The sequence below is a fragment of the Gobius niger genome, assembly GCF_951799975.1.
Source record: "Gobius niger genome assembly, chromosome: 23".
NCBI lineage: Eukaryota > Metazoa > Chordata > Actinopteri > Gobiiformes > Gobiidae > Gobius > Gobius niger.
This window is the reverse complement of record NC_136874.1, coordinates 864,201-1,005,437: the sequence shown is the minus strand read 5'-3', so window position 1 is coordinate 1,005,437 and position 141,237 is coordinate 864,201. Positions and strand designations below refer to the sequence as shown.

At 46.7% G+C, this 141,237-nt stretch overlaps 10 protein-coding genes across 11 annotated transcripts in view; 3 read left to right on the top strand and 7 right to left on the bottom strand.

Moving 5' to 3' along the window:
- Positions 1 to 956, top strand: part of LOC306981883 (kalirin-like) — a 39,097-nt gene extending 38,141 nt beyond the window's left edge. The window contains exon 57 of the mRNA XM_079581613.1: positions 656 to 956. Coding sequence (XP_079437739.1) covers positions 656 to 841 — 186 coding nt within the window. The 3' untranslated portion in view covers positions 842 to 956. The remainder of the gene's footprint in view (positions 1 to 655) is intronic.
- A 6,234-nt stretch (positions 957 to 7,190) lies between these two features.
- bco1l (beta-carotene oxygenase 1, like) lies at positions 7,191 to 21,973 on the top strand (the record flags this gene model as incomplete). The annotated part of the gene is made up of 11 exons (XM_079581684.1): positions 7,191 to 7,254; positions 10,861 to 10,989; positions 11,056 to 11,185; positions 11,251 to 11,398; positions 11,837 to 11,984; positions 12,102 to 12,322; positions 12,402 to 12,668; positions 17,196 to 17,301; positions 17,377 to 17,471; positions 17,616 to 17,727; positions 21,777 to 21,973. The coding sequence occupies 11 exons, from the start codon at positions 7,191 to 7,193 to the stop codon at positions 21,971 to 21,973; spliced, it is 1,617 nt and encodes a 538-aa protein (XP_079437810.1).
- A 17,587-nt stretch (positions 21,974 to 39,560) lies between these two features.
- On the top strand, positions 39,561 to 44,015 carry cnppd1 (cyclin Pas1/PHO80 domain containing 1). The gene is made up of 8 exons (XM_079581608.1): positions 39,561 to 39,731; positions 41,021 to 41,123; positions 41,209 to 41,290; positions 41,903 to 42,023; positions 42,100 to 42,228; positions 42,476 to 42,537; positions 42,598 to 42,715; positions 43,356 to 44,015. The coding sequence occupies exons 1-8, from the start codon at positions 39,669 to 39,671 to the stop codon at positions 43,887 to 43,889; spliced, it is 1,212 nt and encodes a 403-aa protein (XP_079437734.1). The 5' UTR covers positions 39,561 to 39,668; the 3' UTR covers positions 43,890 to 44,015.
- An 18,058-nt stretch (positions 44,016 to 62,073) lies between these two features.
- LOC306981943 (uncharacterized protein) lies at positions 62,074 to 90,159 on the bottom strand (the record flags this gene model as incomplete). Its single annotated transcript, XM_079581683.1, has 7 exons — positions 62,074 to 62,276; positions 62,492 to 62,625; positions 62,666 to 62,699; positions 62,754 to 62,762; positions 62,948 to 62,985; positions 90,012 to 90,076; positions 90,137 to 90,159. 7 exons carry the CDS (start codon positions 90,157 to 90,159, stop codon positions 62,100 to 62,102), a joined length of 480 nt encoding a protein of 159 aa, XP_079437809.1. The 3' UTR covers positions 62,074 to 62,099.
- rpgrb (retinitis pigmentosa GTPase regulator b) lies at positions 64,021 to 77,180 on the bottom strand. The gene is made up of 15 exons (XM_079581652.1): positions 77,031 to 77,180; positions 74,519 to 74,644; positions 74,208 to 74,300; positions 73,393 to 73,455; positions 72,880 to 73,035; positions 72,664 to 72,813; positions 72,314 to 72,472; positions 72,088 to 72,243; positions 68,917 to 69,041; positions 68,617 to 68,808; positions 68,385 to 68,535; positions 67,080 to 67,162; positions 66,938 to 66,997; positions 65,167 to 66,358; positions 64,021 to 64,689 (listed from the first exon to the last, which is right to left on the bottom strand). The coding sequence occupies exons 1-15, from the start codon at positions 77,059 to 77,061 to the stop codon at positions 64,034 to 64,036; spliced, it is 3,393 nt and encodes a 1,130-aa protein (XP_079437778.1). The 5' UTR covers positions 77,062 to 77,180; the 3' UTR covers positions 64,021 to 64,033.
- LOC306981875 (tubulin alpha chain-like) lies at positions 77,505 to 81,043 on the bottom strand. Its single transcript, XM_079581604.1, has 5 exons — positions 80,929 to 81,043; positions 79,281 to 79,503; positions 78,957 to 79,105; positions 78,734 to 78,886; positions 77,505 to 78,403 (listed from the first exon to the last, which is right to left on the bottom strand). The coding sequence occupies exons 1-5, from the start codon at positions 80,929 to 80,931 to the stop codon at positions 77,579 to 77,581; spliced, it is 1,353 nt and encodes a 450-aa protein (XP_079437730.1). The 5' UTR covers positions 80,932 to 81,043; the 3' UTR covers positions 77,505 to 77,578.
- LOC306981876 (tubulin alpha-1A chain-like) lies at positions 81,928 to 85,156 on the bottom strand. The gene is made up of 5 exons (XM_079581605.1): positions 85,096 to 85,156; positions 84,272 to 84,494; positions 83,790 to 83,938; positions 82,871 to 83,023; positions 81,928 to 82,773 (listed from the first exon to the last, which is right to left on the bottom strand). The coding sequence occupies exons 1-5, from the start codon at positions 85,096 to 85,098 to the stop codon at positions 81,949 to 81,951; spliced, it is 1,353 nt and encodes a 450-aa protein (XP_079437731.1). The 5' UTR covers positions 85,099 to 85,156; the 3' UTR covers positions 81,928 to 81,948.
- A 1,398-nt stretch (positions 90,160 to 91,557) lies between the features above and the next one.
- bin1b (bridging integrator 1b) lies at positions 91,558 to 108,315 on the bottom strand. 2 transcript variants are annotated; one of them, XM_079581606.1, is made up of 17 exons: positions 108,177 to 108,315; positions 102,109 to 102,189; positions 101,643 to 101,697; positions 101,431 to 101,525; positions 100,880 to 100,975; positions 100,553 to 100,660; positions 99,871 to 99,963; positions 99,018 to 99,103; positions 98,523 to 98,598; positions 98,378 to 98,433; positions 97,035 to 97,067; positions 96,221 to 96,263; positions 95,720 to 95,833; positions 95,289 to 95,309; positions 93,574 to 93,627; positions 91,875 to 91,976; positions 91,558 to 91,774 (listed from the first exon to the last, which is right to left on the bottom strand). In XM_079581606.1, exons 1-17 carry the CDS (start codon positions 108,255 to 108,257, stop codon positions 91,673 to 91,675), a joined length of 1,296 nt encoding a protein of 431 aa, XP_079437732.1. In that variant the 5' UTR covers positions 108,258 to 108,315; the 3' UTR covers positions 91,558 to 91,672. The 2 variants fall into 2 exon arrangements, with proteins under 2 accessions (XP_079437732.1, XP_079437733.1); XM_079581607.1 differs by lacking the exons at positions 95,289 to 95,309; positions 95,720 to 95,833; positions 97,035 to 97,067 and having other exon boundaries at positions 91,562 to 91,774.
- A 12,844-nt stretch (positions 108,316 to 121,159) lies between these two features.
- LOC306981882 (indian hedgehog protein-like) lies at positions 121,160 to 130,226 on the bottom strand (the record flags this gene model as incomplete). The annotated part of the gene is made up of 3 exons (XM_079581612.1): positions 121,160 to 121,199; positions 122,725 to 122,986; positions 129,936 to 130,226. The coding sequence occupies 3 exons, from the start codon at positions 130,224 to 130,226 to the stop codon at positions 121,168 to 121,170; spliced, it is 585 nt and encodes a 194-aa protein (XP_079437738.1). The 3' UTR covers positions 121,160 to 121,167.
- Positions 130,227 to 136,517: 6,291 nt separating this feature from the next.
- On the bottom strand, positions 136,518 to 140,522 carry nhej1 (nonhomologous end-joining factor 1; the record flags this gene model as incomplete). The annotated part of the gene is made up of 5 exons (XM_079581682.1): positions 140,328 to 140,522; positions 139,943 to 140,134; positions 139,344 to 139,482; positions 138,647 to 138,705; positions 136,518 to 136,679 (listed from the first exon to the last, which is right to left on the bottom strand). Coding segments are annotated over exons 1-5 (732 nt in total), but the record flags the coding sequence as incomplete, so codon positions are not given.
- Positions 140,523 to 141,237: the final 715 nt, after the last annotated feature.

Here is a 141,237-nt window from a genome sequence, read left to right as displayed (position 1 = left end):
TATGAGTTAAGACATTAATGAATATTTCTGTTTCTCCCAAAAATTATTCCTCATTTTTGATGTTGTAAATGTGCAGATGTTCCACAAACTATTGTTGTGTTTTCTGTTTCTAGACAAATATTTGAGCATTGTTCAGGTATCGGTATCGAAAACCAAGTATTGTTAAAGTACTGGCCCGACTGCAGACCTCCTACCAGAGACTATTCTGAGCTCCTCTAGGAGGCGCTATCGCTCCTCTAGGAGGCGCTATCGCTCCTCTAGGAGGCGCTATCGCTCCTCTAGGAGGCGCTATCGCTCCTCTAGGAGGCGCCATCGCTCCTCTAGGAGGCGCCATCGCTCCTCTAGGAGGCGCTATCGCTCCTCCCACGAGCTGTGGAGACTGATTTAGTTCCTTATTTATCTCTTTTACTCCGTCCGTCTGGTTTGTCTCATACTTTGAGCTCTTTGCGTCTCATAAACTCCTCCTGATCATGTGACTTCTTCCTGATCACATGACCTCCTGACCACGTGACCTCCCCTCCTGATCATGTGACCTCCTCCTGATCATGTGACCTCCTCCTGATCATGTGGCCTCCTCCTGATCACGTGACCTCCTGATCATGTGACCTCCTGATCACATGACCTGCTGATCATGTGACCTCCCCTCTGTGTGCAGGAGCTGGTGATGGTGACGCAGGACTTCTCGGCCGTGCGTGAGGACGAGATCTCCGTGTTCCGTGGGGAGAAGGTGCAGATTTTGGCGTCGAACCAACAGGGCCAGAGCCTGGTTTACCGCCCGGCCAACAGCGACTCTCCGGCCGCGGAGGGCTGGGTGCCGCGCAGCGTGCTCCGAACGCACTGACCCCCCCCCCATGCAGCGGACCAATGAGGGGCCGGCTTTACACTGACGGACCAATCACAGGAAAGGGCTGTTTACATCCACCGCGCGGCGTCAGGACGGGCGAGTCACAGGAGACGCTTCAAACCAGCTTTAATTCAAACTCACCACAGTTTCATTAGCACTGCCTGAACAAAACCAGCTCCTCCACATGTAAAGTTAGAGCTTCAATCACAGGGTTTCTGCAGCTCATCAGCATCACAAGTCTTTTTTATTTCTATTCAAAAGATGAAACTGAACCATGTATGTTTCTAGTTTCTGTTCTTACTGATTCAGGACAATTGACTCATCACTTCAAATCATAACAACGCCGCCCAAGAAGTCACTTCCTCTTTCGATCCAGCGCGGCAAAATAAAAGCACACAAGCTACAAGAATATAATTAAATACACACATTTTAAGTGTTTTGTCTGGTAATAGTGAGGCAGAAAGAAAGTTGAGCTAATGAAAAAGATGGTGCTTTTATTTTGGCGTGCTGGATCGAAACAGGAAGTCACTTCTTGGGCGGTGTTGTTATGAGTTGAAGGTATGAACAGAGTCAATTCTGCATATTCTACATTGTGGCGTTAAGAATATATTATTTAGTGGCCGATGTTCTGTACATACGGCGTGTGGCCCCGTCCCTGGGGAGGCTTTTCAAAGTGTTTATAAAAGAACAGAAAGATGAAAAATCAGTAAAAAGCATCAAACAATACAACAATTAAAGGAAAGAAGAGAGACAAATCTGACCACTTCCCATCCCAAGTCCAGCCATACAGTTCAGTCTCACAGAGGCTCCAGAGGCTCCAGAGGCTCCAGAGGCTCCAGAGGCTCCAGAGGCTCCTGAGGCTCCTGAGGCTCCTGAGGCTCCAGAGGCTCCAAGAGTTCCATAACTTCCTCTCTCTGAGAGCAGACTGACCCAGAGCCCTTCACTCTGCACATCCCCCTGACCCCAGTGAGCACCCGAGCTGATTAGTGTATTTTTGTACTTTTTGACACATGGCAGACGGAGCAGGACCATCAAGGCATTAAAGTATTACATCTGAGTTACTGCTGCTGTAGAAACCCTGGATGAGCTCATGTTGGAATAACCTGGTCATCAGCCGATCATTGTGTTGATGAACCTGAACCTGGACTCTTGTCTTTGATCAGGCAGTGTCATATGAGAAAGTCAAATCGACATTTATTTTCCAAATGTAAAAGAAGCTTCTCTAATCAAGCCAGTTCATTGTTTTCTGTATAATTGGGCGCCTCAGCGTTTAACTATAGAATTACTCTTTAACATAGATCATAGAAAACGTCTCCTTTAAAGCAGGATTTAGTTTTATTAAATTCCAAAGGCTCCATACGTCGTCTCCTGTTGTTCCTCCATCCTGATTGGCCGCTGTTCCAGGTGCTCTCTCTGACCCCGCCCCCCCTTTCTCCGGATCGTCCAATCACACGGCGTCACCTGTTTACAGCCCGGCCAATCGCAAACGCCGACTGCGGCACAAACTCTGACCCCATTGGGCGGATTTCGGGAGGAAAGGAATAAAAAAATCGAATCCCTCTTTTGTGGACGTTACGGACTGGGATCTGCCTAGCAACAGGCGACGAAAGAGGAGGAGCCACGCCTGATTGGTCAGGAATCTGAGGAGGATTTTAATGGAAGTCAAAGGAAAGATTCAAGTTCATCTGATTAAGTTAAATTGGGGAAGTTCGTTACAAATGTTGGTTTGTATTTGTTGCATCAAATCTATAGGAATAAAAAAATAAGAACATTTAATATGTGGTGAAACCGGCCGAGAGAGACGCTCGTTTGGTTTAGTTGGGAACATTCTGCGACTGACAATTCCACTTTTAAAAGCACAATTTTACACTGTTTATGGTTTTGGTCGCGCTCACATTTAGTCCTAGTTTTGACAAAGTTTAAATAAAGTTAAGATCGAGTTTTGACCTGGTTTGATCCTAGTTTCATATTAATAACTTTAAATGTTCCTTCGACTGAAACAAAAACGTCTTTCTTTCGACTTCCAGTAAAATTGTGACCAATCCCGGGCCTGGCTCGACTGAATCTGCCGAGCGACGAGCCTCCCCCGCCGTCCAATCAGGACTCTGCGTGTGAATATTGTGAATATCGGGACAAAGCGGCGGCCGTGGAGACGCGGCCGGCCGACTCCCATGTGAATACTCCGAGTTTGTTTTTCCACTGATAGCAGCAGAAGTGTCATGTCTGTGCCGTGTGAGAGAGGCGTGTGCGTGTTACGTGTTACGTGGAGCGAGCAGCGGCGGCTCCGTCGGTGGTGGAATCGTGTTTTTAGAGATTTTATAAAGAAGTCATTTATTTACGAGGATCAAATGAGAAAAAGAACAAGAGGCCAGAGACGTCGCCGCCATTTTGAAAAGTTTATCACATTTTCTTTAGTCCAGAATGTGGTTCACAGCATCGTCATCGACTGCCATGTACTTTAACATGTGTTTATGCTATTTATTTTAGACGTTTTGAAAGTGTCATTTTTATTGCAATCACATATCACTTTTTATTTATTTTTTATATTTACAATTTTTTTTATTCCATTTATTTTAATTAACTTTTTTGTTTTACTTTTTTTTTTCCCGATTGATTTAATTTTGTATTTTTTTTTACCATTTCTTTAAAATATGTATATATTTTATTGATTTTTTATATTTTATTTTATTTTTAATTTTAAAAAAATTGAATTTTTTTTATTTTATTTTTTTATTTTATTTTGATTCATTTCTACAAAAAAAATATTTATTTTTTACATTAGTATTGAATTGATTTTATTTGTCAGTTACAGGTTTATTTTATTATTTTAATGTTTTATTGCGTATATTTCTTTTCTTTTTAAAGACGTAGCTAAAAGACAGTATTTATTTCCCTCAAAATGGCCGACTCTGGGACATATCTTGTTTTATAGAGTGCTAATGATAACGCATAGTTTAATTTAAAAGCATCACTATTTATAATAAGGGTTGATATTATTTTCTCCTGTAAATAGACCAAGAACATATCCAACAAAAAAACTACAACAAGACACGAAAAAAAACTACAGACTCCGCCTACTGTGACCTACTTCCTGTCAGCCGTCTCCACTTCCTGTGTCTAGAACTCTCTCGATAAACGGTCCACGGGAACAAACGTCTCCAAATGTAGCTGGTTTTAGGAGCTGGTTTTACGGTTCATTTGTCAAACGTTTTGAGATGTCGAAGGTTTCGGTTTAGCTATGCATTCTTACTCTTTCACTCTTGCTTTCGCTGAAAGTTGGACACTGTTTATTCCCGTTTATTTCCCGGTTTGTTCCCGGTTTGTTCCTGAGTGCAGTATCCGTCGTGTGCCTGATGTGGTTTGTTCCTGTGGACCGTCCTCTGTCTGTCTCTGTTTCTCTGGTGCCATTTTTCAAACACCCTGGTCCTTAAACTACATCTGCTACACACTACGCACATACTCTGTGCTGCAGGGCGGCTGCGCAGTACCACAGGGTGCCACAGGGTACCACTAATGCACTGAAGGTCCAGGTCCATCGTTCTCTCTAAAACATATGTAACACATGAGGCCCCCCAAGAAAAGCACATCTTTATGAACTAGTGATGTGGAGTCTTGGCAAAAGTCTGGTAAAGATTCGGAGCTTCAGAGCTGCTTCGTTCTGTTTGAACTCTGACCTCTTAGTCCAGCTCAGTATGTTTGTATTTCCACAGTTGTTGGACTTTGGTGGAGATTATCTACACCATGGTTCCGTGAGAGTGAATGGGGAGTTCTGGTCGTTGCTACGGTAACGACATCAAACGCATGACGAGGGTTTCATGGACTCTTCTGATTGGACCAAATGGAATTTTTACTCCCCATATAAATGTTTTTATCGCACCTTTATTTTACAGATCAGAGCGAGAGGAAACATTGTTTTTCTGATGTTAATTTAAAACACAAGAATCCAGCGAAATGACCGGACGATACTGAGACTTTATTATCGCGACGATAGGACCATAAGAGCAGAACTTGAACAACACCAGGACTTTAACCATAATAAGTTATTTGTCATAAAGAGCCATAAACAGATTAATAATGTTCATTTATTTCCTTCCATTGCATTTCTTTTGCTTTTGTGTTGTTTGTTTAAGGTGAAACAACCAAGAAACTTCCTTTAGCGACAAAAACTTTTTTTTATTTTTAACCAAATTTTTGAGGCTCTAATGCAAGTTTAGTTTTTCTTTTAGTTTCACTCAGGCAGAGCTGATTCCTCGTCTGTCTCCTGTAGGTGGCGCTCTTTACGTTATTTCCCTGCAGCGACATGAACCTCCTGTGTGACTCTGTGCAGCCGCCCTGTCCAGCTTGAACTCAGTATTCTCAGTATTATAGCGGTGCATTACAGTTACCACACACACACACGCATACACACACACCTACACACACCGACACACGCACGCACACTCTCTTGTACTTCTATCTTAGTGAGGACATTCACAGTATTACCCAGACCCAACCCTAAAACCACATCTTCACCCTCAAACAGAGGACAACCCAAAATGTCCTCACTCAGTTGGTTAAAACTCACACTGGTCCTCACAATGTCGTAAGTACAAGAACACACACACACACACACAGGTCTGAGGCGTTGGGAGGCGGCGTGTGGAGGCTGCGTGCTGTTCCCGTGTGCTTGTATTAAAAAAAGCATGACCTGGATTGTAAAACCTTCGATTGGACTTTGATTTCTCACTTTCTCCGCAGATATTTTTCATCATTTGGAAAAAAAAAGCCCAAAAAAGAGGAAAACACTTTTAAAAAAAATGAAATCTGGATTTGTGGAGTTTCGTGAAGCGCCTGGTCTGAGTTTTGTGGCGTAGATCAGAAAATGGTCCGATTCTGTCTAAATGTGAAAAATAAATGATTTTAAATGATAGAACAAAACGATATACACTTCAATAAAGACTTTTACAAGAGCCACGCCTCCTCTGCTGTTTACACCACAAGCCACGCCTCCTCTGCTGTTTACACCACAAGCCACGCCTCCTCTGCTCTTCACACCACAAGCCACTCCTCCTCTGCTCTTTACACCACAAGCCACTCCTCCTCTGCTGTTTACACCACAAGCCACGCCTCCTCTGCTGTTTACTCCACAAGCCACGCCTCCCCTGCTCTTTACACCACAAGCCACGCCTCCTCTGCTCTTTACACCACAAGCCACGCCTCCTCTGCTCTTTACACCACAAGCCACGCCTCTTCTGCTCTTTACACCACAAGCCACGCCTACTCTGCTCTTTTCAGATAGACTTCTTTCAGCTCTTGCTTCTTGCAATTTTCCCCCATCCCCCTGCAGCACATGGTTCATGTCTCTACAGTCTCCACATGGTTCATGTCTCTACAGTCTCCACATGGTTCATGTCTCTACAGTCTCCACATGGTTCATGTCTCTACAGTCTCCACATGGTTCATGTCTCTACAGTCTCCACATGGTTCATGTCTCTACAGTCTCCACATGGTTCATGTCTCTACAGTCTCCACATGGTCCATGTCTCTACAGTCTCCACATGGTTCATGTTCGAGCGGGAAACAGCTGATTTTGAATGGATGCCTCCACAGGTGCAGAGGTTCTCCTGGTCCAGGGTGCTAGAGGCTCACTGATGATGGAAGCTGTAGATCTGGCCTGGGTGACCCCAAAACTCTGAGCCGTCAGTTTACTGGGCTTCATTTCTAATCCCGACCTAGTTTAATTTCCTACAGCCGAGCGTCAACTGGACCGTCTTTATCTAAATGTGTTTATCTATAATTGTCTAAATGAGTTTACAGCTTTAGGAGGAGCTTATCTCGTTCACACGTCCTTTACACCTTTGAGACGTTCAAACCCACAGTTATGGGCAGGAAATGTCTCCATGTCTTTAGAAAAGTCATCAAAATAAAAGAAATAGATATAAGTATGTGATTTACTCTGACCCAGTGACCTCTGCCACCTGTGGGTTCAACGCCGAGGACTAAACCAGGACTAAACTAGGACTAAAGTAAGACTAAACCTGATGCCATTCATGGTCAGCACATTGTCCATTTTCTTGCTTCAGACTGTTTCCACAGAGCATTAAAAGTCATTGAATCAAGGCCTTAAACGTTGTGGAAAACCAAACAAATGCAGTGAATCTGGAGCAGAGTTCAAAGTCAGATCCCTGTGAGGTCCAAGGTCCAGGTCCCGTTATGTAAGGAACATAAACCCGGAGCGTCACGTAGGATCCGGATAAAGCCCAGATAAAGCCCGGCTCGGTCCGGCCTGAGTCCAGTCTCTGCTTCAGTCTGTGCTTCAGGCAGTGCTTCAGTGCTTCAGTGCTTCAGTCTCTTCTTCAGTCTGGTCATGGAGGCCATCTTCGGGAAGAACGGCGCTGAGACGCCGGAGCCGGTCCAGGCCACAGTCCGAGGTCAGTCCAGTTTTTATATTCAACACATCACAATAAATCAGTTCAAATCCACGTCATCATCGGGGAATGAGATGGTTCTTTTCTTGATTTAGGTGCAGAAATATTTGTTCGACTGGTCAATTGTTTCATTAACCAAATATTCACAGTTTAATGCAATATTCACATTTCAGAGACATTTCCTCAGGTTTAGGTTCATAAAGCAGAGTTGAAGAGTTTATTGTTGTTGGAAAAGCTTCATTGGAGCAGAAATCAGTCGCTCGATAAAAGAGTCTCATGTAAAGAGGCTGGAGACGCCTGGACCACGATATGGAGATAAAACCGGTCTAAACATATGATTTTTATTATTATTATTAATCGTATGTTAAAGCTTTTACTTTGACAGAAGTTCCAAATGTACTTATTTTTGTTCTATTTCTCGGGGCAGAGGAACTGTATTTGTGGCAAACCTTTTGTTCTGCAGAATCACTGAAGACTATTCCGTCTGTATATAATACTATAAAGCCGCTTCAAAACCACTAAAAATAATCATGTTTTGGTAAATATTATCCTTTAATGTTGAAAAGGCGAGTTATAAAAAGTGTAACTGTTGGAGCCTCAAAGTTACTTTCAAATAGTAATATACTCTATATTAGACACAGTTTTAAAAACTGGACTTTTATGATTAGGACACAATTTGTAAGGGTAAGAATATTGTTGTGTTTTTTAGAAGTGATGGTGATACATACATGTACCTGTTGTATGTTGTGTAAGTAATATTTTATATTCCTAAGTTTCCCCGACACTGCAGATGGAGTTCTGTGTTTTATCTGTGACTGTGAATGATCAGCTCTGTGTCTAATCTAAGTCGTAAAGTGTAAATGGATTTATCTGAGGAGATAAAAACAGACAATATTGCATAATATTATTTAACTTTATCACCGCTTTGAAAACAAAACAGCTTCTTTTGGATCTGCCGACCTGGAACATGAGCTGGATTAGGTTCAGTTTATTTGATTGACAGAGACGCTGCTTCCTGAATAAGACGCTTGTGTCGGGTTACGGCTCCAAACACACATTTACACCGTCGTCCCGTTATTTACAGAACAAAGTGATGTAAAGGATCAGATCCTAAAACCAGAGTCTGTGAAGCCTTCTCTCTGCAGACGTGTTTGTTTCTGTCTCCGTAAGTCACGTCCTGGACTGGCTGCTTTAGGTTCAGTTCTTTAATGTTTGTTTCTGTCCCTGTAGGTCACGTCCCGGACTGGCTGCTTTAGGTTCAGTTCTTTAATGTTTGTTTCTGTCTCTGTAGGTCGCGTCCCGGACTGGCTGCTTTAGGTTCAGTTCTTTAATGTTTGTTTCTGTCTCTGTAGGTCGCGTCCCGGACTGGCTGCTTTAGGTTCAGTTCTTTAATGTTTGTTTCTGTCTCTGTAGGTCGCGTCCTGGACTGGCTGCTTTAGGTTCAGTTCTTTAATGTTTGTTTCTGTCTCTGTAGGTCGCGTCCCGGAATGGCTGCTTTAATTTAAGTTCTTTAATGTTTGTTTCTGTCTCTGTAGGTCACGTCCCGGACTGGCTGCTTTAGGTTCAGTTCTTTAATGTTTGTTTCTGTCTCTGTAGGTCGCGTCCCGGACTGGCTGCTTTAGGTTCAGTTCTTTACTGTTTGTTTCTGTCTCTGTAGGTCGCGTCCCGGACTGGCTGCTTTAGTTTAAGTTCTTTAATGTTTGTTTCTGTCTCTGTAGGTCGCGTCCCGGACTGGCTGCTTTAGTTTAAGTTCTTTAATGTTTGTTTCTGTCTCTGTAGGTCGCGTCCCGGACTGGCTGCTTTAGGTTCAGTTCTTTAATGTTTGTTTCTGTCTCTGTAGGTCACGTCCCGGACTGGCTGCTTTAGGTTCAGTTCTTTAATGTTTGTTTCTGTTTCTGTAGTTCGCGTCCCGGACTGGCTGCTTTAGGTTCAGTTCTTTAATGTTTGTTTCTGTCTCTGTAGGTCACGTCCCGGACTGGCTGCTTTAGGTTCAGTTCTTTAATGTTTGTTTCTGTCTCTGTAGGTCACGTCCCGGACTGGCTGCTTTAGGTTCAGTTCTTTAATGTTTGTTTCTGTCTCTGTAGGTCTCGTCCCGGACTGGCTGCTTTAGGTTCAGTTCTTTAATGTTTGTTTCTGTCTCTGTAGGTCGCGTCCCGGACTGGCTGCTTTAGGTTCAGTTCTTTAATATTTGTTTCTGTCTCTGTAGGTCACATCCCGGACTGGCTGCTTTAGGTTCAGTTCTTTAATGTTTGTTTCTGTCTCTGTAGGTCACGTCCCGGACTGGCTGCTTTAGGTTCAGTTCTTTAATGTTTGTTTCTGTCTCTGTAGGTCACGTCCCGGACTGGCTGCTTTAGGTTCAGTTCTTTAATGTTTGTTTCTGTCTCTGTAGGTCACGTCCCGGACTGGCTGCTTTAGGTTCAGTTCTTTAATGTTTGTTTCTGTCTCTGTAGGTCGCGTCCCGGAATGGCTGCTTTAATTTAAGTTCTTTAATGTTTGTTTCTGTCTCTGTAGGTCACGTCCCGGACTGGCTGCTTTAGGTTCAGTTCTTTAATGTTTGTTTCTGTTTCTGTAGTTCGCGTCCCGGACTGGCTGCTTTAGGTTCAGTTCTTTAATGTTTGTTTCTGTCTCTGTAGGTCACGTCCCGGACTGGCTGCTTTAGGTTCAGTTCTTTAATGTTTGTTTCTGTCTCTGTAGGTCGCGTCCCGGAATGGCTGCTTTAATTTAAGTTCTTTAATGTTTGTTTCTGTCTCTGTAGGTCACGTCCCGGACTGGCTGCTTTAGGTTCAGTTCTTTAATGTTTGTTTCTGTTTCTGTAGTTCGCGTCCCGGACTGGCTGCTTTAGGTTCAGTTCTTTAATGTTTGTTTCTGTCCCTGTAGGTCACGTCCCGGACTGGCTGCTTTAGTTTAAGTTCTTTAATATTTGTTTCTGTCTCTGTAGGTCGCGTCCCGGACTGGCTGCTTTAGGTTCAGTTCTTTAATGTTTGTTTCTGTCTCTGTAGGTCACGTCCCGGACTGGCTGCTTTAGTTTAAGTTCTTTAATGTTTGTTTCTGTCTCTGTAGGTCGCGTCCCGGACTGGCTGCTTTAGGTTCAGTTCTTTAATATTTGTTTCTGTCTCTGTAGGTCGCGTCCCGGACTGGCTGCTTTAGGTTCAGTTCTTTAATGTTTGTTTCTGTCTCTGTAGGTCACGTCCCGGACTGGCTGCTTTAGGTTCAGTTCTTTAATGTTTGTTTCTGTCTCTGTAGGTCGCGTCCCGGACTGGCTGCTTTAGGTTCAGTTCTTTAATATTTGTTTCTGTCTCTGTAGGTCGCGTCCCGGACTGGCTGCTTTAGGTTCAGTTCTTTAATGTTTGTTTCTGTCTCTGTAGGTCACGTCCTGGACTGGCTGCTTTAGGTTCAGTTCTTTAATGTTTGTTTCTGTCTCTGTAGGTCGCGTCCCGGACTGGCTGCTTTAGGTTCAGTTCTTTAATATTTGTTTCTGTCTCTGTAGGTCGCGTCCCGGACTGGCTGCTTTAGGTTCAGTTCTTTAATATTTGTTTCTGTCTCTGTAGGTCGCGTCCCGGACTGGCTGCTTTAGGTTCAGTTCTTTAATGTTTGTTTCTGTCTCTGTAGGTCGCGTCCCGGACTGGCTGGAGGGGACTCTCATCAGAAACGGCCCCGGTTTGTTTTCCGTGGGCGACTCTCGCTACAATCACTGGTTCGATGGACTTTCCCTGATCCACAGCTTCACCTTCAAGAACGGTCAGAGAATCATCTGGAACTCGACTCCAGAGACAGAAGCACAAACTGAACCTGTCCTTTCTGCAGGTGAAGTCTGTTACAGGAGCAAGTTCCTGAAGAGCGACACCTACAGGCGGAACATCAAAGCCGACCGCATCGTGGTGACGGAGTTCGGGACCATGGTTTACCCCGACCCCTGCAAGAACATCTTCTCCAGGTGCTTCTTCTGCTGATGTCACTACAGTATTTCACAGTATATATAACTTTATGTTTCCTCCGCAGGTTCTTCACTCACCTGACCAACATCATCCCCGACTTCACCGACAACAACCTGGTCAATATAATCCGCTACGGAGAGGATTACTACGCCGCCTCGGAGATCAACTACATCAACCAGATCGAGCCGCAGACTCTGGAGACAGTGGGGCAGGTCAGTACTAATACTAATGCTACTAATGCTACTACTACTACTACTATATACCACTACTGCCTCTACTACTGCTAATACTACAACTACTTCAACCAAATCAAGCCGGGTATTCTGGAGACAGTGGGGCGGGTCAGTACTAATACTAATACTACTAATACTACTACTACTGTCCTGTTGCTGCTGCTCAGGACCAGGTTTTAGACACAACAGGAGTTTTCAAAGTCTTAATGAGGTGATTTTGAACTGTTTTATAGAAACTTTGCGTTTGACCAACAGTTCATGAAGTTTAAAGTAAAACCGCTGCTTTAAAACAGTTGAACATCACTCACCATCCAGGCAGTAGGAACACAGGGTGCTGAGGGCGCAGCAGCACCCCCTGGTGGACAGGGAGAGTTACCTCCACTGAGGAGTAAAGAGCCTGACCCCTCTGTGTTTTAGGCGAACTACAGGAACCACATCGCTCTGAACCTGGCCACGGCTCACCCGCACTACGACGAGGAGGGAAACACCTACAACATGGGCACGGCCATCCTGGCGCTGGGCAAACCCAAATACGTCATCTTCAAAGTTCCACACGACGCCTCTGGTACCAGATGATAACACAGTAATAACAATAATACAAACACTGACCCTGTGCTCCTCGTCTCTCTCGTCTCTCTCGTCTCTCTCGTCTCTCGTCTCTCTCGTCTCTCGTCTCTCGTAGATCCGTCCCGTCACAAGCCGGCGTTGCGGAAGCTGCAGCTCGTCTGCTCCATCCCGTTCCGCTCGCTCATGTTTCCCAGTTACTTCCACAGTTTCGGGATGACCCAGAACTACATCGTGTTCGTGGAGCAGCCGTTCAAACTGGACATGGTCAAACTGGCCACGGCGTATTTCCGCGGCGTGAGCTGGGGCAGCTGCCTGAAGTACGACCAGGACGAGACGGTCAGAGGACTTTATATCATCGTTAAAGCACTGGATAAATAAACTAAAACTAAAGAAACTAAAGAATGTATCGGTGCAGACGCTGTTCCACCTGGTGAACCGCCACACGGGGAAGATCGTGTCCACCCGTTACTACGGCGACGCCCTGGTGACCTTCCACCACATCAACGCGTTTGAAGAGCAGGACCACGTGGTGTTCGACCTCGTCACCTACAAAGACTCTGTTCTGTACGAGATGTTCTACATCGACTACATGAGACAAGACCCGAGCAAACTCATCGAGGACAACAAGAGGTTCAGCCCGCCGGTCTGCACGCGCTTCACGCTCCCTCTGAACATCAGCCAGGTAAACACATGCTTCACACTCCCTCTGAACATCAGCCAGGTAAACACACGCGCTTCACGCTCCCTCTGAATATCAGCCAGGTAAACACACACGCTTCACACTCCCTCTGAACATCAGCCAGGTAAACACACACGCTTCACACTCCCTCTGAACATCAGCCAGGTAAACACACACGCTTCACACTCCCTCTGAACATCAGCCAGGTAAACACACGCGCTTCACGCTCCCTCTGAACATCAGCCAGGTAAACACACGCGCTTCGCACTCCCTCTGAACATCAGCCAGGTAAACACACACGCTTCACACTCCCTCTGAACATCAGCCAGGTAAACACACGCGCTTCACGCTCCCTCTGAATATCAGCCAGGTAAACACACACGCTTCACACTCCCTCTGAATATCAGCCAGGTAAACACACACGCTTCACGCTTCCTCTGAACATCAGCCAGGTAAACACACACGCTTCACACTCCCTCTGAACATCAGCCAGGTAAACACACACGCTTCACACTCCCTCTGAACATCAGCCAGGTAAACACACACGCTTCACGCTCCCTCTGAATATCAGCCAGGTAAACACACGCTTCACACTCCCTCTGAACATCAGCCAGGTAAACACACACGCTTCACGCTCCCTCTGAACATCAGCCAGGTAAACACACGCTTCACACTCCCTCTGAACATCAGCCAGGTAAACACACACGCTTCACGCTTCCTCTGAACATCAGCCAGGTAAACACACACGCTTCACACTCCCTCTGAACATCAGCCAGGTAAACACACGCTTCACACTCCCTCTGAACATCAGCCAGGTAAACACACACACGCTTCACACTCCCTCTGAACATCAGCCAGGTAAACACACACGCTTCACACTCCCTCTGAACATCAGCCAGGTAAACACACACGCTTCACGCTCCCTCTGAACATCAGCCAGGTAAACACACGCGCTTCACGCTCCCTCTGAACATCAGCCAGGTAAACACACGCGCTTCACACTCCCTCTGAACATCAGCCAGGTAAACACACACGCTTCACACTCCCTCTGAACATCAGCCAGGTAAACACACACACGCTTCACACTCCCTCTGAACATCAGCCAGGTAAACACACACGCTTCACACTCCCTCTGAACATCAGCCAGGTAAACACACACGCTTCACGCTCCCTCTGAACATCAGCCAGGTAAACACACGCGCTTCACGCTCCCTCTGAACATCAGCCAGGTAAACACACGCGCTTCACACTCCCTCTGACCATCAGCCAGGTAAACACACGCGCTTCACACTCCCTCTGACCATCAGCCAGGTAAACACACACGCTTCACGCTCCCTCTGAACATCAGCCAGGTAAACACATGCGCTTCACACTCCCTCTGAACATCAGCCAGGTAAACACACACGCTTCACGCTCCCTCTGAACATCAGCCAGGTAAACACACGCGCTTCACACTCCCTCTGAACATCAGCCAGGTAAACACACGCTTCACACTCCCTCTGAACATCAGCCAGGTAAACACACACGCTTCACGTTCCCTCTGAACATCAGCCAGGTAAACACACACGCTTCACGCTCCCTCTGAACATCACCAGGTAAACACACACGCTTCACACTCCCTCTGAACATCAGCCAGGTAAACACACACGCTTCACACTCCCTCTGAACATCAGCCAGGTAAACACACACGCTTCACACTCCCTCTGAACATCACCAGGTAAACACACACGCTTCACGCTCCCTCTGAACATCACCAGGTAAACACACACGCTTCACACTCCCTCTGAACATCAGCCAGGTAAACACACACGCTTCACGTTCCCTCTGAACATCAGCCAGGTAAACACACACGCTTCACACTCCCTCTGAACATCAGCCAGGTAAACACACACGCTTCACGTTCCCTCTGAACATCAGCCAGGTAAACACACGCTTCACACTCCCTCTGAACATCAGCCAGGTAAACACACACGCTTCACACTCCCTCTGAACATCAGCCAGGTAAACACACACGCTTCACACTCCCTCTGAACATCACCAGGTAAACACACGCTTCACGCTCCCTCTGAACATCAGCCAGGTAAACACACACGCTTCACACTCCCTCTGAACATCAGCCAGGTAAACACACACGCTTCACGCTCCCTCTGAACATCAGCCAGGTAAACACACACGCTTCACACTCCCTCTGAACATCAGCCAGGTAAACACACACGCTTCACACTCCCTCTGAACATCAGCCAGGTAAACACACACGCTTCACACTCCCTCTGAACATCAGCCAGGTAAACACGCGCTTCACACTCCCTCTGAACATCAGCCAGGTAAACACGCGCTTCACACTCCCTCTGAACATCAGCCAGGTAAACACACGCTTCACGCTCCCTCTGAACATCAGCCAGGTAAACACACACGCTTCACACTCCCTCTGAACATCAGCCAGGTAAACACACACGCTTCACGCTCCCTCTGAACATCAGCCAGGTAAACACACACGCTTCCCGCTCCCTCTGAACATCAGCCAGGTAAACACACACGCTTCACACTCCCTCTGAACATCAGCCAGGTAAACACACACGCTTCACACTCCCTCTGAACATCAGCCAGGTAAACACACACGCTTCACACTCCCTCTGAACATCAGCCAGGTAAACACACACGCTTCACACTCCCTCTGAACATCAGCCAGGTAAACACACACGCTTCACGCTCCCTCTGAACATCAGCCAGGTAAACACACGCTTCACACTCCCTCTGAACATCAGCCAGGTAAACACACACGCTTCACGCCCCCTCTGAACATCAGCCAGGTAAACACACACGCTTCACACTCCCTCTGAACATCAGCCAGGTAAACACACGCGCTTCACACTCCCTCTGAACATCAGCCAGGTAAACACACATGCGCTTCACGCTCCCTCTGAACATCAGCCAGGTAAACACACGCTTCACACTCCCTCTGAACATCAGCCAGGTAAACACACACGCTTCACGCTCCCTCTGAACATCAGCCAGGTAAACACACACGCTTCACACTCCCTCTGAACATCAGCCAGGTAAACACACGCGCTTCACGCTCCCTCTGAACATCAGCCAGGTAAACACACACGCTTCACACTCCCTCTGAACATCAGCCAGGTAAACACACACGCTTCACACTCCCTCTGAACATCACCAGGTAAACACACACGCTTCACACTCCCTCTGAACATCACCAGGTAAACACACACGCTTCACGCTCCCTCTGAACATCACCAGGTAAACACACACGCTTCACACTCCCTCTGAACATCAGCCAGGTAAACACACACGCTTCACACTCCCTCTGAACATCACCAGGTAAACACACGCGCTTCACACTCCCTCTGAACATCAGCCAGGTAAACACACACGCTTCACACTCCCTCTGAACATCAGCCAGGTAAACACACACGCTTCACGTTCCCTCTGAACATCAGCCAGGTAAACACACACGCTTCACACTCCCTCTGAACATCAGCCAGGTAAACACACGCTTCACACTCCCTCTGAACATCAGCCAGGTAAACACACGCTTCACACTCCCTCTGAACATCAGCCAGGTAAACACACACGCTTCACGCCCCCTCTGAACATCAGCCAGGTAAACACACGCGCTTCACGCTCCCTCTGAACATCAGCCAGGTAAACACACACGCTTCACACTCCCTCTGAACATCAGCCAGGTAAACACACGCTTCACACTCCCTCTGAACATCGGCCAGGTAAACACACGCTTCACACTCCCTCTGAACATCAGCCAGGTAAACACACGCTTCACGCTCCCTCTGAACATCAGCCAGGTAAACACACGCTTCACACTCCCTCTGAACATCAGCCAGGTAAACACACACGCTTCACGTTCCCTCTGAACATCAGCCAGGTAAACACACACGCTTCACACTCCCTCTGAACATCACCAGGTAAACACACACGCTTCACGCTCCCTCTGAACATCACCAGGTAAACACACACGCTTCACACTCCCTCTGAACATCAGCCAGGTAAACACACACGCTTCACGCTCCCTCTGAACATCAGCCAGGTAAACACACACGCTTCACACTCCCTCTGAACATCAGCCAGGTAAACACACACGCTTCACACTCCCTCTGAACATCAGCCAGGTAAACACACGCTTCACACTCCCTCTGAACATCAGCCAGGTAAACACACACGCTTCACACTCCCTCTGAACATCAGCCAGGTAAACACACACGCTTCACGCTCCCTCTGAACATCAGCCAGGTAAACACACACGCTTCACACTCCCTCTGAACATCAGCCAGGTAAACACACACGCTTCACACTCCCTCTGAACATCAGCCAGGTAAACACACACGCTTCACACTCCCTCTGAACATCAGCCAGGTAAACACACGCTTCACGCTCCCTCTGAACATCAGCCAGGTAAACACACGCGCTTCACACTCCCTCTGAACATCAGCCAGGTAAACACACGCTTCACGCTCCCTCTGAACATCACCAGGTAAACTCTGGTTTGTGTTTCAGGAGACGCCGCACGGTGTGAACCTCGTATCTTTGTCCGACACTCGAGCGACGGCGACGCTTCAGGACGACGGCTCCGTTTACTGCACGCCGGACGCCATTTTCCAAGGTCTGAACGAGTCTCTGACACGCGTGACCCTCTGGCTTTGAACCCGCTTTGAAAATCACTCATGTAAATGTTCAGGTTTGGAGCTGCCGAGAATCAACTACAACTTCAACACCAGGAAATACAGATACGTGTACGGATCCAGAGTCGACTGGTCTCCCCATCCCAACAAGGTGCACACGCTTAGAGCATGTTACAGTGTACAGCACACGCTTAGAGCATGTTACAGTATACAGCACATGCTTAGAGCATGTTACAGTGTAATAACATTATAATGTGTAATAACATTATAAAGCCTGGTATGTGTCTGGGTGCAGATCGCCAAAGTGGACGTCCAGACTCGGACTCACGTCGAGTGGTTTCAGGAAAACTGTTTCCCGTCGGAGCCGGTGTTTGTGGCGTCGCCGGGGGCAACGGAGGAGGACGACGGTGAGACTCAGGGGTTTAAAACGTTCAGAACAATAAGATAAGATAATCCTTATCACATATTATATCACAGCGTCTAGTTTGAGCCTCTCTGCTGTCACATGACCCGCTCTCTGCCGTCACATGACCCGCTCTCTGCCGTCACATGACCCCCTCTCTGCTGTCACATGACCCGCTCTCTGCCGTCACATGACCCGCTCTCTGCTGTCACATGACCCGCTCTCTGCCGTCACATGACCCGCTCTCTACTGTCACATGACCCGCTCTCAGCCGTCACATGACCCGCTCTCTGCTGTCACATGACCCGCTCTCTGCCGTCACATGACCCGCTCTCTACTGTCACATGACCCGCTCTCTACTGTCACATGACCCCCTCTCTACTGTCACATGACCCGCTCTCTGCCGTCACATGACCCCCTCTCTGCCGTCACATGACCCGCTCTCTGCTGTCACATGACCCGCTCTCTGCCGTCACATGACCCGCTCTCAGCCGTCACATGACCCGCTCTCTGCTGTCACATGACCCGCTCTCTGCCGTCACATGACCCGCTCTCTACTGTCACATGACCCGCTCTCTGCCGTCACATGACCCGCTCTCTACTGTCACATGACCCGCTCTCTACTGTCACATGACCCGCTCTCAGCCGTCACATGACCCGCTCTCTGCCGTCACATGACCCCCTCTCTGCCGTCACATGACCCGCTCTCTGCTGTCACATGACCCGCTCTCTACTGTCACATGACCCGCTCTCTGCCGTCACATGACCCGCTCTCTGCCGTCACATGACCCGCTCTCTGCCGTCACATGACCCGCTCTCTACTGTCACATGACCCGCTCTCTACTGTCACATGACCCCCTCTCTGCCGTCACATGACCCGCTCTCTGCCGTCACATGACCCCCTCTCTGCCGTCACATGACCCGCTCTCTGCTGTCACATGACCCGCTCTCTGCCGTCACATGACCCGCTCTCTGCCATCACATGACCCGCTCTCTGCCGTCACATGACCCGCTCTCTGCCGTCACATGACCCGCTCTCTACTGTCACATGACCCGCTCTCTACTGTCACATGACCCGCTCTCTACTGTCACATGACCCGCTCTCTGCTGTCACATGACCCGCTCTCTGCTGTCACATGACCCGCTCTCCGTCACATGACCCGCTCTCTGCTGTCACATGACCCGCTCTCTGCCGTCACATGACCCGCTCTCTGCTGTCACATGACCCGCTCTCTACTGTCACATGACCCGCTCTCTGCTGTCACATGACCCGCTCTCTACTGTCACATGACCCGCTCTCCGTCACATGACCCGCTCTCCGTCACATGACCCGCTCTCTGCTGTCACATGACCCGCTCTCTGCCGTCACATGACCCGCTCTCTGCTGTCACATGACCCGCTCTCTACTGTCACATGACCCGCTCTCTACTGTCACATGACCTGCTCTCTGCCATCACATGACCCGCTCTCTGCTGTCACATGACCCGCTCTCTGCCGTCACATGACCCGCTCTCTGCTGTCACATGACCCACTCTCTGCTGTCACATGACCCGCTCTCTACTGTCACATGACCCGCTCTCTACTGTCACATGACCCGCTCTCCGTCACATGACCCGCTCTCTGCTGTCACATGACCCGCTCTCTGCTGTCACATGACCCGCTCTCTGCTGTCACATGACCCGCTCTCTACTGTCACATGACCCGCTCTCTGCTGTCACATGACCCGCTCTCTGCTGTCACATGACCCGCTCTCTGCTGTCACATGACCCGCTCTCTACTGTCACATGACCCGCTCTCTGCTGTCACATGACCCGCTCTGTACTGTCACATGACCCGCTCTCTGCTGTCACATGACCCGCTCTCTACTGTCACATGACCCGCTCTCTGCTGTCACATGACCCGCTCTCTGCATCACATGACCCGCTCTCTACTGTCACATGACCCCCTCTCTGCCGTCACATGACCCGCTCTCAGCCGTCACATGACCCGCTCTCAGCCGTCACATGACCCGCTCTCTGCTGTCACATGACCCGCTCTCTACTGTCACATGACCCGCTCTCTACTGTCACATGACCCGCTCTCTGCCGTCACATGACCCGCTCTCTACTGTCACATGACCCCCTCTCTGCCGTCACATGACCCGCTCTCAGCCGTCACATGACCCGCTCTCAGCCGTCACATGACCCGCTCTCTGCTGTCACATGACCCGCTCTCTACTGTCACATGACCCGCTCTCTACTGTCACATGACCCGCTCTCTGCCGTCACATGACCCGCTCTCTGCCGTCACATGACCCGCTCTCTGCCGTCACATGACCCGCTCTCTACTGTCACATGACCCGCTCTCTGCTGTCACATGACCCGCTCTCCGTCACATGACCCGCTCTCTGCTGTCACATGACCCGCTCTCTGCTGTCACATGACCCGCTCTCTGCTGTCACATGACCCGCTCTCTACTGTCACATGACCCGCTCTCTGCTGTCACATGACCCGCTCTCTGCTGTCACATGACCCACTCTCTGCTGTCACATGACCCACTCTCTGCTGTCACATGACCCGCTCTCTGCTGTCACATGACCCGCTCTCTGCTGTCACATGACCCCCTCTCTGCTGTCACATGACCCCCTCTCTGCCGTCACATGACCCGCTCTCTGCTGTCACATGACCCGCTCTCTGCTGTCACATGACCCGCTCTCTGCCGTCACATGACCCGCTCTCTGCCGTCACATGACCCGCTCTCTACTGTCACATGACCCCCTCTCTGCCGTCACATGACCCGCTCTCTGCTGTCACATGACCCGCTCTCTGCTGTCACATGACCCGCTCTCTGCCGTCACATGACCCCCTCTCTGCTGTCACATGACCCCCTCTCTGCTGTCACATGACCCACTCTCTGCTGTCACATGACCCCCTCTCTGCTGTCACATGACCCCCTCTCTGCCGTCACATGACCCCCTCTCTGCTGTCACATGACCCCCTCTCTGCTGTCACATGACCCCCTCTCTGCTGTCACATGACCCCCTCTCTGCTGTCACATGACCCACTCTCTGCCGTCACATGACCCGCTCTCTGCTGTCACATGACCCGCTCTCTGCTGTCACATGACCCACTCTCTGCTGTCACATGACCCACTCTCTGCTGTCACATGACCCGCTCTCTGCTGTCACATGACCCGCTCTCTACTGTCACATGACCCACTCTCTGCTGTCACATGACCCGCTCTCTGCATCACATGACCCGCTCTCTACTGTCACATGACCCCCTCTCTGCTGTCACATGACCCCCTCTCTGCTGTCACATGACCCCCTCTCTGCCGTCACATGACCCGCTCTCTACTGTCACATGACCCACTCTCTGCTGTCACATGACCCGCTCTCTACTGTCACATGACCCGCTCTCTGCTGTCACATGACCCGCTCTCTGCTGTCACATGACCCGCTCTCTGCTGTCACATGACCCGCTCTCTGCTGTCACATGACCCCCTCTCTGCCGTCACATGACCCCCTCTCTGCTGTCACATGACCCGCTCTCTGCCGTCACATGACCCGCTCTCTGCTGTCACATGACCCGCTCTCTGCTGTCACATGACCCGCTCTCTGCTGTCACATGACCCGCTCTCTGCTGTCACATGACCCGCTCTCTGTTGTCACATGACCCGCTCTCTGTTGTCACATGACCCGCTCTCTGCTGTCACACCCGCTCTCTGCCGTCACATGACCCGACCCGCTCTCTACTGTCACATGACCCACTCTCTGCCGTCACATGACCCGCTCTCTACTGTCACATGACCCGCTCTCTGCCGTCACATGACCCGCTCTCTACTGTCACATGACCCGCTCTCTGCTGTCACATGACCCGCTCTCTACTGTCACATGACCTGCTCTCTGCCATCACATGACCCGCTCTCTGCCGTCACATGACCCGCTCTCTGCCGTCACATGACCCGCTCTCTACTGTCACATGACCCGCTCTCTGCTGTCACATGACCCGCTCTCTACTGTCACATGACCCGCTCTCTGCTGTCACATGACCCGCTCTCTGCCGCCCCCTGCAGGTGTGATCCTGTCGTCCGTGATCTCTCCAGACCCCGCCATCGCTCCGTTCATGCTGGTCCTGGACGCCCGGACTTTAGAGGAACTGGCCCGGGCCGAGATCCCGGCATCAGTGCACATGGACCTGCACGGATACTTCATCCCGGCCTCGGGGGGGCCATCGGGGGGGCCGTCAGGGGCCAGTGCAGGGGGGGACTGAGGGGGTCACACTGACTGAGACCTGGACTGATCCGCAGCACTTTGACTTTTGTAAATAAATGAATGAAGTGATAAATATGGGACAGTTTTATTTGAACAGAGTCTGAAACTTTGTACATATTATTAAACATTATTATAAACCAGTATTTACTTTAATCCCCTGTATTTACTTTGAATGTAAAACATCACTTTTACTGTTTCTCTGTTTGTGTTTTTGTTCTCATTAAAAGTTTTAAAACTCAGAAAGACTCGTTTGACTTTTGGTCAAATTAAAGAAATGTAAAACTGTTTAAAATTTAAAAATAAACTGTAGTTGAATAAAAAGATTTGAGTGAAGGCGCTCCCTCTGGCGGACACCATTTTACGTTAATACTTTAAACATGTTAATATTTGAAAATCAGACCCATTTACTGCAAAACCTGTGACTTCAAGAATCAACAGTAAATCATTGCGCCAGCGCTCCCTCTGGTGGACACATCGCGGAACTGCAGGCTGTATTTTAAACGGAAACCTCTTAGTTTTTTATTGATTCAAACTCTTTTTGGGCCGTTTTTATTTATTTAATAACTTTAAATAAATAACGAACTAAGTCACAGCCGACAGAGAAAGTCTTGAACTGTTTTTATTTAGTGAAATCATGAAAATATAGTCAGGCTAACGGATTAGCATGATTTAGCCAAATCCGGTCAATGAGGCCAATCTGGTCATGACAGTCCCTTCAGAGCAGGACACGGCGCTCCCTCTGGTGGACACTTAGTGGAACTGCAGCTTCTTTCAGCAGTTTATTGTTTTAAATGTGTTTTAAAGTACTTTCCGATAAAGGAAGTATCTTTTATATTATATCTATAGGAAGTATCTTGTATATTATATCTATAGGAAGTATCTTGTATATTATATATATGGGAAGTATCTTGTATATTATATCTATGGGAAGTATCTTGTATATTATATATATGGGAAGTATCTTGTATATTATATCTATGGGAAGTATCTTGTATATTACATCTATAGGAAGTATCTTGTATATTATATCTATAGGAAGTATGTTGTATATTATATCTGTGGGAAGTATCTTGTATATTATATCTATGGGAAGTATCTTGTATATTATATCTGTGGGAAGTATCTTGTATATTATATCTATAGGAAGTATCTTGTATATTATATCTATAGGAAGTGTCTTGTATATTATATCTATGGGAAGTATCTTGTATATTATATCCATAGGAAGTATCTTGTATATTATATCTATAGGAAGTATCTTGTATATTATATATATGGGAAGTATCTTGTATATTATATCTATAGGAAGTATCTTGTATATTATATCTATAGGAAGTATCTTGTATATTATATCTATGGGAAGTATCTTGTATATTATATCTATGGGAAGTATCTTTTATATTATATCTATAGGAAGTATCTTGTATATTATATCTATGGGAAGTATCTTGTATATTATATCTGTGGGAAGTATCTTGTATATTATATCTATGGGAAGTATCTTGTATATTATATCTATGGGAAGTATCTTGTATATTATATCTATAGGAAGTATCTTGTATATTATATCTATGGGAAGTATCTTGTATATTATATCTATAGGAAGTATCTTGTATATTATATCTATGGGAAGTATCTTGTATATTATATATATGGGAAGTATCTTCATGAGAACCTTTATAATTTCTCTCTCCTGTTCTTTCAGTCTTTGTTTTGTAAATATTGTATTATCCGTGTGTTACTTGTCGTGTTCTCCTTTGCTGTTTGCCTGCTCTGCCACCAGGGGGCGCTGTGAGCCCGTGTAAAGTGTGCTCTGTGAGAAGAAGTGAGTCTCCGTGGGTGTGTTGGAGCTGCGGTCAGAACATCAGCCTGTTCTCTTGGAAACGAGTTCAATAATAAAGCACCTTGAAGTGGCGCGTGCGCTGGTCACGGCCTGTCAGTGCCGGACATTACGATCTATAAGTGAGTTAGAAACAAACAAACAGCTTTGTGTCTCTGAGGTCTTTGTCTTTGTTGTTTTCTGTGACTCTGTGGATTTAAATGATTATTTTTCATATTGTTTCCATAAAGATATTAACCATATCATTTCTGAGGAAAAACAACTTCAACATAATCCTGTAAATAGAGCTCATGTTGCCCCCTCGAAATCACCAGGGAGAATCAGTTGGCTTTTCAAAGTTTATTTCGAGCTCAAATAGTACAGAAAAGAAAAGGGTAAACATAGGTCCCACGTCCCAGATGTCACAAGGCTTAGGCCACGGCCCGACTACTGCGCCACAGCTTCTGCCCTGAGGCTGTGGGCCTAGCTCTTTTAAACTAGCATAAAGCGGTCACGTGATGGATGCGCTTCCGGTTTCAATTAATAAAAAGACAGTGTTTAATTTAGCGAAAAGATGAATAAATACTGTTATTTACAGTGAACCATTTACCAACAATAAGAAAGCGCTTAAATACTTTGTCGAAAATGGGCGAGCAACACCCTCCCCCACTAAAAATAATGTTAACCCAACATTCCCTTAATCCTACTGGGGGGTCTTACTTGACTTAAACCATAAATTGTAGTAAATAAACAATTTGAACCACAACAATACTTCACAAAAGAGTCCAGGCTAAATGAATAGTGTCCGTTATCCAAGAGTCCTTTGGCACGGCGGTACGCGCAGGTTTAAAGGTCCATTTCCGTATTTGGGTAGATAGTCCGTTGAAGCATTGGTGGGCCCCAGAATCTTCAGAATTGACTCAAGGAAAATACCTTCTACCCAAGATTTTGTAGCAGCATAGCAAACCAACTTAACAAATAGCATGTACTACTTAAACAATAATTAAAGTACATTTACTACTATTGCACATATCTCTATTGCACACAAGCCACATACTTTAAAGTGCAAAGTGCAAAGTGCAACTCAATTAGCAGGTACATAAAGTGCATGTTACTACTGCATTACGACTGGGAATTAAAAAGGATATAGGTTGGCCGAGGTGCTGAAGAAGCCGTCTCGGACCTTCGCTGGTTTGGACACACCGACAGGACAGGTCTGCACTTCCAGGACCGTGGGCTCACCAAGCTGGTCGTAGGTGTACAAGCGCCTGGGCCGTCTGGTTCTGACAGGTCTTGCAGGTCGCTCCGAGGAGTCAGAGGAGGATGCCTCTCGCTCAGATGAATCCGCTTCCTGTACTGGCTCTGGCTCCGGCTCAGGGTCAACCTCTGGGATCAGGATCACCACTTCAGCTCTCTCAGCAGGTGCAGCTCCCTGTTCCGGCTGTCTTGGAGTGGGGACTCTCGGTTGGAACTCTCTGGCAGTTGGATTGAGCGGCTGAAAAACGGGTTGGGGTGGCATGACGAGATGGTAGTCTTCCTCACTAGAGCTCTCTGTACCTGCAGGCTGGATGTTGCACTTAACACTTGTCCCTCTTCCTGGCGACGTTCTGGTTCTCCTGCTTCTCCTTTTAGGGTTGGGTACGACAGGCGCTGGTTCAACCAGGTAAGGACAAGGTAAGAGTAAGTTTCTGTGCAGCACACGTCTTCTCCCTACAGCATTCAGAGGCTCAACCACATAGACAGGGCTTCCAGGACCTTTGCTCTCCCTCACCACATGGACAGTGTCCTCCCAGTGACTGCGGAGCTTCCCCGGACCACCTCGAGGCGTGAGATTTCTCACCAATACATGGTCACCTGGGTTCAGCGTGGAGCTCCAGGCGCGCTGATTGTAATAATCTTGGCCCTTTTTTGCAGACTTCCTCATGTTCGTCAGGGCAATGGAATAGGCTTCCTGCATTGCCTCTCTCCACTTCTCCGCATAGCCAGCAGGGGTCTGTTTCTCTGCGTCACCGAGCTTCTTGGGAAACAAGAGGTCAACTGGGAGGGTTGGTTCACGTCCAAAAAGCAAGAAGAAAGGGGAGTACCCTGTCGCCTCGTGGATGGTGGAGTTGTAGGCATGAACTACTTTGTTGAGGTGCTCCTTCCATCTGGCCTTTTGTGTCTCCTCCAGTGTCCGCAGCATACTCAACAGAGTCCTGTTAAAACGTTCGGCAGGGTTAGCTTGGGGGTGGTAAGGTGTAGTGCGAGAGTGTTGAATACCACCATATTCCTGGAGCTTCCGAAACAGCTGGTTCTCAAACTCTCTCCCTTGGTCGTGGTGGATCCTGGATGGGAACCCAAAGCGTGGGATAAATTCGTCAAACAGCTTTCTGGCAGCAGTTTTCCCGGCCTTGTCTTTGGTTGCGTAGGCCTGAGCGTATTTAGTGAAATGGTCCACTAAAACCAGGATATACTCTTCCCCCCCGTTGCTTTTCTCCAGATGTAAAAAGTCTATTGAGACCATCTCGAATGGTGCAGAAGTTTCAATGCTTTGAAGTGGTGTCCTTGTGACTCTGTTGGGCCTTTTGTTTTTGATGCAGCTGCAGACACGTGTAACGTAGTGCTCCATCTCCTGCCTCATTTTTGGCCAAAAGAAGCGCTCTCGGGCCAGGGCCACCATCCGGTCAGCACCCAAGTGTCCCATCTCCTCATGGAGGTACTTGTACACCAGGGGCTTCAAGGGCTCTGGCACCACCAGTTGCAGCCTGTTGTTGGTCTTCCTCCACAGGAGTCCATCTTCACCCAGCTGCAGCTTTGGCCATTCTCTCAGGAGAACCCGGACTTGCTCACTCTCTGCAGCTTTGTCTCTGTACTTCAGGTAAGTGTTTTCTCTTTTCAGGTTGGAGACCCTCTGGATGGCTGGATCTGCATTCTGCTGGGCCTGGATGTCTTGGATGGAGAAGGGCTGAAGGGGTGGTACAGCACTGCCATCTGGTGGTAGGACATCCACATTACAGGTGACAGCAGAAATCCAGTTGATCTCACCTGTTTGGCTGCTTTTGACTGCTTTACAGATGCTGTCCATGACCTCCGGCTCACACTCTTCCGTGCACTCCTGCATGATGGTTTTGATGGGCTTAGGTCTGCGAGAGAGAAAGTCAGCATCTGTGTTAGCTGTTCCAGGTCTGTACTTGAGTGTGAATCTATAGTCTGCCAGCTCTGCAACCCAGCGGTGACCCGTGGCGTTGAGTTTTGCCGACTTGGTAACGTAAGTGAGTGGGTTATTGTCACTGTAGACTGTGAAGTGTGGCGCGTGAAACAGGTAGTCACGGAAACGCTCTGTGATGGCCCATTTCAGTGCGAGGAATTCCAGTTTTCCTGAGTGCAGCTTGTAGTTCTTCTCTGCAGGCGTCAGGGTTCTGGATCCGTAGCCAATCACTCTCAGTGCGCCATCTTGTCGCTGGTACAGCACAGCACCGAGCCCTTGCTCTGAAGCGTCAACATGGAGAATGAAAGGCTGCTCGAGGTCCGGATATGCCATAACAGGTGGATTTGTAAGTTGGTTCACAAGCGTCTCTAAAACTGCTCTGTGTATTTCTGTCCACTGAACCGGCGAGGAGGGTGGGAGCTGAGCACCTGAATGTTTTGTCCCCTTTTTGTGGCAGTGTTTTGGCTCACCTTTGGGCTTTGCCAGCAGCTCATACAGTGGCTTTGCAGTCCTGGAGAAGTCCTGGATGTAAGCTCTGTAGTAGCTCAAGAATCCCAGGAGCTTCCTCACCTCTCTCACTGTAGCTGGGGTCTGGTACGTGAGCGCCTTTACTGCCTCCACCTCCCTCGGGTTCATCCTGTATCCTTCTGCAGAGATCACTCGACCAACATACGTTACTTGTGGCTTAAACAACTCACATTTTTCGGCTCTCAGCTTCATCCCACAGGCTCTCTGTCGCCGCAGGACTTGTCTGACGTTTTCCACATGTTGGTCAAATGTGCGGCTGAAAACAAGGACATCATCCAGATAGGGCACACAGACTTCATCCCTCAGATCTCCCAGGCATCCCTCCATGTGGCGTTGAAAAGCGGCCGGGGCATTTGAGAGGCCAAATGGGATCCTGGTCCACTCATAGAGTCCCCATGGTGTAATAAAGGCTGTGTATGGTCTGCTCTTCTCGCTCATGAAGCCTTGGTGGTATGCTTTGCCCTGGTCCAGGACGGTGAACCAGGAGTTTCCACCCAAGTTTTCCAGGATTTCTTGGATCCGGGGGATGGGATGACGGTCTGGCCAGGTCTTCTCATTCAGCAGCCTGTAATCAATGCATAACCGGAGAGTGCCGTCCTTTTTCCTGACGCAGACTACCGGTGAAGAGTAAGAGGAATAGGACTTTTGAACCCAACCTCTACTCAACAAATCCTGAATGTGAGCCTTGACTTCCTGATACAGGTGTCGGGGTATGGCATTGTATGTTCTCTGGACAGGAACAGAGTCTTTCAAATTAATGTCCATTTGCAAATCAGTGATACAACCAGCATCCCACTCATCTCTGGCAAACACGTCACCCTCCTCCACCAGCATCTGACGAACTCTGTGCTGCTGCTCTGCCGAGAGGTGACTCAGATCTACAGGCGGGACCCAGGGCTCCCTCTGTGGTGCTTGACTGGGCTGCTCCGGTGAGGATGTGGCACTGCCCTCTGGTGACTTGGGCTCTAGTGGATAAACAGCATCAACACTGTGTAACCAGCCAAGTGTTGTGCGGCCACAAAGAGTAATATCACAGTCTGTTGCGTTTTCAACAGTTACCTTAATCCTTGTATTCTCTTGATGTTGAATGAGCTGTTCTCTTACTTTGAGTCCTGTGGGCCACGGTGTCTCCGGGTTAGGCTCCAACACAACGTGAGTTCCACAGAGCAACCCTTGCTGTAGATAGTTGCATTGCACTTGGATGGCGTTCCTCTTTGGGACAGTAACTGGCATTCTTCCCAGACGAGCAATGTGGGGGTTGTTTTCAGGTGACGGCTTCTGTAAAACAGTTAGAACAGCCCTCGCAGTTTCCTGACCCACATCAAGTGCTGAACAAAATCTCCTTACCATGTGACCAGAAGGAAAACAGCTTCCAAGACCCTCATTTGCTAAAGCCAGCTCCTCAATTACATTAAATCCAATAATAGGACGTTCCAGATCTGTAGAGGCGACTAAGATAGGAACAACTACTGGTTCATCACTCATCCCAGCAACAGCATCTTGTGACAGTGCAAACTTCACTTCAATCCAGCCCTGATATGGAATCTTTGTCCCATTTGCTGCGGACAGATCCAGCCCTCCTTCTTCCAGTAACTCTTCCACAGGCCTCACAGTAACATGGGGTAAGTGTCTCTGCTTCCACTCATCCCCAATAATGGACACTTGTGAGCCAGTGTCCCACAGCACTTTGGTGTCAACATTGTTCATTGTGGCTCGAACAAGGCACCTCCTCCCCACCAGCTTAGCAGTTTGATGTTGTTTACCAGTGAGGGGCGCTGTGGTGCAGAATATGTCTGTGTTCTTACCAAGATGTACGCTGGTTTCGATCTTGTTGGTGGAGGCTGTGGTGTTCCTAGGCGCTCTGCGGCAACCAACGGCCCAGTGGTCTATGCTCCCACACTTGTAGCAGTGGTCGCATTCCCCCCCTGGATTGGTCCGCTGGCACTGGTGACACTGCCGGTTGGGGCGTGTCCTTGGTGGTGGTCTGTTGTAGCTGTGGCTGGCTTGTCCCCATGGTGGTGGTTGTCCGGGTGGCTGGTGCAGGCTTGACAGCTGAGTGGTGAGATTCTGAATGGCTTCACAGATTGCTTTGTTCCCCTGGTCTACTTTCTCCATCAATGCGTCACGTTTTTCAAACTTTTGCTTTTTATGACTGGTAGAGTTACTGTCATAACTGCTGCTCTCTGAATCAGTGAAATGTGGATTACTCACCGCTAACACCTTGGCTCTGGATTTGCTTGACAGCTTGCCCTTCCTCTCCATCTCCAGGTTGTAGGCGGCGGTCATTTTCTCCAGCAGAACTTCATCAGTTACTTTTGGATTTTGCAAATGTGACTTTATGTCAATACGGATGGTGTCATCTTGGAGTCCGGTAAGTATGGTTTGCAAAAACTGATTTTGGATGAGCTCTGGGCTGTACTTCAAGCCAGTGTCTGCTCTTTCTGAAGCAAAGAGTATCTGTTGCCTCAAGTCCATAGCTCGAACTAAAAACTGGACTGGAGTCTCTCCGTGATCTTGTGCAGCACGAGTTAAGGAGTGGTACAGCTCATTAGCATCTTTTTCAACAAAATGAGTCCGCAATATTTGTTTCAGAGCTTGCAATGACAAATCATCTCTACTTTCCAGATAACTTCGCAGTTTTGTTCCTGGAATAATAGCTTGAAGGACTGCATCAATAATTTCGCATTCATCATATCCCTTCTTTAATGCTTTTGTAATTTGTCTTTCTAAACTTGCATATCCCAGCTTATCCGTTTGATTATGTTCACCAATTTGTCCATTAATTTTAAAGTCTTTTCTATACATTGGGTGAACAACAGTTTGAGTTCTTTCAGACAAATTAGCGGCAGTAAGCGTGGTGGCAGAGGTGCGTGGTCTTACCACAGGTTCCGTGTTGCTGGGCGCAGTACCAGCTGTGTCCGCCAGAGGGCGGCGTGGCGACGTGGGACCAGACGTAGACAGCGTTTTTCTCAGTTCATCAATTCTGTCATTTATTTTCAATAACAATGACATTCCTCCATCTTCAAGCGACGTGACATCCTCACACTCCAAATGCCGCAGAATTAGCCTTCTCAATTTGCGAGGTGAGTTTTTTTCTTCATCTTCAACATTGATTTCAAGTGTAGTGCATATTTTAAGAAGTTCCGAAGCAGGTAAGGCAATTAGCTTTCCCTCGATTTCTTCCAGCATATTTTCCCATTCAGACACTTGTTCGTGAAAGTCTGGCATGATTGGAAAGTCTTTTACCTTGGCTTTGATCGTGACTTGCGGTGGGTTGTGTAGTCTTCCTTGACCTCGCTTCCGTTAGCATTAGCTCCGTGATAGCTTCGTGTTGGCGTCTCTCGTAGCGTATTCCACTCACGAATATAGTCCACACACGCGCTCCGGTAGCCACAATCCACGGTAGCGATCCAGGTCATCCACAAACTTAATCCAACCGGGCAGAAACACCAAGATTTTGTTGCCCCCTCGAAATCACCAGGGAGAATCAGTTGGCTTTTCAAAGTTTATTTCGAGCTCAAATAGTACAGAAAAGAAAAGGGTAAACATAGGTCCCACGTCCCAGATGTCACAAGGCTTAGGCCACGGCCCGACTACTGCGCCACAGCTTCTGCCCTGAGGCTGTGGGCCTAGCTCTTTTAAACTAGCATAAAGCGGTCACGTGATGGATGCGCTTCCGGTTTCAATTAATAAAAAGACAGTGTTTAATTTAGCGAAAAGATGAATAAATACTGTTATTTACAGTGAACCATTTACCAACAATAAGAAAGCGCTTAAATACTTTGTCGAAAATGGGCGAGCAACACTCAGTCTGAGCTGCAAACACATAAACTCTAATAAACTCACATCACTGAGGCGCTACATTCATCACACTTTATGTTAAAACTTTAAACATGTTAATATTTGAAGATCAGACCCATTTACTGCAAAACCTGTGAATTTTTTAAGTAGTTTTCTTTCTTAATTATACAGAAGTATTATATATTATATCATTTACATTTCTCCACCGTTTTAATCTTTACTTTTTTTAAATAGATGCTGTGAGTCAGTAAATTGTGGAACAAACTGACAGCTTTGTGTCTCGTGTGGGTTTTCTCTTTTTCTCTTCTCTCTCTCTTTTTTTCCCCAAATTTATTTTAAATACTATTTTATGTTAATTCTTTAAACATGTTAATATTTGAAAATCAGACCAATTTGCTCCAAAACCTTTGACTTCAAAAATATAAAGTAAATCATGGCGCCGGCGCTCCCTCTGGCGGACACATCCCGGAACTGCAGGTGAAATGTTCAACTGAGAAACGTTTTAGAAACTTTATACTTTTACTGTGGCTGAAAAATAAGTATAGTTAAAACATTGAGACTCTTTAATAAACTGGATTAAAAAGTCTTTGTTTCTGCTCAAAAAGAGTTTTCAAATATTTTATAAAGTTTATCATTTTTTATTACAGATGCATTTTGGTTCCAATACGAAAAAAAACTCACTTAAAAATGACACGTTTAAATGATTTAAGATTAATTTAATTAAAAATTATTTGGCAGAAAAATGACCGCATTTCTAACACGGAGCGCTCCCTCCAGCGGACACAGGCGGAACTACACCCACTGCGTTGTAACGGAAACTTGTTAGTTTTTATTATTTCAAACTCTTTTTGGGCCGTTTTTATTTATTTAATAACTTTAAATAAATAACGAACTAAGTCACAGCCGACAGAGAAAGTGTTGAACTGTTTTTATTTAGTGAAATCATGGAAATATAGTCAGGCTAAAGGATTAGCATGATTTAGCCAAATCCGGTCAATGAGGCCAATCTGGTCATGACAGTCCCTTCAGAGCAGGACACGGCGCTCCCTCAAACCCAATTGGCTTGTTGCGCGGTGTGGCTATGCTAGCTCCTCGGACCTGAAGGTGTGAGCGCCAGTACTTCCTGTCGGTGTTCTTTTCCTGGAATAATAATCACATTTTCTAAAGATTACGTTGTGGGCAGTGAGTTCCTGGTCGATGATCATTTACTGTGTGTTCAAACCTTGATGTAACGAGTTTGGATCAGAGACGCCTGTGATCATAAAGGATTGATAGTTTGTCTTGAAGCTAAAGGCTAACATGCTTTAAAAGAATTGAATAAACGGCACTATTTCAAATTGTAAAATGCATGAAATTAATGTTAGCCTTTACACTACAAAAAGTCAATATCAAGCATTGGCTTAAATGACTTGAATTGAGGAAATGTATCTTGTTTTGAGCGGTTTTCACTCATTTAGACACTTTTCCTGATCGGACCAAGTTTACTTTGCTTGTTTGAGGACATTTCAGACCAGTTCTAGGGCAAATCTCGCTTGAAATAAGAAAGTAAAATTGCCAATGAGATAAGACCAATTTTCTTTCCCCATTGGCAAAGAAAATGACCTGAAATAAGGACGAAATGTATCGAAACGAGTCAGAAACATCTCAGAACAAGTGAAATAATCTGGGACAAATGCCCAAGAACTTCTTAACTAGTCAAAACAACTAAGATTTGGATTATTTTGCTCAAATTGAGATGTTTATACTGATCTAGTTAAATACTTTTTGCAGTGTAGCTTCAAGACAAACTCACTGATCCTTATAAACATAGACGTCTCCTCTATGGAAATATTTACACTGTACAGCAACTCGTTTACCTGCAGGGAGTGATCATCTACCAGAAACTCACTGTCCACCACAGAATCTGTAGGAACTACGCTGAATCGAACGGGTCTAAGCTCATCTTAATGGAAATGAATACGAACAGGAAGTGCTAGCGCCCACAGCCTCAGCTCAGAGGAACTAGCGTAGCCACATTGTGCAACAAGCCAATACATGTGAATAATAATAATCCTGTGGACAGAGCTCAGTCTGAGCTGCACACACGAACATTAAACTCTAATAAACTCACATCACTGAGGCGCTACATTCATCACATTTTATGTTAAAACTTTAAACATGTTAATATTTGAAAATCAGACCCATTTACTGCAAAACCTGTGACTTCAAGAATCAACAGTAAATCATTGCGCCGGCGCTCCCTCTGGTGGACACATCCCGGAACTACAGGCTGTGTTGTAAAGATAAGATAAGATAAGATGGTACAGATGGAGAAATTGCATAAACGGAAACCTCTTAGTTTTTTATTATTTCAAACTCATTTTGAGCCGTTTTTATTTATTTAATAACTTTAAATAAATAACGAACTAAGTCACAGCCGACAGAGAAAGTGTTGAACTGTTTTTTATTGAGTGAAATCATGAAAATATAGTCAGGCTAACGGATTAGCATGATTTACCCAAATCCGGTCCATGAGGCCAATCTGGTCATGACAGTCCCTTCAGAGCAGGACACGGCGCTCCCTCTGGTGGACACTTGGTGGAACAGCAGCTTCTTTCAGCAGTTTAATGTTTTAAATGTGTTTTTTTTTAAGTAGTTTTCTTTCTTCATTATACAGAAGTATTATATATTATATCATTTACATTTCTCCACCGTTTTAATCTTTTTTTTTTTTTTTTTCAAATAGATGCCGTGAGTCTGGGTTTTTCCCAAATCGATTTTATATGTTTTAAATACCATTTTACGTTAATACTTTGAACATGTTAATATTTGAAAATCAGACCAATTTACTCCAAAACCTTTGACTTCAAAAATATAAAGTAAATCATGGTGCCGGCGCTCCCTCTGGCGGACACATCCCGGAACTGCAGGCTGTATTTTAAACGGAAACCTCTTAGTTTTTATTGATTCAAACTCTTTTTGGGCCGTTTTTATTCATTTAATAACTTTAAATAAATAACGAACTAAGTCACAGCCGACAGAGAAAGTCTTGAACTGTTTTTATTTAGTGAAATCATGAAAATATAGTCAGGCTAACGGATTAGCATGATTTAGCCAAATCTGGTCCATGAGGCTAATCTGGTCATGACAGTCCCTTCAGAGCAGGACACGGCGCTCCCTCTGGTGGACACTTAGAGGAACTGCAGCTTCTTTCAGCAGTTTATTGTTTTAAATGTGTTTTAAAGTACTTTCCGATAAAGTATCAGGAAGTATCTTGTATATTATATCTATAGGAAGTGTCTTGTATATTATATCTATAGGAAGTATCTTGTATATTATATCTATAGGAAGTATCTTGTATATTATATCTATAGGAAGTATCTTGTATATTATATCTATGGGAAGTATCTTGTATATTATATCTATGGGAAGTATCTTGTATATTATATCTATATGAAGTATCTTGTATATTATATCTATAGGAAGTATCTTGTATATTATATCTGTAGGAAGTATCTTGTATATTATATCTATAGGAAGTGTCTTGTATATTATATCTATAGGAAGTGTCTTGTATATTATATCTATAGGAAGTATCTTGTATATTATATCTATAGGAAGTATCTTGTATATTATATCTATAGGAAGTATCTTGTATATTATATCTATGGGAAGTATCTTGTATATTATATCTATAGGAAGTGTCTTGTATATTATATCTATAGGAAGTATCTTGTATATTATATCTGTGGGAAGTATCTTGTATATTATATCTGTGGGAAGTATCTTGTATATTATATCTATAGGAATTATCTTGTATATTATATCTATAGGAAGTATCTTGTATATTATATCTGTGGGAAGTATCTTGTATATTATATCTATAGGAAGTATCTTGTATATTATATCTGTGGGAAGTATCTTGTATATTATATCTATAGGAAGTATCTTTTATATTATATCTATAGGAAGTATCTTGTATATTATATCTATAGGAAGTATCTTGTATATTATATCTATGGGAAGTATCTTCATGAGAACCTTTATAATTTATCTCCTGTTCTTTCAGTCTTTGTTTTGTAAATATTGTATTATCCGTGTGTTACTTGTCGTGTTCTCCTTTGCTGTTTGCCTGCTCTGCCACCAGGGGGCGCTGTGAGCCCGTGTAAAGTGTGCTCTGTGAGAAGAAGTGAGTCTCCGTGGGTGTGTTGGAGCTGCGGTCAGAACATCAGCCTGTTCTCTTGGAAACGAGTTCAATAATAAAGCACCTTGAAGTGGCACGTGCGCTGGTCACGGCCTGTCAGTGCCGGACATTACGATCTGTAAGTGAGTTAGAAACAAACAAACAGCTTTGTGTCTCTGAGGTCTTTGTCTTTGTTGTTTTCTGTGACTCTGTGGATTTAAATGACTATTTTTCATATTGTTTCCATAAAGATATTAACCATATCATTTCTGAGGAAAAACAACTTCAACATAATCCTGTAGACAGAGCTCAGTCTGAGCTGCAAACACATAAACTCTAGTAAACTCACATCACTGAGGCGCTACATTCATCACACTTTATGTTTATACTTTAAACATGTTAATATTTGAAAATCAGACCCATTTACTGCAAAACCTGTGACTTCAGAAATATAAAGTAAATCATTGCGCCGGCGCTCCCTCTGGTGGACACATCGCGGAACTACAGACTGTATTTTAAGAGGAAACCTTAGTTTTTTATTGTTTCAAACTCTTTTTGGGCCGTTTTAATTTATTTAATAACTTTAAATAAATAACGAACTAAGTCACTTAGTGGAACTGCAGCTTCTTTCTGCAGTTTATTGTTTTAAATGTGTTTTTAAGTGGTTTTCTTTCTTAATTATGCAGAAGTTTATTCCTGAAAACCGTTATAATTTACATTTCTCCACCGTTTTAATCCTTACTTTTTTTAAATAGATGCTGTGAGTCAGTAAATTGTGGAACAAACTGACAGCTTTGTGTCTCGTGTGGGTTTTCTCTTTTTCTCTTCTCTCTCTTTTTTTCCCCAAATTGACTTTAAATACTATTTTATGTTAATACTTTAAACATGTTAATATTTGAAAATCAGACCAATTTGCTCCAAAACCTGTGACTTCAAAAATATAAAGTAAATAATGGCGCCGGCGCTCCCTCTGGCGGACACATCCCGGAACTGCAGGTGAAATGTTCAACTGAGAAACGTTTTAGAAACTTTATACTTTTACTGTGGCTGAAAAATAAGTATAGTTAAAACATTGAGACTGTTTAATAAACTGGATTAAAAAGTCTTTGTTTCTGCTCAAAAAGAGTTTTCAAATATTTTATAAAGTTTATCATTTTTTATTACAGATGCATTTTGGTTCCAATACGAAAAAAACTCACTTAAAAATGACACGTTTAAATGATTTAAGATTAATTTGATTAAAAATTATTTGGCAGAAAAATGACCGCATTTCCTCAAGGAGCGCTCCCTCCAGCGGACACAGGCGGAACTACACCCACTGCGTTGTAAACGGAAACTTGTTAGTTTTTATTATTTCAAACTCTTTTTGGGCCGTTTTTATTTATTTAATAACTTTAAATGAATAACGAACTAAGTCACAGCCGACAGAGAAAGTGTTGAACTGTTTTTATTTAGTGAAATCATGGAAATATAGTCAGGCTAACGGATTAGCATGATTTAGCCAAATCCGGCCAATGAGGCCAATCTGGTCATGACAGTCCCTTCAGAGCAGGACACGGCGCTCCCTCAAACGCAATACATGTGAATAATAATAATCCTGTAGACAGAGCTCAGTCTGAACTGCACACACGAACATTAAACTCTAATAAACTCACATCACTGAGGCGCTACATTCATCACAATTTATGTTAATACTTTAAACATGTTAATATTTGAAAATCAGACCCATTTACTGTAAAACCTGTGACTTCAAGAATCAACAGTAAATCATTGCGCCGGCGCTCCCTCTGGCGGACACATCCCGGAACTGCAGGCTGTATTTTAAACGGAAACCTCTTAGTTTTTTATTATTTAAAACTCTTTTTGGGCCGTTTTTTATTTATTTAATAACTTTAAATAAATAACGAACTAAGTCACAGCCGACAGAGAAAGTCTTTAACCCTTTGAACAGAGTAAAATCATGAAAATATAGTCAGGCTAACGGATTAGCATGATGTAGCCAAATCCGGTCAATGAGGCCAATCTGGTCATGACAGTCCCTTCAGAGCAGGACACGGCGCTCCCTCTGGTGGACACTTGGTGGAACTGCAGCTTCTTTCAGCAGTTTATTGTTTTAAATGTGTTTTTGTCTTGTCTTTCTTAATTATACAGAAGTATTATATATTATATCATTTACATTTCTCCACAGTTTTAATCTTTTTTTTTTTTTTCCAAAACTCCAATAAACTCACATCACTGAGGCGCTACATTCATCACATTTTCAGTTAATACTTTGAACATGTTAATATTTGAAAATCAGACCCATTTACTGCAAAACCTGTGACTTCAAGAATCAACAGTAAATCATTGCGCCGGCGCTCCCTCTGGCGGACACATTGCGGAACTGCAGGCTGTATTTTAAACGGAAACCTCTTAGTTTTTATTGATTCAAACTATTTTTGGGCCGTTTTTATTTATTTATTAACTTTAAATAAATAACGAACTAAGTCACAGCCGACAGAGAAAGTGTTGAACTGTTTTTATTTAGTGAAATCATGAAAATATAGTCAGGCTAACGGATTAGCATGATTTAGCCAAATCCGGTCAATGAGGCCAATCTGGTCATGACAGTCCCTTCAGAGCAGGACACGGCGCTTCCTCTAGTGGACACTTAGTGGAACTGCAGCTTCTTTCAGCAGTTTATTGTTTTGAAATGTGTTTTTTTTTAAGTAGTTTTCTTTCTTAATTTTACGGAAGTTTATTCATGAAAACCGTTATAATTTACATTTCTCCACTGTTTAAATCTTAACTTTTTTTAAATAGATGCTGTGAGTCAGTAAATTGTGGAACAAACTGACAGCTTTGTGTCTCGTGTGGGTTTTCTCTTTTTCTCTTCCCTTTTTTTTTTTTTTTTCCAAATCGATTTTAAATACTATTTTATGTTAATACTTTAAACATGTTAATATTTGAAAATCAGACCAATTTACCCTAAAACCTGTGACTTCAGAAATATAAAGTAAATCATGGCGCTGGAACTCCCTCTGGCGGACACATCGCGGAACTACAGGTGAAATGTTCAACTGAGAAAAGTTATAGAAATAAGTAAATAATCGATTAAACTTTTACTGTGGCTCAAAAATATGTAAAGTTTAAAGATTGAGACTCTTTAATAAACTGTAAACTGGATTAAAATGTTTTTGTTTCTGCTCAAAGAGAGTTTTCAAATATTTTATAAAGTTTATGATTTATCAGATACATTAAGCATTTTAAGATCATTATTTTAGCATAAAATGGCCACGGAGCGCTCCCTCCAGCGGACACAGGAGGAACTACACCCACTGTGTTGTAAACGGAAACTTGTTAGTTTTTTATTATTTCAAACTCATTTTGATCCGTTTTTATTTATTTAATAACTTTAAATAAATAACGAACTAAGTCACAGCCGACACAGAAAGTGTTGAAATGTTTTTACTGAGTGAAACCATGAGAAAATAGTCAGGCTAACGGATTAGCATGATTTACCCAAATCCGGTCAATGAGGCTAATCTGGTCATGACAGTCCCTTCAGAGCAGGACACTTAGTGGAACTGCAGCTTCTTTCAGCAGTTTATTGTTTTAAATGTTGTTTTTAAGTAGTTTCTTTCATAAATCATACGGTTATAAGTGTGTTCATGAAAACCTTTATAATTTACATTTCTTCACTGTTTTTTTTTACATGTATGTTTTGAGTCAGTAAATAATGAAACAAATTTGTTTTCTTTTTTTTCCTCCAAATCGATTTTTTTATGTTTAAAATAGTTTAATGTTAATGTATTTCTTTCAAATATTTGTATTGACTCATCAGATTAAATGACCTTGGTATTTTGATTTTTTTTTGTCTTTCTTATTTTCCCCATAAATACATGTTTTAAATACAAACCCACGTATAACAAACACCAAACACTAGACACAAACAAATGACCTTTATATAAATGACTGTTCTTTATTTCTTTTCAAGCAAAATATCTCAAATCATATTATTTTTATTACAGTTTTACCAAATGCAGTTTCCTCTCCGCTCCAGCAGGTGGCGCCTCCCCGCTGGACGAGTGTCGCAGATCCGGCAGCGCTCAGGGCGTGTGTGGAGCTACAGCTGAAGCTAAAGCTAAAGCTAAAGACGAGTCCGGGGCCACAGCAGCAGGTTTCAAACCCTGACAAATGTTTAATCCAAGGCGATAATGGATTTCAACTCGTTATTTAGTGAAAAGTCTCTGCAGTTTTCCGACTTCCAGGAATTCACGGTGCGTTTTTAATCTTGTTTTAATCCAGTTTGACCCAGAGCTAAAGCTAATGCTAACGAGGCTAATGGCGCTAAAGATCAGCTGTATTTGTTTATTTCCTTTACCAACGTGTTGTTAGACATTGTTACGTTGTTGTTTTGGTCTTTAATTGAAGTCTATTCCCTGATCCTTCGTGTTAAATCCTTTATTCGTTATATTTTCACTTTATTTGATTTGATTTCACTTTATTTAGCAGAGTTGTAGCTTTAGCCGCTCCTGATGTCCAAACATCTCTCTGTTTTAGGTGAAGTTTTGACAGTGTGTCGTTTCCAGGCGGGTTTGGGGGCTTTAAATGTGGAGCTTTTTAAGTCTCCCGGAATAAAGTGACATAAATCTAAAGTGTGGCGTAAATGAGACGTTAGGACACGGTGTTCCTGTTTCACGTTTCATTATTTCCTTATGTAACGACAGGTAGAGCCAAAAACACTCAAGTTACAAAATCATTTGACTCGAATACAGCGACTCACAGTTACAAAGTCACAGTAGTTCATGGAAATACCACTGATGCTTTATGTTATTGTGGTTTTCTGACGATCAACGTGTAAAATAAAGCAAAACATCCTGATATTTCTGAAGGATTTGCCCTGAAATTAGATAAAAATAAAGTCAGAAAAACAAATACTTTGACTTTTCCGACTGGAGTTAAACTTGTGTCGATGAGCTAAAAGTAATGAGAGTTCTGGGGCTTCATAACAACATTATTCAGGAAGTAAAAAAAACAGAACAATAGTGTGAGGAAGATCTGCACGTCAGGTTCAGCTCCAAATGTGGGGAAATGGAGAATAATTTGGGGAAATAAATTAGGAAAATTGTATAAAAAAGATTTTTTTTTTAAACTGGAAAAAATGGGAATAAATTGGTCAAAAATGGGGGGAAACAGGAAAGAAAAGTTGAGGCAAAACTATGAAAAATAAGGTGGAAATGAGGCAAACATTGGGCAAAAAAAGAGAGAAAACCTCTCTTAAAAAAATTGACAAAATGTGAATAAAAATCCTTTGAGCTGAAACCAGGTCACTTCCTGTAACCCTGTCCCTGGACCAACAGCTTCAGAACCTGGATCTAAAGAGAGAAACACCAGGCCCACAAACAGAACCACCTGCGTCTGGTTTTTTTCTCGCTCTAAAATGACCGTGTGTGGTTTAGTTTGAGGCAGAATTCCACAGTCGAAGCTTCTGTATCTGTGACTCTGTGTGAGGCGGCTTTTCTTTCTGTCTGACAGTCGAAGCTGTAACGTGCTTTATGTTCCTCAGTTTCTCCCCGGACACCAGAAGCTGACGGAGCGGGTCAGAAAACGCCTTTACTACGGACTGGACAAAGATGTTTCCCTGGACGCCCTGTCCGGACCCGTCACCGGTTTGTTCAGGATTCACGTGGAGACTTGAGAAGGAACTGGTCAGAAAAATGAACAATATAAGTGACGCTTTTGCTTCTGTTTCAGACATCGCTGTTGAATTCTTCCAGAAGTCGGCCCCCAGCCCCATCCGAAAGCTCCACCGGAAATACGCCGCTCATGTCGCCAGGTTCGAGCAGCGGGGACTCACTTTTTCACCATTTCTCACCATTTTCCCCCATGTTTACCTGTTTTCTTTTCCAATTAGTTTCTCCCCATGTGTAGATGAACTGGATATTGTACTTCGATATTGTACTTCGATATTGTAGTTCTTGTGTTCCTTGTAGGGAGGCCTGTATCTCGCCCTGTGCCATGATGCTGTAGTTCTTATATTGTAGTTCTTGTGTTCCTTGTAGGGAGGCCTGTATCTCGCCCTGTGCCATGATGCTGTAGTTCTTGTGTTCCTTGTAGGGAGGCCTGTATCTCGCCCTGTGCCATGATGTTGTAGTTCTCATATTGTAGTTGTTGTGTTCCTTGTAGGGAGGCCTGTATCTCGCCCTGTGCCATGATGTTGTAGTTCTCATATTGTAGTTGTTGTGTTCCTTGTAGGGAGGCCTGTATCTCGCCCTGTGCCATGATGCTGTAGTTCTTGTGTTCCTTGTAGGGAGGCCTGTATCTCGCCCTGTGCCATGATGTTGTAGTTCTCATATTGTAGTTCTTGTGTTCTTTGTAGGGAGGCCTGTATCTCGCCCTGTGCCATGATGTTGTAGTTCTCATATTGTAGTTCTTGTGTTCCTTGTAGGGAGGCCTGTATCTCGCCCTGTGCCATGATGCTGGCTCTGGTTTACATTGAACGACTCCGACACAGAAACCCTGAATACCTGCAGAAGATCTCCTCGTCCGACCTCTTCCTCATCTCCATGGTAACGCAGCTGTGACGGTCCATGAAGCCTCAGAGGTTACTGTGTTTCCAGATGTTAAAGGTGTAGTTGTTTCCAGATGGTTGCCAGTAAGTATCTGTACGACGAGGGCGAGGAGGAGGAGGTGTTTAACGACGAGTGGGGCGCCGCCGGGAAGATGGACGTCCAGACGATCAACGGCCTCGAGATGAACTTCTTACACGCCATCGTGAGTTTACTTTGTGCCTCAGAGAAGACGCTTCACTCTTTATGTGGAAAATATAAATGACATTTGAATTCTTCTGACACAGAGTTATATTTATATTTATCGACAATAGTTTATTTCTGTGGCTTGATTCACACATTCATTCTGTGAAGTAAAAAAGCTTTGGTCATAAAAACCCAAACGTATCTTCAGGAGAGCGAAGAGTCTTTTCTGAAGTGCGTCACAGTAACGTTCTGGCCCTTTGCTACAGGATTGGAGTTTGTTCACGGAGCCCAGTGACGTGTTTGACGTCCTCAGTCACCTGGAAACAAAGTAAGAAACACTTGAACCTGTTCAGGTCCAAAACAGAAGCTCATGTTCCTTTTGTGTCAGAGTCGCTCAGCGAGAAGGTCTGAGGAGAGGCTGGTTCACCTACAGCGACCTCTGCGTCCTGATGGAGCAGGCGCCATGGCAACAGGCGCTCAGCGCCGTGTGCCAGCACTTTATTAAGGTACTGTTACTACTACTGCTACTGCTGCTACTACTACTACTACTACTGTTAGAGCAGGCGCCATGGCAACAGGCGCTCAGCGCCGTGTGCCAGCACTTTATTAAGGTACTGTTACTACTACTACTACTACTACTACTACTATAACTACTACTACTACTACTACTACTACTACTACTACTACTGTTAGAGCAGGCGCCATGGCAACAGGCGCTCAGCGCCGTGTGCCAGCACTTTATTAAGGTACTGTTACTACTACTGCTACTACTACTACTACTACTACTACTACTACTACTACTACTACTACTACTACTACTACTACTACTACTACTACTACTACTACTACTATAACTACTACTGTTAGAGCAAGCGCCATAGTACAGTCTAGTCTTTAACCTTTGCGCCTCCCTCTCATTAACCTTTGCCCCGCCCTCTCATTAACCTTTGCCCCTCCCTCTCATTAACCTTTGCCCCTCCCTCTCATTAACCTTTGCCCCTCCCTCTCATTAACCTTTGCCCCTCCCTCTCATTAACCTTTGCCCCTCCCTCTCATTAACCTTTGCCCCTCCCTCTCACTAACCTTTGCCCCTCCCTCTCACTAACCTTTGCCCCTCCCTCTCATTAACCTTTGCTCCGCCCACAGATCTCCTGCCTGGCGGCGCTGCTCTACCTCACGGCTGTGGCCGCTCTGATCGGAGCGTCCGCTGTTCTGCACGTGCTCAGTTTGTCCCAGGCCTCTCTGCTGCCGGCGCCGCTCCCATCCGGACACCTGCCCTCGCCCGTGGCCGGCCCCTCCCCCTCCGCCGGCCCCTCCCCCTCAGTCGGCCCCTCCCCCGGCTGCTGCGCTGAGGCCAACAGGAGCCAGCCCCGCCCTAAAGCTCCGCCCCAGGTGGACCAGCCCAACCCTCTGCTCTGCCTCTGGGGCTCGCTGCTCTCCTCCATCGGCCACTTCCACGCCGAGTGGGAGGAGTCTCCCTTCTGCCCCGCCTGTCTCGCCAAATCTCCCACGTTCCACTGCGGCCCCACGAACTCCTCCCACCCGCCGCTCCTGACCCGCCCGGAGACGCCGGTCCCGGAGGCGCCGGTCCTGAGCCCGGTGGAGCCGTTACCGCAGCTCACCTTCAGCTGCTGCCATCAGGACGCCATTCTGAACAAAGCGCTGCTCGTCCCCGGGTAAAACCAGCCAATCGGAGCCTGGGGTTTGGGTTAGGGGGCGGGATCTGTCCGTGAAATTAACCACAGCCACGAAAAACTGCTGCTTCAGTAAAGTTTAGTTCAGCTTCATCTCAGAGTCAGGGCTGGTGCTGTTTATTCACATTCTGATGTTCACGTATGTGTCGAGAACCAGATTTATATTTACAATATCGGGTTCATCTCCTTGTGGAGAACAGGGGGAAAAATCATTTATTTGAGCTGAAAACAACCAAGTCTTTTCCTTTAATGCTGCCCCTGGACCTGGATCTGAAGAGATTTATTTCCATATTTAGTTTCTCCGTACCAGACTGGGATCGTCTGACGGCGCTCGGCCCGAGTCTTTCTGATTCTGCAGATGAAACTAAATCCACAGCAGAAGACGGGACTAAAGACAGGATGAGCTTTGTTCATGTGGAGAACAAACGTAAAGCACTTTATCAGCACAAATGTTTCTACAATCAGACACAAACTGTCAGACCAGAACAGTCTGGAATAAAAAAGGGTTTAGGTTCTGCCGGTGTGGAAAAGCAAAGTGTGAAAAGCAGGTTTCTCGAGCTGTTGGTTAATTTTCTGGACAGTTTTTTGATCCAAACGTCAAGCTCTTCTTTGGGGTCGTTCGGTTTCGTCTCTGCAGTGAAACGCCCCTTTTGCACATTTTCAACACATTATTTACTCTTTTAGGTTCGTTTTCTGAAGGGAGCTCGGTTTGTTTTGACGTTTGAGGCTTTTATTTTGAAAGTGTTTCGCAGGGAAAGGGAAGTTACTTACACAAATAGGTTTTTCTATAACACTTTGATCTTTTTCTAGTTTCTGCGCTGGTTTCTCTGAAGTGGCTTTTTCTGAAAGTGTAAATGAAGGGTTTTATTTTGAAGGCACTTGTTCTCCTCTAAAAACAGCCATATTTCAGACCGTGTTATTTTGACAGTTCACTCCACAGCAAAAGGAAGTCAGACCTTTAGGTTCAAAGCACAACTTCCTCCGGTTCTGTAAATGTGTAAAGAATATTGTACAAAAATGCTTTAATAAAATGGAAATAAATAAAACATTGAATTTTGTGGCACATGGTGGATCTGTGATTCATTTCTACATTTGCAGCTTTTTATTTCAGTTCACTTCATTAAAACGACTTTAATATGACTGTTTTAACATTTAAGTAAGTAAGACATATTGTGAACTAGATATAAAGCTGAAAACTATACATATTTATGTAAATATTAGGGGTGGGACTTTAATGTGTTAATTTCAATTAATTCATTACAAAGATTTTATCGTATTCATTTTTTAAATGCAATTAAGGGTATTTCCCCCGGTTTCCCTTTAAAGCGACCGCCCCGTGTCAAAGGACGTCTGCCCTTCATAAAGGTCTTCACGAGTGCTGGAAGAGCTTCTGTGGTCCAGTGGTCATGTCACAGGCTGAAAAGGAAGAGTCTTTCCTGTCGTTAGATTGTTAGATCGAGTCCTGCCTGAGGGACTTTTATTAATAATAATGAACAAATCCACAAAACTCTACTGTCATTTAGTCTTGCGGTTGACCATTCGCAGTCACATGGGAGACCTTTGGGTGCTCCACACATCCTGGTTTGGATCAAAAGGCACAGGGAGGTGAGTGTGGGTCCAGATCAGCTGTGGTTTGAACCCTTGGCCGAGCCTCCTGATCCCTGAGCTGAACATTCACTATAAACATCAAGAACTTACACACCTGAGCCACATGGAGTTGATGCACATCGAGCTTGGTTTCATGCAGGTCTAGTGGTTGTGGGATCAATCCTGGCTCTGGTCTCAGTTTCATCTTCGCACCAGGCAGAGCATCCAGTGTCTGAACTGTCAGATGGACCTGCTCTGCATCACCTGGACACTCCTGAGCTTCTGACCTGGGTCAGAGCTGATGAGTCTGACTGAGATTTGAACTCACAAACTTCAGATCACGGGTGACACCAGTCTCTACACCCATCCTCTCGTCCCTGAGGTCAGGGATAATCGCAGATAAATGAAGATTCAGCGTCTACATCCAGATCCACCAGAGTCTGAGCTTCTGTCCTTGTGTTTCTTCACCTCAGTCCGAGGCTTAAACTGATGTAGATCACAGGGGACACAGGTCCCTGAGCTCCTCCAGGTCCCTGAGCTCCTCCAGGTCCCTGAGCTCTTCATCACACGAGGACAACCATCCACGTCTGTAGATTGAATCTGAACCTTCACTGGTGACTCAGGTGTGAGTGCTTGAGGAGCTGAAGCTTCTTCAGCCTGATCATCTGTGTGACTCTCAGATGTTCTGATGGTCCAGGGGTTAAAAAAGCATCTGCTGCAAAGACGTGCAGGGTTCGAATCCCGCCTGTGCCAGGGCTGTTGATCCACTTCTGTCTGTGACGTTGGTTCAGACTCAAAACACATTATAGTTTCAAACTAAAGGATCAGACGTCACACATTTAACCAACAGCTGCACTAAACCACACTATACTTTAAAACCGCTGCTTTCTGTGAGAGAGCGGGAGTCGAACCCGCAACCTTTGGATCAGGGACGCTTTTTTCAACTGTCGGCTCTCGTCACTGAGACGTTCAGTTCACTTTAACAAACTCATGACGGTGAGACTGAAACAGCTCCAATGTGCTGATGTGGTCGAGTGGTTCAGATGTCGGGCTTTAAGAACTTTCTCCTGCCCTGAGGTCATAGGTTCGAGTCCTGTTTGCTGTTGCTTTTACATCTGAGAAACAGAAGTTTAGTCATGAATGAACTGTGCATCTGTGAAGTCAAATAAACTCATAACAGGGACAGACAGTGTGCAGATGTGGTGCAGTGGTGAAGGCACAGGGCTTTAAGACGACTCATCTGTCTGAGGTCGTGGGTTCGAGTCCCACCTGTTGCTTCCACGTCTGTAGTTTAGTAAAACTCAAACAATAATGGTTTAAAACCAGAGCTTTCTGTGAGAGAGCGGGAATCGAACTCTCAACCTTTGGATCAGGGAAGGTTCACTTTATCCAACAGCTCTAGTCACTGAGCTCCTGCCACAGCAAACATCTGGAGTTAAATGTCATAAATATCAATAAAATCAACTGTGCGTCTGTTAAGTGAAGTCAAATAAACCCATGACAGAGAACATCTGTATCCTGATGTGGTGGAGTGGTTAAATCACAGGACTTTAAAAGTGTGTTGACCCTGAGGTTCTGGGATCGAGTCCCACCTGTGTCAGTTTGACTTGAGCCTGTGATGGTTCTGAGAGCTGCAGGGTTTTAGTGACGTTATACTTTAGTGATGGCACTAAGTACTAAAAGTACTTCTTTGAGGATTCAGGAGGAATTGAACCCACAACATTTGGTTCCCAGACGACACACGAGTAACCAGACGCTCTCCTCACTGAGCTACTGCCCTGACAAACTCCAGTGAGTGTGTTTGTTTTGTCTGGTTGAGCCTCTTCCTCCCTGAGCTTTACTTCTATAAGCACCTATAGAAGAACCTGAACCTGAGGAAGCAGAGCCGCTGTGGCTCAGAGGTCAAGTCACTGCACAATGAAAGTGGCTTCACAAAGGTCTAAAGGTTGTGGGATCGAGCCTGGCTCTGGTCTCAGTGTCACTGAGGGAAACAAACGGTCACAAACAAAGGGTCAAAAAACAAAAACAAAGGGTCAAAAACAAAGGGTCAAAAAAACAATAAAAACAGGTTAAAAATAAAAAGGGTCAAAAACAGGTCAACAAAAACAAGTAAAAGGGACAAAAACGGGAACACCCCCCCCCAGAAACGGGTCAGGGACAAGAATGGGGGGAAAAGGAAGGAAAATGGGTGAGTGAGAAAAACAGGGAAAAAAAGCAGCAACATTTTTATTTTATGTTTTTGGCAGGGAAAAAAAAAAAAATTTGCCGCTTTTTTTTTCTTTTTCTTTTTCAAAAACGGGTCAAAAACGACAAACCGGGTCATTACGAGCGACAAAAGTGACAAAAACGGGTCTAAAACGACAAACCGGGTCATTACGAGCGACAAAAGTGACAAAAACGGGTCTAAAACGACAAACCGGGTCATTTAAAGCGACAAAAGTGACAAAAACGGGTCTAAAACGACAAACCGGGTCATTACGAGCGATAAAAGTGACAAAAACGGGTCTAAAACGACAAACCGGGTCATTTAAAGCGACAAAAGTGACAAAAACGGGTCAAAATTGACAAACCGGGTCATTACGAGCGACAAAAGTGACAAAAACGGGTCAAAATTGACAAACCGGGTCATTACGAGCGACAAAAGTGACAAAAACGGGTCAAAATTGACAAACCGGGTCATTACGAGCGACAAAAGTGACAAAAACGGGTCTAAAACGACAAACCGGGTCATTTAAAGCGACAAAAGTGACAAAAACGGGTCAAAATTGACAAACCGGGTCATTACGAGCGACAAAAGTGACAAAAACGGGTCAAAATTGACAAACCGGGTCATTACGAGCGACAAAAGTGACAAAAACGGGTCAAAAACGACAAACCGGGTCATTACGAGCGACAAAAGTGACAAAAACGGGTCAAAATTGACAAACCGGGTCATTACGAGCGACAAAAGTGACAAAAACGGGTCAAAATTGACAAACCGGGTCATTACGAGCGACAAAAGTGACAAAAACGGGTCTAAAACGACAAACCGGGTCATTTAAAGCGACAAAAGTGACAAAAACGGGTCAAAATTGACAAACCGGGTCATTACGAGCGACAAAAGTGACAAAAACGGGTCAAAATTGACAAACCGGGTCATTACGAGCGACAAAAGTGACAAAAACGGGTCTAAAACGACAAACCGGGTCATTTAAAGCGACAAAAGTGACAAAAACGGGTCAAAAACGACAAACCGGGTCATTACGAGCGACAAAAGTGACTAAAACGGGTCTAAAACGTCAAACCGGGTCATTACGAGCGACAAAAGTGACAAAAACGGGTCTAAAACGACAAACCGGGTCATTACGAGCGACAAATGTGACAAAAACGGGTCAAAATCGACAAACCGGGTCATTACGAGCGACAAAAGTGACTAAAACGGGTCTAAAACGTCAAACCGGGTCATTACGAGCGACAAAAGTGACTAAAACGGGTCTAAAACGTCAAACCGGGTCATTACGAGCGACAAAAGCGACAAAAACGGGTCTAAAACGATAAAAACGGGTCCAAAAAAAAGCGACAAAAGTGACAAAGACGGTCATCACCAAGAAAGTGTCTGACAGAAGTAATGAGTGTAAAGGTGCGAGAGCAGAGAGAGGCAGAGCCCGGTTACTCTTTGGAGAAAAATGGCAGATCTCCGTTTATTGAAGAGGTGGACACAGACTGGTAACATTTGCTTTACACACGACACATCAGTAAACAAACGCTCTTTTTTCCGCTTCCTTTTAGTCCGTCAGTGACCGGAAGTGAGAGGACGCGGGCGCGGTTTGGCGGCCGCTTCTCAACACGGTTTTTACGTACCGATGTGGCCTGGAAACAGTCTGTGCCCGGTCGTCCGCATCTGCCGCCTGTCCCGGTGTGACTGTGCTGTGAGCTCCCGGGGCTGATACGGCCCAACCCCGCTGTGTTCCGCTCGAGCAGCGGAATACAACCCGGTTACTGCCGGCCTGCCCTCCGGGGCAGCCTGTCCGTGACGCGGCTACTGTTCGTGGCTTTCCTGCTGCCTCTCCGCGGCTGTTTCCATCCCGGCTCCGACCGCGGCGCTTCATACGCGTCCTCGCAGCTGCTCAGATTCAGCCCCCGCGCACCTCCTTCACTGGACATCAGCACAACTCTGCAACAAGCCCGTCTTCTCCGTCCCGACATCCACCGAGGCTCCCGCCGCCATCTCCTCTACAACTTCAGCGGTGGAAACAGTTTCCATCTCTCCAGTGCGCCCGTGCACCGGCACAACAACAACATCCGCATACGTCATCTGCGCACTCGTCACGTGACTTCAGAGTCAAAGCCTCTTAAGACACGAGATCAGTCAACAATAAAAGCTGCTCCTCTGTCAGTTCATCATCGACAATAAAGTGGATTGACTCTGTCTCACTGAAACCTGCCACAAACCCATGGACTGCAGTAAATCCCCCACCTGGATCCTCCTACACCCACACCTCCCTCCGCCCCACCTCCATCCCAGCTGGACCTGAATACAGCTGAGCCCCCGCCCTTTGGAACTCACTCCCAAACTTTAAATCAGTATCAAAACCCACCTCTGCAAACGAGCTTTTCCTCAAACCCCTTCTTTGTTTTCTTTTATCCCCCGTTTGTTATTATTATTATTATTATTATTTTAATTCATTTATTATTATTTGTGTTTGTATTACTCACTGAGCTAGTCTGTAAATGTGGATAATCTCAGATAAATGAAGATTCAGTTCAGTTTAAAAACAACTAACCCCAAAATCAACTTTTCTGTAGCTAAGTTGTATAAACGTGTGTGTTAGTGTTGTCTACGTGTATCTGTCACTATTTTGTCACTTTAGAGCATATTTGTTGAAATCCTGTCTTTGTGTCCAAAACAGCCTGTGTGGCGCCATCTGCAGGTTATCGAGGGCACTGCATGCTTGATATTTTTTTTTACTCTACTCTCTGGCCTTCATCACACGAGGACAACCATCCACGTCTGTAGATTTAAGCTGAACCTTCACTGGTGACTCAGGTGTGAGTGCTTGAGGAGCTGAAGCTTCTTCAGCCTGATCATCTGAGAGTCTCACAGATGTTCTGATGGTCCAGGGGTTAAAAAAGCGTCTGCTGCAAAGACGTGCAGGGTTCGAATCCCGCCTGTGCCAGGGCTGTTGATCCAATTCTGTCTGTGACGTTGGTTCAGATTATAGTTTCAAACTAAAGTTTCAAACTAAAGGATCAGACGTCACACATTTAACCAACAGCTGCACTAAACCACACTATACTTTAAAACCGCTGCTTTCTGTGAGAGAGCGGGAGTCGAACCCGCAACCTTTGGATCAGGGACGCTTTTTTCAACTGTCGGCTCTCGTCACTGAGACGTTCAGTTCACTTTAACAAACTCATGACGGTGAGACTGAAACAGCTTCAATGTGCTGATGTGGTCGAGTGGTTCAGATGTCGGGCTTTAAGAAGTTTCTCCTGCCCTGAGGTCATAGGTTCGAGTCCTGTTTGCTGTTGCTTTTACATCTGAGAAACAGAAGTTTAGTCATGAATGAACTGTGCATCTGTGAAGTCAAATAAACTCATAACAGGGACAGACAGTGTGCAGATGTGGTGCAGTGGTGAAGGCACAGGGCTTTAAGATGACTCATCTGTCTGAGGTCGTAGGTTCGAGTCCCACACGTTGCTTCCATGTCTGTAATTTAGTAAAACTCAAACAGTAAAGGTTTAAAACTAGAGGTTTCTGTGAGAGAGCGGGAATCGAACTCTCAACCTTTAGATCAGGGAAGGTTCACTTTAACCAACAGCTCTAGTCACTGAGCTCCTGCCACAGCAAACATCTGGAGTTAAATGTCATAAATATCAATAAAATCAACTGTGCGTCTGTTAAGTGAAGTCAAATAAACACATGACAGAGAACATCTGTATCCTGATGTGGTGGAGTGGTTAAATCACAGGACTTTAAAAGTGTGTTGACCCTGAGGTTCTGGGATCGAGTCCCACCTGTGTCAGTTTGACTTGAGCCTGTGATGGTTCTGAGAGCTGCAGGGTTTTAGTGACGTTATACTTTAGTGATGGCACTAAGTACTAAAAGTACTTCTTTGAGGATTCAGGAGGAATTGAACCCACAACATTTGGTTCCCAGACGACACACAAGTAACCAGACGCTCTCCTCACTGAGCTACTGCCCTGACAAACTCCAGTGAGTGTGTTTGTTTTGTCTGGTTGAGCCTCTTCCTCCCTGAGCTTTACTTCTATAAGCACCTATAGAAGAACCTGAACCTGAGGAAGCAGAGCCGCTGTGGCTCAGAGGTCAAGTCACTGCACAATGAAAGTGGCATCACAAAGGTCTAAAGGTTGTGGGATCGAGCCTGGCTCTGGTCTCAGTGTCACTGAGGGAAACAAACGGTCACAAACAAAGGGTCAAAAAACAAAGGGTCAAAAAACAAAAACAAAGGGTCAAAAAACAATAAAAAGTGTACAAAAAAAGGTGTCAAATATAGGTCGACAAAAACGAGTAAAAGGGACAAAAACAGGAACACCCCCCCCCCCCCCCCCCCAACAAAAACAGGTCAGGGACAAGAATGGGGGGAGAAAAATGGGTGAGTGACAAAAACGGGTAAAAAAAAAAAAGCAGCTAAAAGTTTTTTTTTTTTTTTTGCCACTTTTTAAAAAAAAAAAAAAAGGCGGAAAAAAAACGGGTCAAAAAAGCGACAAAAGTGACAAAAACGGGTCGAAAACGACAAACCGGGTCATTTAAAGCGACAAAAGTGACAAAAACGGGTCGAAAACGACAAACCGGGTCATTTACAGCGACAAAAGTGACAAAAACAGGTCAAAAACGACAAACCGGGTCATTTAAAGCGACAAAAGTGACAAAAACGGGTCGAAAACGACAAACCGGGTCATTTACAGCGACAAAAGTGACAAAAACGGGTCGAAAACGACAAACCGGGTCATTTAAAGCGACAAAAGTGACAAAAACGGGTCGAAAACGACAAACCGGGTCATTTACAGCGACAAAAGTGACAAAAACGGGTCAAAAACGACAAACCGGGTCATTTAAAGCGACAAAAGTGACAAAAACGGGTCTAACACGACAAACCGGGTCATTGAAAGCGACAAAAGTGACAAAAACGGGTCTAACACGACAAACCGGGTCATTGAAAGCGACAAAAGTGACAAAAACGGGTCTAAAACGACAAACCGGGTCATTTAAAGCGACAAAAGTGACAAAAACGGGTCAAAAACGACAAACCGGGTCATTGAAAGCGACAAAAGTGACAAAAACGGGTCTAAAACGACAAACCGGGTCATTTAAAGCAACAAAAGTGACAAAAACGGGTCGAAAACGACAAACCGGGTCATTACGAGCGACAAAAGTGACAAAAACGGGTCAAAGACGACAAACCGGGTCATTTAAAGCGACAAAAGTGACAAAAACGGGTCAAAAACGACAAACCGGGTCATTACGAGCGACAAAAGTGACAAAAACGGGTCAAAAACGACAAACCGGGTCATTACGAGCGACAAAAGTGACAAAAACGGGTCTAAAACGACAAACCGGGTCATTTACAGCGACAAAAGTGACAAAAACGGGTCAAAAACGACAAACCGGGTCATTTAAAGCGACAAAAGTGACAAAAACGGGTCAAAAACGACAAACCGGGTCATTTACAGCGACAAAAGTGACAAAAACGGGTCTAAAACGACAAACCGGGTCATTTACAGCGACAAAAGTGACAAAAACGGGTCTAAAACGACAAACCGGGTCATTACGAGCGACAAAAGTGACAAAAACAGGTCAAAAACGACAAACCGGGTCATTTACAGCGACAAAAGTGACAAAAACGGGTCGAAAACGACAAATCGGGTCATTTACAGCAACAAATGTGACAAAAACGGGTCAAAAACGACAAATCGGGTCATTTACAGCGACAAAAGTGACAAAAACGGGTCTAAAACGACAAACCGGGTCATTACGAGCGACAAAAGTGACAAAAACAGGTCAAAAACGACAAACCGGGTCATTTACAGCGACAAAAGTGACAAAAACGGGTCGAAAACGACAAATCGGGTCATTTACAGCAACAAATGTGACAAAAACGGGTCAAAAACGACAAATCGGGTCATTTACAGCGACAAAAGTGACAAAAACGGGTCAAAAACGACAAACCGGGTCATTTAAAGCGACAAAAGTGACAAAAACGGGTCAAAAACGATAAAAACGGGTCCAAAAAAAACCGACAATGACGGTCATCACCAAGAAAGTGTCTGACAGAAGTAATGAGTGTAAAGGTGCGAGAGCAGAGAGAGGCAGAGCCCGGTTACTCTTTGGAGAAAAATGGCAGATCTCCGTTTATTGAAGAGGTGGACACAGACTGGCCCCCTGACCACAGACTGGCCCCCTGACCACAGACTGGCCCCCTGACCACACACAACTCCCCAAGAGTTCACACATTCAGACAGAACAGTGACTTCAGGTTACAGAGGACTGTCTGAGAGAGGAGGAATTGAACCCATAACATTTGCTTTACACACGACACACCAGTAAACAAACGCTCTTTTTTCCGCTTCCTTTTAGTCCGTCAGTGACCGGAAGTGAGAGGACGCGGGCGCGGTTTGGCGGCCGCTTCTCAACACGGTTTTTACGTACCGATGTGGCCTGGTCTGTGCCCGGTCGTCCGCATCTGCCGCCTGTCCCGGTGTGACTGTGCTGTGAGCTCCCGGGGCTGATACGGCCCAACCCCGCTGTGTTCCGCTCGAGCAGCGGAATACAACCCGGTTACTGCCGGCCTGCCCTCCGGGGCAGCCTGTCCGCAACGCGGCTACTGTTCGTGGCTTTCCTGCTGCCTCTCCGCGGCTGTTTCCATCCCCGGCTCCGACCGCGGCGCTTCATACGCGTCCTCGCAGCTGCTCAGATTCAGCCCCCGCGCACCTCCTTCACTGGACATCAGCACAACTCTGCAACAAGCCCGTCTTCTCCGTCCCGACATCCACCGAGGCTCCCGCCGCCATCTCCTCTACAACTTCAGCGGTGGAAACAGTTTCCATCTCTCCAGTGCGCCCGTGCACCGGCACAACAACAACATCCGCATACGTCATCTGCGCACTCGTCACGTAACTTCAGAGTCAAAGCCTCTTAAGACACGAGATCAGTCAGCAATAAAAGCTGCTCCTCTGTCAGTTCATCATCGACAATAAAGTGGATTGACTCTGTCTCACTGAAACCTGCCACAAACCCATGGACTGCAGTAAATCCCCCACCTGGATCCTCCTACACCCACACCTCCCTCCGCCCCACCTCCATCCCACCTGGATCCTCCTACACCCACACCTCCCTCCGCCCCACCTCCATCCCACCTGGATCCTCCTACACCCACACCTCCCTCCGCCCCACCTCCATCCCAGCTGGACCTGAATACAGCTGAGCCCCCGCCCTTTGGAACTCACTCCCAAACTTTAAATCAGTATCAAAACCCACCTCTGCAAACGAGCTTTTCCTCAAACCCCTTCTTTGTTTTCTTTTATCCCCCGTGTGTTATTATTATTATTATTATTATTATTATTATTATTATTGTTATTATTGTTATTATTACTCTTTGAGCTACTGCCACGTCGAGCAGGAGTCTTTAATCTCCGAGATTTATTATTGGGCGTCTCTGATTGGTTGAATTAATGATACGTAGTGACGTTTTTAGTAGAGCGTCATTGGTTAGATCCTGTGGGCGCTGTTCCTTGTTTTATGGAAAACAAAACCAGAACAAAAATAAAGAACTTTGTGACAAAAACGAACTCAGTGTTTATAAAACAAAGGTTAAAATAGTTAAACTCCGCATCATTTACAGGAGAGACGTTCAAACACATTTAAAACAATAAACTGCTGAAAGAAGCTGCAGTTCCACTAAGTGTCCGCCTGAGGGAGCGCCGGCGCAATCATTTACTTTATATTTTTGAAGTCAAAGGTTTTGGAGTAAATTGGTCTGATTTTCAAATATTAACATAGAATAGTATTTAAAATCGATTTGGGTGAAAAAAAAGGGGAAGAGAAAAAGAGAGAACCCACACGAGACACAAAGCTGTCAGTTTGCTACACAACTGACTCACATCATCTATTTAAAAAAAAAAAACATAGATGAAAACAGTGGAGAAATGTAACGGTTTTCGTGAATAAACTATCAGTCATCAAGGCTGAGCAGTGGATCACAGATATAAAACAACTGAAACTCGGTATTAAACTACTTTATAAATAAACAGATTAAATACATTTACTTGACCTACTCTTATTAGTAATAATGATAATAATAATAATAGAGAAGAAGAAGAAGAAGAAACGTTCACGTTTAATCTGATTCCTCAGTTTCTCCAGATGAACAGATTTGGGTCAAACATGTCCAGAAGTGGTTCAGTCACAGCCGGATTTACTGAAATAACAGTGTTTTAGGGTAAAAACCTGGTTTATTTAGTATCATAGACATACATTATGTGATATAAACATAACATCTGGTGGAAATTGTGAGATTTATGAAGGAAATTCCAAGAAAACAGAAGAAAAGCCAAAGTAATGAGACGTATTAATCAATCTAAGAAACTACGTAAGGTTTAAAAGGAAACAAACACTTTGACTGAAGTCAGATCAGATTCTTCATCATAATCTGACTCCAGACGGTCAAAAAGTGCAGTAATAAACTTTATATCCGCGTTCACCGTCAGATTGGGATATTTCTGTGAATTATGAATCTGTGATCCACTGGTCAGCCTTACTCTGACGTCACGCGCTGAATGAGAAATAACGCAGAAAAATGCCTAAAAACATGTATTATGCATGTACGAATCACGTAAATACTGCAGAATAATAATAATAATAAAAAAAAAAAAAAAAAAAAAAGCCCGAGGACACAGCGGGCCCGCGTCAGCGCGAGCGCGCACAGCTGCCTGACCAACTAACTAACTAACCAACTAACTAAGCACTATGCTAACCTGCAGTGCCACGCGCGCATCTGGAGAGCGTTTCCAGGACATGATGCTGAACTGAACATTACATGCAGGTGTTGATCTGGAGAGTTCTAGTCACTGTTATGGAAACTTCAAAACCCCCGTCATAGTTTTTGCGCTCACTTTTGGCGCATGCGCCTTCGATCCTCCCTAGTTACGTGACGCTATCTTTTCCCCCAATATTTAATTATTCCTCTACATTTTTGACTTATTTCCTCGAATTTATCTCTTTTTTTCCCCCCAATTGTTTTTGTTTCCCTATTTCTCTCCTTTTATATTTTTATCCAGATTTTTTGTGTGCCTATTTTCCCCATTCACTCACTTTCCCTTCCTTTTCCCTATTTTTCCAAAATTTCCCTCCATTCTTTAATTTTTTAATCTTTAATTCTTGAACCTGTTCACTGTTCACGGCTTCAAACATCTGACCTTCAGAGACTGACGCAGCTTCTACACCTGAGACGCAGAGACCAGAGTGTCACATGTTCTCCATCATTTACTTATCACAAGGTGATGAATATGATTGAGCTCAGAGGACTCTTTCAGACAATCATCTAAAGTCAAGTCTGTACATTCATTCTCCTGACCAGCAGCGCCCTCTGCTGGTCAGGAGAAATAGAGCTGCACTCACCAGCAGGTCCTGAGGAGCAGAATGAGATCAATGAACAAGTAAATCTACTACATGATGAGTTCATGAAGTACTTTTACGTGCTCGTGCTTCACAGCGAGAAGGTCCTGGGTTCGATTCCCACCTGGGCCTTTCTGTGGAGTTTGCATGTTCTCCCCGTGTCTGCGTAGGTTTCCCCGCCCACTAAAAACATGTACAATAGGGCAGGATGTTTAATCCAGTTTATTGTTTTTTTTACTCTCTCAGAAGAAACGTTACTGCAGTTATTTACTTTTTATTATTATGTCAAAGGGTTTTGAGTAAATTGTTACAATTTTTAAATAAAACATGTTTAAAGTAACAACATAAACCTGATTCAGTCACGTGACTTTTTTGAAAACTCTGCTTTAAATGAGTTTTGTTTCGGAAATGATAAACTGTAAATATGACATTATTGTATTTTAAATATACAAAGTTTATGGAAAACTGCAGTACAGCTGTAGTATTAGTACGTTTTAAATTTGGGTTCATCATTAAAGTAATAATGTAATTTTTACATAGATAGTTTTAATAATTATTACTGTTGAAATCAAATGTTTTAGTGCAGTAACATTTATAAAGTATAAAATATTAAAGAAAGTCATTTGAACTGGTTTGAAGCATTACCTGCAGTTCCACATGGTGTCCGCCAGGGGGAGCTCCAGAGCGCCTCTTCTTTGATTAAACCATGGAGTTCTCAGTCGTCCAGGTCGTTAATTAGACTCAAAACAACTGGACTTACTTTCAAAAAGAGCCGACAGTTTCGCTGTCCATCCAGGGAGCTTCCTCAGGGCTGTTGTCATGGTGACCAGGTGACCAGGAGACCACACCCCCCAGGTACAGGCGCCGTGGGCGTGGCTGGCGAGTCACTGGTGGAGGTTCCAGGCAGACCTCAGGGTTTATAAAACACTGATCATACAAACATCATTTACTGAAACTCTGAACTTTGAACCAGGAACAAACAAACAAACAAACGAACGAGTAAAAATATAAACATTTAATACAAATACTGTGAAAAATATCACACAAATATACAAATATATTCAGAGAGACGTGTTGGAAACAGTAAAGTTACTGCAGAACATGTTTATTTAATGAGGCTTCAGCTCACAGGGGGGGACCTCACCAGGTTCTTCTGCTCTGCAGGAGCGGGACCTCACCAGGTTCTTCTGCTCTGCAGGAGCGGGACCTCACCAGGTTCTTCTGCTCTGCAGGAGCGGGACCTCACCAGGTTCTTCTGCTCTGCAGGAGCGGGACCTCACCAGGTTCTTCTGCTCTGCAGGAGCGGGACCTCACCAGGTTCTTCTGCTCTGCAGGAGCGGGACGTCATCAGGTTCTTCTGCTCTGCAGGAGCGGGACCTCACCAGGTTCTTCTGCTCTGCAGGAGCGGGACCTCACCAGGTTCTTCTGCTCTGCAGGAGCGGGACCTCATCAGGTTCTTCACAAAGTGCAGAAGAACTCAGTGACACAAACTTTGTCAGTCGTTTCAGAGCGAGATATTTGTGACATTTCTCCTAAAACGAAGAAAAGCTCCTCCTCCTGAAGCTCCGTCGAGTCTGAAACACAGAGATGTTTATTAGAAAAGCTCTGAGTACATTTTAACTCCAGTACATGAAGTAACTGTACATTTTCAGACAGTGCTTTTTACTTCTGGAGTAATATTAAAGTATCTGGTATTTATTGTCTTGTTTCTGAATTCTTCCTGATCGTTTCTGTTTCTTTCACATCGCTTCATGTTTTGTTTTTCAGAATTTATGTCAAAACTGAAACATAAATGAGACTCAGTCCAACAGTTACTCACAGTAACAAGTACTTTTACTCTTACTTTAGTAAATATGATACGAGCAAAAAGAAGTGACTCAAATAAGTCAAATAGTGACGTCCTAAAAGTCCCTAAAGTCCTTAAAGTCCCTAAAGTACCTAAAGTCCTTAAAGTCCTTAAAGTCCCTAAAGTCCCTAAAGTACCTAAAGTCCTTAAAGTCCCTAAAGTCCCTAAAGTCCTTAAAGTCCCTAAAGTCCCTAAAGTCCCTAAAGTACCTAAAGTCCTTAAAGTCCTTAAAGTCCCTAAAGTCCCTAAAGTCCCTAAAGTCCCTAAAGTCTTTAAAGTCCCTAAAGTCCCTAAAGTCCCTAAAGTCCTTAAAGTCCCTAAAGTCCCTAAAGTCCCTAAAGTCCCTAAAGTCCTTAAAGTCCTTAAAGTCCTTAAAGTCCTTAAAGTCCCTAAAGTCCTTAAAGTCCCTAAAGTCCTTAAAGTCCCTAAAGTCCTTAAAGTCCCTAAAGTCCCTAAAGTCCCTAAAGTCCTTAAAGTCCCTAAAGTCCTTAAAGTCCTTAAAGTCCTTAAAGTCCCTAAAGTCCCTAAAGTCCCTAAAGTCTTTAAAGTCCTTAAAGTCCCTAAAGTCCTTAAAGTCCCTAAAGTCCCTAAAGTCCTTAAAGTCCTTAAAGTCCTTAAAGTCCCTAAAGTCCCTAAAGTCCCTAAAGTCTTTAAAGTCCCTAAAGTCCCTAAAGTCCCTAAAGTCCTTAAAGTCCCTAAAGTCCTTAAAGTCCCTAAAGTCCCTAAAGTCCTTAAAGTCCCTAAAGTCCCTAAAGTCCCTAAAGTCCCTAAAGTCTTTAAAGTCCTTAAAGTCCTTAAAGTCTTTAAAGTCCCTAAAGTCCTTAAAGTCCTTAAAGTCCCTAAAGTCCTTAAAGTCCCTAAAGTCCTTAAAGTCCTTAAAGTCCTTAAAGTCCCTAAAGTCCCTAAAGTCCTTAAAGTCCTTAAAGTCCTTAAAGTCCTTACAGTCCTTAAAGTCCCTAAAGTCCTTAAAGTCCCTAAAGTCCCTAAAGTCCCTAAAGTCTTTAAAGTCCTTAAAGTCCTTAAAGTCTTTAAAGTCCCTAAAGTCCTTAAAGTCCTTAAAGTCCCTAAAGTCCTTAAAGTCCCTAAAGTCCTTAAAGTTCTTAAAGTCCTTAAAGTCCCTAAAGTCCCTAAAGTCCTTAAAGTCCTTAAAGTCCTTAAAGTCCCTAAAGTCCCTAAAGTCCTTAAAGTCCCTAAAGTCCTTAAAGTCCCTAAAGTCCCTAAAGTACCTAAAGTCCTTAAAGTCCTTAAAGTCCTTAAAGTCCCTAAAGTCCTTAAAGTCCCTAAAGTCCTTAAAGTCCTTAAAGTCCCTAAAGTCCCTAAAGTCCTTAAAGTCCTTAAAGTCCCTAAAGTCCTTAAAGTCCTTAAAGTCCCTAAAGTCCCTAAAGTCCTTAAAGTCCCTAAAGTCCTTAAAGTCCTTAAAGTCCTTAAAGTCCTTAAAGTCCCTAAAGTCCCTAAAGTCCCTAAAGTCCTTAAAGTCCCTAAAGTCCCTAAAGTCCCTAAAGTCCCTAAAGTCCTTAAAGTCCTTAAAGTCCCTAAAGTCCTTAAAGTGATGGTGTAATAACCTCCCACAGGCTCTGGGACAGTGGGGCGTGTTCTGTGTTTCAGGTCTATTGTAAAAAAGTGATGTAATAGTTTTCCAGTTTGCTTCTCTGAGCTGTTTCTTCTGTGGATATTTATTATAAAAACATAGTTTTAAGTGTGAGCTGTTTCTTCAGTGGAAATTTATTATAAAAACATAGTTTTCAGTGTGAGCTGTTTCTTCAGTGGATATTTATTATAAAAACATAGTTTTAAGTGTGAGCTGTTTCTTCAGTGGATATTTATTATAAAAACATAGTTTTCAGTGTGAGCTCTGTCTTCAGTGGATATTTATTATAAAAACATAGTTTTCAGTGTGAGCTGTGTCTTCAGTGGATATTTATTATAAAAACATAGTTTTCAGTGTGAGCTGTGTCTTCAGTGGATATTTATTATAAAAACATAGTTTTCAGTGTGAGCTGTGTCTTCAGTGGATATTTATTATAAAAACATAGTTTTCAGTGTGAGCTGTGTCTTCAGTGGATATTTATTATAAAAACATAGTTTTCAGTGTGAGCTGTGTCTTCAGTGGATATTTATTATAAAAACATAGTTTTCAGTGTGAGCTGTGTCTTCAGTGGATATTTATTATAAAAACATAGTTTTCAGTGTGAGCTGTGTCTTCAGTGGATATTTATTATAAAAACATAGTTTTCAGTGTGAGCTGTGTCTTCAGTGGATATTTATTATAAAAACATAGTTTTCAGTGTGAGCTCTGTCTTCAGTGGATATTTATTATAAAAACATAGTTTTAAGTGTGAGCTGTGTCTTCAGTGGATATTTATTATAAAAACAGTTTTCAGTGTGAGCTCTGTCTTCAGTGGATATTTATTATAAAAACATAGTTTTAAGTGTGAGCTGTTTCTTCAGTGGATATTTATTATAAAAACATAGTTTTAAGTGTGAGCTGTGTCTTCAGTGGATATTTATTATAAAAACATAGTTTTCAGTGTGAGCTGTGTCTTCAGTGGATATTTATTATAAAAACATAGTTTTAAGTGTGAGCTGTTTCTTCAGTGGATATTTATTGTAAAAACATTGTTTTAAGTGTGAGCTGTTTCTTCAGTGGATATTTATTGTAAAAACATAGTTTTCAGTGTGAGCTGTGTCTTCAGTGGATATTTATTATAAAACATAGTTTTAAGTGTGAGCTGTGTCTTCAGTGGATATTTATTATAAAAACATAGTTTTCAGTGTGAGCTGTGTCTTCAGTGGATATTTATTATAAAAACATAGTTTTAAGTGTGAGCTGTGTCTTCAGTGGATATTTATTATAAAAACATAGTTTTCAGTGTGAGCTGTGTCTTCGGTGGATATTTATTATAAAAACATAGTTTTAAGTGTGAGCTGTGTCTTCAGTGAATATTTATTATAAAAACATAGTTTTAAGTGTGAGCTGTGTCTTCAGTGGATATTTATTATAAAAACATAGTTTTCAGTGTGAGCTGTGTCTTCAGTGGATATTTATTATAAAAACATAGTTTTCAGTGTGAGCTGTGTCTTCAGTGGATATTTATTATAAAAACATAGTTTTCAGTGTGAGCTGTGTCTTCAGTGGACAGACCGGCCCCTCAGAGCAGCACACAGGCCCCTGACGTGGTGCTGCGCCGGGGCAGAGCTCTGCTGCCCCTGGTGTCCGGGGCGGGCGGCGCGGCAGAGGCGGATGGGGGCGGGTCCACGACGGCAGCAGGAGGCGGGGCCTGCGGTGGCTTCGGACGAGTGAAGGACAGTTTCCTGAACAGAGACCGCTGTGAAACGAGACGGACAAAGAATAGAGTATTTGCCAATATTTTAAACTCAAAACATTGTGAAATCATATATGAATCATTTCTGAGGTGAGGATATAAAGGTTTTGTGCCGAGGCCGGATCAGGGAGAGAAACCTCTGTTTATGTCAGTGTCTTATTATATTATATTATATTATATTATATTATAAATGATAGATTCATGCACATAACCTTCACCTTCTTGGAGACTCCTGATTGGTCGCTGGTGCCGCTCTCTGTCGTCTCATTGGTCGGTTGGACTGCGTCGTCGTGCGGTCGCTCTTTGGCTTCAGTCGCCTCCGTTTCTGGAGAAGCAGCAGATGAAGAAACACCTTCAACCTTCAATAAATCACCTTCACTTCCTCGTCCCACCTTTGGGCTCCTCCTCCCGAGCAGAGTCTTCCTCCAGAGCAGAGTCTTCCTCCAGAGCAGAGTCTTCCTCCCGAGCAGAGTCTTCCTCGTCCGGTTTCTGCAGCAAAACCAGACAAAGAACTTACTATTGTGCAGGTTCTGTATTCTTCATGAATAGTCTTGAACGAGGGCTTCAAAATAAAACCAGGCTTCAAAATAAAACCAGGCTTCAAAATAAAACCAGGCTTCAAAATAAAACGCTTCATTTCCTTTGACTTTCTGCTCCACGTTACACATCTGTACCTTCGAACTCGCCGCCTCCTGGACTTCTCCTGATTCCTCTGACCTGGAGCCGTCTTCATCCTCCTCCTCCTCGTCCTCCTCCTCTTCATCGTCCTGTCGTTCAAAGAAAACACTGAAATCAGCAACAAAACGGGCAGAGATCTAAACACCATTAAACCAGTTTGTAATTAAAAAAAACTGGTATCGAAAAGATGAAAGCATCAAAAGCAGGAAGTGAAAAAATCTTTAGATCCAAGTTCATCAAAACTTGAGGAAAAATTGAAAAGTTAGGTGACAAAAAAATTGGGAAAAAGTGAAAAAAAAAATGGGTGTGGGTTAAAAGTGGGGAAAAAAATGACAAATCTGAAAAAAAAGTGGCAGAAATGTAAAAAATTGTGGTGGGGGGGGGAGTGGAAACATTTTGGAAGAAATTCAATGTTAGGAAAAGGATAAATGAACATAATTGTTCTGCTTTATTTTTCTAGACAAATACTTTAGTGCTGGCATCAAAACCAAGTATGGTTAAAGTCTTGTAAATAAACTGTGCCCAAACCTCATAAAAACAACGTTTTTACACATTCACCGACCTCTTCCTCTTCTTCTGCTGTTCGCTCCTGGTTTTCTGAATCTCTCTGGCGCCACCTCTGTCAAACGCAGGCAACAACAACAGCATTAGCAGAGCAGGTTTGCAGGTCATCTTTGTACTTTGACTACATGTTTTCTACTTTCTACTACGAGACGGTGAAGCTACAGAGACAAACGTTCAGGAAACAGGAGGATCTAAAGGAGCTTTGGGAGGTCGGCGACGCCTACCTTCACCTTCAGCCTGGGCTCACTCCCAACTTTACAAATCATTCAAACAGCACAAAAACAAAAGCTTTAATGGGAAACTAAAACCACGCAACAGGCGAGAAAGTGAAGCATAAAGAGAGAGTTTTATTGTGACAAAAGTAGGAAACAGTTACAGAAAGACAAGGAGAAAACGTCACACATAAACTTTAAATAATAGAATGAAAACAGGAAGAGGCCTTCGTTTCCAAGCAGGTGGGGGGAGGAGTCAGTTGTCGTGGAAACGGCGGCTTGTCTTCACCGTGGCAACACTTCGTCTCAGAACTCCTCTGCGTCGCCCGTGGCCTGACCTCGAGCCCCTGCCCTCCGCGGCTTCCTCTTCACCTCCTCCTCACTGCTCTCCTCCTCATCACTCTCCTCCTCTTCACTTCCCGTCTCCTCCTCTTCCTCACTCTCCCCTTCCTCCTCACTGCTCTCCTCCTCTTCCTCCTCGCTCTCCTCCTCTTCACTTCCCGTCTCCTCCTCCTCCTCTTCCACGTCACTTTCCTCTTCCTCTTCACTCTCTCCTGCACTTCTATCGTTCGTGCTCTCACTCCCTTCCTCCTCCTCCTCCTCTTCACTTTCTTCTGCTGACTTATCTGCGGTGCTATCGCTTTCTTCCTCACTCTCCTCCTCCTCTTCTTCCTCTCCTTCTTCCTCACTTTTTCCTGCAGTGCTCTCACTGGCCTCCTCCTCCTCGCTCTCCTGATTCGTGCTCCCACTCTCCTCCTCCTCCTCTTCACTTTCTGCAGACTTCTTCACCGTACTCTCACTCCCTTCCTCCTCCTCCTCTTCCTCTTCACTTTCTGCAGACTTCTTTACCGTACTCTCACTCCCTTCCTCCTCTTCCTCGCTCTCTTCTTCTGCAGACTTCTTCACCGTGCTTCCGCTCTCCTCCTCACTTTCTGCAGATTTCTTTGCTGTACTCTCGCTCCCTCCCTCCTCCTCTTCCTCACTGCCTTCTTCCTCGCTTTTCTTCGCTGTACTCTCACTCCCTCCCTCCTCCTCTTCCTCACTGCCTCCTCCCTCGCTTTTCTTCGCCGTACTCTCACTCCCTCCCTCCTCCTCTTCCTCACTGCCTCCTCCCTCGCTTTTCTTCGCTGTACTCTCGCTCCCTCCCTCCTCCTCTTCCTCACTGCCTCCTCCCTCGCTTTTCTTCGCTGTACTCTCACTCCCTCCCTCCTCCTCTTCCTCACTGCCTCCTCCCTCGCTTTTCTTCGCCGTACTCTCACTCCCTCCCTCCTCCTCTTCCTCACTGCCTTCTTCCTCGCTTTTCTTCGCTGTACTCTCGCTCCCTCCCTCCTCCTCTTCCTCACTGCCTTCTTCCTCGCTTTTCTTCGCTGTACTCTCACTCCCTCCCTCCTCCTCTTCCTCACTGCCTCCTCCCTCGCTTTTCTTCGCCGTACTCTCACTCCCTCCCTCCTCCTCCTCCTCGTCTTCCACTTCGCTCACGTCCGCGCTCGTTCTCTGCTCGTCTTCCTCCTTCCCGGTCGTCCTCCTCTTCCTCCCGCTCTCCTCCGTGACGTCGGGGCTCTCCGGGATGACGTTGATGCTCACGCCGGCCTCCCTCTCGGACTCGCTCCTCGCCGTCAGCGCGGTCACTAACGTCGCTCCGGCCGCCAGCGCCGCCGCTCCGGCTAACAGCCCCGCCCGGCCCCCCGCCCCGCCCCCCGCCTCCGACTCGCTCGTCTGAGATTCCTTCTTCACACTTTTCGAATGATCTGTTTTGGCTTTTTCAGACTTCTTCTCCTTTTTGCCCAGGCTTTTCTCATCTTTTGTGTCTTTCTTTCGTGCCACGCCTTTAACCCGGGACTCAGTAACGCTGCTCCCTAAGCTACGATCCACTGAACTCTCCTTTTTGCCCAGGCTTTTCTCATCTTTTCCCTTTGTGTCTTTCTTTCGTGCCACGCCTTTAACCTGCGACTCAGTAACGCTGCTCCCTAAGCTACGATCCACTGAACTCTCCTTTTTGCCCAGGCTTTTCTCATCTTTTGTGTCTTTCTTTCGTGCCACGCCTTTAACCTGCGACTCGCTAATGCTGCTCCCTAAGCTACGATCCACTGAACTCTCCTTTTTGCCCAGGCTTTTCTCATCTTTCCCCTTTGTGTCTTTCTTTCGTGCCCCTCCTTTAACCCGGGACTCGCCGGCGCTGCTCCCTAAGCTACGATCCACTGAACTCTCCTTTTTGCCCAGGCTTTTCTCATCTTTTGTGTCTTTCTTCCGTGCCACGCCTTTAACCTGCGACTCGCTAATGCTGCTCCCCACTGAACTCTCCTTTTTGACTTTATTTTTGGCTCGTCGACGGCCCAGGTTTACAGAATCGGTGACGCTGCTCTCTGAGCTCAGCCGGCTCTGGACCTTCACGGGCAGCAGCTCTTTCTGAGACTCCGATCTCACATTCAGAGCTTTGTTTTCAGAGCCCTTTCCCGCCTCAGGCTGGAGCGTTCTGACCGTGACCCGCCTGTTCTCTTTATCTTGTTTCTGATTGGCCGGTTTCAGTCTCTGGGCGTGGCTGGGAACGTTTGAGGTGGAAGACGTGGAGTTCCTCTGGTTGCGGAGCTGCTCTTTCTGGAGTTTCGCGTCCTTACCGTGTTTCCGTTTCCTCTGAGCGAGCGCGAAGGCCAGAGTGGAGAGAGGAGCGTTAGAGCAAAGCAACGGAAACAGAGACAAAAGAGCAAAGACACGAGTAAGAGAAAACCACCACATCACAGACGCTGTCGACACGTCTCAGCGGAACAAGAGCCAAGAACAGAGAGTTTAACATGTTTATTACAACATGTTTGTCTCTGTGAGTCGGAGATTTCCATGTTCAACAGTTTAGAAAAGGTTCAAAACATTTAGAACATTTATTTTTGGGGGGAAAAGTGTGAAAAAGTTTGTAAAATGTGGATATTTTTTTTCAAAAATCGTTCTGAAATGTTTCTACAATTTTAATTTGATAATTTCAGAAAAAAAAGACAGAAAAGATTGGAAATGTTGGAAAAAAATGTGAATAACGTATAATAAAAGTAAAAGAACAGAAAACTTGTACTGCACTTTTCCTTATATTTAAGGCATTAAACTGCAGCTAAAGTCTGACTCTGACATCTCCACAGCCAGATGTTTTCCCTCAGCGTCTCGCCTTCAGATCCAGAATCACTGTAACATCTAAGAAGCGACTGAAGAGAAGAGACAGATGTTTACCTTCTGCACTGGGGACAGGGAGAGGCTTTTATCGTTGGGGTTCATCTCCATCATGTGGGTCTGGACACACACAGAAACACAGAAACACATAAATATATCATATAATATACTGTATATGAGTGTTTCCTGTTGTTTGTCTCACCATGTTCATGAAGTCTGTGGTGTCTCCTAAACCGGCCGCGCTCTCCGAGTCCGTCAGGCTGTCGGCCATGCTGACCGTCTCCCCTGGAACACAAACCTCCATGTCCATCATCGCATTCACAGATTCAACGACTTTCTCTGCTTCAGGCTTCTATTAACTCCTGTAGGTACTCAATATACAGTAACTCCTGTAAGTACTCAATATACAGTAACTCCTATAGACACTCAATATACAGTAACTCCTATAGATACTCAATATACAGTAACTCCTGTAGGTACTCAATATACAGTCACTCCTGTAGATACTCAATATACAGTCACTCCTGTAGGTACTCAATATACAGTAACTCCTATAGACACTCAATATACAGTCACTCCTGTAGGTACTCAATATACAGTAACTCCTATAGACACTCAATATACAGTAACTCCTATAGATACTCAATATACAGTAACTCCTATAGATACTCAATATACAGTAACTCCTGTAGATACTCAATATACAGTAACTCCTATAGATACTCAATATACAGTAACTCCTGTAGATACTCAATATACAGTAACTCCTATAGATACTCAATATACAGTAACTCCTATAGATACTCAATATACAGTCACTCCTGTAGGTACTCGGGCTTTATATTGACTCTCTCTCATTTGCAGGTTTGTTGTGAAAAACAAGTCTAGTTTTCCAAATGTCTGGTCTCTAATCCTGTCGACTAAAATATCTGCAGATGTTTAGTCACAGTCTGAGTCTCACTTTAGTCATGAAAATATTACTTTGATAATGAGTTTAACAGTATTAAAGGGGGGTATTCTGCAAAATTGACTTTTTCAAGCTTTCCATCATGTTATTCTGTCACTCCCTCATTAAAAACATGCCTGAAGTGTTGCCTTGGCACATTCACATATTTCTGAGTAATCTGTAAAAACTCTGATGGCGGCCATTTTAGGGATAGGTTTGCCTGAGTCCTCCTAGGAACGCCCCCACCTCCTGGAGACGCCTCCGAGCTTTGGTCACCAGCCGAGTAACCAACCACTGCTCCTCAGCAGAACCCCCTCCCCACTGATGCCACAGACAGCGTGTGGAGGGGGCGTGTCTAAAGGCTCAGAGGTTCTTAAAGAGACAGAGGCCTATTTCAAGACATTCACTACAGCCATTTTGACAGAGACATTTTATACAAGGCAGTTATTCTAATTTACTGCATTTACAGACCAACAGAAGGTTTGTCATCATTGTAGTGAGATATAGACTGGTGCTATGGGACTGGAAAAAGCAGAACACCCCCTCTTTATATGAGCGTACCCTTCTGTCCTTTGCTCTGAACCTTCCTCTGTTCCTCTGCGGTTGATCGGTTGACTTTCTGATTGGCGGAAAGGGGCGGGACCAGCCCGGTCGTGGTCACAGACATGGGAAGACTTCGGAAAATGGCCCCGAACTGCTCCGGGGACCTGTCCTGTGGGGAGACGACACAGAGTCCTGAGTTTGTGTTGATCTTGAGCGTTGTAGAGTGTTTAAAGATCCGCGGTGGACCCACCCTCTCCCTGCGGCGCACCCGGGCGGAGAGGCTCCGGTCCAGGCTGCAGGAGTCCGTGGTGTGGCCCAGAAGCTCCACGTACGGCCGCTCCAAGAAGTCCTCAGTGCGATCGTCTTCCTCCAGACTCAGCTCCTGCTCCGCGTCCTGCCGCGGCCTCGCCAGCACCACCATGTGACAGCCGCCGCACGCCACCTGCAGGCGGGACGCGGGTACATCAATCCCTTACTCTGTGACAGGCCGGTCCTTTACTTAAGATCATTCCTTTCTCTTTTTACAGACAATACTTTTCTATTCACTCACGGCTCGGACGCTGAACTTGAGGAAGCGCGGACACAGCGTGGGCTTGAACTGGTTGGTGAAGTTCTCCTCCCCCAGGGCCAGCTTCCCGTGTCGGCCGTCGCCAAAGGTGTAGAGCAAACCGCTGTCTGCGCAGAACACGTCAGCATTCAGAAAACTCCACAATCACAAGGGTTTATACAAGTCAGATGAACAGAACTGAGTGTAAACAGGCTCATACAGGGCGGGACAAAGCGAGTGGTTCACCTGTGACGAGGGCGGGGTGTCATTAATCTAAAGTCTGAGTATTGTAAAGCGTGTGGTTCACCTGTGACGAGGGCGGGGTGTCATTAACCTAAAGTCTGAGTATTGTAAAGCGAGTGGTTCACTTGTGACGAGGGCGGGGTGTCATTAACCTAAAGTTTGAGTATTGTAAAGCGAGTGGTTCACCTGTGACGAGGGCGGGGCGTCATTAACCTAAAGTCTGAGTATTGTAAAGCGTGTGGTTCACCTGTGACGAGGGCGGGGTGTCATTAATCTAAAGTCTGAGTATTGTAAAGCGTGTGGTTCACCTGTGACGAGGGCGGGGTGTCATTAACCTAAAGTCTGAGTATTGTAAAGTGTGTGGTTCACCTGTGACGAGGGCGGGGTGTCATTAATCTAAAGTCTGAGTATTGTAAAGCGTGTGGTTCACCTGTGACGAGGGCGGGGTGTCATTAATCTAAAGTCTGAGTATTGTAAAGTGTGTGGTTCACCTGTGACGAGGGCGGGGTGTCATTAATCTAAAGTCTGAGTATTGTAAAGCGAGTGGTTCACCTGTGACGAGGGCGGGGTGTCATTAACCTAAAGTCTGAGTATCGTAAAGCGTGTGGTTCACCTGTGACGAGGGCGGGGTGTCATTAATCTAAAGTCTGAGTATTGTAAAGCGTGTGGTTCACCTGTGACGAGGGCGGGGTGTCATTAATCTAAAGTCTGAGTATCGTAAAGCGTGTGGTTCACCTGTGACGAGGGCGGGGTGTCATTAATCTAAAGTCTGAGTATTGTAAAGCGAGTGGTTCACCTGTGACGAGGGCGGGGTGTCATTAATCTAAAGTCTGAGTATTGTAAAGTGTGTGGTTCACCTGTGACGAGGGCGGGGTGTCATTAACCTAAAGTTTGAGTATTGTAAAGCGAGTGGTTCACCTGTGACGAGGGCGGGGTGTCATTAACCTAAAGTCTGAGTATTGTAAAGCGTGTGGTTCACCTGTGACGAGGGCGGGGTGTCATTAATCTAAAGTCTGAGTATTGTAAAGCGTGTGGTTCACCTGTGACGAGGGCGGGGTGTCATTAATCTAAAGTCTGAGTATTGTAAAGTGTGTGGTTCACCTGTGACGAGGGCGGGGTGTCATTAACCTAAAGTTTGAGTATTGTAAAGCGAGTGGTTCACCTGTGACGAGGGCGGGGTGTCATTAACCTAAAGTCTGAGTATTGTAAAGCGTGTGGTTCACCTGTGACGAGGGCGGGGTGTCATTAATCTAAAGTCTGAGTATTGTAAAGCGAGTGGTTCACCTGTGACGAGGGCGGGGTGTCATTAATCTAAAGTCTGAGTATTGTAAAGCGAGTGGTTCACCTGTGACGAGGGCGGGGTGTCATTAATCTAAAGTCTGAGTATTGTAAAGCGAGTGGTTCACCTGTGACGAGGGCGGGGTGTCATTAATCTAAAGTCTGAGTATTGTAAAGTGTGTGGTTCACCTGTGACGAGGGCGGGGTGTCATTAATCTAAAGTCTGAGTATTGTAAAGCGAGTGGTTCACCTGTGACGAGGGCGGGGTGTCATTAACCTAAAGTTTGAGTATTGTAAAGCGAGTGGTTCACCTGTGACGAGGGCGGGGTGTCATTAACCTAAAGTCTGAGTATTGTAAAGCGTGTGGTTCACCTGTGACGAGGGCGGGGTGTCATTAATCTAAAGTCTGAGTATTGTAAAGCGTGTGGTTCACCTGTGACGAGGGCGGGGTGTCATTAATCTAAAGTCTGAGTATTGTAAAGTGTGTGGTTCACCTGTGACGAGGGCGGGGTGTCATTAACCTAAAGTTTGAGTATTGTAAAGCGAGTGGTTCACCTGTGACGAGGGCGGGGTGTCATTAACCTAAAGTCTGAGTATTGTAAAGCGTGTGGTTCACCTGTGACGAGGGCGGGGTGTCATTAATCTAAAGTTTGAGTATTGTAAAGCGTGTGGTTCACCTGTGATGAGGGCGGGGTGTCATTAACCTACAGTCTGAGTATTGTAAAGCGAGTGGTTCACCTGTGACGAGGGCGGGGTGTCAATAATCTAAAGTCTGAGTATTGTAAAGTGTGTGGTTCACCTGTGACGAGGGCGGGGTGTCATTAATCTAAAGTCTGAGTATTGTAAAGTGTGTGGTTCACCTGTGACGAGGGCGGGGTGTCATTAACCTAAAGTTTGAGTATTGTAAAGCGAGTGGTTCACCTGTGACGAGGGCGGGGTGTCATTAACCTAAAGTCTGAGTATTGTAAAGCGAGTGGTTCACCTGTGACGAGGGCGGGGTGTCATTAACCTAAAGTTTGAGTATTGTAAAGTGTGTGGTTCACCTGTGACGAGGGCGGGGTGTCATTAATCTAAAGTTTGAGTATTGTAAAGCGTGTGGTTCACCTGTGATGAGGGCGGGGTGTCATTAACCTACAGTCTGAGTATTGTAAAGCGAGTGGTTCACCTGTGACGAGGGCGGGGTGTCATTAACCTAAAGTTTGAGTATTGTAAAGCGAGTGGTTCACCTGTGACGAGGGCGGTGTGTCATTAATCTAAAGTCTGAGTATTGTAAAGCGAGTGGTTCACCTGTGACGAGGGCGGGGTGTCATTAACCTAAAGTTTGAGTATTGTAAAGTGTGTGGTTCACCTGTGACGAGGGCGGTGTGTCATTAATCTAAAGTTTGAGTATTGTAAAGTGTGTGGTTCACCTGTGACGAGGGCGGTGTGTCACTAACCTAAAGTTTGAGTATTGTAAAGTGTGTGGTTCACCTGTGACGAGGGCGGGGTGTCATTAATCTAAAGTCTGAGTATTGTAAAGCGTGTGGTTCACCTGTGACGAGGGCGGGGTGTCATTAACCTAAAGTCTGAGTATTGTAAAGCGTGTGGTTCACCTGTGACGAGGGCGGTGTGTCACTAACCTAAAGTTTGAGTATTGTAAAGTGTGTGGTTCACCTGTGACGAGGGCGGTGTGGTTCTCGCCGCAGCTCACGTGACTCACTCGGCCCTTTCTGAAGTGTTCCACGTGACGCGGGTGTCGGGACTCGAAGATGAAGGTGCCGTGTCCGAGCTGCCCGTACTGTCCCAGGCCGAAGGTGAACACGTCCTCGTCTGAAAACCCAATAACACATGTTTATATCATTACACAATCAAATAATAAATGTAATGCCTGGATATTTACCTGTGAGGGCGACCGTGTGCCCACCCCCGCAGCACACCTGCCTCACCGGGTCGCTGATGGCTTTGACCTTCTGTGGGAGTCTGTGCCCGCTCAGCTGGTCCGTACTCAGGCCCAGTTTACCACAGTCCCGCTCCCCAAACGTGTACAAGCCTCCGTCCGCTGGAAACAAAACCGCCATACTGTACATTTGAACATCTTCCATACAGCAACTTCAATATGCTACTGCTGAATGAGTTATTTTCATACTGCAGTTATAGTTTTAGATTTAAACTTGTACACGTTTACTTCTGGGACATCATTGGAGTCCGTTAAAGGCGGTATTGGACATGTTTTGTGTGAATCCTCCTCACCTGTGACCAGAGCGGAGTGGTAGTACCCGCAGGACACCGAGTGGACGGGACGGCCCACAGACACCTCCTGAGGGGCGGTGGCGTGGCCCTGAGCGCCCAGTCCGATCTGCCCCTCCGAGTTATCGCCCCACATGAACAGCCGCCCGCTCTCTTTGACACAAGAACAGTTTAGCATCTTAGTTTGAATGTTGTTAGTCTGATTTAGGAGGCGTTTACCTGTGAGCGCGGCCGACGTGTTGGAGCCGGCAGCGAGCATTCTGATTGGTTCGCTGGAGTCGAGGTGGATTCTGTGGAAGGTCGAGCGCTCCTCGCAGTCTCCGAGCCCCAGCTGCCCCTCGCTGTTCCCGCCGCTCGCAAACAGCTTCCCATCAGCTGCAACACCCAGGCGCTTTACTATACAACTTTCACAACGATAAAGACTCAGGAGTAGGGCTGGCACCGTTAAAACACACCACTCTGGCACTGAACAAAAAAAAATAAAAGTATCGAAAGCAAGAAGCCAAAAGCCAAATATCTTTAGATCCAAGCTGTGATGCTGTTGGACCAGGGGCAGCATTCGTCAATAATCTTTTATGGAATAAATGACAAATATTTTACAATAGGTATCGAAGAGAGTATCGTCCAGGTATCAGTATCGAAAACCAAGTATTGTTAAAGCATCGAATGGGATAAAAATGAACGGTATCCAGCCCTAATGATGAAAGACAATGATGTGGCGTAAAGACCGACCTGTGCAGACCAGAGTGTGGTTCCTCCCACAGGCCACTAGGTGGACCCTCTCCGACTTCAGGGCTGAGAAAATCCACAGAAAATCCACAAGGTCAAAGGTTTTCTAATCGGCTGATATACCACACAAAGCAAATAAAGTGATCGGTAGCATTAGCACAGCTTTAGCATTCAGTAACTAGAGCAGCAGATCAGAACGGAATCTATCGAGTTTATCACCAATGTCAAGAAATGTGGAAAAAACATCTAAAGAGATAAGTTATTTGAAAAATAAAATAAGACATTGGGGGAAATTTAGAAAACATTTGTGAGAAAAAAAAATTGGGAAAATTTAATGAAAGTTTAGGAAAAATTGGGGGAAATTTGGAAAAACAAATTGGGGGAAAAATGCAGAAAGCTTTTTCCTGCCGTTTTTTAGTCTGTTCATCTTTTTGAGCGACAAAGCGATGTAATTTAAGATGTTTACAGCACATTTTGACATTTCTGATCTTTATCGAGAAAGTCCCCAACAATACTGATATTTTTTTGTCTAAATCACTAACACTAATCAGTGACAGGGGGACAGATCAGCGAGAATGAGGGGTAAGAATTTTAGAATCAATCTGAAGAAGCTCCTGAAGCCAGTGAGGGACTGGTGACAGAGTTAAAGTCCGTATATGAAGTCTGTTTTTGTTGCTCCAGTTAAGTGAAAGTCTCTGAAAATATCCTCTGAAGCCTCTTCTTGTCCCACTTCCCTCTGAAGTGTCTATAAACAGCTCTGCAGCTGCGAGTGACGTCTCCGTGAACCGAACGGGAGGATTCTGGGTAAAAACACTGACCTTTGACGCAGGTGGGTTTGGACACGGTGACCTTGGAGCCCAGGCCCAGCTGGCCCCAGTTATTGCTGCCGAACACGAACAGCTTCCCGTTTTCTGCAGAGAGAGACACGACTGTACTTGAACCACAGCTGGGGTAAAGGAGTACAGTTACTTTGAGGTCATTTTACTTAAGTACAAGTCAAACTCGCCCAATATGAGTGAAACACAAGCAGCAGGAAGTGATAACGTGGTCTGTGTGGGACTAAACCATGTAATACAGACATTTTACACACGGTAATGGTAACGTAACACATGTTTCTGAGGAGCCGTACCGGTGATGAAGGCGGTGTGCTCATCTCCACAGGCCATTCTCAGGGGGACGTCATGTTTCAGCCAGAACTTACTGGGAACGTTGTCGGCAAATTTGCTTTTGCCAAAAGTGTAAACTGCCCCGGACTCTGTAAGAGAAGATAAAACAAGTCAATAGATAAAACTTATTTAGATTTTCTTTATGACAAACAATGAAGCCACTAAATCAATGTGTTTAATATAATTTCACAACAGGAGGAGGGGGGGGGTCTCTTTTCAGGGTTGGTGAGAGAAAACCGCCAGACTCTGAACATGAGCTCCAGAGTTAGCGAGCTCTTAACCCCCGCTTTAAACAAGCACACTTTCTCCAGTTCCACTTTACCCAAATCTAACACCTTCATGAAAAAAGTCTCAAAATAGCAACGAAAAAGTGACAAACAATGAACAGTGAAAAAGCAACAAAAACATGATGAAAACACAAAAAAGCGACATCATAAACATAAAATTAGGATCCGTTTTGTAGTCCACTAAACACGTCTAAAACTAAATGTATTGTATTAAACAAAAAGTGTGTTGATCAGACACCAATACTCTTCCTCTGTCACTAGGGAGAGCACTAGTGGAGCAGGTCTCATTAAAGCTATGGGTGTCAGACTGGATCAGTCATTGTCTTGGTCAGATCAGATTAATCATATTGTTGGTATGATGGGAAAAGGTAAAGCTATGGCAAAGAATGTTCTGCTTAAAACTGCCCAACTCCTGTTCTGAAGCTGTTGTCCAAAGCATAGTATTGTCTCACCTACATCACTGCCCTATAGTGTGGTCCAAAGCTCCACAAAAGCATCTTCAGAGACTTCAGATCAGAGAACAGAGCAGCTCGAGTTGTGCTTCACTGTCCACTCCACACTAATGTCTGTGAGATGCTCAGGAGACCAAACTACAGGCCAGGCTCCTCATGTTCATGCACAAAGTTCTGATGGACAAACAGCCCACTTTTTAGTTTAACAAACTCTTATTCAGCGGGTGTTGTCACAGATTTGTGACTCGCCAAGTGACGACAAACTCTGGTTGTTCCCAGACCCAAAAGTAACTCAATGAGAAGAACTGTTCTGTACAGAGGAGCAAACGCCTGGAACTCACTTCCTTTTAATATTAGAAATACTAAAAGTAAACCACACTTCAAGCTGAAAGTAAAAGGTCAATGAGCTCAGTACATGTGAGCATAGTCACCGTGTGTTATATGTGTCCTATAAGTGTCCTGTATGTGTCCTATAAGGCTGCATGATTATATGAAATGTGTAACATTCATGTATTCTGTTCTAACTGTTTTGTAATTTTATATTGTGTCAGGACCCCAGGAAGACTAGCAACCTCTTGTGGGCGCTAATGGGGATCCTAATAAAGAATAAAGTCCTTAGCTTTCAAATGAGGCTAGGTTACTTTATATGTACCCGTATGAAAATTAGTTTGGCAAGAAACCCAGTCGAACATTACAACACGTTATACAAAGATAAACATCACATACATGTTTAAATATACAAAGTGCTCGACATACTAACAGGCCTTTGCTAATGACACACCTGAAACTGAAGCCGCTGGACAGTAACAAAGGGGCGGTTAAATCCCTACTTGTTCATCAAGGCACCGTTTTGCTCTTCAGTTGAGAAGCTTTTAGATTTGGGTAAAGCCCAACTGGAGAAAATGTGCTCTGTTCAATGTGATGCACTTGGTAAGAGTTTGAAACTGCAGTGGTTTAGTTTCACCTTCAGAACGGTCTGTATCAGAAGGAAAGGGAAAACGAGTCACATAAATGATCGATATATAACGATAAATCTATGAAGATGTGTTTATATGCAACAAAACTGACTCTGAAACTTGTGACAGCACTAACCCCCCCACTTTTAAGGATAACACAGCTTGTGCTAATTGTCAGGGTGTAAAGTATTTAACATGTTATTCCAAACTTGGTGTAAAAGTGCATCATTATAGTGTATTTATTTACATCTTCTGCTACAGAATGTGGGGCAGTTTACACTTTAGTACAAATACATTGATACAGCCCCTGAACAGTTCTGCCATCTCCATCATTTCTTTATATTGATAATTTATGCTAATTTAAACAACTAACTAGTGGTTTATCCCGTTTCTGATACAAACCGTCCTGAAAGTGAGCTTGAACGGTCTAGTTCTGTTGAAAACGCATATTTACGACACCACTTCCAGTAGTAGCTGCGATATGACCGGGACAAACCGAAACATTAGCAAACTAAAGCGCGCCAACTCTGCCAAACTATCACCAAGTGCCTCAAACATGTGAGAGTAACACAACACGACAGGGAATGAACAATTCGAGCTGTTTAAACAGTGCTGTGAAGCCTGGAGGTCTTTTAAAGCGTAATGAGAAGAGTTTGTAGCCGTTAAGACGCTAACTCTGGAACTCCGTTAGCATGAGGCTAAAGCTAACGCCCGTTACGGCAGAACGTCATGTTTCCGGACACGGACAGCGGTTTAAAGTGTGTGAATAACGGAAATTACCTGGAATATCATCTTCCACCTCCCCGGCCATCCCTCTGCTCCGTGTGCACGAGTTTAATCCGCTTTTCCCTCGTCTGGGGGCGTGTTGTTGCTAGATACAACCCGGAAGAACACATTCGGTCGCCTTGACTACGGTCGTATCACGTGGACAATTTTTTTCTTCTTAAACTGTCTAGACTTGCAACTTTTTCAAGAAATCGTAGTTTATTTTATGTTTAATACATAATTTATTAATGTTTACTTTTCAGGCAGTTAATGTTCAGCCATGATTGATTTTAGGGTTTTCTCCTGGAGTTCCTCATTGCAGCCATACTATTTAGGATCCCCATGAACCACCATTTTCCAGACCAATAAACATGCGAACTACCAGAGGATCAATGCAAACGAGTCAATAATGTGGGGTAAAGTTAGACACACCCAATCCCTTTGGACGATAACACTTTTCTATAAACACCAGAAAGACAAACACGTGAATTGGTTTATTTGCTTTTTATTTATTTGCTCAAGTTAACAGCGTAATGGAATGTGCACATTTCTCTTGGGGTTTTTTAGTACTCTTCTCCTTCCTCGTCTTCGTCTCCCACGCTGTCCATGCCCACCTCCTCGTAATCCTTCTCCAGAGCGGCCATATCCTCCCGGGCCTCGGAGAACTCCCCCTCCTCCATGCCCTCGCCCACGTACCAGTGCACGAAGGCCCTCTTGGCGTACATGAGGTCGAACTTGTGGTCGAGCCGCGCCCAGGCCTCTGCGATGGCGGTGGTGTTGCTCAGCATGCACACGGCCCTCTGCACTTTGGCCAGGTCTCCTCCGGGCACCACTGTGGGCGGCTGGTAGTTGATGCCCACCTTGAAGCCCGTGGGGCACCAGTCCACGAACTGGATGGAGCGTTTGGTCTTGATGGTGGCGATGGCGGAGTTGACGTCTTTGGGGACGACGTCTCCGCGGTACAGAAGACAACACGCCATGTATTTGCCGTGGCGAGGGTCGCACTTCACCATCTGATTGGCCGGTTCGAAGCAGGCGTTTGTGATGTCGGCCACAGACAGCTGCTCGTGGTAGGCCTTCTCTGCGGAGATGACCGGGGCGTAGGTGGCGAGGGGGAAGTGGATGCGAGGGTAGGGCACCAAGTTGGTCTGGAACTCCGTGAGGTCCACGTTCAGGGCGCCGTCGAAGCGCAGAGACGCCGTGATGGAGGACACGATCTGCCCGATCAGACGGTTCAGGTTGGTGTAAGAGGGACGCTCGATGTCCAGGTTCCTGCGGCAGATGTCGTAGATGGCCTCGTTGTCCACCATGAAGGCACAGTCGGAGTGCTCCAGGGTGGTGTGGGTGGTCAGGATGGAGTTGTAGGGCTCCACCACCGCAGTGGACACCTGAAACCAAAGGATCATTACTATCAGTTCATTTGGACAGTCCCTGAAACTCCAGTTCCTCAGCTCGTGTTTGCACCGGACAGTGTCAGGACTAACCTGGTAGCTTTGTATCTCGCACTTTTAAGAAATGGCCTTTGAGTTTCCAGAAAAACGCATTACAAGGTTGAAACTCAATGAAGCTCCATAAATTGAATAAAATGTATAAAGGTGAACTAAATGCAATGTGCAGTCTGGTATAAACAGGACCCAGCCCTAGTCAGAAAACAGGCCTATATTTAAAAAGTACCAGATCTTTGTGGCTTCATCACCAACTGTTGTGCCAGGGCTCACCTGTGGAGCTGGGTACACGGCGAACTCCAGCTTAGACTTCTTCCCGTAGTCGACGGAGAGGCGCTCCATGAGCAGAGACGTGAAGCCGGAGCCGGTGCCTCCTCCGAACGAGTGGAAGATGAGGAAGCCCTGCAGCCCGGTGCACTGGTCAGCCTGCGGACACAAAACGGGTCAGACACGTTCTCTGATGGAACGCGGGGTTCGAGCGGCGAGGCGTACGCACCAGTTTGCGAACTCTGTCCAGGACGATGTCGATGATCTCTTTGCCGATGGTGTAGTGTCCGCGGGCGTAGTTATTGGCGGCATCTTCCTTCCCGGTGATCAGCTGCTCGGGGTGGAAGAGCTGTCGGTAAGTGCCGGTGCGCACCTCGTCTGGAAACAAGAGCAGGCAAACTTAACACACTTGACAACTCACAGGGGGTGGCCTTGTGTTTTAAAGATAGTTCTGGGGCATTAATGTCTTGTTTTTCATGGCATTCACTTCCCCGCCTCAGTGTATTGAACTACTAAGTGTCATGGCTGAAAACAGGACTCGTTTATGCCTCACCTATAACCGTGGGCTCCAAGTCGATGAACACGGCTCTGGGCACGTGTTTCCCGGCTCCCGTCTCACTGAAAAACGTATTGAACGAGTCGTCTCCGCCTCCGAGCGTCTTGTCGCTGGGCATCTGACCGTCGGGCTGGATGCCGTGCTCCAGGCAGTACAGCTCCCAGCATGCATTGCCCATCTGGACACCGGCCTGGCCCACGTGCATGGAAATACACTCACGCTGTAAAAGAGGGGGGACAAAGGTCAGGCAAATGCAAATATGAATCACGCGCCTTAATCTTTATGGCTTTAGCAGGGCCGCTGTGTCACGTAAGAGCCGCGTTACTGCAGGGGGAGGCAAGTCGGGGCGGTTCCCGTTATGAGACTTTGGCACGCACTTTGGCACAGTTTAGTAGAGGGACGTGATTACGCAGCAAGCCCCTCCGCGACATTTTTTTTCCTAGGATGGGAAAGGCCGACATTCGCAGCCAATGAGTGGAGCTACAACCATGACGTCACCTCAACAAAACTACGCTAGCTTAACATTCTAACCCCCGCCTGAACTAAGCACATGTTCTGCAGATACCCGGATCGAAAATCGTATGACAAAAAAAAAAAAAAAAGTAAAAAAAAAAAAAAGTACAACTAAAAGCAAAAAAATAAAACTACGGAAATGCAAGAAGAAAAAAAGTGTCGAGAAAAACGCGGCGACAATGTGGCAGTTAAGATCACATTTGTGGGTCTTAGCTTTCAAATGAGGCATCCACTGCTGCTCTCCAGTCAAGGAGCTTTCAGATTTGAGTAAAGCAGAACTGGACAAAATGGTTCAGATAGGGGTTAAGAGATTAAACTAATCCAAACTAACCGCATACTAGACCCTAATCCTACACTTAATGTATATAGCAATAGCGTAGTCTCGACCAATCAGGGAGTCGATATGCAAATGTGGCCTTTCCCATCCTAGGAAAAAAAAATGGCGTCCGATCCTTGGCGGAAAAAAAAATGCTAAAGCTAAAGCAAAATAACCCGCTTAATCACTCCCCTCCCGCGGATCGGCCCACAAACGAGCAGAAAACCGGTGAAAACCCACCGGGGGAGGGCCGGGGGAATAAGTTAAGCCGGAAAAAGGTGCGCCTCCCTCCCCCACAGCGCCAAAACGCCATGGGCTGCTTAAAATGATGGCGCCTCGTGGTTTAGGCCAACACCCCAGCGCGCATTCTCTTGTGGATTTGAGGATTGCCGAGCCCAAAAACGCATCACAAACCCGGCTGCTTTTAGATTTCAAGCCCACGCATTAAAACAACGTCATTAGAGTCGCCAAAAGTTCGACGTGAAGCTACTGCAGATTTATTTCCATCACGATACGAGGCCTGCGAAGCGAAACGCAGATGAATGTTCGGAATCTAGCTTCTGTAGAATCGACCTTGCTGCGTCACAAAGAGAATTTGACTGTGGAAAAATGGGGGGAAAGGCGTTTCTCAAACAGTTCCCTCCGATTTCCCGAACAACTGCGTCATGACAAAAGTTGCGCAGGAGTTCCCGCCGGTAAAGCTCGAAAAAAGACTGAATAAAAAACACGTTTCTCTGAATCTCGAGGCTGGCCGGAAGTAGGAAAGTGCTGCTCTACTGTATGAAGAAAAACGGGGAGATAACGGTAATGACTCACCATTTTGTTGACTGTTTTCTCCTCTACACCGACTGTAATGCGTCTGTCGTAAAGGCAGCTCACAATGGCAGCGGGAAGACGGGATTTTCTTTTTATACTTTTGTGGCGGGGGGCGTGGTCCGTGCGTCAGTTTGAACGTGCTTGAGCGGGAGCGGAAACGGGGCGTAATGCGGAAGTACATGAATTTTGATAGTCACGATTATTTCAAAAAATATATTTACTTTTATCAACACACAAGGCGTCACTTAGCGTTAGGTACAAATACAGTTAACCAAGAAAGTGACGCAAACGCAACAAAAAGACTAACTGATAAAAATGTGTGACGAAAAAGCAACATAAAGAGTGACCGAAAAATTCTTATGTGATCTTATAGATTTTTGAACTGATGACAATAAACACAATTAAAATTATAAATACATATCATTTAACCAGACATTAAATCTGATTTATGTAGTTTTTAGGAACCACTGGTGACACTAAAACAACTCGGGACCCCATTACATGAAGTTATTCCCTCTTATGCTATTTTAGGGCAAAACTACTTCTAAAACACTTTTTAAAATCAAGTTAATAGGTATTTTAGATGCTTATAATTAATATTTGAAAGGATTCACATTATATGCTGCTATACACTGAAAAATATTCTAAAAATAGGAGCATTTTTATTTCTATTTCATCTTAAAATCATCTGGCGACCCCCACTTTAGGAACCCCTGGTGTAGAGAGAGGATGTGGGTCGGTTTCTTCCTTTTTGTTCATATTTCCTTTTCTTTGTATTTGATAAAAAAAATAAAGAAACATACGTTTATTTGTTGTTTAACAGAATCCTTTGTGTGACTGCAGTGCAGAGGACACGGCTTTTACTGTTACTGTATAAATATCCCCAAAATAAGAACAGACTTTTGTGAAAGTGACACATTTTATTAGATAAAAGTGAGTGAAACGGCACAGGGAAAGAAACAGACAAAACTTATATCAATGTAGTTTACTGTGACTCTTTTCCACACACGGCGAAGACGCCTAGTACTCCTCTCCCTCCTCCTCCTCCCCCTCGATGCTGTCCGTGCCCACCTCCTCGTAATCCTTCTCCAGAGCGGCCATATCCTCCCGGGCCTCGGAGAACTCCCCCTCCTCCATGCCCTCGCCCACGTACCAGTGCACGAAGGCCCTCTTGGCGTACATGAGGTCGAACTTGTGGTCGAGCCGCGCCCAGGCCTCTGCGATGGCGGTGGTGTTGCTCAGCATGCACACGGCCCTCTGCACTTTGGCCAGGTCTCCTCCGGGCACCACTGTGGGCGGCTGGTAGTTGATGCCCACCTTGAAGCCCGTGGGGCACCAGTCCACGAACTGGATGGTGCGTTTGGTTTTGATGGTGGCGATGGCGGAGTTGACGTCTTTGGGGACGACGTCTCCGCGGTACAGAAGACAACACGCCATGTATTTGCCGTGGCGAGGGTCGCACTTCACCATCTGATTGGCCGGTTCGAAGCAGGCGTTGGTGATCTCGGCCACGGACAGCTGCTCGTGGTAGGCCTTCTCTGCGGAGATGACCGGGGCGTAGGTGGCGAGGGGGAAGTGGATGCGAGGGTAGGGCACCAGATTGGTCTGGAACTCCGTGAGGTCCACGTTCAGGGCGCCGTCGAAGCGCAGAGACGCCGTGATGGAGGACACGATCTGCCCGATCAGACGGTTCAGGTTGGTGTAGGTGGGACGCTCGATGTCCAGGTTCCTGCGGCAGATGTCGTAGATGGCCTCGTTGTCCACCATGAAGGCACAGTCGGAGTGCTCCAGGGTGGTGTGGGTGGTCAGGATGGAGTTGTAGGGCTCCACCACCGCAGTGGACACCTGAAACCAAAGAATCATCACAGACGTTACAGTTTTCTAAATTTGTCTCCACTTTTTTAAATGTTTTTTTTTTTTTCAGAAACACCGGCACTCTCACCTGTGGCGCCGGGTAAATGGCGAACTCCAGCTTAGACTTCTTCCCGTAGTCGACGGAGAGGCGCTCCATCAGCAGAGACGTGAAGCCGGAGCCGGTGCCTCCTCCGAACGAGTGGAAGATCAGGAAGCCCTGCAGCCCGGTGCACTGGTCAGCCTGCGGACACAGAGTACAGAGTGTGAGGAGCACTGGTCACCCTGCGGACACAGAGTACAGAGTGTGAGGAGCACTGGTCAGCCTGCGGACACAGAGTACAGAGTGTGAGGTGCACTGGTCAGCCTGCGGACACAGAGTACAGAGTGTGAGGAGCACTGGTCAGCCTGCGGGCACAGAGTACAGAGTGTGAGGAGCACTGGTCAGCCTGCGGACACAGAGTACAGAGTGTGAGGTGCACTGGTCAGCCTGCGGACACAGAGTACAGAGTGTGAGGAGCACTGGTCAGCCTGCGGACACAGAGTACAGAGTGTGAGGAGCACTGGTCAGCCTGCGGACACAGAGTACAGAGTGTGAGGAGCACTGGTCAGCCTGCGGACACAGAGTACAGAGTGTGAGGTGCACTGGTCAGCCTGCAGACACAGAGTACAGAGTGTGAGGTGCACTGGTCAGCCTGCGGACGCAGAGTACAGAGTGTGAGGTGCACTGGTCAGCCTGCGGACACAGAGTACAGAGTGTGAGGTGCACTGGTCAGCCTGCGGACACAGAGTACAGAGTGTGAGGAGCACTGGTCAGCCTGCAGACACAGAGTACAGAGTGTGAGGAGCACTGGTCAGCCTGCAGACACAGAGTACAGAGTGTGAGGAGCACTGGTCAGCCTGCAGACACAGAGTACAGAGTGTGAGGTGCACTGGTCAGCCTGCGGACACAGAGTGCAGAGTGTGAGGCGTTCAGGGGCAGCGTAAATACCTCCGCTCTCTGCACTCACCAGTTTGCGGATGCGGTCCAGCACCAGGTCGATGATCTCCTTGCCGATGGTGTAGTGCCCGCGGGCGTAGTTGTTGGCGGCGTCCTCCTTCCCGGTGATCAGCTGCTCCGGGTGGAACAGCTGCCGGTACGTGCCGGTGCGCACCTCGTCTGGACACAAAACATTCAAACCAAGTGAATAAAGAGATCGGCCAATGTCCAGGCTGAGCTTAATTTAACCTCTTACCCCCCACCCGCGTAGGCCAGTGTAACGGCTCATTTGAAAGCTAAGACCTACAAAACTCATCTAAGCTTTGCCCTTTGACCTTCAGTGTGGAAACATCTGTATGGTTCATAATCTGCGATGTTTGTTGGCTAATGCTACCGCTAACTGTCTCCACACATGCTCGTACATCTACGGTAGCGCCCCCCAGTGGTTAGCTCGTGTGCTGCTCTGTGGCTATGACTCCCTCACGTATAAATGGACGGGCCCTGCTCTCTGACCGATCACCGTGGGCTCCAGGTCCACGAACACGGCTCTGGGCACGTGTTTCCCGGCTCCCGTCTCGCTGAAGAAGGTGTTGAAGGAGTCGTCTCCGCCGCCGATCGTCTTGTCGCTCGGCATCTGGCCGTCGGGCTGGATGCCGTGCTCCAGGCAGTACAGCTCCCAGCATGCATTGCCGATCTGAGCGCCGGCCTGGCCCACGTGCACGGAGATACACTCGCGCTGCGGAGACGAGGAAAACATTCAGCTCATTATGATCAGACTTTATTAATTAGTACATTTTACAGCTCAGGAAAATCCTACATCTTTTTATCTACAGAGCAACAGGCAGAATGAATACAACAGCACGATATACTGGCAAAAAAAATATAAAAGTCAGTTAAAATCACTTTTGTAGGTCTTAGCTTTCAAATGAGGCGTTACACTGTTGCTCTCCAGTCCAGAAGCTTTTAGATTTGGGTAAAGCCGAACAGGAGAAAATGCCCTCGGTCAGAACGATGTTTGACGCTGGGATACAAAAGGGAGTGTTTGAAGCTTCTGCATAGTTAATGAATCTCTAATATGTTAATAATTCATCCAATTATGTTCAGTTTGTGACCAAGTTTTCTTTTATTTGGCTTTAAAAGGTTTAGACCTAAAATAAGTAAGTTCATCAGCTGATGCAACAGAAGAATCTCCACAATAAAGTCTTTATCGCCTCAGCCTAAAACAAAAGTTACAGATGTGCGTAAATCATTCAGTCAGAGCTAAAATCCTGCAGTACGTTGCACATATATATTGTATATTATCCTGTATATATATATTATATATATATTGGTCCTACCATGTCGAAGCAGAGGTCGTAGAAGTGGCGTTTGAGGAAATGCCGTTTGTTTCTCCGAGTCCGGTGTCTTTATAATCCAGGGCGTCTCCACGGCAACGGCGTCTGTGGAAACCGGATCCTGAGAGATTAACAAACACCGGTCACTCATCAACACCGCGGCGTCATGGCAACGAGAGAGGACGACTGTAAGGGGAGAGTCAGGGGTATGAAAGAACCCCCCCGGTGACACCCACTATTCTTACTTTATCTCATTTATACATGAGAAAACAAAAACATTTACCTTCGACAGGTCGACTACACCAATATAACAATAGAAAAATACATGGAAACTTTTACCAAGCATCTGGACTCTTGGTCCATGTTTTACAAAGTCGTTTTGTTATATTCCATATTAAATATTACATCTTCACCTCCTTTCTTTGTTAGTGACTTCAGCTGGACATCGTTACATTATTATCGATACCAGTTCTTTAAAGATACTTGGTTTTTCATACCGATACCTGAACGATACTTTTTCTGATACCGATACTAAAATATGTGTCGTCGCCAACCAGAAAACAATAAGCTGCACATTTACAATATCGGGTTCATCTCCAATGTCACGAAACGTGGGGAAAATGGGGAATAATTTGGGAAAAAATGACGGGAAATTGTGTTAGAAAAAAACAATACAAAATTGGTATGAATAGGGAAGATATTAGTATTTAAATATGAGCAAAAATGAGGGACAAAGTAGAAAAAACGTAAGTGAAAAAAATGTGACAAATATTGGACAAAAAACAAACCTCGCTTCCATCAGTCTACCTCAGGGCACCTGTGGCTACTATAGCAGCTTACCCTTACTGAGTCTGGAGTGAATGAATAAAGCGCGACATTGTAAAGCGCTTTGTAAGACTAATGCAGGATTATTCCTGTTATTGTTAACCCCTTCACCCCCGCTCTGAGATTTGTCTCTCTTGGTGAACGTGTGAGGGACAAAGTGGCTTTAACTCTTCACTCTGTCTCCGGGACAGAGGCCGAGAAACTGTATCCGAGCTCGTACGAGGAGCTCCAGTTACAGCGCGACACGTGAGACGCACACGCCCGAGCAGCTCAGCAGGATGAGGTCACAGGTTCTAGTCCCAGGTTCTAGTCCTGGTCACAGGGTTTCTTTAGCAATGACTCAAGATCTCGCCGCTCAATAGACTGGCTCTTTTTAATCTAACTGTAATATAAGTACAGCCAATCATCTAGAATTACAAAGGCAGAGAAATGTACACTTTGCTAAAGGTGTTTGTGAATAAAAGTGAAAACAAAGAGGCTGTAACTGTCTGACAAATCATTTTAGTTTTTTACGACTTGAAGTGAATTTTTGGCCTGATCACAAAAACAATCGTCACAAAAAACAAATACATGTCGGCCCATTTTGTTTCCTGGTCATTTTGATCAGTACAAAAGTAGATTAAGTTTAGGCAGATTTCTTCTTGAATAAACACAACTATCTTGGGGTTTTCAAAGGAGAAATAAAATGAGGTAAAAGTGGTAAAGAGCCGCCTCTGGTCCTTAAGAAACAATGAATGATAAACTACAGAACATTTTAATCTTAATTCTATTGTTTTGCATTTGTTTGTTGGTGGCTCTGGGTCTATAACTGACAAGCAATTTAAATTAAATATTACATTAAATGGGAGACACTAAAATGTATAAAAGTATTCATCTTTAAATCTGGAGGTACATTTTAGACCAGCATCTTTAAAACCATTTACGAGACGATTTTTGAAAATGCAAACAAGTAGAAAACGTCCCACAATGTGTGTAAAGGGTCACATTTTGTATCTGTTTTATACTTTTTTTTTAATAAGTGTCTCATCTTACCTCAGTCTGACTCTGCAAAGACCAACAAACTGCAGAATAGTTCAGATATTCCACATAAAGCTGACTTTATCTCAGACTGCACTCCCTAAACCAGAGCTAAATATCATCTTCTTTCCTCAGCACTGGGTCTGCAGTGTTTACAAGCCACAGGCTAATGTTGCTAACTAGCGGCTAGCCGCTAACGAGCGGCTAGCTAGCGGCTAACGGCTCAGGCGATTCTGAAGCGGTTTTATGCCCAAAAGTTTAATTAATCTGTAAAACTAACCCAGCTTCTAAAAATAAAGACACACACCAGGTCCACGCGGAGCGAAATGTAGCTGCAGAAAAAAGAATCAAACTGCTGTAGCTACTGGCTAATGTTGCTAATGTTGCTAATGTTGCTAACGTCCCTCACGGCTAATGCACTCTCGTATTGATTTGTAACATTATTTATGAGATTGTAAATATAACCACACTGTTCAGGTTTATGAAAAGTTAGGGCCGTATTATATTGGACTTTTACCAGCATCGTAGCTTAAATGATTGTGTTTTGGTTCCTTTTCCATTTTTAAATGAAGCTTTTAGATTTGTGTAAAGCCACACTGGAGAAAATGTGCTCGGTTCAGATGGGGGTTAAGAGGTTAATTCATCTGAGCTACTACAAACTACTCAGAAAATACAAAATAAAGAGATACTGCGTGTCCATATACTTAGTACACAGTTGTAGTGAGGCTAAAAGAGGCCAGAGTCATATAAATAAGAAAACATCTCAATACTATTATGAAGAGAACAGGTCTACAGCACAGGCATTGACTTGAGTAACATCAATAGCTTATTCAAAAGTTAAACACAATTCAAAATTCCCTCAGAAAAAAATGAGTAACTAATATGTCACGAAATAAACCATACATTTAAATGTGACATTATTTAGATTTAGTCGGTGAAAGCACATGACACCTTATTATGACATGAAAACATAAAATAACAGAAAACCTGCAATACATTTTTTTCTCATATTCAGGTCAGTGATCGACAGCAGAAGTTTCAAATCCATATCTCTAGATTTCCCCAAAATGAAGTCACTTTTGTCTTGGAAACGTTAGTTATAAAACGTTTCCAAAGCTAAAGTGACTTCATTTTGTTCTGCAGCTCAGGGCGCAAGAACAGCAGGTTCTTGCATCTGGTGAAGGATGAATGAGCCTTAAACATAATAATGTAACTGATACAAACGTCTGTCTGCAGGTCCTGAGTCTGGTCACACTTTAGTTTCACCGGTGTCTCTGTGTCGCTTTTACTGCTCAATAAAGAGATAAACCATCGTCTCGTATTTAAGCTTTCATCTCTTTCCCGCCTGAACCCAAACGCTTCTGGAAAAAGCAACAAAAACATGTCACAATAAAGGGATAAAAACAGACGAAAACATGACCAAATGGGATAAAAATGCAGCAATAACATTTGTAGGTCTTAGCTTTCAAATGAGGCACTGCACTGACTCGGTTAAATCACTAACTGAGGTGTATTTAAAGTAACAGTATACTTTATATGCTGATGTGTTATCTGTTGTCTCAGGTCAGATGGAGGATCGGACGCCTACAGGGGGCGGACCAGAAGGACTGGACGTTCTCCTGCTGAGGGACTCCCATCAGCCCTGGGCCTACAGCCTGTCCGTCCATGGGAGTGGATCTCTCCTTCTGTGGGTCTCCCCGAGGCTTCTCTCTTGTCCCCCTGGGTTTCAGAGACGTCCTCGCCGTGCTGGAGAGTACAAGGACAGGGGGCGCCCACGGGCTCGTTTACCTGCTGCTGAGGACTTCACCCGGACACTTCCCTGACTTATGTGAGCAAACTGTGTGTCTGAAGGTTCAATAAACGGCTTCATTTCCATCTCACTGCTTTTGTGCTTTCTGTTCCACAGTTTTACTGGATACTTCTGTGCCGTGTTTTACTTCGAGAGTCCAGACCGGTCATGCAGAAGCAGCTTTTCAAAGTAAACAAGGACGTATCCGGGCAAGACTCACAGCTAAGCCACACATGCCTTCTATTTGTGACCCGAGGTACTTTAAAAACAGGATAAAACCAGAGGACACACAGATAAGGATTTGTAAAAACAGGCAGAGACAGTGCTTTTAAAATATGTAATTAAAAGTTTATTTAAAAGGACAAGGAGTACGATATTAAAAGTATTTATTGTTATGATTAAAATTTATATTAAGAATGGCCAAAGGTTAAAAAGTGCAAAATTACAATAAAACCTTGCAGCCCCTGGGCCAGCACCAAAGGAAATCTGAAACACAAATAAACGTTAGAAAATAACCAAACTTGGATGGCTTGAGAGGGGTAGCCCCACCCCAAACAAAACGGAGAGTGCTACCCACAAACACACACACACACACACACACACACACACACACTAAATAACAAAAATCCCAAGTGCAAAACAGAGAAAACGGGCCGAATCCCCCACTCAAGCACATCCAAGGGAACTGAAATCTAAAGACTAAAAGACCCAGGGACTGCTATATAAAACTGGTGCAGAGCTAAAAGGGTTTAAAAGGCTACAAAAACAAACTCAAATGCAACCAAACCCTAAAACAAACTCTAAACAAAAACAGTAGCAGGCTAAAATCTGCAATTAAAAGGGGAACAACGTTAAAACCGAAAGATAATAAATGTAAACAAAATATTAAACGCTTGTCCCACCTTAAAACTGGTATAAAAACGGGGGAAAATAGCCGCCACCGGAGTTCATTAAAACAAGCTCTAAAACCAGAAAGATAAATGAACATTAAAAATACTAAAAGCGAGAGGAGAAGTTAAAAACGCACCTGTCACCAGCCAGCAGCAGTTGAGAGTGAGCGCCAGGCACGGGGGAGATTTAAAGAGGCCGCTTCCTTCATTAGGCAGGAAGTGGCCTCACCCAATAGTTTTGGGAGGGAGCCCCCTGCTGTCCGCTACATATTGTTCTGGCTAATGGACGTTCACTGGAGAATAAACCGGATGAACTGCTCTTCAGGAGACCAGTGCAGGACGCCACGCTCTGAAGGAGGCGTGTTTCCCCGCCCTCCAAAAACAAATAAAGCTCTTACTTAAACTCTCCAGAATCGTATTTTTCTTCAATAGCCATTCCTGAATGATTTCTCCGATACCGATACTGAAATATGTGTCGCCAAGAACCAGAAAACAGAACAATAATGTGAAGATCTGCAGTTACAATATCGACAATATGAGGTTCATCGACAGTTCAAGAAAAGTGCGAAAAATGGGAATCGTTTGGGGGAAATTCGGGCAAACAAGACGAAATTGTGAAAAAAAGGAATACATTGGGGACAAAATGTGGGAAAATATAATAAAATGTAAGCCTGGTATGGCTCAGCGTTACACAGCCCGAGTGAGGACTTAAGGTAACCGGAGTTTAAGAGGCGGTTGTCACGGAGACGCAGACAATGGACAATGACGGGTCGGTAAAACCAGAGAAAATAAAAGGAGACGCGGCTTTGTGACAGTTACCAAACTGGCTTTTCCGTTTGTGTTTTCCTACAGCCGTTAGCATTTAGCCTAACTAGCTAGTTTCCACATTTGAGTCTCACTTCAATATGCAGGGACATTTAGCTTTAGCGTGTTAGCTCGAGGGGTTTCTGACTACGCTGCTTTGGAAGTTTCATGCCGTGTCATTCCCGTGCTCTTACATAATACATGTTTAGCACCTGTCGCACCGCACACGGGAGGGGCCGACGCCCGGCGCTCTCGGGCGGGGTCACAGGTGCCAACAGATCTGATGCAGGGAATGGTCGGGCAGTGGACGAGCTGCCTGGTCAGTCCGGCCTGACTCTGGCCTCAGCAGTGGACACGCTGCCTGGTCAGTCCGGCCTGACTCTGGCCTCAGCAGTGGACGCGCTGCCCGGTCAGTCCGGCCTGTTCCTCGTAAAAGAGGAGGTTTTTGGAAAGGCTTCCTGCCGCTTGATACTGCGACGTATCTAGCGTTGCTCTGATTGGTTGATGCCGTCTGTCAATCACGCCCACCGGGTTGAGATCAGACGACATGTCTTTGAAACATGGATGAAAAGCCTGGAGTTTGGCAGGACAGGCCAGTGGACACGCTGGCAGAGCAGACCGTGCCGGGCCGCGGAGAGTTGGATCAACCAGTCACAAGTCACATATATCAACCCTGACCCCGCCCTAATCTTTATAATCTTCATAATAATAATAATCTCAGTGACTTCCTGGTGGGCGTGACTGACTCAGAGAAGGAGGAGCGTCGGGCGGGACAATCACCAAACACAAACACGGCCGACAATCAGCGTTTTATTGTGAACATCATCTCCTCTTGTTCGTACAGACACAGTGTAAAAACCTCTCGAAACAAAAACACCGAACGTTTGAAGGCGGCTCGAAAAAGGCCATTTCAACAAGTCCTACCAGAGAGATCAAACTGAGAGTCAGAGAGACACCAATACAAAAGAAAACTGTCCATGTGCTGGTGATGGTTGGAGTCGAGGCGCTGCAGGTGAACTTTGGCCCCGGTCCTGGAGCCGTGTGTCATTAAATAAACTTCAGAAAGAGAGACACGATGTTAAGGAACAAAACGAGACACAAACGTTTCCCCCGGCAGCGCCTCGACCTTTGACCTTAAACAAACAAACGAGGGACTAAACTGTCATGAAAGAACTTAACATGAGACTAAACATTTTCAATAATGAGTCCGGAAAGAGAAAGAAAAGAGTAAAACATCTGGTGCCCGTGGATCCTCTCAGACTTTGGAGGTGAAGTTCTCGGGGAACATTCCTTTGGCCGACAAGTCTTTGTTCTGGAGCCAGTGGGACTCCTTCAGCCCCAGGAGCCAGCCGTCGTCCTGGAAACCAGAGCAGAGTCAGAACCGGGACTAGACCGGGACTAGACCGGGACTAGACCGGGACTAAACCGGGACTAAAGGGGAGCGGAGGAGGCGGGACCTGCTCGTCGGGGTTTTCCAAGGCCAACACCAGAACCAGGTCTCCCATCTTCAGCTCCAGCTCGTCCCCGTCGGTCGCAGCGTAATCGTGAACCGCCTTCACCTGAGGAACACGCACACGTATGTTACATCTAACACGCCTTCACCTGAGGAACACGCACACGTATGTTACATCTAACACGCCTTCACCTGAGGAACACGCACACGTATGTTACATCTAACACGCCTTCACCTGAGGAACACGCACACGTATGTTACATCTAACACGCCTTCACCTGAGGAACACGCACACGTATGTTACATCTAACACGCCTTCACCTGAGGAACACGCACACGTATGTCACATCTAACACGCCTTCACCTGAGGAACACGCACACGTATGTTCTCATGCTCGCTCATCTTCATTTGTTTACGATTTTATTGTGATATTTTCAACAGTTTGTTCCATAAACCTAAACTCTGACTCCACCTGAACCGAGCTCAGTCTCTCCAGTTTGGCTTTACCCAAATCTAACAAGCAAAACAGCGACGACGACAAGGACCAAAAAATGTGACAAAAAAGTGACAAAAACTATTTTTCTTTAGGTAGGATTTCTCTTTTTTATCTCAGAGCTAACGAGACAACTATAAATACTGACCCTAAAGACCCTCATGTTTTTAGCGGCTCCTTTAAAACATTTTATTTTTATTTATGTATTTATTTGATAGGGACAATGCATATTGATGAACAGTTGCACATGAGCACTGTAAATATGCCAGATTATAGCGGGGATGCTAGTTTCCATCTGTTTACTTTACATTGTTTAACCTCTTAACTCCCGCCTGAACCGAGAGGATCTTTTTCCTCACGTTATCACATTTTTTGTTGGGTCTCATTCTCATTTTTGTAACTTTTTTGTGTCATTTTTGTGTCAATTTCTTGTGACATTTTTGCCACTTTTTCATCCATTTTTCGTCACTTTTTTGTCAATGTTTTCTCACTTTTTTGTCACATTTCCATCATTGCTTTCGTCACAGTTTTGTTGCTTTTTCACAGCTTTTTTCCAGAAGCTTTTGGATTGGGGTAAAGCCAAACTGGAGAAAAGGTGCTCGGTTCAGGTGGGAGTTAAGGGGTGAATGAGTGTTAGCCGTTAGCTTGGAGACAAAAACCCTAACTGACTAACTAACTAACTAACTGACTAACTGACTAACTAATTAACTAACTAACTAACTAACTAACTAACTAACTAACTAACTGACTGACTGACTGACTGACTGACTGACTGACTGACTGACTGACTGACTGACTGACTGACTGACTGACTGACTGACTAACTAACTAACTAACTAACTAACTAACTAACTAACTAACTAAAGTGGCTTTAATCCACTCAGGGCCGGGGCTAAACAGACTGGGGGGGGTTCTTTCACAAACACACTCAGGGGTCGACTCGACTGTGGGACAATCATGGAGCTTTATTTGTCATGATACAACATCTGTACACATCTGCATCTGACCCATCCCTCGACGCCACCGGGACGCCCCGTGGGGAGCTGGAGGGCTGGAGGATTCCCCTATTGCACATGTTTTTAGTGGGCCCGTCCAGGTGGGAATGGAACCCGTGACCCTCTAGCTGTGACGCACCAGCGCTTCCCGCTGCAATGTGTGAGAGTGGCGTGAAGGGGAGTGGACACAGAGAAGGTTCATGGTGAGTCTGACCTTGTAGAGGAATCCTGGCGGCAGCTCAGCGTCCGAGCCGTTGGTCACCGCGCCCTGAGGGGAAGCACAACGCACAGTTACTTTTACAGCAGATGCCCTTCCCTTACACTCAATACATCAGGGAGTACAAGTACATCAGGAAGTACATCAGGAAGGACATCAGGGAGTACATCAGGAAGTACATCAGGGAGTACATCAGGAAGTACATCAGGAAGTACATCAAGAAGTACATCAGGGAGGACATCAGGGAGTACATCAGGGAGTACATCAGGGAGTACATCAGGAAGGACATCAGGGAGTACATCAGGGAGTACATCAGGAAGTACATCAGGGAGTACATCAGGAAGTACATCAGGAAGGACATCAGGGAGTACATCAGGGAGTACATCAGGAAGTACATCAGGGAGTACATCAGGAAGTACATCAGGAAGGACATCAGGGAGGACATCAGGGAGTACAAGTCCATCAGGGAGTACATCAGGAAGGACATCAGGAAGTACATCAGGAAGTACATTAGATAGAGAGAAAATAGCCTTCCAAATGTTGCTGAGGCTTTCCCTTTCCTTCCTTCCTTCCTTTCTCTCTTTCCTTCCTTCCTTCCTTCCCTCGTTCTTCCTTTCTCTCTTTCCTTCTTTCTTTCCTTCCTTCCTTCTCCTCATTCTTCCTTTCTCTCTTTCCTTCCTTCGTTCCTTCTTTCTTTCCTTCCTTCCTTCCTTCCTTCCCTCCTTCTTCCTTTCTCTCTTTCCTTCTCTCTTCCTTCCTTCCTTCCTTCCCTCCTTCTTCCTTCCTTCCTTCTTCCTCTCTCTCTTTCCTTCTCTCTTCCCTCCTTCCTTCCTTCCCTCCTTCCTTCCTTCCCTCCTTCTTCCTTTCTCTCTTTCCTTCTCTCTTCCTTCCTTCCTTCCTTCCCTCCTTCTTCCTTCCTTCCTTCTTCCTTCCCTCTTCCTTCCTTCCTTCCTTCCCTCTTCCTTCCTTCCTTCCTTCCCTCTTCCTTCCTTCTTCCTTCTCTCTTCCTTCCTTCCTTCCTTCCCTCCTTCTTCCTTTCTCTCTTTCCTTCTCTCTTCCTTCCCTCCTTCTTTCCTTCCTTCCTTCCTTCCTTCCTTCCCTCCTTCTTCCTTCCTTCCTTCCTTCCTTCCTTCTTCCTTCCTTCCTTCCCTCCTTCTTCCTTCCTTCCTCCTTCCTTTCTTCCTTCCTTCCTTCCATCCTTAGTAAAAAGTAACATTTCTCCTCATTACGGGGTTGGTAAATGCCCATATTTGGATTACAGCCTTCCTCCCTACACGTGGATGCCAAACATGTCAGTATTTGTGAATGAAGAAGCGTGGGAAAGACCAGGGAGCGCCGCCATATTGGAGTCGTCTAAACTCCTCCCTGTACCTCCTCCTCGTCCCAGCTGGGCTCTGTGTACGTCTGAGGGCTTTGCTCCCAGTCCGGATGACTGTACTCCGGGTGACTTTGGTCCTGGCCCTGGTCCCAGTCTGTCTGAGCCGGCTCCTGACCTGCGGACTCACGCTACGGGTCCCGGGGCAGGTTCAGGGAAGGTTTAAGGATTGTGTTTTTAGGGAAAGTTTGGGATTTAAGAAATGAAAAAGTTTAGAGTTATTCCCTGGACAGACTTCGGAAACTACAGACTGTGGAAAAAAATAATAAAGAGAAAAAAATCTGGAAACAAATGGGGGGAAAAAAGCTGCGATATAAAGACTAAAGCTGGTTCTTACCCAGGCGTCCCACGACGGAGCCTTGGCCCGGCGGCAAAAGCAAAAGGAAACATCGTCACACATTTAACACTAACTCTCAGCTCCGTCTCCGAGACTCAAACCAAATCAGAGAATCTTAAACCGAGAGCGGAAACACGCAGGAGAAAGCCCACGCCATGTCGCCGTGACGACCAGCCGCTGACCTCTGACCCACCTGAGGCGCGGGCGTGACCGGCTGCCACGCCTGAGCGTCCCAGTCCAGCAGGTCCACCCACGAGCCGCTCGGCTACACGCACACGCACACGCACACGGGTTAGTCACGGGAGTTACGGATCATGTTAAGCCAAACACACACACACCGCCCGGCAACAGAATGGTTTCATACACGTCTGTGAGCGACCCTGGAGGTCAGAGGTCACCTGATATACCAGGGCCAACGCGCCGGCACTGACCTGTGTGTCGGGGAGCGCCGTGTCGGGCGGCTCCTCGTCCAATGGGCTGTCTCCTCTGGGCTCGGGGGCGGGGCTAAGCGTGGGCGGGGGTCGAGCAGGCGGGGCTCCGGGACGCTGGGTTAGAGCCGCGATCGACACATGCAGCAGCGAGACACAAGACGGAGGTTAGTCACTGGTTAGTCCCTGGTTAGTCTCGGGTTAGTCTCGGGTTAGTCCCTGGTTAGTCACTGGTTAGTCACTGGTTAGTCTCTGGTTAGTCACTGGTTAGTCACTGGTTAGTCACTGGTTAGTCACTGGTTAGTCACTGGTTAGTTTAGTTAGTTTAGTTAGATACAGTATTGGAACAGAGTCAGAACCAGCGGTAAAATTGTGGGGGAAATTTTTGAAAAATCATGGAAAACTGTGTAAAAAAGTTGAAACCAAACTCCTGATGAGGGAGTGTTATTGTGTGTTATTGTGTGTTATTGTGTGTGAAGCTCCGCACTGAGGCTTTACTTTTACCTTTGGTGCTGATGCGGCCGAGTCGCTGGGGTTCGAGTCGTCGCTGTGAAGGAGAGAAACAACTTTAACTCAGGAACAAACCCACGAGGCCTCACACAGAGCGGCTCCTTTACATGCACAGAGCGGCTCCTTTACATGCACAGAGCGGCTCATTTACATGCACAGAGCGGCTCGTTTACATGCACAGAGCGGCTCATTTACATGCACAGAGCGGCTCCTTTACATGCACGTGCCTCACACAGAGCGGCTCGTTTACATGCACAGAGCGGCTCATTTACATGCACAGAGCGGCTCCTTTACATGCACGTGCCTCACACAGAGCGGCTCCTTTACATGCACAGAGCGGCTCCTTTACATGCACAGAGCGGCTCGTTTACATGCACAGAGCGGCTCGTTTACATGCACAGAGCGGCTCCTTTACATGCACAGAGTGGCTCGTTTACATGCACGTGCCTCACACAGAGCGGCTCGTTTACATGCACGTGCCTCACACAGAGCGGCTCCTTTACATGCACAGAGCGGCTCGTTTACATGCACGTGCCTCACACAGAGCGGCTCGTTTACATGCACGTGCCTCACACAGAGCGGCTCCTTTACATGCACAGAGCGGCTCCTTTACATGCACGTGCCTCACACAGAGCGGCTCCTTTACATGCACAGAGCGGCTCGTTTACATGCACGTGTCTCACACAGAGTGGCTCCTTTACATGCACAGAGCGGCTCGTTTACATGCACGTGCCTCACACAGAGCGGCTCCTTTACATGCACGTGCCTCACACAGAGCGGCTCGTTTACATGCACGTGGCTGCTTTACCTCGTCGGAGCCTCCAGTTTCTGCTCTGCTTTTCTGTGGTTCAAACATTACATTAGAGACGTGACTTCCTGTTTACCTCCTGACACCTCCTCCTGACACCTCCTCCTGAGACCCTGTGACCTCCTGAGACCCTGTGACCTCCTCCTGAGACCCTGTGACCTCCTCCTGTGACCTCCTCCTGTGACCTCCCCCTGAGACCCTGAGACCTCCTCCTGACACCTCCTCCTGAGACCCTGTGACCTCCTGAGACCCTGTGACCTCCTCCTGAGACCCTGTGACCTCATACATTACATTAGAGACGTGACTTCCTGTTTACCTCCGGTGACCCTGTGACCTCCCCCTGAGACCCTGAGACCTCCCCCTGAGACCCTGAGACCTCCTCCTGTGACCTCCTCCTGAGACACATGTGGGGACACTGCCCACGCCATCTGGTGGTGATGTCATAACATTACACCAATGTCAGTGAGAAGACGATGGCGGGAACATCAGTCACTCACCAGTTCTCCAAAGAAAATGATCCAGGAAAAAATCTATCCAAATGATCTGAATAAAAGACATTTATTTATGTCCAACACTGTCGATCGTCATGTGGGATTAAAATGTGACATGTTTTAGTAATTGTAGCCGCTCGGACATGAGTGAATGTGAAGCACTGGTTTGAGGACACTGGGACGATATAACGTTATTTATTCTACCATGTGGTTAAACTGTTTAGATGATTTACAGTTGTAAATAAGTGGCACATTTGCAGAGTCATGTTGTGTAAATACTAAGTGGTTTATTGTCGTAGAAATAAACGATGTAGCTAGCGTGCTAGATGGCTAGCCTATTTAGCCCCGCCTCTATGAGAGCCATCTGTCTCAGATGGAGATTTCAGTTTATTTCAGTAATTTTTTTCACGATCCGATACTGATATTCGATATCGGAGCCGACACTGGAAAAAATACAACATTGGGTATTGGCTACAAATATCCGATACTGAACCGATACCAGTTTTGGCTCTCCTGAAAAACACAACTTTTACTAAATCTAAGTGAATATTTTGAAGCTCTGAACCTGGAGAATTCAACCGCAGTTAGTTTTAACCTCTTAACCTTAACTACTTATTATATTAAGCTGACATTTTGAATTTTGACTCATTAGGACCTTCTGGCCTTAACAGCAAATGATATTTCATAAGGTTCTGACAGACCCACTGTCCTCACATACTTCCTGTACAACATCACATTTTAGTTCTTATACTTATTAGGTCCTACTGATCCCAAAGAGCAACAACAATTATAAAATGCACAGCAGACAAACTCTCGGGTCTCAGGAGGTTAGAGGAAAGAGGCGGGTCTTACTTGAGCGCCCGCTGCTCCTCCAGTTTGGTCATGATGTCGTTCAGGTTTTCGCTCAGCTGTGGAGAGAAGGCAGCGGTCAGTAAATATAAATATATATATAAATATATATATATATAAATCCATGTGTGCTCGTGTGGACTCAGACCTTGCTCATCTCTCGGTGGAACTTCTCCTGGTGTTTGGCCATGCTCTGGAATGTCTCCACGTACACGCCCACACGGCTGGAACATGAAGAACCCAGAGTAAAGAACTAAACACCAACTAAACACCAACTAAGTAAGGATTAAACAGCGCGGAGCCGTGCGTTAGACGGTTATAATGCACGTTGTGGTGTTCTTGACTCCGTGAAGATGTTTAATCCGCTTATACCAGGGTCCCACAAACCTAACATTTATAATAAAGGTTTGTTTCATTTACTAAACTCACTAAATCTGCCAGACTACGGGACTATTTTGTGTGGGTTATTAGCCGGTCACTGAAGGCTAACATTAATGGCATTAGCGCCCCCTGCTGACACGGCGCCCCCTGCTGACACGGCGCCCCCTGCTGACACGGCGCCCCCTGCTGACACGGCGCCCCTGCTGACACGGCGCCCCCTGCCGACACAGCGCCCCCTGCTGACACAGCGCCCCCTGCTGACCTGTCGAACAGCACCGGCAGCTCGTCCTGAAGCTCCACGTTCAGCTCCTCAAAGATCCTCTGAGCTCGGCCCAGCTCCTCCTCGGCCTGGACAGAGAAGAGCCCGAGAGTCACGACTGTGAGAGACTTTAGCAAAGCACACAAACACTCACAGCAGAGGTTAATCAGGAAGCAGAGGAGGCGGGGGCGCTTTTACACCTGACCTCACATCTGTTCACCAGAGTCATAGAAGCTTCAGTTACCGCGGTAACAAGAGCTCCATAACTTTAAATCAGTCACGAGCAAATGTTCTTTATGTCAAGTCTGAAGAAACAGTTCAATCATTAATATATTAATATATAGATCAATAAAAGTCAATAATCCATGATCACAAAACTCAGAGTCAGAGTTTAACGGCTGGGTGAAAAAAACAACAATCCCGGACTCTGGTTCTTCTAAAGGCTCAGTAAATCTGTGTAAATCTGTGTAGTTTATGGCTCTACAGGCTCTACAGGGTCTACAGGGTCTACAGGCTCTACAGGGTCTACAGGCTCAACAGGGTCTACAGGGTTTACTCTACAGGCTCTGCAGGCTCTACATGGTCTACATGGTCTACAGGCTCTGCAGGCTCTACAGGCTCTACAGGGTCTACAGGCTCTACAGGCTCTACAGGCTCTACAGGGTCTACAGGCTCTACAGGCTCTACAGGCTCTACATGGTCTACAGGCTCTACAGGGTCTACAGGCTCTACAGGCTCTACAGGCTCTACAGGCTCTACAGGGTCTGCAGGCTCTGCAGGCTCTACAGGGTTTACTCTACGGGCTCTACAGGCTCTACAGGGTCAGTGGTGTAAAAGCGAGTGAAGCCGGAGTCACCTGGTTGTAGGAGAGGTTAGTCTGAGCGACCTGATGCGCTGAGATCAAACCCTGAGCCCAGCTCGGAGCCGCCATCTCCAGGAGAGCAGCGGGCTACACCGCACACCATGCAGCAGAGGGCGCCAGAGGGCAGCAGAGGGCGCCAGAGGGCAAACACACAGGCACAGACAGACTGCAAAGGTTAGTGTAAAAGTGCAGACATTTCACATCTGAGCTTCATCAGTTTCACTGCACAGACACGCCCACTTGACCCGTAAAAACCACTCAAATCACTTTAATCTGAGTCACTTTTACTCGTCAAGTGAAAAGTCTGCAGTGGAACAAGTATTTCTGCTCCTGAAAAAAGAAACAAAAGCAGCTTTTTCTCGGTTAAATCGTTCAGAGCAAAAGAACTTGTTCCACCGGCAGATTTTTCTCACCAAATCAAATCAAATCAAATCAAAATCTGACTCTTTTCTAAATCAAGGTTAAGCAGAAATGTTAACAAGCTTTGGAAATTCAACTTTCTTTTTCTATTTGTATCTATGAGGGGGCGGGGCTGAGGACACGGCGAGGGGGCGGGGCTGAGGAGGCGGGGCTGAGGACACGGCGAGGGGGCGGGGCTGAGGACACGGCGAGGGGGCGGGGCTGAGGACACGGCGAGGGGGCGGGGCTGAGGACACGGCGAGGGGGCGGGGCTGACCTTGGCGATCTTGGCCTCGTCTTTCTTCTTGCCCTTCTGTAAGTTTCCGAAGTGATGCCGCGCGCTGTCGAAGTCCACCATCTTACGGTCGCGCTTCGCTATGCGGGCCTGCAGGGGGCGCACACACACACACACACACATACACACACACACACACATACACACACACACATACACACATTTTTTTTAATAAACATTTTCCCTATTTTTAATTGAAGTCTTTTTAACCTAATCTTTCCCACACACACACTTTCCCAGAGATACTTCCTACATATTTCCTGAACGTTCCCACACACAGACTCTCCTCTGGCTCCTCCTCGCACTGACCTTGATGTCGGGGAACTGGGCCACGTACGTGTCGATGGCGAGGAGAGACTTGTCTGTGACGCTCTGGTGGAAATCCAGCCACAGGGTGTCGGTGTCCTGCAGAAGACACAGCATTCAGGACCAGGAGGAGGACGGAGAGGAGGAGTCACAGATGAAGAGGACGGAGAGGAGGGTTTACAGATGAAGAGGACGGAGAGGAGTCACAGATGAAGAGGACCAAGAGGAGGAGGGTTTACAGAAGAGGACCAAGAGGAGGAGGGTTTACAGATGAAGAGGAGAAACATCTGAACGAGGAACAAACTAAACTAAACCGGGTCCTGGGGCAAAAGGCTCTGAGGAAGACGAGGCCGAACGAGGGACTTTTCCCAGTTTTACCTCCAGATTATTATCCAGCTCTTTCTCGATCATCTCCTGCAGAGCGAGCGCAGACGCAGACGCAGACGCAGAGTTAGTCACAAAGGTACAGATATCAAGAGTTAGAGGAGAAAAGGCTGTGAGTGAAGTGAGAGACTCCAGCGTGAGGAGGTCCTGTGTGTGATGAAGAGTCTGACCTCTGCGAGCGCGTCCATCTCCACCTTCCCGAACCACTCGGGCTCGTACATGTCGGCCAGACAGTCCTGCAGCCGCCGCGACGCGTCCTGCATCGCTGAGACACAAACCACAGCGTTAGACTTTGATAAACGTCTGAGGAGACCGGACCGGACCGGACCAGACCAGACCAGACTGGACCGGACCAGACCAGACCGGACCAGACCAGACGCACCTTTGACCGACACCAGGTAGGCCTTCAGGTCCTTCTGCAGCTTCGAGCCGTCGTTCTGGAAACAGCAGGTCCAAACAAAGGCCAGAGTTCATCTCAGTTTTCACACTTTTCTCACATTTTCAACAGCCATTTTTTACACTTTCCCCCCATTTTTTTTCTAAATTAAAAATTAAAAATTCCCCCATTTTTATCATCATTTTCCCTGTTTTTTCTCCACTTCTCCTCCCATAAATTTTCCCCAATCCCCCACTACTTTTTCCCTTCCTTCCACTTTTCTCTCTCTTTATTTTACAGACATTTTCTTCCATTTTCCCCCGGAATTTTTCTAAATTTTTACATATTTATTCCCCATTTTTGTCCTAGTTGGGCCTGATCTCGTGTTCCTTTGTGAACTCCTGAATTCAGAGTCTTCCAGTAAAGATCCTAAAGTCATGAATAATCAAAGTATAAACGTGTGAGAACTGACCGTCTGTTTGTTGAAGTTTGCGACCATTTCCTCGAAAACGGCATCGCGAGTTTCATCGGCTTTTCCCAACTTCTGCAGAACCTGAAACCACAGGAGGAAAAGTGTCAGAGTCTGAGAGCGACAGCTGCGACTGGAGGAACTCTTTATGTCACTCCCAACTTTAGATCGACCTTGTCCTGGAGCAACTCCTGTCCCGCCACAGCTTCACTTACTGTTTCAGAAACACTCATTTACTTCTACATCTACATCTACATTCACATTCACATTCACATTCACATTTAAATTTACATTTACATTTACATTTACATTCACATTTATATCAGTGATCGAAAGGATCATTGTCCCGTTTTTAATCCAAGTGTTTTTTCCTTCTCATTGTTTCCACATTTCACTGGAGATAAATCTGCAGAGTTTGGATTTCTCATATCTTATAGACGATATATCGGCCACTCTATGGCTAATACCTGTGTTTACAATGACGTGACCAGGAGGTGGCGCCATCCCAGCGTCTGGTGTTTGTTACTCAGACCACAGAGCAAAGATCAGACTCTGCTCTTACAGTTCAGGATTAGAATAATAAACCTCCGCTTGTTTAAATGTAGTTATAAGTTGGACTCATCCTTTCAAACATGAAGGTCTTACGCCAAACCAGCGTCCGCCATGATCAGAAACCTCCGAATTGATAAAACCATCATAACACAGACCAGTCTGATCATGAGGATTAAGGATGGTTTCTAATCAGAGAGTGGTATATTTGCAATATTCTTGCCACATTTAAAATTATATATATATTTTATGATGTTTTTATTAGGCCATGATTGACCTGTAATTGACCTGTAATTGACCTGTAATTGACCTGTAATTGACCTGTAACTGACCTGTAATTGACCTGTGATTGACCTGTAATTGACCTGTAATTGACCTGTAATTGACCTGTAATTGACCTGTGATTGACCTGTTGACCCATACAAACGGTAGATGGAAGCCTTGACATCAACATAACTTATGTTACGTTTTGTTCGATCATATTATATTATATTTATATTTTAACTTAACCAATATTTCATGTTTATAATTATTCTTTTTTCCTCAAGTGCTGATTTTGATTATCAGTAAACAAACCAGCGACACAAACTGCCATGAACGTTTTGTCTGATATTAACAACCAGATAAAGTGACCAAACTAACAATATAAACTTTAAATTACAGTTCAGACCTGGTAAAGGTCATTCTGCTGTTCGTAATGACTGTCCTTTTATTAAAACAAACTGCACAGAAATGGTTTCTACAGAAATGTTTATGTTAATGAGGGAGAAAAAACATGTTAATGAGGGAGAAAAAACATGTTAATGAGGGAGAAAAAACATGTTAATGAGGGAGAAAAAACATGTTAATGAGGGAGAAAAACATGTTAATGAGGGAGAAAAAACATGTTAATGAGGGAGTTTTTTACTCCTTCATTAACATGTTTTTACTCCCTCATTAACATGTTTTTCTCATTTACATGTTTTTACTCCCTCATTAACATGTTTTTACTCCCTCATTAACATGTTTTTCTCATTAACATGTTTTTACTCCTTCATTAACATGTTTTTACTCCCTCATTAACATGTTTTTCTCATTAACATGTTTTTACTCCCTCATTAACATGTTTTTACTCCCTCATTAACATGTTTTTTTACTCCTTCATTAACATGTTTTTACTCCCTCATTAACATGTTTTACTCCCTCATTAACATATGTAAATGAGCCTGAACACTGACCCTGTTCCCGTGTTTTTTGTGTTCCGTGTTCGCCGAGGAGAATGACTCGGGGAAAAGGGTGTAGCGTTTCCTCCCGAAATACAACACAGTGACTGAGGAATTAGCGCCGGGCTAAAGTTAGCGCAGCCCCCCGCGCCCACTGAGGCATGCTGGGAGATCTGGACAGGTGCAGGGCCGGGGCGCTGACACATGGAGGGGGATTTCCATTCACCGGGAACACGGCAGGAAACGCTGGCACGGACAGAGAAACCACCAGACCCACACATGTTCTCAGCTTTCAAATGAGGCACTACTCTGGCCTGCAGCTGGCATTTTAGATTTGGGTAAAGCTGATGTGGAGACATGCGCTCGGTGAAGGCGGGGGTGAGAGGTTAAAGCACAAATACTGGACTCAATGCCTCACATGAGAACACTCTGGGCATGACGACCCAGGTCCAAGGAGGTCACATGACGTCTGCTCTCGCTCGTCCAGGTCACGGCCCTGAAGTCGAGCTCAATAATGAAACAGCGACTTTAACTTTAGAGTTTTATCAGACTCTTTTAAACAGGATTCTCCCGCTCGCTCCTGCCACGGATCCAGCCTCTCTCTCATTGGTTGATCCGTCTGTCAATCACGCCCATCAGGATATCTCTGAGATCCCGCCCACTCTCAGGATACACGTCTTTGAAATCTTTGAAAAAGCAGTAGTTTGGCAGGACAGGCAAAGTTTATTCACTTCTATTGGAAGTCCCAAGTGTTGAGTACTCTCCACATCACTGTGAATGAAGTAGCAGTATTTCAAAAAGTACTTCAGTATTTGTTCAGTCCTGAGTCGTCATTAGTCCAAACACTCTCACATTAGAGCTGGTATTGTGGCATTATATTATTTACCTACACTAAAGTATTTGTCTTATGAGGGTCGGAGGTTTGAATCCCACAGGTGCAAACTGTCATTGTGCCCCTGGGCAACACACTTCACCCTCAGTGTCTGACACTGTCACAAAGTCACACATGACAAAACATACAAGACAAACAAACAAGAAGGAAACTTTAAACAGACGTGTACAGTCCGTGTATATGTATATGTATATGTACATGTACATGTATATGTTGGTACTGCAGTACATGGGGCCGTATCCAGTGACAGTGATAATCTACGGAACTGAACCTTATATTAAATAACAGGCTGATCTTTCTTTTGCAGCAATAACACTTACTTATTCCACACTGTTCTGTGAATGTTTACATGTTATGGTAAATAAAAACATGGTGTTATGTAAATGTGTGGGTGGTATTAGTTTAAACGGACACTGTTTAAAGGGGGGGTATTCTGCAAAATGGACTTTTCCAAGCTTTCCATCCTGTTATTCTGTCACTCCCTCATTAAAAACATGGCTGAAGTGTTGCCTTGGCACATTCACGTATTTCTGAGTAACCTGTAAAAACTCTGATGGCGGCCATTTTAGGGATAGGTTTGCCTGAGTCCTCCTAGGAACGCCCCCACCTCCTGGAGACGCCTCCGAGCTTTGGTCACCAGCCGAGTCACCAACCACTGCTCCTCAGCAGAACCCCCTCCCCACTGATGCCACAGACAGCGTGTGGAGGGGGCGTGTCTAAAGGCTCAGAGGTTCTTAAAGAGACAGAGGTCTATTTCAAGACATTCACTACAGCCATTTTGAGAGAGACATTTTATACAAGGCAGTTATTCTGATTTACTGCATTTACAGACCAACAGAAGGTTTGTCATCATTGTAGTGAGATATAGACTGGTGCTATGGGACTGACAAAAGCAGAACACCCCCTCTTTAAAGCAGAACACCCCCTCTTTAAAGCAGAACACCCCCTCTTTAAAGCAGAATACCCCCTCTTTAAAGCAGAACACCCCCTCTTTAATCATTCTTATGATTTTGATGAAGATCAGACACATTAGAGACACATTAGAGACACATTAGAGACACATTAGAGACATTCCAAAGCACTTCCTCCTGCTGTAGTACTATAGGATGATATATACAGAGTATACAGTATTCTTGTATTCTTTGTGATTATATACATCAGAGGACTAACTGATTTCCATGCATGTGACGAACACACGGATTGAAGCCATGTTCTGCAGTCACTCTCATCCTGCCCTATTGTACATGTTTTTCACTCCCACACATCACACAGACAGGGCTGTGGGCGTGTCAGGCCCAAGGGCACGACGACAGCGTGACCTCACAGTTCTTCAGGCTGAAGTTTAGGATCAAATCCTTTCATTTTAAACCCAGTGTCCGGTCACGGCTCTGAGGAAAGTCCTGGACAAACTTCACATGACCTGAAATATCAACGACCTGAAACATCAATGACCTGAAACATCAATGACCTGAAATATCAACGACCTGAAACATCAAGGACCTGAAACATCAATGACCTGAAACATCAAGGACCTGAAACATCAACGACCTGAAACACCAACGACCTGAAACATCAAGGACCTGAAACATCAAGGACCTGAAACATCAACGACCTGAAACATCAACGACCTGAAACATCAATGACCTGAAACATCAATGACCTGAAACATCAACGACCTGAAACATCAATGACCTGAAACATCAATGACCTGAAACATCAACGACCTGAAACATCAATGACCTGAAACATCAATGACCTGAAATATCAATGACCTGAAACATCAATGACCTGAAATATCAATGACCTGAAATATCAACGACCTGAAACATCAATGACCTGAAACATCAACGACCTGAAACATCAATGACCTGAAACATCAATGACCTGAAATATCAACGACCTGAAACATCAATGACCTGAAACATCAATGACCTGAAACATCAATGACCTGAAACATCAAGGACCTGAAACATCAATGACCTGAAACATCAATGACCTGAAACATCAATGACCTGAAATATCAATGACCTGAAACATCAATGACCTGAAACATCAATGACCTGAAACATCAATGACCTGAAACATCAAGGACCTGAAACATCAATGACCTGAAACATCAATGACCTGAAACATCAATGACCTGAAACATCAAGGACCTGAAACATCAATGACCTGAATGGCCGCCATTTCCCAGAATAAACCGTTATCGTGACCAGCAGGACGAACAAGCCTCACATTTATAAACGTATGAACCTCTTCACGTTTGCCTCTTGGCCAGCGCGGCGCCTCATTTGAAAGCTAAGGACACACACTGCTGTGAGTCTGACAGTCCGACTCGCTCCCCGACAGCTGGAACTGACCTCGGACCATTCGCCTCACAAACAAAGGTCAAAGGTCAGGATATAAGATAGAATGAGCCAAAAGTAAACTGTTGGGACTTCCCTTTACCCGTCACGGTGTTCGGAGCCTCAGCACCTGCTGCTTTGGGGACGCCACGAAAAACACTTCTGCTTTTTACAAACTGTGGCTTTAAAGTCTGGAAACATCACTTTACGGAAACCATTTTAATGATATTATTATGGTTGTAAGAAGCAGTTCATAAACGTGTTCACCTCTTACACAGGTCACCACATCCAGAAGCTTCTGCAGAGTCACAGCCCACAGGAACGCCTCATTTGAAAGCTAAGATCATTTTTTAAATCCTTTTTTGTGGCTTTTCTGTCACTTTTTCTGTCACTTTATGTCTCGCTATTTTGTTACCTTTTCCTGTTTTATTTTCTCTTTCTCCGTTGCTCTTTTTGGTCACGTTTGATTGTGTTTTATGGTTTTATTCCTCACTATTTTCTCGTTTTTGGACGCGTTTCCATTGCTTTTTTGTCTCTTTTTTTATCCTTTTTTGTCACATTCTTATAGCTTTATTTTGTCCTCGCCATTTTCTCGTTTTTCTGTTGCTGCTCTCACTGTTTGTCACATCTTTTTTGTTTTTTTGTCGCCTTTTTGTCACTTTCTTGTGGCTCGTGTTTTTTCTCACTATTTTCTTACTTTTTTGAATCACATTTTCCTCATGTTTTTGTCCCGTTTTTTGCTCTGTTTTCCTCACTCTGCTGTTTCCTTTTCGTGCTGTTTAGTCTCTTTTCGTGCTGTTTAGTCTCTTTTCGTGCTGTTTAGTCTCTTTTCGTGCTGTTTAGTCTCTTTTCGTGCCTGTCCTCTCTGAATCGTGTCGGCTCACACACACAGAGCTCAGACTTAGACTTGGAAACTACAGAACTCCCCTTTAAGCCTCGCTTTTCTCACACTTGATCTTCGCACTTCGAACTTTTCCCTCCGGTTCTGTCCGGTTCTCAGGCTCGCGCGCACGGACACTCGCCTCATTATTTATACCCGTTAAAAGTCGCGCACGGGTCCGGTTTCCGCGGCGGTCCCCTTACCTTCTCCTGGGCGCGCGTGAGCCGCTTCTGCACGTTGATGGCCAGTTTCCCGGCGGTCACCCCTTTGCCCAGCTCTGCCATGGCGCACTGCGTGGAGGAGCCGCGGGGACACGGACAGACAAGAGACACGCGCTAATCCACACGGCCCCCCCCCCGCAACGATAATCCGATTACAGCCCCCGGTGCGCAGGCGCGGGCGGCGTGCACGGGCCAGGTAACAGGAGGGGGAGGAGGGGGAGGCGCTAATTGATGGAGGGGGAGGAGCTGCAGGCCGGAGCGCGCGGCAAACTCACGACCGCAGGGAGAACATACGAGACAAGTCAAACCCCCCCACCTGAGCCGAGCACGTGGGCTGAAGGTCGGCTTTACCCAAATCTTAGTGGGAAAAAAAAGTGCCACAAAAGAGCGACAAAAACGTAAAACAATAAAACAATAAAACAGTGTCATGTGTGGCTGAGCGGTGAGTCCTGTCCGGATACCTCCTCGCTCGTCCCTTGTTTCCTGTAGCTCCTCTTGTGACGCCTCCTCTGTGCTGCAGGGGGAGCTCTCTATTGTTGTGGCTAATGGACGTTCACTGGAGAATAAAACAGATGAACTTCTCAGCTCTTCAGGAGAAGGTGTTGTGGAGCGGAGGGAGCTGCGCAGGAGGAAGAGCTGACCAGTGCAGGACACCATGCTCTGAAACAGGGACAAACCCAGGAGGCGCTGAGACGATTGTCCTTTGGGAAATCGATTCTTTCACCTGCAGCGTCTGGAACGAGAGTTAAAATTATAACTTTTATTTTTCTCCATGACGTAAATGTCCTGACAGTGGATCTGCGGTGGTGGATCTGCGGTGGTGGATCTGTGGTGGTGGATCTGCGGTGGTGGATCTGCGGTGGTGGATCTGTGGATCTGTGGATCTGTGGATCTGCGGTGGTGGATCTGTGGATCTGTGGATCTGTGGATCTGCGGTGGTGGATCTGTGGTGGTGGATCTGTGGTGGTGGATCTGCGGTGGTGGATCTGTGGATCTGCGGTGGTGGATCTGCGGTGGTGGATCTGTGGTGGTGGATCTGTGGTGGTGGATCTGTGATGGTGGATCTGCGGTGGTGGATCTGTGGTGGTGGATCTGTGGTGGTGGATCTGCGGTGGTGGATCTGTGGATCTGCGGTGGTGGATCTGCGGTGGTGGATCTGTGGATCTGTGGTGGTGGATCTGCGGTGGTGGATCTGTGGTGGTGGATCTGCGGTCGTGGATCTGTGGTGGTGGATCTGCGGTGGTGGATCTGCGGTGGTGGATCTGCGGTGGTGGATCTGCGGTGGTGGATCTGCGGTGGTGGATCTGTGGTGGTGGATCTGCGGTGGTGGATCTGCGGTGGTGGATCTGTGGTGGTGGATCTGCGGTGGTGGATCTGTGGTGGTGGATCTGCGGTGGTGGATCTGTGGTGGTGGATCTGCGGTGGTGGATCTGTGGTGGTGGATCTGCGGTGGTGGATCTGCGGTGGTGGATCTGTGGATCTGTGGATCTGTGGATCTGCGGTGGTGGATCTGTGGATCTGCGGTGGTGGATCTGTGGATCTGTGGATCTGTGGATCTGCGGTGGTGGATCTGTGGTGGTGGATCTGTGGTGGTGGATCTGCGGTGGTGGATCTGTGGATCTGCGGTGGTGGATCTGCGGTGGTGGATCTGTGGTGGTGGATCTGCGGTGGTGGATCTGTGGATCTGCGGTGGTGGATCTGCGGTGGTGGATCTGTGGATCTGTGGTGGTGGATCTGCGGTGGTGGATCTGTGGTGGTGGATCTGCGGTGGTGGATCTGTGGTGGTGGATCTGCGGTGGTGGATCTGTGGTGGTGGATCTGCGGTGGTGGATCTGCGGTCGTGGATGTGCAGCGGCTCCGGGCTGCAGGGGTCAGTGGTGTAGAGTTTCTTAAAGGGCCACTCCGCGATATTCTTAGCGCGCAACTGTCGCTCCAGAGCAACTGTCACCGTGTTATATTCAGACGGACTTCATCATGAGGCTAAAACCGGCCCAGGCAGAGGGACTAAACCTGGACTAAACCGGGACTAAACCAGGACTAAACCGGGACTAAACCTGGGCCAAACTAGTGCTAAACCTGGGCCAAACTAGGGCTAAACCTGGGCCAAACTAGGGCTAAACCTGGACTAAACTAGTGCTAAACCTGGGCCAAACTAGGGCTAAACCTGAGACAAACTAGGGCTAAACCTGAGACAAACTAGGGCTAAACCTGAGACAAACTAGGGTTAAACTTGGGCCAAACTAGGGCTAAACCTGGACTAAACTAGTGCTAAACCTGGACTAAACTAGGGCTAAACCTGGTCTAAACTAGTGCTAAACCTGGTCTAAACTAGTGCTAAACCTGAGACAAACTAGGGCTAAACCTGGACTAAACTAGGGCTAAACCTGGACTAAACTAGTGCTAAACCTGGACTAAACTAGGGCTAAACCTGAGACAAACTAGGGCTAAACCTGGACTAAACTAGGGCTAAACCTGGACTAAACTAGTGCTAAACCTGGACTAAACTAGGGCTAAACCTGGACTAAACTAGTGCTAAACCTGGACTAAACTAGTGCTAAACCTGGACTAAACTAGTGCTGAACCTGGACTAAACTAGGGCTAAACCTGGACTAAACTAGGGCTATACCTGGACTAAACTAGGGCTAAACCTGGACTAAACTAGGGCTATACCTGGACTAAACTAGGGCTAAACCTGGACTAGACTAGGGCGAAACCTGGACTAAACCGGGACTAAACCTGGGCCAAACTAGTGCTAAACCTGGGCCAAACTAGGGCTAAACCTGAGACAAACTAGGGCTATACCTGGACTAAACTAGGGCTAAACCTGGACTAAACTAGGGCTAAACCTGGACTAAACTAGGGCTAAACCTGGGCCAAACTAGGGCTAAACCTGAGACAAACTAGGGTTAAACTTGGGCCAAACTATAGGCGAAACCTGGACTAAACTAGGGCTAAACCTGGGTCAAACTAGGGCTAAACCTGAGACAAACTAGGGTTAAACTTGGGCCAAACTAGGGCGAAACCTGGACTAAACTAGGGCTAAACCTGGACTAAACTAGGGCTATACCTGGACTAAACTAGGGCTAAACCTGGACTAAACTAGGGCTAAACCTGGACTAAACTAGTGCTAAACCTGGACTAAACTAGGGCTAAACCTGGACTAAACTAGGGCTATACCTGGACTAAACTAGTGCTAAACCTGGACTAAACTAGTGCTAAACCTGGACTAAACTAGGGCTAAACCTGGACTAAACTAGTGCTAAACCTGGACTAAACTAGGGCTAAACCTGGACTAAACTAGGGCGAAACCTGGACTAAACTAGGGCTAAATCTGGACTAAACTAGGGCTAAACCTGGACTAAACTAGTGCTAAACCTGGAGTAAACTAGGGCTATACCTGGACTAAACTAGGGCTAAACCTGGACTAAACTAGGGCTAAACCTGGACTAAACTAGTGCTAAACCTGGACTAAACTAGGGCTAAACCTGGACTAAACTAGTGCTAAACCTGGACTAAACTAGGGCTATACCTGGACTAAACTAGGGCTAAACCTGGACTAAACTAGTGCTAAACCTGGACTAAACTAGTGCTAAACCTGGACTAAACTAGGGCTATACCTGGACTAAACTAGTGCTAAACCTGGACTAAACTAGGGCTAAACCTGGACTAAACTAGGGCTAAACCTGGACTAAACTAGTGCTAAACCTGGACTAAACTAGTGCTAAACCTGGACTAAACTAGGGCTAAACCTGAGACAAACTAGGGCTAAACCTGGACTAAACTAGGGCTAAACCTGGACTAAACTAGTGCTAAACCTGGACTAAACTAGTGCTAAACCTGGACTAAACTAGGGCTAAACCTGGACTAAACTAGTGCTAAACCTGGACTAAACTAGTGCTAAACCTGGACTAAACTAGTGCTGAACCTGGACTAAACTAGGGCTAAACCTGGACTAAACTAGGGCTATACCTGGACTAAACTAGGGCTAAACCTGGACTAGACTAGTGCTAAACCTGGACTAAACTAGGGCTATACCTGGACTAAACTAGGGCTATACCTGGACTAAACGAGGGCTAAACCTGGACTAAACTAGGGCTATACCTGGACTAAACTAGGGCTAAACCTGGACTAAACTAGGGCTAAACCTGGACTAAACTAGGGCTAAACCTGGACTAAACTAGTGCTAAACCTGGACTAAACTAGTGCTAAACCTGGACTAAACTAGTGCTGAACCTGGACTAAACTAGGGCTAAACCTGGACTAAACTAGGGCTATACCTGGACTAAACTAGGGCTAAACCTGGACTAAACTAGGGCGAAACCTGGACTAAACGAGGGCTAAACCTGGACTAAACTAGTGCTAAACCTGGACTAAACTAGGGCAAAACCTGGACTAAACTAGGGCTAAACCTGGACTAAACTAGTGCTAAACCTGGACTAAACTAGTGCTAAACCTGGACTAAACTAGTGCTAAACCTGGACTAAACTAGGGCGAAACCTGGACTAAACGAGGGCTAAACCTGGACTAAACTAGGGCTAAACCTGGACTAAACTAGGGCTAAACCTGGACTAAACTAGGGCTATACCTGGACTAAACTAGGGCTAAACCTGGACTAAACTAGTGCTAAACCTGGACTAAACTAGTGCTAAACCTGGACTAAACTAGTGCTAAACCTGGACTAAACTAGGGCGAAACCTGGACTAAACGAGGGCTAAACCTGGACTAAACTAGGGCTAAACCTGGACTAAACTAGGGCGAAACCTGGACTAAACTAGTGCTAAACCTGGACTAAACTAGGGCTAAACCTGGACTAAACTAGGGCTAAACCTGGACTAAACTAGGGCTAAACCTGGACTAGACTAGGGCTATACCTGGGTCAAACTAGGGCTAAACCTGGACTAAACTAGTGCTAAACCTGGACTAAACTAGTGCTAAACCTGGACTAAACTAGGGCTAAACCTGGACTAAACTAGGGCTAAACCTGGACTAAACTAGGGCTAAACCTGGACTAGACTAGGGCTATACCTGGGTCAAACTAGGGCTAAACCTGGACTAAATTAGGGCTAAACCTGGACTAAACTAGGGCTAAACCTGGACTAGACTAGGGCTATACCTGGGTCAAACTAGGGCTAAACCTGGACTAAACTAGTGCTAAACCTGGACTAAACTAGTGCTAAACCTGGACTAAACGAGGGCTAAACCTGGACTAAACGAGGGCTAAACCTGGACTAAACGAGGGCTAAACCTGGACTAAACGAGGGCTAAACCTGGACTAAACTAGGGCTAAACCTGGGCCAAACTAGTGCTAAACCTGGACTAAACTAGTGCTAAACCTGGACTAAACTAGGGCTAAACCTGGACTAAACTAGGGCGAAACCTGGACTAAACTAGGGCGAAACCTGGACTAAACTAGTGCTAAACCTGGACTAACCTAGTGCTAAACCTGGACTAAACCTGGACTAACCTAGTGCTAAACCTGGGCCAAACTAGGGCTAAACCTGGACTAAACTAGGGCTAAACCTGAGACAAACTAGGGCTAAACCTGGACTAAACTAGTGCTAAACCTGGACTAAACTAGTGCTAAACCTGGACTAAACTAGGGCTATACCTGGACTAAACTAGGGCTAAACCTGGACTAGACTAGGGCTAAACCTGGGCCAAACTAGTGCCAAACCTGGGCCAAACTAGTGCTAAACCTGGACTAAACTAGGGCTAAACCTGGGTCAAACTAGGGCTAAACCTGAGACAAACTAGGGCTAAACCTGGGTCAAACTAGGGCTAAACCTGGACTAAACTAGGGCTAAACCTGGACTAAACTAGGGCTAAACCTGGACTAAACTAGGGCTAAACCTGGACTAAACTAGGGCTATACCTGGACTAAACTAGGGCTAAACCTGGACTAAACTAGGGCTAAACCTGGACTAAACTAGGGCTAAACCTGGGCCAAACTAGGGCTAAACCTGAGACAAACTAGGGTTAAACTTGGGCCAAACTATAGGCGAAACCTGGACTAAACTAGGGCTAAACCTGGGTCAAACTAGGGCTATACCTGAGACAAACTAGGGTTAAACTTGGGCCAAACTAGGGCGAAACCTGGACTAAACTAGGGCTAAACCTGGACTAAACTAGGGCTATACCTGGACTAAACTAGGGCTAAACCTGGACTAAACTAGGGCTAAACCTGGACTAAACTAGTGCTAAACCTGGACTAAACTAGGGCTAAACCTGGACTAAACTAGGGCTATACCTGGACTAAACTAGTGCTAAACCTGGACTAAACTAGTGCTAAACCTGGACTAAACTAGGGCTAAACCTGGACTAAACTAGTGCTAAACCTGGACTAAACTAGGGCTAAACCTGGACTAAACTAGGGCGAAACCTGGACTAAACTAGGGCTAAATCTGGACTAAACTAGGGCTAAACCTGGACTAAACTAGTGCTAAACCTGGAGTAAACTAGGGCTATACCTGGACTAAACTAGGGCTAAACCTGGACTAAACTAGGGCGAAACCTGGACTAAACTAGTGCTAAACCTGGACTAAACTAGGGCTAAACCTGGACTAAACTAGTGCTAAACCTGGACTAAACTAGGGCTATACCTGGACTAAACTAGGGCTAAACCTGGACTAAACTAGTGCTAAACCTGGACTAAACTAGTGCTAAACCTGGACTAAACTAGGGCTATACCTGGACTAAACTAGTGCTAAACCTGGACTAAACTAGGGCTAAACCTGGACTAAACTAGGGCTAAACCTGGACTAAACTAGTGCTAAACCTGGACTAAACTAGGGCTAAACCTGGACTAAACTAGGGCTATACCTGGACTAAACCAGGGCTAAACCTGGACTAAACTAGGGCTATACCTGGACTAAACTAGTGCTAAACCGGGACTAAACTAGTGCTAAACCTGGTCTAAACTAGTGCTAAACCTGGTCTAAACTAGTGCTAAACCTGGACTAAACTAGGGCTAAACCTGGACTAAACTAGGGCTAAACCTGGACTAAACTAGTGCTAAACCTGGACTAAACTAGGGCTAAACCTGAGACAAACTAGGGCTAAACCTGGACTAAACTAGGGCTAAACCTGGACTAAACTAGTGCTAAACCTGGACTAAACTAGGGCTAAACCTGGACTAAACTAGTGCTAAACCTGGACTAAACTAGTGCTAAACCTGGACTAAACTAGTGCTGAACCTGGACTAAACTAGGGCTAAACCTGGACTAAACTAGGGCTATACCTGGACTAAACTAGGGCTAAACCTGGACTAAACTAGTGCTAAACCTGGACTAAACTAGGGCTATACCTGGACTAAACTAGGGCTAAACCTGGACTAAACTAGTGCTAAACCTGGACTAAACTAGTGCTGAACCTGGACTAAACTAGGGCTAAACCTGGACTAAACTAGGGCTATACCTGGACTAAACTAGGGCTAAACCTGGACTAAACTAGGGCGAAACCTGGACTAAACGAGGGCTAAACCTGGACTAAACTAGTGCTAAACCTGGACTAAACTAGGGCAAAACCTGGACTAAACTAGGGCTAAACCTGGACTAAACTAGTGCTAAACCTGGACTAAACTAGTGCTAAACCTGGACTAAACTAGTGCTAAACCTGGACTAAACTAGGGCGAAACCTGGACTAAACGAGGGCTAAACCTGGACTAAACTAGGGCTAAACCTGGACTAAACTAGGGCTAAACCTGGACTAAACTAGGGCTATACCTGGACTAAACTAGGGCTAAACCTGGACTAAACTAGTGCTAAACCTGGACTAAACTAGTGCTAAACCTGGACTAAACTAGTGCTAAACCTGGACTAAACTAGGGCGAAACCTGGACTAAACGAGGGCTAAACCTGGACTAAACTAGGGCTAAACCTGGACTAAACTAGGGCGAAACCTGGACTAAACTAGTGCTAAACCTGGACTAAACTAGGGCTAAACCTGGACTAAACTAGGGCTAAACCTGGACTAGACTAGGGCTATACCTGGGTCAAACTAGGGCTAAACCTGGACTAAACTAGTGCTAAACCTGGACTAAACTAGTGCTAAACCTGGACTAAACTAGGGCTAAACCTGGACTAAACTAGGGCTAAACCTGGACTAAACTAGGGCTAAACCTGGACTAGACTAGGGCTATGCCTGGGTCAAACTAGGGCTAAACCTGGACTAAACTAGGGCTAAACCTGGACTAAACTAGGGCTAAACCTGGGTCAAACTAGGGCTAAACCTGGACTAAACTAGTGCTAAACCTGGACTAAACTAGTGCTAAACCTGGACTAAACGAGGGCTAAACCTGGACTAAACGAGGGCTAAACCTGGACTAAACGAGGGCTAAACCTGGACTAAACGAGGGCTAAACCTGGACTAAACTAGGGCTAAGCCTGGGCCAAACTAGTGCTAAACCTGGACTAAACTAGTGCTAAACCTGGACTAAACTAGGGCTAAACCTGGACTAAACTAGGGCTAAACCTGGACTAAACTAGGGCGAAACCTGGACTAAACTAGTGCTAAACCTGGACTAACCTAGTGCTAAACCTGGACTAAACCTGGACTAACCTAGTGCTAAACCTGGGCCAAACTAGGGCTAAACCTGGACTAAACTAGGGCTAAACCTGAGACAAACTAGGGCTAAACCTGGACTAAACTAGTGCTAAACCTGGACTAAACTAGTGCTAAACCTGGACTAAACTAGGGCTATACCTGGACTAAACTAGGGCTAAACCTGGACTAGACTAGGGCTATACCTGGGTCAAACTAGGGCTAAACCTGGACTAAACTAGTTCTAAACCTGAGACAAACTAGGGCTAAACCTGGATTAAACTAGTTCTAAACCTGAGACAAACTAGGGCTATACCTGGACTAAACTAGGGCGAAACCTGGACTTAACTAGGGCTAAACCTGGACTAAACTAGGGCTATACCTGGACTAAACCAGGGCTAAACCTGAGACAAACTAGGGCTAAACCTGGACTAAACTAGTGCTAAACCTGGACTAAACTAGTTCTAAACCTGAGACAAACTAGGGCTAAACCTGGACTAAACTAGTTCTAAACCTGAGACAAACTAGGGCTATACCTGGACTAAACTAGGGCGAAACCTGGACTTAACTAGGGCTAAACCTGGACTAAACTAGGGCTATACCTGGACTAAACCAGGGCTAAACCTGAGACAAACTAGGGCTAAACCTGGACTAAACTAGGGCTAAACCTGGACTAAACTAGGGCTATACCTGGACTAAACCAGGGCTAAACCTGAGACAAACTAGGGCTAAACCTGGACTAAACTAGGGCTAAACCTGGACTAAACTAGGGCTAAACCTGGACTAAACCAGGGCTACACTGCAAAAATAATATTCCCACAAACACGACTTTAATTGATCAAAGCTACGGCTAAAAACAAACCATTTTATTTGTTTGATTTTTGCACTTTTTACATGATCTATGGTTTTCTGACGAGGCCTTATTACATTATTATTACATTATTATTACATTATTATTACATTATTATTTCATTATTATTACATTATTATTTCATTTTAAATTATAAAGTTCAATATTGTTATGACATCACTGGTCGTTATTACGTGATCAATGAGCCGACACTTTTCAAACATAAATATTTTAAGAAAATAAATCTCTTCATGATGGATCCAAACGCTCACAGTCTGGTCTGGGTCAAAGGTCACAGTCTTTGATCAGTGAAATAAGTCACATGGTTCTACAAGCGCCAACACCGTCAAAAAGGCGGCCATTTTGTGTCTTTGGTTTCGGCCTGAGGCGGGACATTTAAACGAAAGCACCTCGTCCTCCATCTTGGCTCCGCTCGTGTGCAGTTTCCCGCTTCAGTCCCATTGGGGGAAAGTTCTCGGGTCTCGTCTCCATTTGTCAGAGTCGATATAAAATCCGCGTGATCCAGGGCGCGCCGTCGCCGCCTCCATCAGCTCGAGCGCCGGCTGCGCCAGGCGTTTCACCGCCGCCAAACAGGAAGTGTGCCTGAACGCCCAGCTGCGTGGAAGAGGGAAAGGCCTCGGGGTCCTGGAGGGTCAGGACTCCGGGACCGGCCCGTCTCCATGGTGACCAGGGCGCCGCCGGGAAACAGCCTCCGGATTGTACTGTCAAAGAAACAATAATACAAATCTGAAACAAACCAACAGAGAAAAATGTCTCACACGGATTTGAGCATAAAATAAAATAAATAAACTGTGCTTAAAATGAGACTAAAACTTATGAAATAAAACAGTCCGAGCATTCTCAATATGAGCACAAATCCAAGCCCCTCATGTCTAAGAGAAGAGTGTATTTTTTGCAGTGCAGGCTCTGGCGCCATCTGCTGGAGCGACGCCGAACTGCGCCGCCTTGGCTCGGCCTGACCCTCAGACCTGAAGCTCAGACCTGACCCTCAGACCTGACCCTCAGACCTGAAGCTCAGACCTGAAGCTCAGACCTGAAGCTCAGACCTGACCCTCAGACCTGAAGCTCAGACCTGAAGCTCAGACCTAAAGCTCAGACCTGAAGCTCAGACCTGAAGCTCAGACCTGAAGCTCAGACCTGAAGCTCAGACCTGAAGCTCAGACCTGACCCTCAGACCTGAAGCTCAGACCTGAAGCTCAGACCTGAAGCTCAGACCTGACCCTCAGACCTGAAGCTCAGACCTGAAGCTCAGACCTGACCCTCAGACCTGAAGCTCAGACCTGAAGCTCAGACCTGAAGCTCAGACCTGAAGCTCAGACCTGACCCTCAGACCTGACCCTCAGACCTGAAGCTCAGACCTGAAGCTCAGACCTGACCCTCAGACCTGAAGCTCAGACCTGAAGCTCAGACCTGAAGCTCAGACCTGACCCTCAGACCTGAAGCTCAGACCTGACCCTCAGACCTGAAGCTCAGACCTGACCCTCAGACCTGAAGCTCAGACCTGAAGCTCAGACCTGAAGCTCAGACCTGAAGCTCAGACCTGACCCTCAGACCTGAAGCTCAGACCTGAAGCTCAGACCTGAAGCTCAGACCTGAAGCTCAGACCTGACCCTCAGACCTGAAGCTCAGACCTGAAGCTCAGACCTGAAGCTCAGACCTGACCCTCAGACCTGAAGCTCAGACCTGAAGCTCAGACCTGAAGCTCAGACCTGACCCTCAGACCTGAAGCTCAGACCTGAAGCTCAGACCTGAAGCTCAGACCTGAAGCTCAGGCCTGAAGCTCAGACCTGAAGCTCAGACCTGACCCTCAGACCTGAAGCTCAGGCCTGAAGCTCAGACCTGAAGCTCAGACCTGAAGCTCAGACCTGAAGCTCAGACCTGACCCTCAGACCTGAAGCTCAGACCTGACCCTCAGACCTGACCCTCAGACCTGAAGCTCAGCAGAAGAGCCGCTGGTTCTTAGATGAGACCGTGTGGAGACACCAGGAGGCCTGAGGTCAATGGGGTGAGTGAGTAGATGATCATGGGAGGGGCCGACGGCACAGACTGGTCGCCTCGCTGCCCTCAGTCTACCCCAGGGCAGCTGTGGCTATAGATTTCAGTTTTTGAAAACGAGTCCTGCCTGTTCCCCTTCGCCTCCAGGGGGCGCCGTGACAACGCGGTGAAAGTTAGTCAATTCTAAAAGATCTGTCGTCTGCATTATTTCAGTATAAACTTTTCCCCTGTTTCCAAACGTGATAATAAAACCTGAGACTGGAGTCATGTCTGACCAGTGTGTGCTGCCCCCTGGTGGCCTCCCCCGGCTGTAGCACTGCCCCCTGGTGGCCTCCCCCGGCTGTAGCACTGCCCCCTGGTGGCCTCCCCCGGCTGTAGCACTGCCCCCTGGTGGCCTCCCTCAGCTGTAGCACTGCCCCCTGGTGGCCTCCCCCGGCTGTAGCACTGCCCCCTGGTGGCCTCGGCTGTAGCGCTGCCCCCTGGTGGCCTCCCCAGGCTGTAGCACTGCCCCCTGGTGGCCTCCCCCGGCTGTAGCACTGCCCCCTGGTGGCCTCCCCCGGCTGTAGCACTGCCCCCTGGTGGCCTCGGCTGTAGCACTGCCCCCTGGTGGCCTCCCCCGGCTGTAGCACTGCCCCCTGGTGGCCTCCCCCGGCTGTAGCACCGCCCCCTGGTGGCCTCCCCCGGCTGTAGCACTGCCCCCTGGTGGCCTCCCCCGGCTGTAGCACTGCCCCCTGGTGGCCTCCCCCCGGCTGTAGCACTGCCCCCTGGTGGCCTCGGCTGTAGCGCTGCCCCCTGGTGGCCTCCCCCGGCTGTAGCACTGCCCCCTGGTGGCCTCGGCTGTAGCACTGCCCCCTGGTGGCCTCCCCCGGCTGTAGCACCGCCCCCTGGTGGCCTCCCCCGGCTGTAGCACTGCCCCCTGGTGGCCTCGGCTGTAGCACTGCCCCCTGGTGGCCTCCCCCGGCTGTAGCACCGCCCCCTGGTGGCCTCGGCTGTAGCACTGCCCCCTGGTGGCTTCCCCCGGCTGTAGCACCGCCCCCTGGTGGCCTCCCCCGGCTGTAGCACTGCCCCCTGGTGGCCTCCCCCGGCTGTAGCACTGCCCCCTGGTGGCCTCGGCTGTAGCACTGCCCCCTGGTGGCCTCCCCCGGCTGTAGCACCGCCCCCTGGTGGCCTCGGCTGTAGCACTGCCCCCTGGTGGCTTCCCCCGGCTGTAGCACCGCCCCCTGGTGGCCTCCCCCCGGCTGTAGCGCTGCCCCCTGGTGGCCTCCCCCGGCTGTAGCACTGCCCCCTGGTGGCCTCCCCCCGGCTGTAGCACTGCCCCCTGGTGGCCTCCCCCGGCTGTAGCACTGCCCCCTGGTGGCCTCCCCCGGCTGTAGCACTGCCCCCTGGTGGCCTCCCCCCGGCTGTAGCACCGCCCCCTGGTGGCCTCCCCCGGCTGTAGCACTGCCCCCTGGTGGCCTCCCCCGGCTGTAGCACTGCCCCCTGGTGGCCTCCCCCCGGCTGTAGCACGGCTCTCATTAAAGGAATGAAGTAGAAATACGAACTGTTGCTGGAGAGACTGGGGGGGTCGGGTCAGGTCAGGGACTGGGCTCTGGCGACTCGATCTGAGACACAAAACAGAAACACGAGTGAGTCTCACGGCAGCGTCAGCTTTCACACGAGAACGAGAGGGCCAGAGAAATGTGGAGGCTGAGCGTTAAGGAGAGTCGACTGGACCGGGGTCAAGAACGGACGCACTGAAGTTTCCCTGTTCACCTAAACCGGAGACTCTATAATATATATATATATAATATATATTTATATATATTATATATATAATATATATAATATAATAATATATATATAACGGACGCACTGAGAGCTGAGCGAGATCTGATCCAAATCACTGTTTGGAAGAAATGTACAATATCTGTATGTCAAGAAATGTGGGAAAACTGGGGAAAAATAAAGAAGTAATGGGGTAAAAATATCAAAACATGGAATAAAATAGGGATAAAAATTTGGGGAAAATTGAGAAAATAAATTTAAAACAATTGAAAAAATGTCAATTTGGAGGAAAAAAGGCAAATAAAGAGATTTTATAAACAATGTGGGGGAAATGGGAAAAACGTTTTTTTTTTTTTTCAAATGAGAGAATATTGGGGAAAATGGGGTGTGTGGAATGATATTTTTTCTGCCCCCCGTGTTTTACCTGACTGTAGTAAGCGTGTTATTATAGTAAGCGTGTTATTATAGTAAGCGTGTTATTAAGCGTGTTGTACCTGACTTGACGCTGCAGTGGATGTGTTATTATAGTAAGCGTGTTATTATAGTAAGCGTGTTGTTATAGTAAGCGTGTTGTTATAGTAAGCGTGTTATTACCTGACTGTCGTAAACATGTTATTAAGCGTGTTGTACCTGACTTGACGCTGCAGTGGATGTGTTTTTACCTGACCTGACTCAGTACTAAGCGTGTTTTACCTGACTGTTATTACCTGACTTGACGCTGCAGTGGATGTGTTATTATAGTAAGCATGTTATTATAGTAAACATGTTATTAAGCGTGTTGTACCTGACTTGACGCTGCAGTGGATGTGTTATTATAGTAAGCATGTTATTATAGTAAGCGTGTTATTAAGCGTGTTGTACCTGACTTGACGCTGCAGTGGATGTGTTTTTACCTGACCTGACTCAGTACTAAGCGTGTTTTACCTGACTGTAGTAAGCGTGTTATTAAGCATGTTATTACCTGACTTGACGCTGCAGTGGATGTGTTATTATAGTAAGCGTGTTATTATAGTAAGCGTGTTATTAAGCGTGTTATTACCTGACTTGACGCTGCAGTGGATGTGTTATTATAGTAAGCGTGTTATTATAGTAAGCGTGTTATTAAGCGTGTTGTACCTGACTTGACGCTGCAGTGGATGTGTTATTATAGTAAGCGTGTTATTACCTGACTGTAGTAAGCGTGTTGTTATAGTAAGCGTGTTGTACCTGACTTGACGCTGCAGTGGATGTGTTATTACCTGACTGTAGTAAGCGTGTTATTAAGCGTGTTGTACCTGACTTGACGCTGCAGTGGATGTGTTGTTACCTGACCTGACTTAGTACTAAGCGTGTTTTACTTGACTGTAATAAGCGTGTTATTACCTGACTTGACGCTGCAGTGGATGTGCGCCTTGGACTCGTAGTAGACCCAGTCGAATCCCGCCTCCACGGCGAGCCGGGCGAGCATGGCGTACTTGTGGCGGTCCCGGTCGGACGTGGTGATGTCGACGGCGCGGCCCTCGTAATGCAGAGACTCCTCCGAGTGGTGACCGTCCTCGTCCCAGCCCTCGGTGACCCTCAGACGGACCCCGGGCCACAGGTTCATCACGGAGATGGCCAGAGAGTTCAGCTTGTCCTTACAGCGCTGCGGGACAGGAGGAGGAGCTTAGTAACCCTGACAGAGGGAGGAGGCGGAGCTTAATAACCTGACAGAGGGAGGAGGAGGCGGAGCTTAATAACCTGACAGAGGGAGGAGGAGGCGGAGCTTAATAACCTGACAGAGGGAGGCGGAGGCGGAGCTTAATAACCCTGACAGAGGGAGGAGGAGGAGCTTAATAACCTGACAGAGGCAGGAGGAGGCGGAGCTTAATAACCCTGACAGAGGGAGGAGGAGGAGCTTAATAACCTGACAGAGGCAGGAGGAGGCGGAGCTTAATAACCTGACAGAGGGAGGAGGAGGCGGAGCTTAATAACCTGACAGAGGGAGGAGGAGGCGGAGCTTAATAACCCTGACAGAGGGAGGAGGAGGCGGAGCTTAATAACCTGACAGAGGCAGGAGGAGGCGGAGCTTAATAACCTGACAGAGGGAGGCGGAGCTTAATAACCTGACAGAGGCAGGAGGAGGCGGAGCTTAATAACCTGACAGAGGGAGGCGGAGCTTAATAACCCTGACAGAGGGAGGAGGAGGCGGAGCTTAATAACCCTGACAGAGGGAGGCGGAGCTTAATAACCCTGACAGAGGGAGGAGGAGGCGGAGCTTAATAACCTGACAGAGGGAGGAGGAGGCGGAGCTTAATAACCCTGACAGAGGGAGGAGGAGGAGCTTAATAACCTGACAGAGGGAGGAGGAGGCGGAGCTTAATAACCCTGACAGAGGGAGGAGGAGCTTAATAACCTGACAGAGGGAGGAGGAGGCGGAGCTTAATAACCCTGACAGAGGCAGGAGGAGCTTAATAACCTGACAGAGGGAGGAGGAGGCGGAGCTTAATAACCCTGACAGAGGGAGGAGGAGCTTAATAACCTGACAGAGGGAGGAGGAGGCGGAGCTTAATAACCTGACAGAGGGAGGAGGAGGCGGAGCTTAATAACCCTGACAGAGAGAGGAGGAGGAGCTTAATAACCCTGACAGAGGGAGGAGGAGGCGGAGCTTAATAACCTGACAGAGGGAGGAGGAGGCGGAGCTTAATAACCCTGACAGAGGCAGGAGGAGCTTAATAACCTGACAGAGGGAGGAGGAGGCGGAGCTTAATAACCCTGACAGAGGCAGGAGGAGGCGGAGCTTAATAACCCTGACAGAGAGAGGAGGAGGAGCTTAATAACCTGACAGAGGCAGGAGGAGGCGGAGCTTAATAACCCTGACAGAGGGAGGAGGAGGAGCTTAATAACCTGACAGAGGCAGGAGGAGGCGGAGCTTAATAACCTGACAGAGGGAGGAGGAGGCGGAGCTTAATAACCTGACAGAGGGAGGAGGAGGCGGAGCTTAATAACCCTGACAGAGGGAGGAGGAGGCGGAGCTTAATAACCCTGACAGAGGGAGGAGGAGGCGGAGCTTAATAACCTGACAGAGGGAGGAGGAGGCGGAGCTTAATAACCCTGACAGAGGGAGGAGGAGGCGGAGCTTAATAACCTGACAGAGGCAGGAGGAGGCGGAGCTTAATAACCTGACAGAGGGAGGCGGAGCTTAATAACCCTGACAGAGGGAGGAGGAGGCGGAGCTTAATAACCCTGACAGAGGGAGGCGGAGCTTAATAACCCTGACAGAGGGAGGAGGAGGCGGAGCTTAATAACCCTGACAGAGGGAGGAGGAGGCGGAGCTTAATAACCCTGACAGAGGGAGGAGGAGGCGGAGCTTAATAACCCTGACAGAGGGAGGAGGAGGCGGAGCTTAATAACCTGACAGAGGGAAGAGGAGGCGGAGCTTAATACCCCTGACAGAGGGAGGAGGAGGCGGAGCTTAATAACCTGACAGAGGGAGGAGGAGGCGGAGCTTAATAACCCTGACAGAGGGAGGAGGAGGCGGAGCTTAATAACCTGACAGAGGCAGGAGGAGGCGGAGCTTAATAACCTGACAGAGGGAGGCGGAGCTTAATAACCCTGACAGAGGGAGGAGGAGGCGGAGCTTAATAACCCTGACAGAGGGAGGCGGAGCTTAATAACCCTGACAGAGGGAGGAGGAGGCGGAGCTTAATAACCCTGACAGAGGGAGGCGGAGCTTAATAACCCTGACAGAGGGAGGAGGAGGCGGAGCTTAATAACCCTGACAGAGGGAGGAGGAGGCGGAGCTTAATAACCTGACAGAGGGAAGAGGAGGCGGAGCTTAATACCCCTGACAGAGGGAGGAGGAGGCGGAGCTTAACAACCTGACAGGCCCGTGCACAGAGCGACAGGACTTTGAAAAAAGTAAGAAAAACATGGATAAAAAACTATCCTAAAATATTTCTGAGTAATCTGTAAAAACTGATGGCGGCCATTTTAGGGATAGGTTTGCCTGAGTCCTCCTAGGAACGCCCCCACCTCCTGGAGACGCCTCCGAGCTTTGGTCACCAGCCGAGTAACCAACCACTGCTCCTCAGCAGAACCCCCTCCCCACTGATGCCACAGACAGCGTGTGGAGGGGGCGTGTCTAAAGGCTCAGAGGTTCTTAAAGAGACAGAGGCCTATTTCAAGACATTCACTACAGCCATTTTGAGAGAGACATTTTATACAAGGCAGTTATTCTAATTTACTGCATTTACAGACCAACAGAAGGTTTGTCATCATTGTAGTGAGATATAGACTGGGGCTGTGACCCCCCCTCTCTCATCTGTTTAATGATTCTATATGAACAATATTTAGTATCGATCTTAAAAACAAGTATCTCTAAAGCACGGGTGTCCAGCTCTCGGTCAGAATGTGAGGACACTGGCCTCGCCTCAGGTGTCTCCGTGGTTAAAGTCTCCGTGTTTGGGACGTCCCGTGTGGGAGACTGAGCTCCTTCACAGACCCGTGTTTTAAGGCTCGTCGTAATTTACCGGGACACGGCTCCTTAACGTGACGGTTATAAACAGGCGTGTGGCTGAATCCCGGGCGTGTTCGCCGAGCAGGAGATTTACGGCGTCCGCGCCGCCTTAAACACGCTCACCTTTCACTGCCCGCTAATTACCCGCGACACGCCATGGCCGACACGCCATGGCCGACACGCGGCGCCCCAACACGCGGCGCCCCAACACGCGGCGCCCCAACACGCGGCGCCCCAACACTAACCCCGGAGTCTGCGGGCGGAGCCGTAAATCTGCCGGGCCGGGGTCAGGGGTCACGGAGGAGCCACGAGGCGCTCAGGAACGATCTGAGCGACAACTACACCACAGGTTTGGTATCCACGTGGAGCAGGAAAGGCTGCTGTCATCCATATATGGGCATTTCCTGTGGGAGACGGCGGCGGCTAAAGACGGGAGAGACGTGCAGCACATGTGCGGAAAACATCGGACCTTCAGATCCGCCACACTGAAAACCGATCTTGTTGCCGATAAATCGACCCGATATATTTGACATATTCCTCCTGATTTATTGAAGTCAAACTTTCCTCCAGATCCCAGGTCCCTCACCTGTGTCTAAAACATGTACAACAGCCTCACCTGTGTCTAAAACATGTACAACAGCCTCACCTCAGTATAAAACATGTACAACAGCTCACCTGCGTCAGGAGGCGGTCGCCTCAGTATAAAACATGTATAACAGCCTCACCTGGGTCAGGAGGCGGTCGGCGCCTCAGTATAAAACATGTATAACAGCCTCACCTGCGTCAGGAGGCGGTCGCCTCAGTATAAAACATGTATAACAGCCTCACCTGGGTCAGGAGGCGGTCGGCGCCTCAGTATAAAACATGTATAACAGCCTCACCTGGGTCAGGAGGCGGTCGGCGCCTCAGTATAAAACATGTATAACAGCCTCACCTGTGTCAGGAGGCGGTCGGCGCCTCAGTATAAAACATGTATAACAGCTCACCTGCGTCAGGAGGCGGTCGCCTCAGTATAAAACATGTATAACAGCCTCGCCTCAGTATAAAACATGTATAACAGCCTCTCCTCAGTATAAAACATGTATAACAGCCTCACCTGCGTCAGGAGGCGGTCGGCGCCTCAGTATAAAACATGTATAACAGCTCACCTGCGTCAGGAGGCGGTCGCCTCAGTATAAAACATGTACAACAGCCTCTCCTCTGTATAAAACATGTATAACAGCTCACCTGGGTCAGGAGGCGGTCGGCGCCTCAGTATAAAACATGTATAACAGCTCACCTGCGTCAGGAGGCGGTCGCCTCAGTATAAAACATGTATAACAGCCTCGCCTCAGTATAAAACATGTATAACAGCCTCTCCTCAGTATAAAACATGTATAACAGCCTCACCTGCGTCAGGAGGCGGTCGGCGCCTCAGTATAAAACATGTATAACAGCTCACCTGCGTCAGGAGGCGGTCGCCTCAGTATAAAACATGTACAACAGCCTCTCCTCTGTATAAAACATGTATAACAGCTCACCTGGGTCAGGAGGCGGTCGGCGCCTCAGTATAAAACATGTATAACAGCTCACCTGCGTCAGGAGGCGGTCGCCTCAGTATAAAACATGTATAACAGCCTCGCCTCAGTATAAAACATGTATAACAGCCTCTCCTCAGTATAAAACATGTATAACAGCCTCACCTGCGTCAGGAGGCGGTCGGCGCCTCAGTATAAAACATGTATAACAGCTCACCTGCGTCAGGAGGCGGTCGCCTCAGTATAAAACATGTACAACAGCCTCTCCTCTGTATAAAACATGTATAACAGCTCACCTGGGTCAGGAGGCGGTCGGCGCCTCAGTATAAAACATGTATAACAGCTCACCTGTGTCAGGAGGCGGTCGCCTCAGTATAAAACATGTATAACAGCTCACCTGCGTCAGGAGGCGGTCGCCTCAGTATAAAACATGTATAACAGCTCACCTGGGTCAGGAGGCGGTCGCCTCAGTATAAAACATGTACAACAGCTCACCTGTGTCAGGAGGCGGTCGGCGCCTCAGTATAAAACATGTATAACAGCCTCACCTGCGTCAGGAGGCGGTCGGCGCCTCAGTATAAAACATGTATAACAGCCTCACCTGTGTCAGGAGGCGGTCGGCGCCTCAGTATAAAACATGTATAACAGCCTCACCTGCGTCAGGAGGCGGTCGGCGCCTCAGTATAAAACATGTATAACAGCTCACCTGTGTCAGGAGGCGGTCGGCGCCTCAGTATAAAACATGTATAACAGCCTCACCTGCGTCAGGAGGCGGTCGGCGCCTCAGTATAAAACATGTATAACAGCTCACCTGGGTCAGGAGGCGGTCTCCTCAGTATAAAACATGTATAACAGCTCACCTGGGTCAGGAGGCGGTCGGCGCCTCAGTATAAAACATGTATAACAGCCTCACCTGCGTCAGGAGGCGGTCGGCGCCTCAGTATAAAACATGTATAACAGCTCACCTGGGTCAGGAGGCGGTCGGCGCCTCAGTATAAAACATGTACAACAGCCTCTCCTCAGTATAAAACATGTACAACAGCTCACCTGGGTCAGGAGGCGGTCGGCGCCTCAGTATAAAACATGTACAACAGCCTCTCCTCTGTATAAAACATGTATAACAGCTCACCTGGGTCAGGAGGCGGTCGGCGCCTCAGTATAAAACATGTATAACAGCTCACCTGTGTCAGGAGGCGGTCGCCTCAGTATAAAACATGTATAACAGCTCACCTGGGTCAGGAGGCGGTCGGCGCCTCAGTATAAAACATGTATAACAGCTCACCTGGGTCAGGAGGCGGTCGGCGCCTCAGTATAAAACATGTATAACAGCTCACCTGCGTCAGGAGGCGGTCGGCGCCTCAGTATAAAACATGTACAACAGCCTCTCCTCTGTATAAAACATGTATAACAGCTCACCTGTGTCAGGAGGCGGTCGGCGCCTCAGTATAAAACATGTACAACAGCCTCTCCTCTGTATAAAACATGTATAACAGCTCACCTGGGTCAGGAGGCGGTCGGCGCCTCAGTATAAAACATGTACAACAGCCTCTCCTCTGTATAAAACATGTATAACAGCTCACCTGGGTCAGGAGGCGGTCGGCGCCTCAGTATAAAACATGTATAACAGCTCACCTGTGTCAGGAGGCGGTCGCCTCAGTATAAAACATGTATAACAGCTCACCTGGGTCAGGAGGCGGTCGGCGCCTCAGTATAAAACATGTATAACAGCTCACCTGGGTCAGGAGGCGGTCGCCTCAGTATAAAACATGTATAACAGCTCACCTGCGTCAGGAGGCGGTCGGCGCCTCAGTATAAAACATGTATAACAGCTCACCTGGGTCAGGAGGCGGTCGGCGCCTCAGTATAAAACATGTATAACAGCTCACCTGTGTCAGGAGGCGGTCGGCGCCTCAGTATAAAACATGTATAACAGCTCACCTGGGTCAGGAGGCGGTCGGCGCCTCAGTATAAAACATGTATAACAGCTCACCTGTGTCAGGAGGCGGTCGCCTCAGTATAAAACATGTATAACAGCTCACCTGGGTCAGGAGGCGGTCGGCGCCTCAGTATAAAACATGTATAACAGCTCACCTGGGTCAGGAGGCGGTCGCCTCAGTATAAAACATGTATAACAGCTCACCTGCGTCAGGAGGCGGTCGGCGCCTCAGTATAAAACATGTACAACAGCCTCACCTGCGTCAGGAGGCGGTCTCCTCTGTATAAAACATGTACAATAGGCTCACCTGGGTCAGGAGGCGGTCTCCTCAGTATAAAACATGTATAACAGCTCACCTGCGTCAGGAGGCGGTCGGCGCCTCAGTATAAAACATGTATAACAGCTCACCTGGGTCAGGAGGCGGTCGGCGCCTCAGTATAAAACATGTATAACAGCTCACCTGGGTCAGGAGGCGGTCGCCTCAGTATAAAACATGTATAACAGCTCACCTGGGTCAGGAGGCGGTCGGCGCCTCAGTATAAAACATGTATAACAGCCTCTCCTGCGTCAGGAGGCGGTCGGCGCTCAGTATAAAACATGTATAACAGCCTCTCCTCAGTATAAAACATGTATAACAGCTCACCTGGGTCAGGAGCCGGTCCGCGCCGCTCTGCTCCTCGTCCTTGAACACGATGTCCGGGTTGTAATTCGGGCTCAGGCTCCTGAATCGCTCCGAGTGGCGGCTGATCTTCCCCTCAGAGCGGCCGCTGGCGCCGAGCGTTTTCTCCGCCACGTTCGGCCAAAACTGTTTATACGAGAGCGGCGCCGCCTTACGGGCGCCACGGCGACGCCCATAACCCCGGCCCGGACCACAGCCGTGGACCACAGCGGACAGGAGGAGCGCCCCCCAGGCCAGGGCCCACAGGAGCATCATGTCCGGGTCATCCCCGCTGTCCCGAAAGAGGAGGAGCTACTGTCCCGAGAGGAGGAGCTACTGTCCTGTCAGGGGAGGAGCTACTGCAGAGGAGGAGCTACTGTCCCGAAAGAGGAGGAGCTACTGCAGAGGAGGAGGAGGAGCTGCTGTCCTGTCAGGGGAGGAGCTACTGTCCCGAAAGAGGAGGAGCTACTGTCCCGTCAGGGGAGGAGCTACTGTAGAGGAGGAGGAGGAGCTGCTGTCCTGTCAGGGGAGGAGCTACTGTCCTGTCAGGGGAGGAGCTACTGTCCCGAAAGAGGAGGAGCTGCTGTCCCGTCAGGGGAGGAGCTACTGTCCCGAAAGAGGAGGAGCTGCTGTCCCGTCAGGGGAGGAGCTACTGTCCCGAAAGAGGAGGAGCTACTGTCCCGTCAGGGGAGGAGCTACTGTCCCGAAAGAGGAGGAGCTACTGTCCCGTCAGGGGAGGAGCTACTGTCCCGAAAGAGGAGGAGCTACTGTCCCAAAAGAGGAGGAGCTACTGTCCCGTCAGGATCATCACTGTCCCGTTCTTCTGCCCTGCAGAGGAGATTCAGGTTAAACGGTGCCTCACAGAGGTTCTCCTGGAAGAGAACCTCTCCTCTGGTCCACAGATGTTCCTCCCTCACAGACGGGACGTCCATGGTCAGGGGGAACATCTGCTCCTCTGAGGTCACATGTGGATCCCCCAGGGTTGGATCTCAGGCCCAGAGCTCTTTAACCTGTATATGGGACGTCCTGAGGAGACTTGGAGACACTTCCACAGTTAAACATCTCCATGTCTCCTGAGGAACCCTGTGTTTATGAATCACATCCAGCTGAACCGGGACAAAACCCAAATATTCATCATCGGCCCAGAGAGAGAGACTTTAATCCTCCCTCCCACAGCGCCCCCTGTCTGCCCCTGTCTGCTACAGTCTGCAGCCCAGGCCCAGAAAGTCCCTTTAAACAAAGAGACGCCGCAGGGACAAACATCAGATCACACGGGTTTGTGACATTTTAGTTACAAAGGTTTTTATCTTGTTTAGTTTCTGAATGAACGAGTTCTTAAGAAAAAACTCCCTCAAAATCACTTTAAGTCACGTGACAATTTCCCAGATAATTATTTAGAGAAACTGTGACTGTTTCTTTAAACTTTGTGGACATTTATTTGTTAAATATGTCACAAACAAACCGTTATTTCAGATTAAGAGAAGCTACAGATAAAGTTTTCTTCCTAAGACAAAGCCTGACGTGACGTGACGTTCTTACGCACCTGGACCTCCTGCACCTCCGTGATCCGCGTGACTTCACCCATAAGACCGATCAAAAGCATCGCTGCGGAGTTCCGTCCTCGCGCCGTGTCTCCGGTGCGCGCGTGGCCCCGTGGCCGCCGGTGCGCGCGGGCATAAATAGCGGAGGCGCGTTTACCTTGGCACGCGGCTCCAGAGACGCGTCTGCGGAGGGAGAGGCGCGCGCGGGGAGTGATGACAGGGGGAGGACAGACCTGCCCACGCGCGGACCTGAGAGAGGGGCGCGCGAGGGGCAGGTGCGCGTGCGAGGGAGGAGGAGGCGCGAATGATGCGTTAGACCCCACGTGGCTCTTTAGAGACACTGCAGGGGGCGCTGTGGCTTCATATGGTTAGAACGTCAGGTTTAGAAGAAGAAGAACCTGTTTACGTGAGTGACACACAATGACCTCTGACCCCTGTGTGAGGACCACGAACCTGTGCCAGGGTTTAGGACGACACTAACCCGTTTGTTCTTTAGTTTGTTGTGTTTAATCCGTTTATGTTTTTGTTTCTGTTGTTTTGTTTCAGGGCAGACGTGATAAATACATCAAGTGTTTCCTGCCCGGGGAATATAATCCGTATATGTCAGATAAATGTTTTTGTTTTTGTTGTTTTGCTTATTAACGTGATTTTTACATCAAGTATTTCCTGGGAGTGGAACCCGTGACCGTGTGTCGCGTCTGAAGCTTCTTCAAACACATTCCTCGCCTTCGCTCAAACATGGCACCGAGGAGAGAAGAGGAGCCACAGAGGCATGCTGGGAAACGGGGCGGAGCCGGGGGCGTGTGTAGAGGAATCTGTCCAATGAGAATGACTGTTTTCTGGGTAAAGATGGAGTCTGCAGTAAAAGTGTTTAAAACAGGTTTATTTAAAGACAAACAGTTAAAACATTGATAAAACTCTTCCTCACGATGATGAAGACTAAAAACAAAGGTAAAAGTCTGAAACTCCGCGGCGCCGACACGTGTTTCACCTGAACAGCCCCGTCTTCTTCTTCTTGGGTTTTGGAGCCGCTCGCTCGGCGGCGCTCGGATACGACGGCGCCACCTGCAGACGATACAGGAGAAGGTCACGTTTATAATGAGGTTTGAAATATGTTTTATAGAGATGGACAGGTTTAAAGGTCCACTCAGGAGATGGTCAGGTTAAAAGGTCCACTCAGGAGATGGACAGGTTTAAAGGTCCACTCAGGAGATGGAGAGGTTTAAAGGTCCACTCAGGAGATGGTCAGGTTTAAAGGTCCACTCAGGAGATGGACAGGTTTAAAGGTCCACTCAGGAGATGGACAGGTTTAAAGGTCCACACAGGAGATGGACAGGTTTAAAGGTCCACTCACAGGAGATGGACAGGTTTAAAGGTCCACTCAGGAGATGGAGAGGTTTAAAGGTCCACTCAGGAGATGGAGAGGTTTAAAGGTCCACTCAGGAGATGGAGAGGTTTAAAGGTCCACTCAGGAGATGGTCAGGTTTAAAGGTCCACTCAGGAGATGGACAGGTTTAAAGGTCCACACAGGAGATGGACAGGTTTAAAGGTCCACTCACAGGAGATGGACAGGTTTAAAGGTCCACTCAGGAGATGGACAGGTTTAAAGGTCCACTCAGGAGATGGACAGGTTTAAAGGTCCACTCAGGAGATGGTCAGGTTTAAAGGTCCACTCAGGAGATGGTCAGGTTTAAAGGTCCACTCAGGAGATGGACAGGTTTAAAGGTCCACTCACAGGAGATGGACAGGTTTAAAGGTCCACTCAGGAGATGGACAGGTTTAAAGGTCCACTCACAGGAGATGGTCAGGTTTAAAGGTCCACTCAGGAGATGGACAGGTTTAAAGGTCCACTCACAGGAGATGGTCAGGTTTAAAGGTCCACTCACAGGAGATGGACAGGTTTAAAGGTCCACTCAGGAGATGGACAGGTTTAAAGGTCCACTCACAGGAGATGGACAGGTTTAAAGGTCCACTCAGGAGATGGACAGGTTTAAAGGTCCACTCAGGGGATGGACAGGTTTAAAGGTCCACTCAGGAGATGGACAGGTTTAAAGGTCCACACAGGAGATGGACAGGTTTAAAGGTCCACTCAGGAGATGGACAGGTTTAAAGGTCCACTCAGGAGATGGACAGGTTTAAAGGTCCACTCAGGAGATGGTCAGGTTTAAAGGTCCACTCAGGAGATGGTCAGGTTTAAAGGTCCACTCAGGGGATGGTCAGGTTTAAAGGTCCACTCACAGGAGATGGTCAGGTTTAAAGGTCCACTCAGGAGATGGTCAGGTTTAAAGGTCCACTCAGGAGATGGACAGGTTTAAAGGTCCACTCACAGGAGATGGACAGGTTTAAAGGTCCACTCAGGAGATGGACAGGTTTAAAGGTCCACTCAGGGGATGGACAGGTTTAAAGGTCCACTCAGGAGATGGACAGGTTTAAAGGTCCACACAGGAGATGGACAGGTTTAAAGGTCCACTCAGGAGATGGACAGGTTTAAAGGTCCACTCAGGAGATGGACAGGTTTAAAGGTCCACTCAGGAGATGGTCAGGTTTAAAGGTCCACTCAGGAGATGGTCAGGTTTAAAGGTCCACTCAGGGGATGGTCAGGTTTAAAGGTCCACTCACAGGAGATGGTCAGGTTTAAAGGTCCACTCAGGAGATGGTCAGGTTTAAAGGTCCACTCAGGAGATGGACAGGTTTAAAGGTCCACTCAGGAGATGGACAGGTTTAAAGGTCCACTCACAGGAGATGGACAGGTTTAAAGGTCCACTCACAGGAGATGGACAGGTTTAAAGGTCCACTCAGGAGATGGACAGGTTTAAAGGTCCACTCAGGAGATGGACAGGTTTAAAGGTCCACTCAGGAGATGGACAGGTTTAAAGGTCCACTCAGGAGATGGACAGGTTTAAAGGTCCACTCACAGGAGATGGACGGGTTTAAAGGTCCACTCAGGAGATGGACAGGTTTAAAGGTCCACTCAGGAGATGGACAGGTTTAAAGGTCCACTCACAGGAGATGGTCAGGTTTAAAGGTCCACTCAGGAGATGGTCAGGTTTAAAGGTCCACTCACAGGAGATGGACAGGTTTAAAGGTCCACTCAGGAGATGGACAGGTTTAAAGGTCCACTCAGGGGATGGTCAGGTTTAAAGGTCCACTCACAGGAGATGGACAGGTTTAAAGGTCCACTCAGGAGATGGACAGGTTTAAAGGTCCACTCAGGAGATGGTCAGGTTTAAAGGTCCACTCAGGAGATGGACAGGTTTAAAGGTCCACTCACAGGAGATGGACAGGTTTAAAGGTCCACTCAGGAGATGGACAGGTTTAAAGGTCCACTCACAGGAGATGGACAGGTTTAAAGGTCCACTCACAGGAGATGGACAGGTTTAAAGGTCCACTCACAGGAGATGGTCAGGTTTAAAGGTCCACTCACAGGAGATGGACAGGTTTAAAGGTCCACTCACAGGAGATGGACAGGTTTAAAGGTCCACTCAGGAGATGGACAGGTTTAAAGGTCCACTCAGGAGATGGACAGGTTTAATGGTCCACTCAGGAGATGGACAGGTTTAAAGGTCCACTCAGGAGATGGACAGGTTTAAAGGTCCACTCACAGGAGATGGACAGGTTTAAAGGTCCACTCACAGGAGATGGACAGGTTTAAAGGTCCACTCACAGGAGATGGTCAGGTTTAAAGGTCCACTCACAGGAGATGGACAGGTTTAAAGGTCCACTCACAGGAGATGGTCAGGTTTAAAGGTCCACTCAGGAGATGGACAGGTTTAAAGGTCCACTCAGGAGATGGACAGGTTTAAAGGTCCACTCACAGGAGAACGACAGGTTTAAAGGTCCACTCAGGAGATGGACAGGTTTAAAGGTCCACTCAGGAGATGGACAGGTTTAAAGGTCCACTCAGGAGATGGACAGGTTTAAAGGTCCACTCACAGGAGATGGACATGTTTAAAGGTCCACTCACAGGAGATGGACAGGTTTAAAGGTCCACTCAGGAGATGGACAGGTTTAAAGGTCCACTCAGGAGATGGACAGGTTTAAAGGTCCACTCAGGAGATGGACAGGTTTAAAGGTCCACTCAGGAGATGGTCAGGTTTAAAGGTCCACTCAGGAGATGGACAGGTTTAAAGGTCCACTCAGGAGATGGTCAGGTTTAAAGGTCCACTCAGGAGATGGACAGGTTTAAAGGTCCACTCAGGAGATGGACAGGTTTAAAGGTCCACTCACAGGAGATGGTCAGGTTTAAAGGTCCACTCAGGAGATGGTCAGGTTTAAAGGTCCACTCACAGGAGATGGACAGGTTTAAAGGTCCACTCACAGGAGATGGACAGGTTTAAAGGTCCACTCACAGGAGATGGACAGGTTTAAAGGTCCACTCAGGAGATGGACAGGTTTAAAGGTCCACTCACAGGAGATGGACAGGTTTAAAGGTCCACTCACAGGAGATGGACAGGTTTAAAGGTCCACTCACAGGAGATGGACAGGTTTAAAGGTCCACTCACAGGAGATGGACAGGTTTAAAGGTCCACTCACAGGAGATGGACAGGTTTAAAGGTCCACTCAGGAGATGGACAGGTTTAAAGGTCCACTCAGGAGATGGACAGGTTTAAAGGTCCACTCAGGAGAACGCTCAGGAGAGAAAGGGGCAAAAACGAGAAAAACGTGGATAAACTCAGGGATAAAAAGATTCATTTTTGTGGATTTGTTTCCTGGATAAATCTCTTATTCTCCAAAAGTCAGAGGAAAAACATCGGAACGAGAGAATGGGCGGCTCCTGAAGCTGCCGTACCTGATGCATTGTGGGTAGTGTGGTCTTTGTGGCGGGAGCTGCTGTACCTGATGCATTGTGGGTAGTGTGGTCTTTGTGGCGCCGGGAGACGGCGTTGGTTCGTTCTCCGCCTCCTTTTGAGCGACTGCGTTTCCTGAAACAAAACACAAACTCCAGTCAGGCTTTTATTGTGAAATCCAAGAGGTTTGTTCTTTTATTTCCTGAACCTCTCTGGTGACCCGCCTCCTCCTCCGCCTCCTCCTCCGCCTCCTGATCCTCCTGATCCGCCTCCTCTGAGCGCCTGCGTTTGTTGTTGGCGTGCAGGCGGGCGGCGGCGCCGGCGTACAGCTCGTACAGCTCCTGCAGCTCCGGGTCCAGCCTCAGAGACGACTCCCGATCGTCCAGCAGCGACGGGAACGTCTGAGGGAGAGAGCCAGTTTTATACTCACTACTGCCACCTCAGGTCACACGTGGAACTGCAGCTTCTAGATTAAAGGGGGGGTGTTATGGTATCATGTTATTCTGTCACTCCCTCATTAAAAACATGGCTGAAGTGTTGCCTTGGCACATTCACGTATTTCTGAGTAATCTGTAAAAACTCTGATGGCGGCCATTTTAGGGATAGGTTTGCCTGAGTCCTCCTAGGAACGCCCCCACCTCCTGGAGACGCCTCCGAGCTTTGGTCACCAGCCGAGTAACCGACCACTGCTCCTCAGCAGAACCCCCTCCCCACTGATGCCACAGACAGGGTGTGGAGGGGGCGTGTCTAAAGGCTCAGAGGTTCTTAAAGAGACAGAGGCCTATTTCAAGACATTCACTACAGCCATTTTGAGAGAGACATTTTATACAAGGCAGTTATTCTAATTTACTGCATTTACAACAACAGAAGGTTTGTCATCATTGTAGTGTGATATAGACTGGTGCTGTGACACCCCCCCTTTAAAGCTCCACAAACCAATTCTACGTAAACGTTGCTCCTGGTCTTTTGTTGTTCGTACATTGTACATGTTTTGGGCTTGTGTTTGTGGGGACTTGAAGGACGAGATGATTCTGTGTCTCATGAACGTGTCCTGGTGGAGCTGATGTTCCAAACGATAAAAGGTTTTTTCTAAATGTCGGTTTCTGGTTCTCGTCTCTGTAACAGTTGGACATGAAACAAAAACTGCCCTAAAGTCCAGCGTCTCCCCCCCTGAGGTCACATGACCGCGTCGGTAACAGGCGTGTCCGTCTCCGGCTGAAGGAAAACGCTCCGTCTCCAAAGCCGTGTCCGAATTAGCAGCTCAAATATTGACCCGAGGCTGCGGCCGTGCCCCCGAGCCCCCGCCAACCCCCGAGCCCCCGCCAGCCCCCGCCAACCCCCGAGCCCCCGCCAGCCCCCGCCAACCCCCGAGCCCCCGCCAGCCCCCGCCAGCCCCGCTTCTGTTCCTGTTTATTTAGAAACTTAAAAATAAATGTTTTGGAGACGAGACGCCGCGGGGGGGTGGGGGGGGGGGCTTCACAGGGCGGCTTTGTCACAGACCCGGAGTTTATCCCTGACTTTGTGACGCGGCTGCAGAATGTGGAGGTGCAGTGAGAGAAATACTTCAGATACTTCAGATACTGCAGTAACGAAGCTCCAGCCTCAACAAATACTCAACATATACTCCACAAATACTCCACAAATACTCCACAAATACTCCACAAATACTCTGTAGTAGTGCAGTCCTGGAGCTCCTGGAGAAGAATAAACAGGCCTGAGGTCATTGAGAGTCTAACGTCCTCAACCATGGAAACTGTTGAAAATACTGCAGTTCAAATACTCCGCGCCTGCAGTGTCGTCGGCCCGGCCTCAGTCCGAGGTCAGGACTAAACCGGGTCTGGACTAAAGTAAGGGCTTCATGTGGTCGTCATGGCCCCGTCCCGGAGCCGCTCAGTCTCACGCCTCAGACCTCAGACCTCAGACCTCAGACCTCAGAGCTCAGAGCTCGCGCCTCACGCCTCAGGCTGACCGACAGCGGCTCCTTCATCAGAGGGAGGAGACGCCGGACTCGGGGGCAGTTTTTGTTTCATGTGGAAAACACAGAGATTCACTGTTTTTACTGTTTGGAAATGTGGGGAAAAAATACAGAAAAAATATAAAAAATTGATGGAAAATTTGGAAAAAATGTGAAAAACACCGTCCTTTCAAAATGTGGGGGAAATTCGGAAAATGTACCAAAAAAATGTGTAAATAAGTAAGTATCCGTCTGCCTTTGTGGGTGCGGGGGAGGCGGGTGTCATGGCGACGGTCGTTAAGGAAACAGACTGTTTGGCTCTGAGGTCATGGCGTGTTGTGGAGACGGCGGCGTTTCTGATCCACGTGAGGAATGTGGAGCTCGTTCTCCACAAACACGGATCATCGTCTGTACCTGAGTCAGGAAGTCCCGGCGGAAAGTTTCCTCCTGGAACGGCTCGGTCTGGAGGCGCTCTGAGGGAGAAGCGGCTTTAGTAACATGTGACCAGTGAGCTTTACCTCTTATACATGTTTTAGATTTGACTTTAATCCACGCCCTGCTGACCCAAGAGGAGCACCCGTACCCCTGAGGAGCACCTGTACCTCTGCTGACCCTGAGGAGCACCCGTACCTCTGCTGACCATGAGGAGCACCCGTACCCCTGCTGACCCCTGAGGAGCACCCGTACCCGTGAGGAGCACCCGTACCTCTGCTGACCCTGAGGAGCACCCGTACCTCTGCTGACCCTGAGGAGCACCCGTACCTCTGCTGACCCATGAGGAGCACCCGTACCTCTGCTGACCCGTGAGGAGCACCCGTACCCCTGCTGACCCTGAGGAGCACCCGTACCCGTGAGGAGCACCCGTACCTCTGCTGACCCTGAGGAGCACCCGTACCCCTGCTGACCCTGAGGAGCACCCGTACCCGTGAGGAGCACCCGTACCTCTGCTGACCCTGAGGAGCACCCGTACCTCTGCTGACCCTGAGGAGCACCCGTACCCGTGAGGAGCGCCCGTACCCCTGCTGACCCTGAGGAGCGCCCGTACCCCTGAGGAGCACCCGTACCTCTGCTGACCCTGAGGAGCACCCGTACCCGTGAGGAGCACCCGTACCTCTGCTGAGCTGCGCCCCGTTCTCCCTGTAGTCCTGGATCTCGATGTCTTTCCGCCGCAGCAGCGCGAACAGGAGCTGGTTCTGCCGCTGCAGTGCCGCGCTCATCACCAGCAGAGGGCGCACCAGCTGCACACAGGCCTGAGGGAAACACAGGGGGGGTTTTCTCATTACAAACATCTGGAAACATGTGCTGCTCCTGAGCGATGACAAAAGGGCAGAAAAAACACTTTCCACATTTTTACCGCCCCACCCCAATTTTAACATTCCCACTTTCCCTGACTTTTCATCCCCCCCCATTTCTCCCCCACCATCTTCAAAAATCTTCCCCTATTTTCCCTCCCAATCTGTACTATTTTTTCCACTTACTTAATACATTTCCCCCAATGCCCCATTGAAAAAAACACATTTCCCCCATGTTTCTGTTGTTTTCTAACCCCCCAACTTAAAAAAAAAGTTTTTTCACAATTTTTCTCCGACCCCCATCCCCGCAAATAAAAAAATAAAGTCTAACAATTTTTGCATTTTTCTCCATTCTTATTTAAACATTTCATCTTGTTTTGTTACTGTGAACCCGTATCCGCTCCCGTGGCTCTGTTACCGTGGCGACCGGCGCCGGGCGGCAGTGGAACTCCCAGTGGAAGGGCATCCCGGCGAGTTCGCTCTTCAGCCGCAGCGTCACGTGACCGTCGCGCCGCAGGACGGTCACGTGATCCGAGCCGCCGCCCATCAGGCACGGCGTCACCGCGGCAACGAGCGAGTCCACGGCGGCGCGAAGGCGGCGGTTCAGCTCCTGAGGGAAAACAAAAGGACACGTTAATAATAATATAATATAATATAATAATAACATGCTAATATACTAATATACTAATATACTAATATAATAATATAATAATGGGCGGCGCCAGGTTTAAATGTGTGCTCTGAATCCCCCCCCCCCTCACCTGAGCTCTGCTCTGAACCCCCCCTGCCCCCCCCCCCCTCACCTGTGCTCTGCTCTGAATCTGCTCCGCCTCCATCTGCTCCTCCCACAGCCCGTCCGAGTCCAGGAGCAGCAGGTGGTACCGAGTCTGACCGAACCAGCTCTTACAGAGAAACCGCGAGTCCCCGAGGTCCAGGGGGGTCCAGGGGCAGGAGAGGAGGCGCTCAGAGGAGGAGGACGCCATGGCGGGGGGGCTACGGGAGCTGAGGAGGGACAACAGGCACAGAGGATAAACTTCTGTGTATCAGAATAATCTTTTACCTTAAGGTGGGGGTGAAGATGTTCATGAATATTAGAATAATATGTGAAGGGTTTTCTCCTCATACTTTACCTTTATTTACCAAATCAGTTCAGTCTAAACTGGAAACCTCTGCAAGTCCCGTATGAGCTGCTGTGTCAGGTTTAAACCACACACTTATTTCATACATAAAGTTTAACCCAGCCTCACTCAGAGCAGAACTCTCTGTTGCTTCTGTAAAAGTCAGTGTTAAAAGACTCCTGGATCAGGTCATAATGATCTGTGTGACTTTCTGTAAATGGAAGGTTTAACCCCATGTTTTGGACAAATCCTGGTCATTTCTGGTGTAACTGAGTCTCACCTTCAGAACCGCCGGTGTTTGGGCCTAAAAAACACAAACAAATGAGAAACTAAGGCTGAGCACGCGCTAAATCCAGACAGATTCCAAACTAACGCATAGATTTAACTGGAAATACGTTTTAAAATCACCAGAAATTTACCAAAAATGAGTCAAACTAATATAAAAGTTGATTAAAAGTGTTTACGGAATCATTTTTAATGATTTACGAGCTCATTGTTGCGACACTTAATACAAATGTCTCCAATAAAAAGGTTTGTTTACGTGCGGCGGCTCTTCCGGGTTGTGTTTCAGGGGAGGGGCCGGCAGGAAACGAGA

Excerpts from the sequence above, each read along its gene's own strand:
- cnppd1 (XM_079581608.1), top strand. The coding sequence starts at position 39,669 with ATGGATTTCAACTCGTTATTTAGTGAAAAGTCTCTGCAGTTTTCCGAC. Across the intron at positions 41,291-41,902 it reads TACGCCGCTCATGTCGCCAG|GGAGGCCTGTATCTCGCCCT; the intron begins GTTCGAGCAGCG and ends TGTTCCTTGTAG. Across the intron at positions 42,716-43,355 it reads TGTGCCAGCACTTTATTAAG|ATCTCCTGCCTGGCGGCGCT; the intron begins GTACTGTTACTA and ends CTCCGCCCACAG.
- rpgrb (XM_079581652.1), bottom strand. The coding sequence starts at position 77,061 with ATGGCCGGGGAGGTGGAAGATGATATTCCAG. Across the intron at positions 74,645-77,030 it reads GGTGGAAGATGATATTCCAG|AGTCCGGGGCAGTTTACACT; the intron begins GTAATTTCCGTT and ends CTTCTCTTACAG. Across the intron at positions 73,456-74,207 it reads CAAACCCACCTGCGTCAAAG|CCCTGAAGTCGGAGAGGGTC; the intron begins GTCAGTGTTTTT and ends GGATTTTCTCAG.
- LOC306981875 (XM_079581604.1), bottom strand. Across the intron at positions 78,887-78,956 it reads TGGACAGAGTTCGCAAACTG|GCTGACCAGTGCACCGGGCT; the intron begins GTGCGTACGCCT and ends TTGTGTCCGCAG. Across the intron at positions 78,404-78,733 it reads CCGTGTACCCAGCTCCACAG|GTGTCCACTGCGGTGGTGGA; the intron begins GTGAGCCCTGGC and ends CTTTGGTTTCAG.
- LOC306981876 (XM_079581605.1), bottom strand. Across the intron at positions 83,939-84,271 it reads CCTGGAGCCCACGGTGATCG|ACGAGGTGCGCACCGGCACG; the intron begins GTCAGAGAGCAG and ends TTTTGTGTCCAG. Across the intron at positions 83,024-83,789 it reads TGGACCGCATCCGCAAACTG|GCTGACCAGTGCACCGGGCT; the intron begins GTGAGTGCAGAG and ends CTGTGTCCGCAG.
- bin1b (XM_079581606.1), bottom strand. The coding sequence starts at position 108,257 with ATGGCAGAGCTGGGCAAAGGGGTGACCGCCGGGAAACTGGCCATCAAC. Across the intron at positions 98,599-99,017 it reads CTGCCGGTGCTGTTCGACAG|CCGTGTGGGCGTGTACGTGG; the intron begins GTCAGCAGGGGG and ends TTCATGTTCCAG. Across the intron at positions 95,310-95,719 it reads CGGCGCTCCCCGACACACAG|GCTCCGTCGTGGGACGCCTG; the intron begins GTCAGTGCCGGC and ends CGCCGGGCCAAG.